The sequence below is a fragment of the Peromyscus californicus genome, unplaced genomic scaffold (genome assembly GCF_007827085.1).
Source record: "Peromyscus californicus insignis strain IS unplaced genomic scaffold, ASM782708v3 Scaffold_20__1_contigs__length_68692818, whole genome shotgun sequence".
Lineage (NCBI taxonomy): Eukaryota > Metazoa > Chordata > Mammalia > Rodentia > Cricetidae > Peromyscus > Peromyscus californicus.
The window spans coordinates 63,246,004-63,364,769 of NW_026294503.1; the positions used below are offsets into that span (position 1 = coordinate 63,246,004).

The 118,766-nt window shown below is 46.5% G+C and overlaps 4 protein-coding genes and 2 non-coding genes across 18 annotated transcripts; 1 reads left to right on the plus strand and 5 right to left on the minus strand.

Annotated features, from left to right (window-relative positions):
- Window positions 1–12,700: 12,700 nt before the first annotated feature.
- Window positions 12,701–33,497, minus strand: Kansl2 (KAT8 regulatory NSL complex subunit 2). Of its 5 annotated transcripts, none has more exons than XM_052748838.1 (10): window positions 33,386–33,497; window positions 32,588–32,846; window positions 30,064–30,242; window positions 29,639–29,753; window positions 27,107–27,274; window positions 26,746–26,908; window positions 25,005–25,101; window positions 22,758–22,909; window positions 15,925–16,032; window positions 12,701–14,862 (listed from the first exon to the last, which is right to left on the minus strand). In XM_052748838.1, exons 2-10 carry the CDS (start codon window positions 32,836–32,838, stop codon window positions 14,731–14,733), a joined length of 1,365 nt encoding a protein of 454 aa, XP_052604798.1. In that variant the 5' UTR covers window positions 32,839–32,846; window positions 33,386–33,497; the 3' UTR covers window positions 12,701–14,730. The 5 variants fall into 5 exon arrangements, with proteins under 5 accessions (XP_052604798.1, XP_052604794.1, XP_052604795.1 ...); XM_052748834.1 differs by having other exon boundaries at window positions 22,656–22,909; XM_052748835.1 differs by having other exon boundaries at window positions 22,656–22,909; window positions 26,746–26,912; window positions 27,111–27,274; window positions 33,386–33,496.
- On the minus strand, window positions 15,043–15,179 carry LOC128117246 (small nucleolar RNA SNORA2/SNORA34 family). The gene has a single exon (XR_008220737.1). It is a non-coding gene; the product is annotated as a small nucleolar RNA SNORA2/SNORA34 family (small nucleolar RNA).
- LOC128117245 (small nucleolar RNA SNORA2/SNORA34 family) lies at window positions 24,776–24,912 on the minus strand. The gene has a single exon (XR_008220736.1). It is a non-coding gene; the product is annotated as a small nucleolar RNA SNORA2/SNORA34 family (small nucleolar RNA).
- Window positions 33,498–35,158: 1,661 nt separating the features above from the next.
- Window positions 35,159–64,239, minus strand: Ccnt1 (cyclin T1). Its single transcript, XM_052748833.1, has 10 exons — window positions 63,981–64,239; window positions 61,859–61,940; window positions 55,944–56,072; window positions 49,641–49,701; window positions 47,723–47,785; window positions 45,074–45,119; window positions 43,151–43,314; window positions 42,922–42,992; window positions 39,229–41,086; window positions 35,159–38,739 (listed from the first exon to the last, which is right to left on the minus strand). The coding sequence occupies exons 1-9, from the start codon at window positions 64,139–64,141 to the stop codon at window positions 39,677–39,679; spliced, it is 2,187 nt and encodes a 728-aa protein (XP_052604793.1). The 5' UTR covers window positions 64,142–64,239; the 3' UTR covers window positions 35,159–38,739; window positions 39,229–39,676.
- Window positions 64,240–68,279: 4,040 nt separating this feature from the next.
- Window positions 68,280–89,001, plus strand: Tex49 (testis expressed 49). The gene is made up of 3 exons (XM_052748848.1): window positions 68,280–69,485; window positions 85,423–85,542; window positions 88,300–89,001. The coding sequence occupies exons 1-3, from the start codon at window positions 69,407–69,409 to the stop codon at window positions 88,452–88,454; spliced, it is 354 nt and encodes a 117-aa protein (XP_052604808.1). The 5' UTR covers window positions 68,280–69,406; the 3' UTR covers window positions 88,455–89,001.
- Adcy6 (adenylate cyclase 6) lies at window positions 75,282–110,155 on the minus strand. 9 transcript variants are annotated; one of them, XR_008220687.1, is made up of 23 exons: window positions 103,581–104,439; window positions 100,629–100,778; window positions 100,104–100,225; window positions 99,895–100,006; window positions 99,599–99,726; window positions 98,776–98,934; window positions 98,558–98,699; window positions 98,310–98,438; window positions 97,996–98,021; window positions 97,614–97,761; window positions 97,269–97,366; window positions 97,041–97,128; window positions 96,735–96,851; window positions 96,333–96,491; window positions 95,864–96,042; window positions 94,837–94,872; window positions 94,623–94,752; window positions 94,037–94,300; window positions 93,145–93,349; window positions 92,295–92,419; window positions 88,109–88,234; window positions 82,985–83,184; window positions 75,282–76,929 (listed from the first exon to the last, which is right to left on the minus strand). XR_008220687.1 is itself a non-coding variant. In XM_052748843.1 (23 exons), the coding sequence occupies exons 3-23, from the start codon at window positions 104,436–104,438 to the stop codon at window positions 91,960–91,962; spliced, it is 3,501 nt and encodes a 1,166-aa protein (XP_052604803.1). In that variant the 5' UTR covers window position 104,439; window positions 107,397–107,534; window positions 108,425–108,816; the 3' UTR covers window positions 89,680–91,959. The 9 variants fall into 9 exon arrangements, 8 of the variants coding, with proteins under 8 accessions (XP_052604799.1, XP_052604802.1, XP_052604803.1 ...); XM_052748843.1 differs by lacking the exons at window positions 75,282–76,929; window positions 82,985–83,184; window positions 88,109–88,234 and adding exons at window positions 89,680–92,085; window positions 107,397–107,534; window positions 108,425–108,816; XM_052748839.1 differs by lacking the exon at window positions 75,282–76,929 and having other exon boundaries at window positions 81,985–83,184.
- Between the last annotated feature and the right edge of the window lie 8,611 nt (window positions 110,156–118,766).

The following is a 118,766-nucleotide window of genomic DNA, read 5'->3' on the forward strand; positions in this document are numbered from 1 at the left end:
CTGGGCTACCAAGTGAGTTCCAGGAAAGGTGCAAAGCTACACAGAGAAACCCTGTCTTGAAAAACCAAAAAACAAACAAACAAACAAACAAAAACTATTCTATACACAATTAATACTTCGATGTTTTAGTGTCTAGTGTAGAATATTATTTTAAGATGTGTTATATTTGTTTATGCTGTGGCATATTTGTTTACTGTTTAGTGATGTAAAGATGTGTTGCATTCTTTTTTTTCTTTTCTTTTTCTTTTTTTTCTTTTTTTTGGGGGGGGGGGTTTGAGACAGGGTTTCTCTGTGTAGCTCTGTGCCTTTCCTGGAACTCACTCTGTAGCCCAGGCTGGCCTTGAACTAACAAAGATCCGCCTGCCTCTGCCTCCCGAGTGCTGGGATTAAAGGCGTGTGCCACCACTGCCTGGCTAAATTTGCTTTTTTTTTTTTTTAATGTATGGATGTTTTGCTTGTATGTATGTGCACCATGTGTGTGCCTGGTGTCCATAGAGGCTAGAGGACAGTCAGAAAAGCAGTTATAGACTTTGTGAATTGCGATGTAGGTGCTGGAATTGAACCCAAGTCCTCTAGAAGAGCAACTAGTGCTTTTAACCACTGAGCCATCTCTCCAGCCCCATGTGTTGCATTCTTTTATGTTGCATTTGTTGAACTCTGTGAAGCTGTGTTACTGTGCCTGTCTAAAACACCTGATGGGCTAATAAAGAGCTGAATGGTCAATAGCAAAGCAGGAGAAAGGATGGGCGGGGCTGGCAGGCAGAGAGGATAAATAGAAGAAAAAGGGAGAAAGAAGAAGGAATGAGAGAGAAAGGAGGAGGACTTCAGGGGCCAGCCACACAGCCACACAGCCACACAGCCGCACAGCCGCACAGCCGCACAGCTGCACAGCCAGACACGGAGTAAGAAGGAAAGAAAAGGTCTACAGGAATAGAGAAAGATAAAAGCCCCGAGGACAAAGATAGACGGGATAATTTAAGAAAAGCTGGCAAGAAATAAGCCAAGCTAAGGCCAGGCATTCATAAATAATAATAAGCCTCTGTGTGTGATTATTTGGGAGCTGGGTGGCAGGCCCCCCGTGGAACAAAGAGCAAAAACAATCAACAACAGTCTGGATTTGTTTCAAGCCAGCAAACTTCCTCTTTTCTGCAGGAGACAATTGAGTTTGTAGTTTCTATTCTTAGAAATCCTTATTATTCGAGCAATATTGGGCTCTCCAGCTCATGGAGAGGAAAAAGAATGGACATCAGGGTTATAGATCCCATCCCCGACTGTGGCTGAGAGACTGTGGACAGAGCCATCACTAAAGAAGGAACATGATGAAGCACAGACACCTGACAAAAGATGCCCAACATCACTGACCGCCTGTCTGCCTCCTCCAGTCATTCTTCTCCTAAACATGTGCTCAAGGAGAAGGGGAATATATGTACACACAAGCTCACATACACTCATTTTTACAACAGCTTCACCTGTAATTACCAAAAACTAGATACAAGCTAGATGTCTACAGAATGAATGTGATTCATTCATTTGTAGGAGTCCCGTTTAACATGACCACAGCCATCTTGGTCATAGTTACCATTTTCCTTGCTGGTGACCCCTATATCCATCTCAAGGACAGCCAGCTAAATACGGTATGGTGGCCATTGGTGCCCAGACTGTTTCTCAACCAAGACAAACGTGCTAACAGGTTTGGTTTGTTTTCCTAAAAATCCAAGCATATTCTGGTTGAGAATGCCTATCTTTAGCGAGGTTGGGAGCTATCTTACAAGGTTGGGAGCTATCTTACGGTCATCTATGATCCACCCCTGTCCGTAAGCTCCCAGTAGACTGCATTTTGTGTAACTCTGAATCTGCCTGCCTCTTCTTTCAGTCTTGTGGCACGATGCTGTCAGTCTTCACACACGAGGATCTCACTTTCCTGGAGCAACACACAATAGCACAGTACCGAGCATCAAAAAGGAGCAAACCATTGTCACCCGATGTACCCAATCTCAAAATAGACGAGTGGCACATACAATGTATTTGAGTCAAAATATTTATACTAAGAAAAAGAGCACAATTACATAATTCCACTTACATAAAACTCCAGAAAGTGCAAAATAGTATCTAGTACCACAAACCGGATGGGTGATTGCTTTGGGAGGGGGAATAGGAGGTATGGGAGAGGAAGGTGGCATGGGGATTTAAGAAAAGGTTTCAGGTCGGGCGGTGGTGGTGCACACCTTTACTCCCAGCACTCGGGAGGCAGAGGCAGCAGATCTCTGAGTTCAAGGCCAACCTGGTCTACATAGCAAGCTCCAGGACAGCTAGGTCTACACAGAATGACTCTGTCTCAAGAAAAATGTTTTAGACGGTTTCTATTCAAGCATATTCCCAATATATCTGGACATAAAGAATTAAAGAGTTGGTCTAGCCTGGACTGGTTTTGGGTGCATGCACAGTAAAACAAAAGCTGTGTCCTCTTGCAACCTTTTAAGGAGATCCCCCTGTTCACCTTCATATACCCTCCACACACATGCACACAGACACAAACACTCACACACACACACACACACACACACACACACACACACACACACACAAGAATAATAAAAATTTCTACCCAGCAAACTATATGTTTTAAATATGTGCAGCTCACTGTGTGTTGAGTATGCTACAATAAAGCTGTTAGTAAAATAAAACGGAGAGGGTTAGAGAGGCAGCTCAGTCTATAAAGCGTTTTCCTTGCAAGCATGAGGTCTGAGTCCGGCCCCCAGAACCCACAGTAAAAACAAAAATCAAGCTGGGCGGTGGTAGCATATGCCTTTAATCCCAGCACTTGGGAGGCAGAGCCAGGCAGATCTCTGTGAGTTCAAGGCCAGCCTGGTCTATAGAGTGAGATTCAGGACAGGCACCAAAAAGTACACAGAGAAACCCTGTCTCAAAAAAACAAACAAACAAACAAAAACCCAGCATAGCAGCTTGCTTTTCTGATTCCAGCACTGGTGAGGTAAAGACAGGTGGGTCCCTGAGACTCACTGGCCAGCTCGTCTAGCCCATTTGACAAGTTCAAAGTCAGTAAAGACCCTGTCCTAAAATAAAGGTGGATGGTTCCTAAGGAATGACACTCCAGATTGTCCTCTGGCCTTTGCATACATGTGCGCACACATGTATGTACAGCTCCACACACAGATGCATGCACAGCTCCACACACAGATTCATGCACAGCTCCACACACAGACGCATGTACAGCTCCACACACAGATGCATGAACAGCTCCACACACAGACGCATGCACAGCTCCACACACAGATGCATGCTCAGCTCCACACACAGACGCATGCACAGCTCCACACACAGATGCATGCTCAGCTCCACACACAGATGCATGTACAGCTCCACACACAGATGCATGCACAGCTCCACACACAGACGCATGTACAGCTCCACACACAGATGCATGCACAGCTCCACACACAGACGCATGTACAGCTCCACACACAGATGCATGCACAGCTCCACACACAGACACATGTACAGCTCCACACACAGATGCATGCTCAGCTCCACACACAGACGCATGCACAGCTCCACACACAGATGCATGCTCAGCTCCACACACAGACGCATGTACAGCTCCACACACAGATGCATGCACAGCTCCACACACAGACGCATGTACAGCTCCACACACAGATGCATGCACAGCTCCACACACAGACGCATGTACAGCTCCACACACAGATGCATGCACAGCTCCACACACAGACGCATGCACAGCTCCACACACAGACACATGCACAGCTCCACACACAGACACATGTACAGCTCCACACACAGATGCATGCACAGCTCCACACACAGACACATGTACAGCTCCACACACAGATGCATGCTCAGCTCCACACACAGACGCATGCACAGCTCCACACACAGACGCATGCACAGCTCCACACACAGACACACGCACAAATAAAGAAAACTGTTCTCTCAGCACTTGGCAGGCAGATCTCTGTGAATTCAAGGTCAGCTGGTCTTTATAGCTAGTTCCAGGGCAGCCAGGGCTACACAGTGAGACTTCATCAAAACAAAAAGACACACACACACACACACACACACACTCTGCCTACAGGAACTCAGCTAGAATTCAGAGTCATGATCATGTATGTAACCCAAATGTATTACAGAAACAGGAATTCATATAAGAGCACCATGAAAAAAGACTATACGTGAGTCTACTTGGGTCCTGAGGCCAGCTTTACCACTAACAACCTAGAATAGGAGTTGCAATGTGGTTCCCAAAGTAGAAAACGCTGATGTCCTGGCCCCAGGACTGTAGACTGTGTCTTTGTCTGGGACAAAGGTAACTACAGATACAATTAGTCAACACGAGGTTATAATGCAGTGTGGCAGTTCCCCGTATGTCTAATATTCTTATGTCCTAGTTAAATTTCAATCGCTATGATAAAGACCATGACTGAAGCAGGTTAGGAGGAAAGTGTTTGTTTGTCTTACAGTTTACAGTTTCATCATCCGGGGAAGCCAGGGCAGGGACTCAAGGCAGGAATCTAGAGGCAGGAATGAAGCAGAGGCCATGGAAGAGTGCTGCTTACTGGCTTGCTCTTGTGATTTGTTCAGTTTGTTCTTTTATACATCCCTGGACCACCTTCCCAGGGGTGATACAACCCACCGTGGGCTGGGCCTTCCCACATCAATCATTAATCATGAAAATGTCCCCACGGACTTGCCGACAGGCAAACCTGATGGAGGCATTTTCTCAGCTGAAGTTCCCCCTTCCCAGATGACTCTGGCTTATGCCAAGTTGTCAAAAACCTAAGCAGGACACCTTATAAGACAATGCCCTGCCAGGCGGCGGTGGCACATACCTTTAATCCCAGCACTCGGGAGGCAGAGGCAGGTGGATCTCTGTGAGTTCAAGGCCAGCCTGGTCTACAGAGAGAGTTCCAGGAGAGCCAAGGCTACACAGAGAAACCCTGTCTTGAAAAACAACAACAACAAAAAGTCATCCTCTGGCCTCCACATGTGTGCCATGACATATGCATACACAATAATAATAAAATAATATTACATTTTAAATCATCATCATTCAATGTGAATATACAGTAGGCACTACCTTGGTGCAGGGATGGAACAGTGGGCAGATCAGAGAGTCCTCTTATTTGGAGGGACAAACACTAAATATAAATTTGCTCAGCACTCTACATTATGATGATGCTTTTAAGTCACAGCACACACACCTGGAGTCAGGAAAGCCTCCCTGAGGAAATGAATTTTTAAGATGAGACCTGCTGAATATTTATTTAATTTTTTTTGAAGATTTGTTTATTATGTATACAGTGTATACAGTATTCTGCCTGCATGTATGCCTGCAGGCCAGAAGAGGGCACTAGATCTCATTACAGGTGGTTGTGAGCCACCATGTGGGCGCTGGGAATTGAACTCAGGTCCTCTGGAAGAGCAGCCAGTGCTCTTAACTGCTGAGCCATCTCTCCAGCCCCGAGACCTGCTGAATATTAATCAGGAGAAAGGTATTGAAGAGAGAGATGTTTGTTGGAGGCAGCACTCCAGGGAGAGGGGAGGCGTGTGCAAAACTCATGAAGCACAAGGGACTTTGTGCTACATTTGCAAAATGCGAACAGGCCAGGAGAGATGAGGCTGGAGACAGATGGCGTGGCCACCGCCATCCGTAACAAAAAGTCACCCTCCACGCTGTTTCCAGACTTGGCAGGAGGCGCAGGGTCTGGTGCCAGGGGCTCTGTTCTGCTTCTTGGAATTTCTAAGTATATAAAGCTATAGATGGAACATTGGAAGGCATGGCCAAGAAGGAAAGGCCCATTATGAAAGAGGAATGAAAACCTAGATTCCTCCTCAAGAGGAAACAGAAATGAAGTTCATGCCAGAACTCAGGAGGCCAAGGCAAGAGTTCAACGACCACCCAGGCCGTGTGCGGTCTGACAAGCCCCAGCAGGCTTACATAGCAAGTTCTCCTCAGCGGCGGTTCTCAGCCTTCCTGACGCTGCCGACCCCTTTATACAGTCCCTCATGTGCGGTGACCCCAACCATAAAATTATTCCCGTGGCTACTTCATAACTATAATTTCGATACTGTTATAAATTGTAGTGCAGATGCCTGATGTGCAGATGGTCTTAGGGGACCCCTGTGAAAGGGTCATTCAACCTCCAAAGGGGTTGTGACCCCCAAGTTGAGAACCACTGAGTTACAGGCTCCCCACCACACGCAAAGGAGCTTATAATGGTTAATTTTGTTGTTTTAATTACTTTTTAAATTTTTTTTAATTTATTTTAATTTATTTTGCAATACAATTCAGTTCTACATATCAGCCACGGATTCCCTTGTTCTCCCCACTCCCGTCCCCCTCACCTTCCCCCCAACCCCCCCCCCCACTTTTTAAATTTTACGAGTATGGGTGTTTCACCTGTACACATGTCTATGCACCATGTGCATGCCTGGTGCTCTCGGAGATCCAAAGAGGGCACTGAACCCCCAAGAACTGAAGTTACAGACAGCTGTGAGTTGACATGAGGGTGCTGGGAACTGAACCTGGGTCCTCTGGAAAGGCAGCTAAGTGTTCTTAACCACTAAGCCATCTCTCCAGTTCTGTGATGGTCAACCTTAATTGTCAACTTGATTGGCTTGAGAAAAAGCTAAGAGATCAGTAGAGTGTACCTATGGGGGTGTCACTTGAGGACATTTTCAGAGATGATTAGGTCAGGAAGGTTCTGACCAGATGAGCCAAATGAATGGATCATGTGACCAAATGATGGAGTCTTGGTGTTACGACGTAACTGGAAGATGTTCAAAGGAGATGGAACCCAGAAGCTAGGTCCCTGGCTTGCCCTGGGTCCTTCTTATATGCCCTTTCTTCTGGTTCCTGGCCACCATGATGTGAGCTGTTCTGACTCTCCACACCTCTGCTGCGATGAGTCTGTGTCTCCAAGGCTGTGAGCCAACATAAATCCTCCCTGCCTTAGTGGCTTTGGTCAGCTGTTTCGCCACAGTAATTCCAAGTAACTAATAGAGGCTCCTTCGGCCCTTCCTTTGCCTTGTTTTGACTATGGTCCCAGAATCAAGGGAGATCATCCCAACCTTCCCATCAGCTGTATTCCCAAGAAACTGGGGAGATGTGGGAGAACACTGCTGTGGATCTGTGGGATGACAAAGAACTCCAGGAAAACAAAGAAAATACACTGTATGCGAAGAGCCAAAGGAAGGGCCAAGGCAGCTTTAAAAGGGCACCATCAAGGCTGGAAAAGGAAAAAAAGACTCGGAGGAAAATGAGGATGAGAGCGCCAAGAAGAATGAAAAGGAAGAAGAAGATGATGATGATGATGATGATGACTACAAATGATTCTGATGTAGTTTTTCTTTGTCTATAAAACACTTAACCCTTGGATTGGAGAGATGGCTCAGCAGTAAAGAGCACTGGCTGCTCTTCTAGAGGTCCTGAGTTCAATTCCCAGCAACCACATGGTGGCTGCTCACAACCATCTACAATGGGACCTAATGCCCTCTTCTCTCATGCAGACATACAGGAAGACATACATAATAAATAAATCTTAAAAAAAAATCCACTTATGCAAACTTTTGGTGGTTTGAAGACAGGGTCTCTCTATGTGTAGCCCAGGCTGTCCTGGAACTCACTATGTAGTCTACGCTGACCTTGAACTCCCAGAGATCCACCTGCCCCTGCATCCCGAGTGCTGGAATTAAAGGTGTGTGCACCACACCCAGCTTGCAAACTAACTTTGTTTTGTTTTTTCAAGACCAGGATTCTCTATGTAGCCTCGACTGTTCGGGAACTCAACCTGTAGACCAGGCTAGACCAGGCTAGACCAGGCTGGACCAGGCTGGTCTCAAACCTAGAGACCCACCTGCCCATGTGCTGGGATTAAAGGCTGCAGCTAACTTTTTGTTAAGTTTTTTTTATTTTACGTGTTATAAGTATTTTGCCTGTATACACATTTGTGCACTCTATACATGCCTAGTGCCTTCAGAGACTAGAAGACGGTGTTGGATGCCCAGAAACCAGAATTACAGGGCAAGCTGCCATGTGGGTGCTGGGACTCAAACCTGGGTCCTCTGGAAATACTAAAGAGGCGGAGACAGGAGATCTCTGACTTTGAAGCCAGCCTGGTCTACATAGGGAGTTCCAGGCCAAACAGGGTTACAAGGTGAGACCCTGTTGAAAAAAGAAAGGGGGGTGGGGAATAAAAAAAAAAGAATCCCTAAGACTGTAGGATTTATTTGTATATTTTGTGTGTGGATCTTTTCTTGTAATGGCAAGAATCAAATGATGCTTAGAGCTATTAGCCTTGCTAATACAGGTTATAAATCACATGGAGCATTAAAGCATTTCTTGTCTGTGCACAGTAGGTAGATCAACATATGGGGACAGCACCTTTCTTACCTTCAGTTGTCTCTGAGGTAGCTCACTGAAGTAACTGTTCAATAATCCAGTGGCACTCTGCAATGGAAAGCCTTGAGCTACTCTGTAGACATTCTGAGTGCTTCTAACAGGATCTGTATTACAGTGACACCGGCTTTCTTTTCTTTTCTTTGTTTTACGAGACAGAGTTTCTCTGTGTAGCTTTGGAGCCTGTCCTGGAACTCGCTCTGTAGACCAGGCTGGCCTCGAACTCACAGAGATTCACCTGCCTCTGCCTCCTGAGTGGGATGAAAGGCGTGCGCCACCACCGACCAGTGAAACAGGACTTTGAAATGAAGGTATGTGCCAGGCAGTGGTGGCGACAGCACTTGGGAGGCAGAGGCCAGCCTGGTCTACCGAGTGAGTTCCAGGACAGCCAGGGCTGCACGGAGAGACCCTGTCAGGAAGATATGTGATCAAAGTGCTTTCCTGCCGTGTTTTTCACTTACTTTCCTTCCCTGAGTAGGTTTTCGGGTCCCTGCTGGGCTATTGGAGTGATGCCCACTCCTCTGCAGCGCATTGTTCACCTCAGCTTCTGCTCCTTTAACCTCCCACTCTGCTTTCTTCCCATCTCCCCGTACTGTAGATGAACTGTCTTGTTAAATAAGAAACACAGAGCCAATACAAAGTTAAAATGCCCAAGAAGTCAGAGCAAAAGCTAAGAGCTAAAAACCTTACCCTTCACTGACGCTGCTGTCCTCCTCCACAAGAGACCTACTTCCTGTATGTTTGTCCTTTTTATTGACTTTCTATTCTGCCTTCTCATTGGTTGTAAACCCAACCACACGACCTCCTCGTCACTGCCCATCTATACAGACCTCCAGGTCTTCTATGGTTGGTATTGAGATCAAAGGCGTGTGTCTCCATGCTGGCTGTATCCTTGAACACACAGAGATCTGCTAGCTCTGCCTCCCAAGTGCTGTCCACCGCCCAGCTTCTGCTATGGCTTGCTATTAGCTCTGACTCCCAGGCAACTTTATGTATTAACATACAAATAAAATCACATTTCAGTACAAATAAAATATCACCATATTTCCCCTTTTCTATTTTAATAAAAAGAAAAAAGGAAAAAAGTTATAACTAATATAAGAAAAACTATATACAAAAATACAATAACTATATACCATATATACAAGCAATAAATACCTAAACAATGTCTAGTCCATTTGTATTTGACAAATTCAGAGAAAATAACTCCATTATCTATCCTATTTTGGTAAGTCCAAAATGTACCTAATTCACTTTCTATCCTAACTAATTTTCAACTATAACTAACTAATCTTCAACTCCCTCAGAGACCCAAGAAGGAAATAATATTACCTAACAAAAATAAAACAGGAAGTGCATGCAAGCAACTTCCAAAAAAAAAATGTGAGTTGACAGAAATAGCCAGCTACCTGGACAGTGACCCAAGGTTTCTCCACAGCGTTGGGGCATCATCTTCAGCCTATAGGAAGCTGAAGCTTATCTGACAGACTCATTTGTGAAGTAGGATGTACACAAGGTCAACAGTTCACCTCACATTTGGTGAGAGCAGTCCGTGTACCAGAAACACCTGAATTCTACTAGTGTCATGTCATGATTCGGGATTTTAAATTCTGTTCAAGGATACAGCCAGCATGGAGACACACGCCTTTAATCTCAATACCAACCATAGAAGACCTGGAGGTCTGTATAGATGGGCAGTGACGAGGAGGTCGTGTGGTTGGGTTTACAACCAATGAGAAGGCAGAATAGAAAGTCAATAAAAAGGACAAACACACAGGAAGTAGGTCTCTTATGGAGGAGGACAGCAGTGTCAGTGAAGGGTAAGGTTTTTAGTTACACCTACATCTGGCGCCCAATGTTCGTGGTATGAATTCATGAAAAAGCTGCTTGTCTGTGGCCTTGTGGGTCCCAGCTCTGGCCCGAGCTACACTTGGCCGGTTGTGGTGGCACACGCCGGTTGGATTTACTGAAGAAGGCAGAGGCAGGGGGAACCCGAGTTGGAGGCCGGCCAAGGAGAAGCTTCAGCTGGGGCCGAGCCACAAACAGTGGTGGGACCATGGAGGCAGCGGCTGCTGCTCCACATTGCTGGCTTCTTCTCGTGTTGGCGACTGTGGTGATGCTGCTACCTGGGACAAAAGGTTTACTGCTGCTGCTTCAGAGAAGAATTGCCAGGACCATCACGTTACAAGAAAGCATCGACTAAGGTCAGTTTTGACAAGTTTGGCGAGACAAATGGTGGGGAGAAATTGCTGTGAAGATATTCTCTTCTAGGGAAGAACATTCATGGTTCCGAGAGACAGACATTTATCAGACTGTGATTACCCCAAACCACAGAGGAGGCACAAAAAAAAAAAAAAAAAAAAAAAAAAAAAAGTCTTCAGGGAACCATGCCACACCTAGCAGCAACTTTGAAATCTTCAAAAAGATGACAGGATCCCACAACAATGATTCCACATGGACTATGATAAAGCCATTAAGCTGATTAACACCACGGAAAGATCGATTTTGGACTACAAACTACTCAGGACAATTTTGAGATGGCTAGCTGAGATGATCCAGCCTGGCAGACTACTTGAACAAGGACTTGAGACAAGCCCTGCACTTTCTCATTATGCAGAGACTGGACAAATGATACAGGACTTGACAACCCCAAAATTTTCTTTTCAGAATCCCCTGAAGATGCCTTCACCCTAGAAAGAGGAAGTACTTTTAAGAAAACAACACCCCGGCCGGGCGGTGGTGGCGCACGCCTTTAATCCCAGCACTCGGGAGGCAGAGCCAGGCGGATCTCTGTGAGTTCGAGGCCAGCCTGGGCTACCAAGTGAGTTCCAGGAAAGGCGCAAAGCTACACAGAGAAACCCTGTCTGGAAAAACCTAAAAAAAAAAAAAAAAGAAAAAAAAAGAAAACAACACCCACATTCCCAAGAGGTGGGATGGGAGGTTTTTAGTCATTTAATGAGTTATGGATATTATTGTTTACAATGGTTGGTTGGTTACAAGTTGTTGATTGTTAATGGTCAGGAAAAAAGCTGAACAAGATTAGATTCAGAGGTTTTGTTTAAAAAAAAAAGGAAAAGAAAAAAGAATATAGATATGAAGTAGATCATCAAATCTACTCTGAGAAAAAAGATAAAGAAATAATAGGATAAATGGGTAGATCACTGAATCTACACTAAAGCAAAAAAGGGGAAGATATAAAAATGACAAAAGGTAGACTACTCAATCTATTATGAAAAGAAGAGAGAGAGAATATGGATATGATAAGATAAAAAGGGAGATTATGGAATCTACTTTTAAAAAGGCACTACTTATTTTAAATAGGATAAGTAATGAAATTTTTTTGAGTTTATCAAATGTTACTGGACTGGACATTGTTATATATTAATGGAGTTTTTTTGTCTGAATCTGTCAAATGTTAATGGACTAGACATCGTTAATGTAATCTTGACTGTGTATATTGTACATACTTATTGGATATAATTTTTCTTGTATTAGTTATAAACTGTTTTTAATTTTAGACAAAAAAGGGGAAATATGGTGGTATTGTGTTCCCCAAAATACTGTGCACCCTAAGAAACTTATCTGGGGTCAGAGACAGAACAGCCACAATATTAAACATAGAAGTTAGGCAGTGGTAGCACACGCCTTTAATCCTAGCATTCCAGAGGCAGAAATCCATGTGTTCAAGGATACAGCCAAGCATGGTGACTCACGCCTTTAATCCCAGAAGTGAGCCTTTAATCCCAGGGAGTGATGGTAGAAGGCAGAAAGATATATAAGGCGTGAAGACCAGAAACTAGCAGCATTTGGCTGGTTAAGCTTTCAGGCTGTGAGTAGCAGTTCAGCTGAGATTCATTCTGGATGAGGACTCAGAGGCATCCAGTCTGAGGAAACAGGATCAGCTGAGGAACTGGCGAGGTGAGGTGGCTGTGGCCTGTTCTGTCTCTCTGATCTTCCAGCATTCACCCCAATACCTGGCTCAGGTTTGGTTTTATTAATAAGAACTTTTTAAGATTCCTGTTACACCGTACTTTCCACCTCTGCCTCCTCTCTCTCCCACTTTTCCTGGACTAGCCGATTTCCCGACCTTAGAGGTTGGCTGGGACTCAGCACCATCTCCCTAGCTCCCTCTTGTGGTCAGTACTAGCCACTGCAGTCATGCTGTGTTGGGGGTAGTGACGGAAATGGAACAGGATACCCGAACACCTACCACCTCAGATAGCACACCAACAACACACCCAAGAAATTATTCCACCCAAGCAGTTCAGTGGACTGTTGAGTTTATTGTTTACTGACAGCAGCATGGATGACTCAAAGGTACATCACTGAAAGTTTCCCCAACACTGTGACAACCCACGAAAGTCGCATCCCTGGAGCTCCCTTCACAGCTTGCTGAGAGCTGGTTTACAGCGTTTGCTTATTAGAGTCTCCTCTCCCCAGAAATTAACTACTGCTTGTATAGCTTTGGGAAGGTGGGACTTAAGAACCTTGTAGGCTTCAGGAACTTACTGAGATCTAAGTTTCATTTACTTCCTGATTCCTTGGGCGGCTAAGAGATGAAGGAATGTTAGCAAAGTCCAATACGGCACAAAAGGACCTCAGTACTTGTATCCATCTCTCAGTCGAAAAAAGCAATGTTGGGTACGGCAGCGTGAACAGGAGCCACTATCCACCTAGCCATAAACTACATTTCCCATGAGCCATCCAACCTTCTCATCCAGTAGCACTGTGAGGCTTCTGTCTCCCTACCTCTGATGGGCCTGATGGGGTGGACTGCACTGTTTGGCCTGGCTCAGATCCAACAGATGCACTCTAGCCTTTCATGACGGCTGTTTGGACCAACCCTCTTCTAACAATCTCTGTTCTCGTACTGTGGTTCTGGACTTTCCATTGGCCAAACCTGGTGTGGTTATATGAATGGAAAATGTCCACCAGTCTCTGGCATTTGGACACTTGACGTCCAGCTGGTGGCAGTTTCAGGTGATGCAGACTTGCTGCAGGAAGTTGGGCTTTGAGATGAAAAGCCTTGTACCACTTCCAGTTTGCTGTTTCATGCTTGTAGTTAAGGACATGAGCTCTCAGCTTGCTGATCTTGCCACACCTCCCCTGGCTGCCACGCCTCAAGGCCATGGCCTCCTATTCCTTCTGGAACCATAAGCCTTAGTCAGAAGCAACAGGAGAGTAATGGAAACATCCTGGGCTGAGTGCATGCTCTTCACCTCAGTACATTTTCTCGCAGGGAGAAATGTACAGCTCATACAGTAGGGGATAACTGAAGGACAAGCTCAATCTTCTTCGTCACGGCTTTATTCCTTGTTTTCTGTGAACTGTTATTCAGACTTTAGAAGCATCTGTCAAATGTTTCTCTAGAACCAGCGTGACACAAACCTCACCATGCCCTTTGTCTGCTCTGCCATTTTCTTCCCCCTCTATGGGGCTCCACCAAGGCCCTGCCGCACGGCACAGTCTTAAGCCCACTACTGAACTAACTCTTAACTCTCCAGGGAACACAGTTCTATCTGGCCTGTGAGCTAAGTAACAAGTATCACTTCTCTCATGCCGCTTCTCAAGTAATGCCTGTCCAAGGACAGAAATACCATGTACTTTTCCCATTTCCTTCTTCCCACCAGATGGCATTGGAAGTCCCAGAAAATAATAGACACTCTCAAATACAAAAACAAAAAACCCAAATTCAATTCACACTACTTTACATTTCCATAACATTTTAACATTTAATAGAAACTATATACAATAACTTTACTATATTTTACATGGGGGGATCCACCAGACATTTACATAAATAAAAGCAAGGATAATTAAGGAAAGCCCAGCCCTGCCAGCTGCTTTTCAGTCAGTCACTGGGAAAAGGGGTTTATATTGCCCAGTTATGTGGAGCTGAGGAAAGGCTTAAACACAGGCCTTTAGATACAGATAGCCAGACACTGAACAGCCAGCACCTGAGGAGCGCCATTCCTGACCACAGCCCCTGCCTAGCAGCAGGAAATCACATCACAAAAACCGTCTCTTTCTCAGGCACAGTCTCCAATATTCATTCCATCCCAAAGGCAGGGACTACAGCATTCTCTTCCTTGCAAAGAATTCCGTAACTTTTAAATACTAAAGATCCATTCCTCACAAATTTGGTTTATGATTGCTTACAGCACTCTACAGCCCCAAAGAAAAACAATGTAGTCTGGGTTGTCCCTGTTTAGTGAGAGATGAGTAGAGATATACTTGTTTGAAGAATGGAAAGTTCAGGTCCACCAAAGTCAAACAATCTCCAGAAGGAACTGTCAACTGATGGAAGTAGGTTCTGGGTTTCCATTTGCAGCAGCCAATCCACGCTGAGGAAATGATGCACAGGCTTTCTCTAAATTCCGAGGTCCCTGGGGTCTGCACCCATCCCCAGCCACTTGCATCTGGCCCTATTGAAATAAAGGCAGCATGGTTAGAGACCCGGTCAATGGTTCTGAAGCACAACTCTGATTTATCAATGCCCATTTTATAGCAGCTACAAGATCCCGAGAAATAGTCACTTTCCCCAATATTCTGATGTCCCCAAGACATCACCAGTCATGACTGAAGCTGTCAAAGGAGAGAACAGGGGCTGTTTCTTCCAAATGGAATCGTCATTCTCTACTGAGGTTCCAGACTAGCCGATAAACCACGGGAAGACAGTTCTTTAGGCCTCTGCTTGAAACCAACAGCTACAGTCGAACTGCTAGTCTTCAGTAAGAGCCATGAATCAGCCAAGTCAGTCTTTATGACAACCACCACCGGAATGATGCACTCTGCCTTCAAAGGGACAATTTACCTCCCCCTCACTCAGGTAAAGGTACGCCCTACTCTTGAGGATTAGAAACCATGAGGAGTTCTGCAGCTCATCTGTAAACTCGCACAGACAAGCACTCAAAAGAAGGTCGTTTGTGTTTGGCAGTGCTTTGCATGGAACCAGGACTTCGCCCTTGACTGTAAGCCTAAGGTCTGCGCTAGCTGGTTTATGTCCATTTCACACAGGCTAGATTCACTCTGGACGGGAACCTCAACTGAGACAACGGCCCACCACGCTGGTCTGTGGACAAGCCCGTAGTGCATTTTCTTGACTGAGGTGAGGGCTGAACTCATTGTGAGCAGTGCCACTCCTGGGCAGTCCTGGATGGTGCAAGAAAACTGGCTGAGCAAGCCAGCAACCAGTGTTCCTCCACAGCCTCTGCATCAGTTCCTGCCTCCGGGTTCCTGCTTTGACTTCCCTCAGTAACAGACCTGAAGCCTCAGGTGAAATAAACCCTTTTCTGCCCAAGTTGCTTTTGGTCATGTTGTTTTATCACGATGGAAATCCAACAGCAAGATCTGCCAGTGAATTCTCACACGGTCTTTGGGAACACACCCTACTCCCTGGAACTCACGTCAACCAACAGGGAAACCTCCGCCTAGCCTGGTCACTGTATGAGGGAACCTAGCTGAGATTCAACTGTCAAGATACCCACTGGGCCTCCAGCAATGTCTCTGACGGAATGATCTTCAAGTGTCAGCGAAGGATCAAAAAGCAAGGGGGATGGAGGGCACGGCATGCCATCACCTACAACGTCCAAGTCCTAGGAAAGAAAGAGAAGAGACAGACCATCATCAATATTCAGGAAATCATGAGCTAAAATTGACACAACTTTCAGCAAAGTTCAAAGTAACTCTCAGGTCCCACCTTTCCCCTTGCTTAGAATGCTAAACCAATTCAACAGGAGCCGACAAGTTTGAAAACTTTCTCTCCACTGATAACAAAACATAAATCAACAAGCAAATTCCTAGGAGAAATCACAGAAAGTAGAACAGTGACTACCATGAGTGGAGGGAGAGAGGAGGGCTCAATAGGTATAGAATCTGTGTCAAACAATGGAAAAATTCGAGAAAAAGATACTAGTACTGATTGCACAACACACTGAATGTCAACACCAAACTGTAAACTTTGAAGTGGTTACAGTGATAAATTCTATCACACATGTTCTATTATAGTGAACACCAGGAAAACCCTCCAGGGCCAGCAGGATGGCTCAATGAGCAGAGACACTCGCTACGTGTGATGAACTGAGTTTGAACCGCAGAATCCACATGGAAAAGACTCCCACAACTGTTCCAATGTACATATACACATGCATGTGCACAAACACATACAAAACCAATAACTGTTAAAGTATATATGTATTTTTTTTTTGGTAAAGTATATTTTTAAGAAAAAAAAATACAGGGCTAATAAGACGGCTCAGTGAGTAAAGTCACTTGCCACCAACCTGATGACTTTATACACTCCCCAACCCCACACAGTGGAAGGAAAGAACTGACTCAACACGCACGCTACAGCACGCATGCATGCGCACGCGCACACACACACACACACTTACAAAAATAAATGTAATTAAAAAAAAAACATATTCCCTGAGGCTAATTACAGTTAATCAGCATTGAGATAAAATAACATGGAATCATGTGGAAAACACAGCAATATAAGACTAACCAACGTTCACAAAGCAAGCAACTAAAAGAGGAAAGGAAGGCAAGAGAGAAAGACAAACCACAGAAACCAAACTTCTCTGGACGGCCAAGACATAGTATTTGGTTCATTCATCTCCCTAGCATAAGCTTCTGGTAGAACTGAAGTCAGGGCCTCTCGCACAGCAGACAAGTGATCTATCCTGAGCTACATTCCCAGTCATCTTCCTCATTTCTACTTGGAGATGGGTCTTACTAAGTTGACCACACTAGCCTGGAACTCACCCTGCAGCCCAGGCAAGACTTGAACTTATGACGTTCCTGCTTCACCTCCCAGTAGCTGGGATTACAGGCCTGTGCCACCTGGCCCAGCTAAGCCTCTGAGTCTTAAACTTAACATAGTTCAAGTATTCTGTTTAAAAAACAAACAAAAAAAGACATTATATTCTAGACTATACTTTTCCCATATGAATCAGTCATTCCCAGAAATAATGAAGAGTCGGCAGATCAAAGACACCATTCTTGGTCCTGTCTGAAACCAACATTGATTTAGGGCCCACGTCACCCAGTGGTTCAAGTACCATCACAACCTAAGTTCCACGACACTTGGCACAAGCTCAGTCCATGCTTAAGAAGTTACATCTAAGAACTTACAGGTCCCATGTTAAAGAGCAAGCAGGGGAGGGAAAAGGAGAAAGGACAGGAAAAGGTGACAGGGAAAAGTGAATATGATCAGAGTATGTTATAAGCATGTAAAATGACATCACAAGGGTCGGGCGGTGGTAACACACGCCTTTAATCCCAGCACTCGGGAGGCAGAGCCAGATGGATCTCTGTGAGTTCGAGGCCAGCCTGGGTTACAGAGCGAGTTCCAGGGCAGGCACCAAAACTACACAGAGAAACCCTGTCTCAAAAAACCAAACCCCCCCCCCAAAAAAAAACAAAAACAAAAACAAAACAAAACAAAACAAAAAAAAAAAAAAAAAAAAAAACCAAACCAAACCAAAAAACAAAGACATCACAAGGAAATCCATCATTTTGCACAACTGTTATGTACTAATAAAAAAAAATCAGTTTTCTTTTTAGTGTGCTAACTAACAACCAGGAATAAAAATCATAACCTTTTCATAACTAAGGGGGAGAAAAGTCAAATTATCTACTTCCCTTAAAACTTCAGTCTAGGGGCTGGAGAGAGAGATGGCTCAGAGGTCCTGAGTTCAATTCCCAGCAACCACATGGTGGCTCACAACCATCTCTAGTGGGATCTGATGCCCTCTTCTAGCATAAAGTTGTACATGCAGATAAAGCACTCATACATAAATAAATAATAAAATCTTAAAAAAAAAAAGGAATTAAAAAAAAAAAACCTTAAGTCTAAAAGCTAATGCTAGACATGGTGGCTCACAACTTTAAAACCAGCAATCAGGAAGCAAAGGCAAGGGGATCTCTGTGAATCAAGCCAGCTTGGTCTACAAAGCAAGACCTTTATCTAAAACAAATAAATAAAAAGTCAAACATAATTCAACTGGGGGCTGGAGAAATAACTCAGCAGTTAAGAGCACATGCTGTTCTTCCAGAAAACCTAGGTTCACTACCTAGCACACACATGGAACTCCACACAGAACTCTAACTCCAGACCCAGATCTGACACCTCTTTTGATCTCTTAGGGCAACAAGGCATGGATATGGTGCACATACATGCAGGCAAAACACCCATACAAATAAAATAAAAATTAAAAAATCTTAAAAAGCCAAGCATGGATGCACATACCTTTAATCCCTGCACTCTGGAGGTAGGTAGAGGCAGGCAGATCTCTATAAGAGTTCAAGACCAGCCTGGGATACATTCTTTTAAAACGTCTTTAAAAAAACAGCAGTAATTTAAACAAACTGCCCAGTGTAAGCAGAAACACAGAGAAACAGTTACTTGTACTAATATCCACCACAGATACACTGGAAATATCTATGCTATCCACAGAAAGCAATGTTCTCACACCACTGAGACTAGACACTTTGTTTCCTGAAATCTTTTTTAAAAGTTTGGGATTGTTCACAGCTCTTTCCACCCACAGGTACACAACACACACAAAGTGTATTTGTGAGAGCAATTCCCTCTGAGAACGCAGAGACTGTCAAGAGACTCTTGTGCACTGGGTAACTAGAAAACATCTACAGGAGTGGGCAGGAAAAGCAGACACACCCAAGCAGGAAGTCCGCTCTGGGCACTACTCCACACACTGTTTCCTGAGTCCCCCATCCCCAGGTCTTCCCTCTGGAAAGGAGGGTCTCTATTTTAAAAGCTTCCTCATCACTGAGCATTTTAACTCACTAGAAAGAGAAGATTAGACATATTTTGAGTCTCTAGTTCACAGTAGAAAAAGAAAAAAAGCCTAAGATTTATTTATAACATGGACAAGCACTCCAAAAGGCTTCATTTCCTAAGGGTTGTGTAAGGAGGTGTTTAAAATGTAATTCCATTTCCCCCTTAAAATTAGCAGTCCAAATTTACAGCTAAAGTTTATAGACTGCATCCCAACTAAACTACCAAACTGAGGGCAAAAGGGACTGGTATCATCTCTCTCGAAGCCATAGTTCAACAGAACACAAGCTTTCCCAGGAACTCCATCCCCAGAAGCAGAGAAGACACAGGCTTTAAAAACACAAGGCCAATTTCTCTTGGGAAGAGTTTTATACCACACATCAATTGCCCCATCAGGTCTCTCCCAAGAGATTTCATTCTAAATCCCTTAGCTCTGTGAATACAGAAAATCATGCAGGCTCAGTGTTGAGGAACACTCATTACCATTGCAGAGGACCCAGGTGTGATTACCAGCATCCACATGATGGCTCACAACCCTATTGAACGTCGATCCTAAGGGAATGTAAGCTCGTCAGGCCTCTGATGCCAGGCATGTACAGGGTGCACATACATACATGCAGGAAACACACACACACATACATGTAATATAAATATTTTTTAAAAGAAAAAAATTAAAAGCCAGTCTTCTTAGGTCACGGCACAAAGCTGGGCTTAGAGCAGTAGACAAACCCGAAGTGTTCAGATTCTATTCAGAACAGCATGAAAGATTAACTCAGAAGTGAACCAAGCGAGTCTGCACACCGAGTACATTTTGTAATCAAATCTGTCAATGAGAAATAAAACTTCTTTTTGAAAAGGGGCAGCAAAACTGCCTAGCTACCAGAACAGCAATGTTTAAATAAAAACTACCACAACAAACACAGAATCATGTTTTATATTCATCGCAAAAACTAGAGAGAAAACAAAAACCAAAACAACAACAAAACACCACACAGAGGCCAGGCATGGTGGCACACATTTTTAACCCGAGCACTCGGAGGCAGAGGCAGGCAGATCTCTTGATGAGGCCAGAGAGGACTAGAGAGAGACCCTGCCTCATACTTTCCATTGACCATTCTGGTTTACCAAAAAGCACATAAAGGCTTGAGATGGAGTTTAGTGTTCAAACACTGACCTACCTAAAATGCTTGAGGCCTTAAAAACAACAACAACAACAACAACAACAAAAAACCACAGAGGGGAGGAGGTACGCAATAATATGAGTAGAGGATCACCTAAAAAGAGTCGTCCGTCCCCGTCCCCCGTCCCCCCCCCGGGGGGCGCACGCCTTTAATCCCAGCACTCGGGAGGCAGAGCCAGGCAGATCTCTGTGAGTTCGAGGCCAGCCTGGTCTACAAAGCAAGTTCCAGGAAAGGAGCAAAGCTACACAGAGAAACCCTGTCTCGAAAAAACCAAAAACATACATACATACATACATACATAAATAAATAATAAGTAAAGAGTTTTTTAAAGACCTACTTTACTGCTGGGTATGGTGGCCCATGTCTTTAATCTGAGCACTCAGAGGTGTAAGGATCCGAGCATGAAGCTAAAGCGTGGTCTATACAGCAAATTCCAGGACAGTCATAGCTACATAAAACACCCTGCAACCCTCCCTGCCTTTAAAAAGAAAAAAAAAAAAACATGCTTTATTTTAATGTATGTGTGTTGTGCACCTCCATATGGATGCTGGGAATGCCTGGAACCAAAAACCTAAGTCCTCTCCAAGTGCAGCAAGTACCTTTTGTTTGTTCCACCTGTCTGCTTTCCGAGTGCTGGGATTAAAGGCGTGCCCACCACTGCCTAGAGCAAGTGCTCGTAACCACTGAGCACCTCTCTAGCTGCTTGTTTTGTTTTTTGAGAGGTCTCACTACACGACCCAGGCTAGCCTCAATCTCAGAAATCTGCATGCCTCTGCCTCCAGAGCTACAAGGTGAGACCCTATCTCAAAAATAAATAAAAAGTCTTAAATATTAATACAAGCTACAACATGAATTCTAAAATCACTATATTTGGCAGAGTATTGTGACACATGTTTTAATCTGGGCACTCTGGGAGGCAGAAGCAGGCAGACCTCTCTAAGTTTCAGGCCAGTCAAGGGATACATAGTTAGACTCTGCTCCCTGGCATACCTACCCACCCACCAAAAAAAAAAAAAAAGAAAAAGAAGCTAAGCACAAAAAAACTATAGACATGCAGGTCAGTGGTGCCACACATTTTTAATTCCAGCACTTGGAAGAGGCAGGAGGATCTAGGATCTGAGTTCAAGGGTAGCCTGAAGTAAGTTCCAGGACAGCCAGGGAGAGCGACACAGAGAAATCCTATCTTGAAAACCTAAGAGGGATTAAAAAAAAAACCTTGACACAAAATTCACTAATTTATATGAAATGCCCAGAATTGGCAAATCCATCAACAAAAAGAACACTTAGGTGGCCCACACCTATAATTCTTGCACTTGAGAAGCTGAGACAGGGTAGTTTAAGGTCAGGGTGAAATAACGCCTCAAGAAAAAGGAGGAAGAAAAGAGAAGAGAAAATGAAGAGAAAAGTTCTCTTGTAACTGGCAGGCAATTCCAGGAGTGAGGGCTCAGGAAGGAAATTTCAAAAAGTGAGTATTAAACCAAGCAGTATCCCACCACTCGGGAGGGAGGCAGAGGCAGGAGGCTCTCTGTGAGTTCCAGGACAGACTGCTCTAGGCTACACAGGGAAACCCTGTCTTGAAAAACAAAAGCAAAACAAAAAAACAAAACAAAACAAAACCCAAAAAAAGTACTGATAGGTACTGTTTCCTTTGGAGGTAGTAAACACATCCTTAGATAGTAATGACAGCTGCCTGCAAATAAATAACACCTTAAAAAAAAAAAAAAATCGCCGGGGGGGGGGGGGGGGGGGGGGGTGGTGGCGCACGCCTTTAATCCCAGCACTCGGGAGGCAGAGCCAGGCGGATCTCTGTGAGTTCGAGGCCAGCCTGGTCTCCAAAGCGGCGCAAAGCTACACAGAGAAACCCTGTCTCGAAAAACCAAAAAAAAAAAAAAAAAAAAAAAAAATCACTGAACCATACACTTCCAATCACATCCCAAAGTAACAAAGGAGGCCAGGCCTGGGTGGTACCAACACTTAGCAGACAGACATAAAGGATCATGAGTTCGGGTTCAACTCGGGCTACACAGTGAGGTCCTGCCTCAAAACAAGGAAGTCTGGGGAAAAGGAAAGGTAGGACACAGTGTCTAATAAATACAGTAACAGACACACTCAACTACATCTGTATCAGGTCACAAGCTTTACCCATTCTCTTAGCTGAACACCACTAACTGTTCTCACCACTACTAAACAGGGCCTTCTTTCAAGGGCCAATCAGAGCAGAGCTTCTCTAACTTACATCACTGAACTCCAGTGGTAAACTCTCAGTGGGCTGAAGCGCGGCAGCACTCAAGTACAGATCCATGGGGCCGGCTTCCAGATCGTCTGGCACAGACAGTACCTGCTCGGGCTTATACATCTGAGGAGGCAACTGGAAATGCAGTGGACAGCAGGGATCCTCAGAAAGGCTTACAGGAACTGGTTTGTTGCAGGGTACTTCTTCAGATCCCTGGCAGCATTTGAAGAGAACCTGATTTGTATCCTGGCAAATATCTGCAGAAAGAGTTAAGGAAATAGACCCAATCCACTGGAGGTGCACAGCAGAGGAGAGTCTGCCACACTAAACACATACACACTCACTCACTCACACACTCAGAACTACATAATCTTTAGTTCTCTAAGTACGTGTCATTTTGTAACCCATGATAATTTATAGCTGTCCTCCATCTCTTTTCCAGGGTCTGGTCAGTTAAACCAGACACTAAGCCCCTACTGCGTGCTAAGTGGCAACAACACCCCAAGGAGAAAACACACTGACAGAGAACCCACATGGTAACAAATAAAAACAGCTCGCTACAGAAGCACCTACCAACCTCTTCCAAGAGATAACGTTGTTTCTGCTTTTAGACTAAGTCTGCAGAAACATTGATCCTAATAAACAATCGCTTCAAACCTAAGAACTCACTATGTAGCCAAGCATAACCTTTACCTCCTGATTTTCCCACCGTTGCCTCTCAAGTGCTGAGGTTACAGGCATGAGCAGGCATGCCTACTTCATTAAAAAAAAAACTTTTAAGGTAAATTTTTAAAAGGTTGTTTGTTGACATAGGCTTTCTTTACATAGCCTGGCACTCACTAGACTGGTCTGGCCTCAAACTCTGCCAGCCTTCTGCTTCCTGAGCACTCGGATTAAAGGTGTGCACCACCATGCCCAGCTAAGAGGTACTGATCTGTTGGTTGTTTTCAATTAGCTCACAAAGCCCCAGGTTTCCTTAAGTATTTTCATAGTTTGTCTTAGTTGATTCCCGTCCCTCCCCCTCCCCCACTCCATTAAACCTTCTCACTCCAGCATTCTCTGCATTCAAAGCCTCATGTGCTCTACAGGCTCCAATCCCCCACTTACAGCCCCTTCAACCTCCACCCCACATCACAGGCCTCTGCAGCTTCCTGCCCTTTACCTAGCCCGATTATGTTTGAAGCATTCCTCTTCAGAGCTCATTACTTTGCATAAGCATTTATACACTAAAAGCAGTAACTCTAAACAAGGGGTGGTAGTGTACGCCTGTAACCATTCAGACATTCGTGTAAAATTCCACTTCAAATATTCCAATAATGGAACAGGGGAAGGAAAAAAACAAAAATAAAAAAAATCTTTTCCTTTCCTATCAAAGACCAGACAAAGAGCAGGTTCTCTCCTCCTCTTCCCATCTCTCCCCCACAGTCATCACAACTTTTGTAGCCCATCAATCAGCAACGTAGTTCTACACCAGAAAGTGTATCATGTAACAGTTTAAATTTACAAATTACAAAGAATGGGGGAATAGTCCATTATTTGAAAGTTTCTAATTTGAGTTAATTAAAAACATACAAGTTAGAGCACTAACCACACAGAAGGACACTACAGCACAGAATTTCACAATATAGAATAATGTTCTGGGCAGAAAACCCATGGTAATCTTTCTTTCTTGGTAACAGATTCAACATATAACTTTTTTTTTTGGGGGGGGGGGGGGGGGGAGTTCCAAGACAGGGTTTCTCTATGTAGTTTTGGTGTCTGTCCTGGATCTTGCTCTGTAGACCAGGCTGGCCTCGAACTCAGAGATGCACCTGGCTCTGCCTCCTGGGTCCTGGGACTAAAGACGTGCCCCACCACCACCTAGCTTAACATAACTTAATGAGCAAAAGCTAAATCAATAATGTAGAAGTATCATACAGAAATCTTGGAATGTCATTAAGACTAGCAGCCACCCACATCTGTCACCAATGACTCATTGTTTCTTCAGCTCCCCCTCCCCTTCACACACTCCAGACAGGATTTTGCTGTGGCCCAGGGTGGCCGCAAACTCCCAATCCTCTGGCCTAGCTGCCCTCTCAAGCTAGCTAATGCTACAATTATAGAGCTGGATATCACATCCAGTCAGATGTTTCTTTCTAATGAATTGACCATACCATTTTTACATCTCTGAAATGGCCAACAGACCATAGAAAGACATTTATTTAGGCACCTGCTTGAAACCAACAGCTTCAGCAAACTGCTGGTCTTGATTCAGGGCCAAAGTAAACCAAATCTTCAGTTCAACTGACCGACATCATCCCCAACCTGTCTTAACTGGAAATCAGAACCCTAACAAGCAATCTGAAAAGATACGGGTAAGGCAGTGTCTGGTCATTGGAAGAGACTGATTTGAGCAACGGACGTCATCCACAAAGGCCAAGCACCTCTGACTGGAGCGAGTGGTGTGAGCCTAAAAGTGAGAGAACACACACAACTATATCATTCAGTCATAAAGCAAAGTCAGTTCATACAAGGTAGAAAACGCAACATCTAAGAAACCCTTTCACCGGCGGTGGCGGCGCACGCCTTTATTCCCAGCACTTGAACTCACAGAGGCAGGTGGAGTTTGACTCTGTGAGTTCAAGGCCAGCCTGGTCTACAGAGTGAGTTCCAGGACAGCCAGGGCTGCACAGAGAAACCCTGTCTCAGAAACACCCCACCCCCGAAAACCCACCAATATTGTAACAATGAAACCTCATGTATAAATACACCTCTCCAATTGTAAAAGTATGACAAAGTAGTCTGTCCCTTAACCTATAGTCAACCTAGGTCTGAAAATATTAAATACAAAATTACAGAAATAATTTCTAAGTTGTAAGTAGCTTATACTATCTTTATATTGTCATAATTGCCCTATTTTGTTGTTATGAATTAATTAGAAGTTTCACAGGTACACAGAGGAAGTAATATGGCACACCTGCATTGGTACCTATAGTTTCAGGCTCTGCAGGGACCCCACAAACTATCCCTCACAGACAAGGAGGAGTGAGTCTGCATCCTAAATAAACAGTGGTGTTTTTAGCCAGGCATGGTGGTCTATGTCTCAATCTCAGCAGGGGCAGCAGCATATCTCGAGCCAGTCTGGTCTACACGGCATGTTCCAGGCCAACCAGGGACTACATGATAGGACCGTGACTCAATTCCTGGCGATGCTAGGGAGTAAACCCAGAACCACAAGCATACGCTCTAACACCAAGCTAAATCCCCAGCGAAACGAATTTATCTTTTAAGAACAAAACTTTTTTTGGTGGTGGTACTGAGCTGGGCAAATGAAGTAAAAAGGCCCCGGCTTATGACCTACCTACCTCAGCTGCCACAGCTGCATCCAGCCCAGCCAACAAAATCAGTTTTGTGTTTTAAAACTTGGCTTCTCAATGGTTCATCCTAACTGTCAATCTGATGGGACTGAGAACCACGGAGACTAGCGAGTGTTAGAGGACTGAGGAGGAAGGGCCCTGATTGTGGTCTGCACTACTGCACAGACTGAAAGAAAGCTAGCCAGCCAAAATCAAACTCTCTGTTCTTAGCCACCCAAAGGCCAACTACTCTGCTCTGCCATGCTCTCAGCCATGACAGACAGACGGAAACCTCAAAAACTGAGCCACAATCAGCCCTTCTTCCCTTAGGTTGTTGACTTCAGCCACTTTTTCAGCCACACAAACGAACATAAACTTATGTGAGGCTTCAACAAATACAACAAGAAGAACCATCATGTATTACTCTGTCAACCTTACTTTCTTGATATTTAACTGCTACTATTCTATCAATGTTTTTTAACCTTTATTTTTATTTATTTTAGGGGAGGGGAAGGGGTTGGTTTTGGATTTCAAGACAGGAATTCTCTGTGTAACAGCACTGGTCATCCTGGTACTAGCTCCGTAGACCAGGCTGGCTTTGAACTCAGATCCATCTGCCTCTGCCTCCAGGGTGCTGGGATTAAAGGCGTGCGCCACCACTGCCCGGCTACCTTTATTTAATTTTAGGTGTATGAGTGTTTTCATGATGATCCCATCAATGAAGAGAATGTGTGCACCTGAGTTATATAGCAAATTACCTGCTGAGCAGCCCCTTCTGTGGCCAGCATTCTGCGTTCCTTCAGCTGCCTGTGGAGTAAGGCTTCGACGCCATAGCGCTGACGGTATCGCCTGAGACATTTTAGTCGCTTTAAGTTTTCTCTTTCTTTGGCTAAAAGTCCCTCTGGGCCAGTCAGGAGACTACTACCTACGAAGCACAAATATCAAAATTCTTCAAACAGGACGTCAGTCTAGCTTGTCTAGAACTCACAGCAAACTCCCTACCCTCAGCTTTTCAAGTACTAGAATACTTACTACAGTCACCACTAAACAAAGTCAGAGTGCGACTTGTAAGGAAAAGGGACTCACTGTCTATATGAGGCAGACTCAACCACATCACACTTGCCTAGAGCTTCATGTTCCACTTTCCGACTGTGTAAGTAACGGCGCTTCTTCTCTTTGAGTAAGTGTTGGAGCCGTTTAAACTGATCAATGTACAGAGACTGCAAACGAATTAGCTTTTCTCTCATAATAAGAGCCACTTCTTCGGCTGTGTAGACACCAGCATGTCTGGAATAAAACAATAAATTCAGCAAAGCATTAAAGCAGCAGCAATGACCAGCTTGGGGATGCATGCCTATAATCTCAGCACTCAGGAGGTGCAGACAGAGACCAGTTCAAAGCCTGCCTGACTAAGTAGCAAATTCAAGGTTAACCTAGATAAGAAACCCTATCTCAAAAAAAACCCAAAACAACCAAACAGTAGAAGTCTGAAAATAGACTCAATTTGTATTTAACAAAGCCAGTGATGACACATCTTATTAAACAGCAATATTTTCACACAGTGTTTTACTAAGACATTAAAAAATAAAAAGAGCTTGTAGGTACAGTGTAGCTCAGTAGTAGAGTACTTAGCATGTGAAAGGTCCTTAGTTCCATCTTCAGCACTAAAAACAAATAAACCAACAAAACCCACCACAATCCAGTCTTTTCCCCATGTGTGTTTGGGACCTCCATGTGTGCAGATGAAGCTGTCAGGTACCCTGGAGCTGGAGTCAGAAGTGACTGTGAACGTCCCACATGGGTTACTGGGACCAGACCACAGATTTTTTGTAATAGGAAACACGAGGGTAGTCTCTCCACAAAAGGAACCCAATGTATTGTCTCACAGAATGGGATAGGAGGGGAGATGTCTCATTATTTACATATTTAAAATAAATAAAGATGTGCAGCATGAAAGTTATGCTAACTAATCTAGATTCTACTTTACACAGTGATTTAACAGAGAACCCCTGGTCGGAACAACTTAGTATTTTAATTACAAAATATGTCAGGGGCTGAAGATGGTTCATAGTCAAGAGCAGAGGACCTCGGGTTGATTCCCAGCAATCACAACTTACAACCCTTACTCCAGTTCAGGGGCTCCAACACCCTCTTTGGGCCTCCACGTGCACAGACACACATTCAGACAAATACTCACAAAAATATCAAATGACTAATTTTCCTTTAAATACAATCCTATACTGAGACTTTTTGGCCTTCAAAGACTAACTATGGTTCAAGGGATACAGCTCCTACCCTAATAACAAGTTTATTAAAATGAAATTAAACCAGGTATGGGAATGCATGTCTGTCATCTCAGAACTCAGGAGGCTCAGGCAGAAGGAATGCCTAAGCCTGAGGTCAATCAGCACTGATTAGGAAGACTCTGCCTCAAAAACCCAAAACTAAAAACAAATAATCTGAAATTATTTTCCCTCTACCAGCAGAAAATATAAACAACAGTATGGAAGTCAGAATTTATAAAGGAAGCAAGACTTAACCATTATGCTTTGGCTAAAATGTTATAAATGTTATAAACAAGCTTTAAAAATGAAATCGTTAAGATTATGTTTCACAAAGCAATTTAATGGTTACATTGAAGAAAATCCCATCTCTATAAGCACAGTGAGAAAAAACTACAGTCACTGCAGTGTATTCAGTATAATCAACACTATAAATACCGCCCAGCAGCTGTGGCCCACAGCCTTAATCCCAGGACTGGGGAGGCAGAGGCAGGGGATCTGAGTTCCAGAGCAGCTAGGGTTACACAGAGAAACTGTCCCAGAAAGCCAACATATATAATATATATGCACTCTTCTGTAATATCTAAGTGAAGACAAATGTCGTCTAACAGCTAAGATGATCCAAAAACTAGAGGAAACAAAGACTGAGCCAGTCAGAAATACATGAGAACCTGCCTCAAAAAATTAAGAGGGGCAATTCTACAACTCTTTCTTTCTTTCTTTCTTTTTTTTTTTTTTAAGGTTTTTCCAGACAGGGTTTCTCCATGTAATTTTGGTGTCTGTCCTGGATCTGACTCTGTAGACCAGGCTGGCCTTGAACTCAGAGATCCGCCTGGCTCTGCCTCCCAAGTGCTGGGACTAAAGGCGTGCGCCATCGCCGCCCAATTAGTAAGATGACCAGGGGTTACAGAAGACCTTAACATATAATTAAATTTTGGGTTTCTAAATCAGTTTTCCTTTCATTAGACATAAAACCAAAACAAACTACTGAACACTTTTATTTCCCATTTAAAAAGTCAGAACCATAGAATTTTGCAGCAACTGTCCAAGTATAATTAGCTCATTATTTCTGAGATTTAGGACAAGTATCTATTTAAATCCATTCTCTCTTCTCTAGCCAGCCTGCATTTTCTGTCTCCTTTCCACTCCTACGTCAAGAAATCTGCTTTCTTCCCTACAGCATCTCCTGGGCATAACTCAGTTCAAGTCACAAGACTTCCACAGAAGAATCAAGAAATCTTGCCTTGGAGCAAGATGGTGTTGAACCGTGACACTTAACCCACCTCTGTGTATCAACCCCACACCACACTACATTTTGCACACTAACTACACAGAACATGTAAGAGCCTTATGTGGAGTTACAACTTACTTTAGGGGATCTTCTTGATCACTGTCTATGCTATCAGCTTCACTGTCAGGGTCACCTCTCCATGTCTGATCCACAGTAATGGGTTCCTGGTCCCCATCACTCCAGCTGTCTTCATCTGAGGCAAGGAAGGGAGAGCAGCCATTAAGACTTCCCACCTCTGTAACTCCACACATGAAGCTACATTACTTAAGAGATCAACCCGAAACTTTACAATTCAAAATTTTTAACTTTTTAAAGAAGGAAAGGTCACCAGTTTGGGAGAATACATCTAAACAAACTCCAAAGCAAAGCAGCTAACAACTAGCAATAGCAACCCTGGTTTCTGACCAGATCCCCAATAACAACCACAAATGCACAAAGCGTTGCACTATGCCCTTTTGACTCTGGCAGAGAAGGCCCTGACGTCCTTACCCAAGAGTCCTTACCCAGGATCCGGCTAGCTTCACTGCGACTGCTCTCTGGGGTCTGCGAGCCTAGCTCTGGTTTAGCATATGAGCTCAGCTGACACAAGAGGGTTTCACCCACAGGGCCTGGGTTGTTCCTCTTCATTTGAGCATGAAGTGCTAGGGCATTCCTTCGCGCATGCTCAGCACAGAAAGACACCCTAAGGAGACAAACAGGAATATTTAATAGGTTCTCTCTTGAAAGGAGTCAGCAATGTTCAGTCACCAATTAATTTTTTTGTCTTTAGGAAATTTCAAATGATTATGTTCACACCTTGAAGACCAGTGTGAAGGCCAGGTGTGGTGGTGCATGCATTTAATCCCAGCACTCAGGAGGCAGAGGCAGGTGAATTCTCAAGTTCGAGGTCAGCCTGGTCTACAGAGTGAGTTACAGGACAGCCTGGGCTACATAATGAGATACTGTCACAAAAATAAAAAAGAAAAAGGAATTCAAATCAGAAACTTAACTGCCCCCAAGTCAACCCACTTGGGCTTTTTTCTTTTGTGTGGTGTGTGTGCTGCTCAAAGTCAAACCCAGAGCCCCATGCATGGAAGGGCTCTAACACCACTCTACTTCCCCAGCCCACTAGCTGTTACTAAAGGGAAATGCAAGTAGCTTAACCAGTGTTCTAGTCATCGGACAGAACATTCTAACCGTAAAAATGTTAACAGCAGCTCACAGAAAATCAAAGAGATGCTTTTATTTTTCAAAACTAATTCTGGAAACACATTTTACTACCACCACAGATAGGTATGGTTCAATTTTAAAATTGAAAGATGTATACAAATTATCTAGTAAAATCACATTCCTGCACAGGTAAGTACACACATGATAAAAGCTATGAAGACCCTTCCAAAACACACACGTATACATAGTGTGCCTGTTATTTAGCAAGGAACGAGGCTGGGCAAGTGAGTCAGCACTCCAGCATTAAGAATTAACTTAGAAGGCCAGTTCGATGACTCAGCAAACAAATGCACCTCCTGCTAAGCCAGACCACCTGAGTTCCATCCCCACATGGCGAAGGAGAACGAACTCCAGGAGCTGTCCTCTGACCACCTGTGTGTGGTAGCCCCCCGTGTATCCACATAATAAACATTAAAAAAATAAAAAAAATTTAAAGCTGAGTATGGTTGTGCAGACAGTAACCCCTGAGGCAGGAGAATTAGGAGTTCCAAATTAGTCTGGACCACAATCAGAACCTGTCTCCAAAAAAAAGCCACTTAATTTTACAAGTAAGCAATTACCTAAATGACCCTGCCTCAGGTGTCCTTCCAGTTCTCATCACTGGGGAAGGTGTTTCCAGACAGGTTTCTCTGTGTAGCCCTGGCTGTCCTGGAACTCAGATCCACCGACCTCGGCCTCCCAGTGCTGAGATTAAAGGTGTGGGCCACCACCTCCCAGCTTCAGTTCTAATCTTTTAATGTCTGGATCCCCCTCCCAAAGAATATATCCTTAATCCTTCACAGATATGACCAAGCCTACATATTAAGGTCCTCTTTCATTTTAAAACTGAAGGCAGGGGACAGGCGTGCTGGTGCACCCCAACACTCAGGAGATAGATCCCGATATGTTCGAGGACATCCTGGTCTACATAATGAACTCCAGGGCAGCCAGGGCTATGTACACTGACCATGTCTTTAAAGAAAAAAAAAAAAAAACCAAGGCAGGAGAGCAGGACGTGGTCCACATCTATAATCCCAGCACTCTCAAGGCCAAAGGCTGCCAAAATGGAGCTGGAGAGAAGGCTCAGCGTTAAGAGCAAATGGCTGCTCTTCCTAGAGGATCCGGGTTTGATTCCTAACAACCATCTGTAATTCCAGTTCCGGGGGATCCAATGCCTTCGTCGGACCTCTGCTGGCGTCAAGCACGAACGTGGCACACAAACATACATGCAGGCAAAACACCCATGTATATGTTTTTAAAAAAAAAAAAAAACTGTCAGCCGGGCGGTGGTGTCGCACGCCTTTAATCCCAGCACTCGGGAGGCAGAGCCAGGTGGATCTCTGTGAGTTCGAGGCCAGCCTGGGCTACCAAGTGAGTCCCAGCAAAGGCGCAAAGCTACACAGAGAAACCCTGTCTCAAAAAAACAAAAAAAAAAAAAAAAAAAAAAAAAAAAAAACAAAAAACTGTCAAAGATTGCCCTAAGTGTTCCAAGCCAGCCCGGTCCACACTGGGAGTTCCGGGCACAGAGAGATACTGTCTCAAAAAAACAAAACAAAACAAAACGACAGAGGAGCCGGCCCCATGGCTCTGCGAGCCAAGCCTAACGACCTTCTATCTTGGTACCCACGAGGTAGAACCGACTCCAGCCAATTACCCTCTGATCCCCACACATGTGCCGTGACCAGTGCACGACCCCACACACAACACACTACGAACTGGAAATAAATGCTTCAACATGTAATAAAAAAAAACAAAACCCTAAAGGCAGGAGGGTTCGGGCGTTTGGGGGTTTTGCGCGCACGAGCCTTGGGTTCAAGTCTCACACGCATCCGCACATACCCATCTTTCTTCTCGGGCTTGGGGGCAGCGCTGGGACACCGTTTGCCATTCTTCGTCGAGATGTAGCTACATTGTTTGAAGGGTGCATTCTTGTCTTCAAGAATATGCTTAATGCAAAACTCCTGCCCCTCCAGGCGCGGCTGGGAGCATGGGCGGTGAGCGAAGGAACAAGAAAGGGGCTCCTGCGATCTGGGCACTGGGGTGATCCTCCCCCGATTCGTTGGCAAGACGTGAATCCGAATCCTGTTCATACCAAAACCTGCGGGGGTCGGGGGACGGAGGGGGTCACACGAAACATCAAAATGGCCTTAACCTTGCCCAGAGTCCTTGTCTGCGTTCCTCCTCCGCAGGTCGGCCCGCCGGCCGTCCAGGCGAGGGTGGCGCCGTGACTCCCGCCGCCCTCCGCGAGCTTCTGTCGCTAACCCAGCCACCCGCCCGCCGCTCCGGCCCCTACCACGTTGGCCGAATCTCCGCCGCCGCCGCCGCCGCAGACCGGAAGCGCCGCGCCAGCCCCACGCGGCACCACTGCAACGGCGCGCCCCGCCCCCACGCCCCGGCCCGCCGCCGCCTTTGTCCCCGGCCGCCTCAGGGCTCAGGGCCCCGGCTCGCGGCGCCGAGGCGCCCCGCGAGCGCCATCTTGTCCTGCGGCTCCCGGCACCCGAGAACCTGGTTCCCGGACGCCTAGCAATCAAGAGTGGCACCGGCGCGGCAGGAGACGGAGTGGCGCGCTGACCCGACAGAAAGGGCGAGCAGCCACCTAACCGCAAAGCGGAAGCGCCAGGCGCGGCGCCATCTTACCTCCCCGCCGCGCTGCGTCGCGCAGCTCGCCCTCTGGCCGCTCTGGCGGCTCGGAACGCGGCCCTGCGGCCCCTCAACGCTGATTGGCCGCTGCTCTGCCGGTGATGTGCTTCTATTGGCCAAGGCCAACACATCAGCTCGAGGAGGGCGGGACAGTGAGAAACTACGCAACGCGAGTGGCTGAGGTGAGCTGTCTGTCAGAAACTCGGCCCGTGAGTGGACCATCGGAAAGGCGGGCCACAGCCAGACGCCAGGTCCGGATATTTTTCCATCTCGGTGTGGTTCGTTTTCTGAGGGCCCTGGACTCCAGTCCTCCCGGGCAGCTACCTCCTTACGGTCCCTACACAGCAAGTAGAACATTGGACAGAGGCTGACCCTGTTTATACATGAAAAGGCTTTATTAGTTTTCTGTTGTGTACAGTTCAAATCATTTTCTGGTCATTTCATGTACAATACTCGAACATGTTTTTGGCTGTCTGGAGAATACTATGTATGCACTAATTCGTTTTTTTAGAGCAGCCCTAAGAGGTAGAAATTATTTTCTCCGTTTTATGGATAAGCTGACTGAAAACCAAAATGAGTTCTGGTGTAGACCATGCTTCTTATGAACTCTGTACCCTGCTTCTCTAAAATCCTCGATAGTGTGTTCTATCAATGGCAGGCTATTCCGCTTCCATGCTCCTTTAAAGATTCCAACCACACCTCCTACAGAAATCCAACTCTCCAGACATTCTGTTGTAGTTTATTCCGTTTGTACTATAGCCCTCTGTATCTGCTGTCAGATTCATTTAAATAAGGGCTAGCCATGAACCAAAGAGCAGATGTGATTGGAGTTGATCGTAAAGACAATCTTTTGAGAGAATCTGCAACCAAATAAATGTGAAAACCATCTGTAACTCCAGTTTCAGGAGATCTGACGCCCTCACGCACACATATATGCAGGTAAAACACCAATGTACACGAAATAAAAATAATAAATCATTTCTAAGTGTCCTTTTCCTTTTTAATCTTTATTATATTTATTTGGGTGTGGGGAAGTATATGTGTGGACATTAAAGGGTAACCAGTGGGAGTCAATTTTCTCCCACCATGTGGATCCCAGGGATTGTGAGGCTTGGCACTGAGTGCCTTTACCCACAAGGTCATCATCTCATCAGCCCCCTTGTAGAGATCTTCCACTACTGGTAATCCTAAAGTTGGACACACTTGTGCACATTTCTTTTCCTCTAAGTGTGTAACTTGTAAGAGCTACCTTATATAGTGTTCACTGTTTTTCCACATTATCAAGAAATTTAACTTGTCTTCTTCAGAATGTAATTCTACCAGGTGTGGTGGTACATGCCAGTAATCTAGCTCAGCACTCAAGATCTTGGGTGTAGCAAAAGGATGCCCTTTGAGGGCAGCTGGGCTGAACAAAACACACTGTCTATCAAAGACATCCCTGTGGCTATCTTAACTGTTCAGCCTTTCAAAGATGTGAGGTACAATTACGAACTGTATCTTGATGCTTGCTAGATGAGTGCTTTTAGGTGTTGCTATCATAGCAAAGCTGTAACTTTTTTACTCTTCCAGGTACTCATGCAACAGTATAAACCATTTTCCCCCTCTGACTACAACTACCAGGTTCACTGTTGTAGTTAAATCTTAGCTCTCCCAACGGACTCAATGTCCACAGGATACTGTGTGATAGGAACTTAATACCAAAGTGGTAATGATCCAACAAACTAAGTCAAAGACTAATTTAAGGACATGGAACATACGAACAACAATAAGGAGTTTCATCATTAACGTTTATTGATGGGATGGATAAATACAGATTGAGAAACATACTTGACAGCAAGATATCAAACTGAGAGCCAGACTATAAAATGTATACAATATCCTTCTTGAAAATTTTTTTGAGTTTTTAAAGTTTTTTACAAAGAGCCCTTATGATAATGGTCACTTACATCCTATCATCATTCACCTAACAGCAGTAGAGATCCCAGGAGTAGCACCCAAAACTGAGGTGCCCCACGGAGTACAGAGGCAACAGCAGAATAATATGCTGAGCAGTACAAAAATCAGACAAAAAACAAAACAACAAAAAACTCACCACAAAAATTGTACCTGAGTGACATAAACTGGTAAAGTGTGTTACTTTGTTTTTCATTTTATTTTTTCTTTTCGTTCTTTGGTCTGATAAGAAAATGGACAGTTTTATGTGTGGGAAGTAAGATAATACAGCTCAGTTTCAAGTTCAGAACCCCAAGTTACACCTACAGTGACTGTTTTCTTTGAGTTCTTAGGCCAGACAGCACTTCTATTTTGTATGTGACTTTACTGTGGTCATCAGCTCGTCACTCCTCTGCTTCCACGGACATTTCCAGATAACCTGATGGGCGACATACTTGCTCTGGCTTCAATTAACATGCTGTCAAGCATCCCTCTCCACAACTGGCATGGCAACACAAAACCCATGAGTTTCTCTTCATGTAACCAGGAGTACTCACTCATAAAGGGAAAGAGCAGACACTGATTTTTATTAAACATTCTTTTCCCTCTCCTTCCATTGCCAAGTTCATATTAAAAAACTTTAGCTATATTAAAACGGAGAGCTCGCCCACTTAGGAAACAATTCTGAATTTAGACTACTCCATCAAGTAAGATTACAGTACCATTCTTCTTTCAAACTTACATCCACTGAGGAATAAGAAATAAATGACAGCCTGGTGCAAAAAGAATGCTTCCTAAACCATCAAGATCCAAAACTCAATCAACACCAAGACATTTGGGGAGGTATGAGTCGTTGAAAGCTCAGTGGGGGATGGTGGAAAGCTATTTCTCACTAACTGATAGGTTGCATAGACTGCTTAAATTCTCCCAAACTAAGGAGAATAAAATAAAATAGGCATTCCAATCTCAAGATGTCTTAATTTCTCACTTTTCCTAGCATGAGTATCAAAATAACTCATCAACAAAAGAAAAAAATCTTTAAAAAATAATCAGTTCCCAAAATAATGGAAACGCACATATGTAGATTCCAACCATACTAGGGTAGACAGGACCCTCCAACTGCCTTTGTCTAGAAGCAAGGTGTGAGAGGTAATGAGGAATTAGGTTGCAAAGGCTTCAGGAAACCCAGCAGTGATGTTACCATGATTTTGTTTCAATACTCAAATCTACTGCTGTTTGCAATTGGAGATTTCGATTTTTCTATCATTGCCGGTGAACCTAACTATAGAAATATGTGGGATACACTAAACCAAAACACTAAAGTCATTTACGAGAAGGAAAGGTTGCTGAGAGTCTCAGATACAAAAACACAATGATTCATGAATGAGAAAAGTAGACTAGTATTTAGGTATTTTTCTAAACCCAAAGGCATAACTGGATACTTCAGAAGACCACACTGGTTTTAGGTTAATGATTCACCAGAGTTTAGCCAACAACACAGGTATGATTAAAAGCCCTAAAGACAATCCACAGGTATTTATTTCTGCGAACATAAGAGTCAAGCAAATTCTAGGCATGAGATTTACAGAAGTTGAGGCTCCAAGCCTGCTTACCACTGTCACTTCTTCTTGACAGTTTAGATCAAAAGAAAAAACAAAGAGCCAGTTTACAAGGCTGACTTTAGATATACAAATACTACTTCTCAACCTTTGAAGGTCTGAAGGTGGGAGAGACACACATGGCTTAGAAGCCTTATTTATACAGAAACTGCACAATATGCATGCTAGCTGGCAGGTATATCTGCTAACCCAAAAACAATGCAGCAGTTCATGCAGAGCCCATGAGGAGGTTCAGAAACTATACACAGACCTAAAAACAGATATTGTAGCTATCTGGAGACAAAACCAGAAGGAAGTAATACAGGAAAAGTCTATAAAGTAACCAAATTCAGTGTTGATCTACAGTAGAAAGACCAGACTACAGCATCAAGTAGCTCTTTAGACTCTAGTAAGCACTTTTTTTCTAGTTCACTACTGACAGAGTCCTAAGAAATTTAACTACAGTATTACCATGAAGAACTGCTACAACGGCAAATACGACAGTCTTTGTGGTAAGGGAGTGCATGTGATTAGAAAATATGTGACATTAATGAGAGTAATTAAAAGCCAGAACATTTCCCCAAATCACTTATTGTCAATCTCACAGATACAGATGCAAACTAAACGGCACATTCCCTTTTGGGAAGGACAGGATGGGAAACAAAGTCTAAACAAATACCAAGTCTACATTTAGTAATCATGATGACACATCTATCTTGCACAACACAGGAAATACCAAGAAGAAAGAAAATGTCACTTGAAAATTTGCATACCAAGAAATATCACTGGCTTATAGATGAGCAAGGAGCTCCTTGTTTTACACAGCAAAGGCAGGCACTCCGGACAATTCAAACATGCAGATTAATAACCACAAAGTCACCCTAAGATATATTCTTCCTATACATTCTCCTCTACTAGGCCATTACATCAAAAGTAACTGCCTCAGTGTTTTCCTAGTCTGTTCTTGGCAAGCAGCACCTGTACAACTTCTGTTTCCCTATGACTTTCAATGAAAAGAATCTGACCTCCCCCTAAAGACTACTTGGCATGACAAAAGCTTCACTAATTAAAACAAGAGACAAATTATTTTCATAGCACCATCTTTTCCATAGCAAAAAAATGTACACACACATATGCATGTGTGTGCATATATCTATATATCTATATATATATATATTTTTTTTTTTCAAGCAATGAACCAAAGAATAGCAATGATCTGTGGCTAGGTAGCATTTTCAGTTAGATAGCTTGGCTTTGAATTTTTTTTCTAGCCATTATCTCTTCAAAGATTTCCTTCATCAAAAATATTCCCTAACATCTGGAATAATCAAGCCCCATAACAGGATTCCTGATCCACTTTTTTTTAAAACAGGACTCTTAAGAATCTCTGTCTAGCATCAAAAGCCACCCAAAAGAAACAATCTAAACACAAGTGTCTGTTGGCTAGGCTTGCTCACTCATTACACCAGTGCTGTTAAATTCCCACTGTCTCTGAAGTCATACAGGCTGCGATCACAAGTATGCAGTTGTTTCCCATTAGATATACATATAAAAAGCAAGAATTACATTCATAATGTAACTTAAAATGCGAAGTCTTAGAATCCCAAATCACAATTTCATTGTCTTTAGTATCATAACTCAATGGCTTCTCCCAAACCTATCACCACACATGGTCTGGTCCCCGACAGACAGGACATGTGAAGCACACCTTTCTTTCCTTCAGAGACCTGAGCTTTCCCAAAGCCCAACCTGAAAAGGCCCAATTCTGTAGGGCAGAAGCCGGCCTTGCTCTCTAAGTTTCTTCCTCAGTCCCACCTCCATCTGCATTGAAAACACAAAAAGGGGTAAAAGGGAAGTTTTCATAATAGTGCTAGAGTCAGGTCATTGGCTACATCTGTCCAAACTACAAACTAGAGGGCCACTACTCCATTACAACATAAAACACGTGTTGCAGTATGGGGATGATCTACAATATCAATACATGCCTCTTCATGTTTTCAAGGCCAACTATGCTCTCTAGTAGAATGTTGGGATGTGAAAATGGTTAAGAATGGGAAGAAAAAGGTAACATGATTTTTACACACACACACACACACACACACACACACACACACACACACACACTTTAAAGGTCTCAATACTTCAAGTGGCCTGAGCCTATTTCACTCTTGGCCAAAGCCTACCCTCCCACCCACCCTGCACACACTCCCACCCTCCAACCCCACCCCCAGTCATTGCTATGTACCTCATACACACAGCAAAATCCCTTCCCCTTCCCGATTATATAAAAAAACTAAACAGATAACTTACTTTCTTTAAATTACTTTTTAAAAGTCTCTTAAAGATCTGACGTTTAAATACTTCCTCTCTTCTGATACGTTAAACACAATTGCTTGATTACCCCCCATGTTTCAGTTCCGGCAAGAAGAGGGAAGATAACTACTCCAATCAACCCCATCAGGATGAGGAGAGGCCAAGAACAGAGTGTTCTTAATCCTTCACAGCTTCAACATAATCCTACCTCTCTGATACCAGTACAAACTATAAGAAAATAGATGTATGAGGCAGCAGATATAATAACTGAGGCCCTCCACCACCCTCCCACCTGTCTCAATATCAATTTATTCCTTAGTCCAAGGGTGACATATTTCATAAGGGATGTAATTTTCGTAGTCCAGTATCAGTAGTCAAAACAAAAACAAAACAAAACCCCAAAACAAAAGGTGTTTGTTTTTTAAGTTTTCGCCTCATGTTGTTCTCACTTAGGAAGAGGGGGAAGTGGTGGAGGCGGTTCTGATGGTAGGGGTGGTGGTCGAGGTTTGTCTGTATTGCCAGATCTGGAGGAGATCCCACCAGCTCGTGGATTCATATATTCACCGTAAGAATGAACAAACTCAAATGCAGGGGGCTGAGTGGGCTGAACACCTTGGGCACTGAGCAGGGAGTGGAGCATATTCACAGTGTCTTGATAGTCTATTGACTGAGCTGTGTTGTGACCGTTAGCCCCAGGAGGGCCTTTGTCCAGTTTCATATGAGGAACTCGAGTTTTACAGCTAGGCTGTGAGAAGGGCAGGCCACTTGTGTCTGAGCTATGCCCAGGCAACTGGGTCATTGGAGGAAGAGGAGGGAAGGGGAAATTCAAGGAAGAGGATTTAGTACTCTTGGCAATCTTGGCTGAATGATCAAACACTGCTGCCCCCGTCTCTTCCGGGGCACCCCTTTTACGAGCAGAGCTCGAAGAAGACAAAGTACTAGACACGCTATAGGCTTTGTGTACTGAGGTGCTGGTCTGGCTGCTGTGTTTTGGGTCACCTGGACGTTTGCTCACAGTACCAACGGGCAGCTGTAAGTGAGCGTGCTTGTGTGAATGGTGATTGTGATGGTGGTGATGATTGGACAGGTGAGCCTTGTGCTTTTCTTTGTGTTCCCGGCTCTTGGTGATACTGTCTTCTGCGGAATTGTGCTTATCAGCTGCAGAGTGGACTTTAATGCGCATCTTTACCTCCTCTGGTTTGGAGGAGGCTGCTTTGTCTCCACTAGCCACCGGGAGTCTCATTTTCAGAGCTGATTTGTCAGCCTTTTCCAGAAAAGGACGTTCAGGGTTCTCTGAGCCCTCAATGGGCATCTTCAGGATGACCGAAGAATGGCTGTCATGGTGTGACAGGAGATTCTGGGCAGCATATGCATACTGTGACTTCACATTGGCCTCCATATTCTCCAGCTGCCTCTTCTGAGCAGCCAACTCCTCAGCGTGCTTTGCACGGTATTCTTTAAGTGAAACTTTAGCTGATGGCACGCTCTTACTAGTCTGCTTCTGGGAAACAAATGCATTCGAGCCATCATGTTGCAAGGAATGATCAACTCCAATAAGTGCTAAATTCTCACTAGTCCGATGACCCTGAGAAGATTCGAGTTTAAAAGGAGGTTGGGCAGACAGCCATCGCTCGCCCGGCAGCATATCCACGTTAGTTAGACTGCCTGATGATGACTCTTCAGAGACAGGAAGGGAAGGCACTGCACTTGTAGTAGAAGTAGTCGACATGCTCATTAAGCCTGCGATAGTTGTATCTGAGGAGGTCTGAGAAATCATATTGAGGATTGTCTGCTCCGATGTGTTTTCATCTGCTCCTCGGTCATCTGGTTTAGTTTTCATGGCAGCCTGGTATGCCTAAAATGAAACAAATAAAATTTATTCATTCCAGGCAATCCACTAAGTAGAAGTATACTGAAACATCAACTAAGAACCTTTTTTTTTTTTTTTTTTTTTGCTTTATATGTATTGGAGGTGGGGTTTCTTGTTTTTATTTAGAGACAGAATCTCTCTGTGTAGCCCTGGTTGAGCTGGAACTCCCTATAATAGATAGGCCAGGCAAGTCTCTAACTCAGAGATCCACCTGTCTGAACCTCCTAAGGACTTAAAGTCATGCACCATCATCACACCCAGAAAAAAGCCATTCTTAAGCATTCAGTGTAACTATGACTGTAGTTAGCCTTTAAATAAACTCTAGAAAATTTGTTGAGGTTTTATATGAAAATTAAAGATGAAGCACATGCTCTTAAGTCTACTTCTAACCCTAAACTTCTAGAGACAAACACTGATCTCTAATTCCCCAGACTTAGGGAATTTCCACGTATAGTGGCACATGTCTGCAATCCCAGCAGCTAGAAGGTAGAGGCAGGAGGATCAGCAGTTCAAGGCCAGTCTCTACTAACAGCAAGGCTCAGGGACAACTGCAGGGACATAAGACCTTGTCTCCAAAAGGGGTTGGGGAAGGCGTTATTCTTTTTTCTTTCTTTTTGGGTGCAGATGACTGAGTGCAGGGCCTTGTGCATGCTAAGTACTTGGATCCTACCACTGAGTTGTACCCCAAGTTCATCTATCTGATGCTATAGGGAAAAGGAATGACTATTATTCATAAGACTAAAAATATCTGCATTTAGAGAACTTTAGACTGCAACCCATATAGAAAGAAAATCCTAGGGCTGAAGAGATGGCTCAGCAGTTCTTCTGCTCTTTCAGAAGATCTAGATTCAGTTCTTAGCAGCTCACAACCACTTGTAACTCCAGTTCCAGGGGAATGTGACACCCTCTTCTGGCCTCCAAGGCACTGCATGCACATAAATGCAGGCAAGCACGCATACACAAAATACAGTAAATCCCCACCACCACCACAGTCTTACTATGTAACCCCGGCTGGTTTCAAGCTCACAGAGATCTGTCTCCTAAATGTTGGGATTAAAGGCATACACAACCATGCACAAATGTAATGATAAATCTTTTTAAAAGGAAGGAAGGGAGAGAGAATTAGAAGAAGGAGAATAATAAAACATTTTCAAAGTGGCTCATTTTAAGATAAAATTACAATCAACCCTTGTAATTACGAGCATACCACTCTCCTCTCCCAGAAGTCACCACTGTACAGAAAACACAACTGGAGGCGGCTCTGGGGTGAAGCACTTGCCTTACAAGCCTAAGGGTCTGAGCTTAGAGCCCTGGCATGGAAAAGCCCAGCGCAGTGGCATGTACCTGGGACTCCAGAGTGAGGTGGGCAGAGGGAGACAGGCAGGCAGACACAGGTTGATCCCTGGAGTTCAGGCCAGTCTAGCTCAAACAGTGAGCTCCAGGTTCAGTTAGACAGACCATGTCTCAAAAATAATGGAGAGCAATAGGGGAAAACACAGGGATGAACCTCCAGCTTCCATATGTATGCTCACAGGCATGTGCACCTACATGTGAATACATGTGTGCAAACAAACCAAATAAATAAAACTCAGCCAATGTCACTGACCAAGCAATTGTGCAAAAGGTAATCTGCACAATTTGTACAGGACCCAAAGCAAAGTCCCCTACAGACTGACATCTTAGCTAGTATCCATGTTACCGAGTCACAATTACTGTTAAGTAAGAAAAAGGAAATTCCAAACCTAGTGCACATATCCAATTATGGTATATTCACTGGCAAAGCTAAAGGAAAGAATGAGTTTGTCAGCAGTAATTCTTACCCTCCAGTTTCTAATGCGTTTCAGCCTGCTTGGAGTTTTCTCCAGAATCTGCAGAAATTCATGTGTCAATTCTACAAATGAAACATTCGAGAAATGTTCAGAGACAAGAAGGTAACGAAACAAGAACCACCTCAGCTAACTCACTGTTTTCATTGGAATCTAGTCACATTTGGCCAGACATGTGACAAGGCAAGCAGAGCAGTTCCAGGTCCCTTACACTAAAACTTACCATCTAAAAGTTCCAAGGTCACAGTGGCGTCAACATACTCCCACCAGTGCTTCCCGTCAGTTGAGACTGGGATCTCCCAGTTGGACCACTTGCAAGCCAGATGGATGCAGACACAGGCCACCACAGGAGGTGTGTACTGCAGGCTAAATGTGGTCAAATGCAGGCTGACATCAAAGGGAAGGAAACAGAGAGTGTCATGAGCCCTCAGTTCTCAACCCTAAACTAAAACTCTCCATTATTAAAAAACCAAAAACAAAAAAACCAAAAAACAAAAACCACAGGAGAGTGAGAAGGACAAGAAACATCCTGTGCTCTGATTCAGTACTCATCAATTTTCCTTTCCTTTCTTTAAAAGATTTCATTTCAATAATGTGTACGTGTCTGTGTGGGGGGACATGCACATGAGTGAAAGTATCTAGGGAGGCTGGAGGTGTCAAACCTCCTGGAACTAGAATTACGGGTCGTGGTGTACCTCCCCACAATGGATGCTGGGAGTGGCACTCAGGTCCTCTGGAAGAGCTGTATGTGCTGCTCTGACCCTCTGACTCATCTCTTCAGCCCCTCAGTGTGAGTTTCTATAAAAATACTGCTCAGGTTAACAACATTTCTAAATTTCCTATTACCACACAATCTATGCACTGATTAGTGAACAGAAAACAAAAACAAAAAAAGAAAAAACTAGATAGCCAACTATGGCAGCGCACGCCAGCAATTGGGAGGCAGAGGCTGGCAGATCTCTGTGAGTTTGAGGCCAGCCTTCAAGATTACTGTGACCCTGTCACAAACCAAAAAAAAAAAAAAAAAAAAAAGCCACACACACAATAAAAAAAAAAAAACAAAAAAACCCAAAAAACAAAGCCAACACAGGAGCAGATGCCTAAAATCCCAACACATGGGAGGTCACAGTTCAAGGCTAGCCTGGGCCATGAGAACCTGTCTCAAAAAAATCAAAAGAAAAAATACAATAAAAAACAATTGTTCAAGTATAAATAAAATACCTGATCATTTTTTCCCCAAAAGATGTCATTTGGTTTTTAGACAGGGGCTCATTCTTTGGCTGCCCTCAAACTCACGGCAATCCTATCTCCCAACTGCTGAGAAGTACAGACAGAACCACAATAATACCTGACTCTTATTTCAGAAATGTTTCTCCTCCCTCTCATTTGTGTGTGCCTGTCTGTCTGTGTTTATAAGAAGGGGTCTCACACAGCACAGAATGGCCTTGAACCTGCTATAGTCCAGAGGATGACCATGAACTACTGATTCTCCTGCCTCGGGGCCCTGAGTGCTGAGGCTCACAGACATGGGTCACCATACTCAATGTACGTAGTGCTGGAAATTTAATTCAGGAACTGGTGCACACTAGGCAAGCACTCTAGGAACTGAATTACATCCACAGTGCTCTTTATCCACTTACTAAAACTAAAACTCTTACACTGATGACTGAGGTCATTAGTTTCTCTGGACAAACAATATGGGAAATCAGACATGAGAACAAGCAAGTCACTTAGAACAAGTTATACACTAATAACTTTTTCTAAAAGAAAAACATATTGCAAATCCTTACATACTAAGTGCTCATTGCTTGGGCAGAGAAGAAAATCAACAACCCCTTAAATTACATGAATTTTCAGAATTATGCTCTTGAACATTTTATAGCAAAGTTAGTACACCGAATTGGATAGGCTAAATAATTATAAAACCCTAGGGAATTAAAAGGTTTAATGTAAATGCAAGGCACAAAGAGTCTGCAGAAAAATCCACATTCTCCAGAGCATTGTCTATAATCATTAGATCAAAGTTTACGTCCATGATCTTTGGCTCTAGTTTACTAACTGATCCTATATACCCATCAAAAGGTGACAAGTCCAGCCCGACCAAATTCCAAACCCCAAAACAGAAGATATAAATAAAAATATAAACCTGTTGGTTGCCATGAAGTAAGATGTCTGTGCTAAGTCCTTGCTTGCTAACAAAACAAAAGAAAAAGAAGTTATTAGTTCCATTCTTCTTGAAAGACACTTAGTAAAAAAACACATTATTATCTGTAAGGTACTACAAACAGTGATAAACTAGGCAAAGATAATGCCTGAGTACGTGGTGTGTAAATTCTACCCAAGGAAGCAAGCAGATGAAGGATTTTGAGAAGAGTGAAATGGGATGCTGCAATTGAACCAAGGGCCTTTTGCAGGCTGAGCACACGCTCTACTACTGATTTCCAATCCTTTTGGTTTTTTCAAGACAGGGTTTCTTTGTGTGCACCAGGCTGTCCTCTAAAGGCGTGGGCCATCACTCCCCATCTACTTCAATGCTTTTCAAATGTACAAAACGTACAAACTTGGGCAGGTGAAATGAGGTAAGGCACTTGCCATCAGCCTGGACAGCCTGAGTTCAACTCCCTAGAGCCACATGGTAGAAGAGAACCGACTCCCAAAAGGTCCCTTCTGGCCTCCTCCACACATGCCAATGGCACATAACCATCCCCACCTCCCACCCCAACACATAAAAACAAACTTAACTTCCAATGTACAGAACTTGGGGAAACTGGGAATTTTCTGGAAATTCAATTTTCATGAAATATTATTAATATGAAAACAAGGCTAATTATCAGCTTGATGTAAAAACTCTACAAAACATCTATATGCACAATGATATCCAGACCTTTGTGTCTCAGAATAAAACCCAGGGCTCCATGTATATCAGCAAATGCTCTACCACTGAGCTCTATGCCCAGCCCAACACGTTCCTTTTTGTCTGCTGTTTGTGTTGTTGAGGAGGTCTCATTATGCAGCCCAGGAGAGCTTAGAACTTGGAATAGCCTTCCTGACTCAGCCTCCCAAGTACTAGGAATGTGGGTGTGTGTCACCACAACTAGCACCCTAGATATTATTGATACTACTTAAGTAAAAGGAATCTTTAAGGATTAGGGATGTAACTGGATGGCAGAGCACTTGCCTAACATACACAAGACCCTAGATTCAAATTCTATAGCAAAAACAAACAAACAAACAAAAACCATAAACAGGGCTGGGTATGGTGGTGCACACCTTTAATTCTAGCACTTACGAGGCAGAACTCTTGAGTTCCAGGCAAGCCTGGTCTACTTAATAAGTTCTAGTCCAGCCAGGGCTACAAAGTGAGACTGTGTCTCAAAAATGAAAAAAATTTAAAAATTAATTAGTTAATCATTTAAGAACTAGTTTTTCAATCAGTTATTAAGAGCACTGGCCTTTCTTTCAGAGAACCAGGCCCTGATTCTCAGCACCTTCATGATGGCTCACAACCATCTACAAATCCAGTCGAAGGAGATCTGATGCCCGCTTCTGACCTCCAAGGGTACTAGTCACACATGTCCTGCACAGACACACTCAAGCAAAACACTTACACACATAAAAATAAGTTCAAATAAAGTTTGTATCATTGGGGTTTCCTTAACTAGACATGAACTGATGAGATCATCCACTCTAAAACATAAACTATACTTGGGTGTGTGTGTTGGGGTGGGTGTGGGGCGCTGGAATGCCACAGCATGTGTGGAAGTCAGAGGACAACTTCTTTTGGAAGTCGGCTCTTTCCTACTACTGTGGGATCCAGGGTTCAAACTCAGGTCATCAGGCTGGTGAGGCAAGTGATTTTACCTACTGAGTGAGCCATCTTGCTGGCCCAAGACCACCAACTTCTAAGAATTTCTGAAAAATGTTTTTTTTTTTTTTTTTTTGGTTTTTCGAGACAGGGTTTCTCTGTGTAGCTTTGCGCCTTTCCTGGATGTCGCTCTGTAGACCAGGCTGGCCTCGAACTCACAGAGATCCGCCTGGCTCTGCCTCCCGAGTGCTGGGATTAAAGGCGTGGGCCACCACCGCCCGGCGAAAAATGTTTTAGATACATGTGACTTGGTGTTTTTTCCAAATCTGCCCCTACACTGGCAAATATCCTCAACCAAACAGAAGTTAACTTTGTTTCTTTTCCTGTGGCTCTGATACAACACCCTAGCATTGTGTGGTTTCTTCTGCCCACAGTACAATGCATCACAGTGGGAAGTCAGGTCACAGAGCCCAAGCAGCTGCTCACAGGCCTCCAGTCGAAACAAGCCATGACTGCAGCTGCTGCTTACCCCCTTCTCCACTAGACAGGGAATGGGTCTGTCCACTATGGGTGGGCCTCCCATCTCAATTAACAAAAGAATACCCAGAGGCTTGTCTCCCAGGTGATCCCTGTCAAAATGACAAGTAATGCTAACCTCACATTCTCATTAAATTAAGAGCTTCTAAGGCGGGCAGTGGGGGCACACGTCTTTGATCCCAGCACCTGGGAGGCAGGGGGCAGGTGAATCTGTGAGTTCGAGGGTTGCCTGGTCTACAGTCTGAGTCTGAGGACAGCTAGGACTGTTATATAGAGAAACCTTGTGGGGGAGAGAGCATCTAAAAACACTTTTTTCCAATAGGTCATAACCAAGTGCCTGATTCTAGCCAAGCAGGCCTCTTAGTATGGACAAAGCAGCTGTGCCATGCCTTAGCCCAGAGCCAAGCACAGCCCCAAGTAACTCAACTATTCAAGACAGTTAGGGTTACTTACCTCGAACAAGCTGGGTGCACTTTACCACATGTGTATGTGGGTGATCAATTGTTAATTCAAACCCTTCAAAAAAAAAAAAACAACACATTTTACACTTCTTTTGTCTGAATCATTAATTGCCTGTTCATTTTTCTCTCTCAAAAGTACTGTGCAAGAACTAAAATTCACACACAGTATTCATTACATTTTTCTCTAAAATGAAGACCACTGAAGAAACAAAACCTCTAAACACAACACACACAACGATCTTTTTCAAGTGGCTGGAGAGACGCCTCAGTGGTTTAGACTGGTTCACCGCAACTCCAGTTCCAGAAGATCTGACTCTTTCTTCTGACCTCTGCGGGCCCCAGGCACACGTGTGTGGCACAGACATATGTGCAGGCAAAAGACTCAGACACATAAAATAAACCTAAAAACAGTTTTAATCCTTTTTAGGAAGGAAAGGATAGAGTACAAGGTTGAAGGAAGCAGTCATACAAATAAAGGTGCCTTCCAAAGTGTTCTTTCATTTGGGGAAGTACAGAGTGTGAAGAGACAGCACCATGTACCCAGGCTGGTCTCAAAGTCACCATGATGCTGAGAATTACTCTGAATTTCTGATCCTCCTGCCTCCAGCTCTCAAATGCTGGAAATACAAGCATGTGCTACCACACCCAGTTTGTGAGGTTCTGTGGACCTAGCTATCAAGCCCAGGGTTCATGAATGCTAAGCATTCTACCGACTGAGCTATACCCTCAGCCCCTTAAAGCTCAACAGTGAAAAGAAAACCAAAGTGTGACAGAACCCCATTCTGTGGCTGAGGCTAGCTGCAACTCTTGGCAATCCTGCCTCGGCCTCTGCCACCTGAGAGTTGGATTAGAAAACCTTCAAACTCTTTCCTCTCACCTCACTTTGTTCCTTTTCATCAGCTCCATTTTAATGTATACTGTTTGTATTATCCCATTTCAAAAGTTCATTACCAAAATTACAAAACAAGCTCAGTGCATTGAAAATAAAAATAACGTAAGTATATTTCTTTGAGCACATAAATAAAAATTTCAGCCATGCATAGTGGCACACTCAAGAGGCTGAGGGTATCTGCAAGTTTGAGGCCAACCTAATCTACATACATAGTGAGTTCAAGGGCCAGCCTGGTCTACACAGTAAAACATTGTCTCACAATAAATAAAGTTAAAATGAAAACATAATGTAGATATAATGAACAAGTCACATGATGAAATTATTCTAACAGGATAACTGGTAACTATGAATTAAGACTGGACTTGTTCCTATCTAATAAAGGTATTACTTCACTAGCCAGTTGTGCTTGCACACACTCTTAATCCCAGCACTCAGGAGGCAGAGGCAGGCAAAGTTCAAAGCCAGCCTGGTCTACAGAGGACCTGATGGCACACGCCTTTAATCCCAGCGTGCTCAGGAGTCAGAGGCAGGTGGATCTCTTGAGTCTTTATTTTCTGTCATTATTTATCAGGTTAAAAACTGCCAAAAAGATAAATCTTACAATGAGAAAAATTAAAAACAAAATCCTAGCTAATGGCTGTCTCAAGGGTTACCATACACCTACACTGTGGAAACAGACCAGGGCTAAACTATAAGCTGGACAGCCACTATTACCCAGTAACAGACACTTCCCAAAACCTTCAAAAGATTTCCTCCCAGGTTTACAAATTTTACATAAAATCATTATTTCGCCGGGCGGTGGTGGCGCACGCCTTTAATCCCAGCACTCGGGAGGCAGAGCCAGGCTGATCTCTGTGAGTTCGAGGCCAGCCTGGACTACCAAGTGAGTTCCAGGAAAGGCGCAAAGCTACACAGAGAGACCCTGTCTCGAAAAACCAAAAAAAAAAAAAAAAAAAAAAAAAAAAAAAATCATTATTTCACACCTAAGTTTTCATGCTTTTAAGGAAAATAAACTTACCTAGGGTCTGCAAAATGATACTCTCTAAAATCACCAGGTCTTGAACTTGTTGTAGGTAGGCCTAGGGGAGAGAAAACAGAAATTACATTCCACAAAAGGGGAAACAATTTAGAAAACAAAACAATAAAAGGTATGGATGGAGGAGGCCACTCAAAGATGGCTGAAAAGTTAAGAAGACCTAGGTTCGAGTCCCACCACCCACACGGCAGCTCACAACCATCTATAACTCTAGTTCCAGGGAATCCAATGCCCTCTTCTGGCCTTCACAGGCACTACATACATGTGATGCACTTAATATACATGTAGGCAACACACCACTTCCTGTTCCCTGTAAGCCAAGATGTAGGACACTAAGTTTTTTCTCCAGCACCATGTCTGCCTACATGCCACCATGTTGCACCATGATGTTAATGACTGGACCTCTGAAAATGTAAGCTACCCCAATTAAATGTTTTTCCTTTACAAGAGTTGCTGTGGTCATGGTGTCTCTTCACAGCAATAGAAACCCTAACTAAGATAGAAGTTAGTACCAGGGACTGGGGTATTGCTGTGATAGGCCTGACCATGTTTTTCTTTGGAGCAATTTAGACATTGTTACTTTGGGTTAGGAAAGCAGTGAAATACTTTAAGCATACTTAATGAGCCATACTAGTAGGAGCATGGAAGACAATGATGCTGATAATGATTTGAACTGTTGGCTCAAGAGGTTTCAGAGGAAAAGAATTTTAGTATGTGGCCTAGAGACTGGTCTTGTGATATTTTGGTGAATGTGGGTCCTTTTTGCCCTTGTCTGAAAAGTTTGCCTGAGGCTAAAGTGAAGAGTTTTGGATTAATTTCAATAGCAGGGGAAATCTTAAAACAGCCTAGTATAGACTTTGTTGTGTGGTTACTAGCATTAACTCTAATGAAGATTTATGATGAAAAGGAGCAAGCTGAGCAAGGAAAAATATTTGATGAGAAAAGAAGCACCAGGAAGTGGAATGGAGGTAAGTCGTGTTGTTCAAGGAGATAAACAGATTAAGAAATGGAATAAAGGAAGTGGTGACCTCAGGACAAGATCTCACCCAGCTATGTTTCCAACTTGTGAAAAGGAATTAAAGAAAAGCTTAGAGCTGGGTGTGGTGACACGCCTTTGATCCCAGCACTCCAGAGGCAGAGGCTGGCAGATCTCTGAGTTTGAGGCCAGCCTGGCCTACAGATCCAGTTTCAGGAGAGCCAAGATTAGACAGTGAAGGACAGAAAGCTGGTGAAAATGTAATTAAACAGGGGTCCATGTTCCAGCACCAGTAAGCAGAACAACTTGGCAGCTTTGGCCATGTGGTTCTGGCTTTAGAGTGAAGGATAGAAGAAAGGGGTTATGGAACCTTCTTCTGTGGTTAAGGGCAGCCGCTGAGGCCAAGACTGTGTCAGGGGTGCCCCTGAATGGAGACCCAGAGAGGCCACTGTTGTGAAGCTATGAAGTTGAAGCCAGAATTGCCTTGGAGAACCCAAGATGTTAGAGATGTCATGAGTACCTGCTGAGGAAAGCTACTAACAGGGAGTGGAACCAGCCCAAGAAAGAGAAGTGTGTTGCAGTAAACAAAGCTGAAAGGAGTTGGAGATCTGAAGAGTGTGTTAACATCAGACATGGAGATGCAGAGTTTGGAGTTTGCCCAGCTGGTTTTCAGTCTTGCTTTGATCAAGTATTTCCTCACTATGCTCCCTTCCCTTTGTTTTGGAATGGTAATGTATATCCTGTGCCATTATTTGTTGGAAGTATGTGATGTACTTTTTTTTTTTTTTTTAAAGATTTATTTATTAAGTATACAGCATGTATGACAGCAGTCCAGAAGAGGGCACCAGATCTCATTACAGATGGTTGTGAGCCACCATGTGGTTGCTGGGAATTGAACTCAGGACCTCTGGAAGAGCAGTCAGTGCCTCTAACCTCTGAGCCATCTCTCCAGCCCGTGATGTACTTTTTTAATTTTAATTTTACAGGGGATTACAGTTAAAAGATTCCATATGAATCTCAGAAGGGACTTTGAACTTTAGACTTAATTAAGTTTGAGACCATTACAGACTATGGGGACTTTTGAAGTTGGACTGAATGCATTTTTGCATTATGATATGGCTACAAGCCTTTGGGGGCCAGGGAGTGGAATGTGGTGGTTTGAAAAAATGGCCTCCAAAGGGAGTGGAGATATGATCTTGTTGGAGCAGGTGTGGTCTTATAAGAGGAAGTGTGTCACTGTGGATACGGGCTTTGAGGTCTCATATACTACTCTCAAGCCACGCCCAGTAAGACAGACCACTTCCTGTTGCCTGCTAGGTTCAAGATGTAGGACTCTCAGCTCCATCTACAATGCCATGTCTGCCTGCATGCTACCTTGCTTCCCACAATGATGATAATGAACTAAGCCTCTGAAACTGTAAGACAATCCCAATTAAATGTTTTTCCTTTAAAAAAAAATTATATACATATACATATATATATATATATGTATACACACACACACACACATATATATACATGTAGGCAAGCAGTCATACTCATAAAAATTTTCAATCTTAAGAGGGGTGGTATGAGAGAGAAGAGGTAGAGTTGGAACTGGAATACAATCTTTATCCCTATCTCATTTAGTACAAGAAGGAAGAGCTGGGAACATCAAAAGACAACACTTTACTAGTAGTACAGAGCTACCAAAAAGCACAATTTTATTTCTTTTCAGACTGCTATTTTAAATCTTAAAATCAAATGATTTAGAGATGAGAAATTAACACACCTTTTTAAAAATCATTACATTATTACTTGCAGATCCTTTAATAGCACTGTAAGAATCTAACTGATTGTACTTATTGTCATGGAGCTTTATACTTATGGTTTAACAAAAAGACCTATATTGTAGTTAACTTCACACTAAATTTTTTTGTTGTTGTTGTTTTTTGTTTTTCAAGACAAGGTTTCTCTGTGTAATTTTGGTGCCTGTCCTGGATCTCACTCTGTAGACCAGGCTGGCCTTGAACTCACAGAGATCCGACTGGCTCTGCCTCCCCAGTGCTGGGATTAAAGGCATGCGCCACCACAGCCTGGTCAACTTCACCCTAAACTTTATATTAGCAAAGCAAGTAAGGATATAAACTATGCTAGCTAGCCGTCTTTTCCGTATGCTGGAGAAAACATCTTCCTATTACCACCTCAGATGGGTTGAATACTCAGGCAAGGAATTATGTGAATATGCTTTGGAGAGGGAAAAAAAGTGTTACGGTGTGCATATGAAATGCCTCCCATAGTCTGATGTGTTAAAGGGTCTAGGTGCTAGGCTGGAGAAATGGTTCAGCAAAAGATGTTGTCAAGCAAGGCTGGCAACCCGAGTCCACTCTCAGGAATCCAAGTAAAGGTAGAAAGAGGAAACCTAGGCCACAGAGTTGTATTCTGGCCTCCAGTCTGTGGCCGGCTGGCACACATGCATACAGGCATACAGACACACCACACACTAATATAAATGAATTGTAAGGTCTGTCAGCTCTTAGGAAGTAATTGGATCCGAAGGCTCTGACCTCAACAGTGGACTAATCCGGTGATACAGTCCTAATCTGATAGCATTACGGGAGCTGGGAGACACAAGGTGGGCGCAGAAGCACAGCCCTGAAAGACAGCATCGTGTCTGTCTCTACTATTGCTCTGGCACTACCTGCCAGATGAGCTCTGTGCTCTGCCACTTGCTTCTTCCTGGCCAGGATGCTCTGCCTCAGAACCTGAGCCCAAAGTAATACAGCTAAGTAACCACAGGCTGAAACCTTTGAAAGGTGAACCAAAAGGAATCCCTCCTTCCCTTAGGTTGCTTTCTCAGAGGTTGCATCATAGTGGAAAAAAGTGGCTACCAAAGCTCACTTCAATACAACATATATTAAAATTGGAATGATACAGAAAATTTCAAAAACAGGAAAAATATATATATTAATTCCATAGATATTTTTCATAAAGCATAATTAATAAACCCATAAAAGACTTAAATGACCTAGTAACAGAAATCCCTAATTGTATCTCAATTATAAATGTTAGAATTCTGAACATCTCCAATCATTGACTTCTGAAAGCAGAAGAGCTGGAGAGATGGCTCAGTAGTTTAGAGCAAATAGTGCTCTTGCAGAGGTCAGGATTCAATTCCCAGAGCTCACATTGGTCAGCTTACTACCACCTATATATACCTCCAGCTTCAGGACGATCCAAGACCTCTGACCTCTATGGATACCCACACATGCACAGACACACACAGATGTATTTAATTAAATACAATAAATGGATAAAACCAGGAGAGTCACCCTTCTTTAAGAAAGCCAAGGACATCAGACAGTGGTGGTGCACACCTTATTCCCAGCACTCAGAACAGAGTGTGAGGCCAGCCTGGTCTACACAGTGAGTTCTAGGATAACCAGAGCCACGGAGAAACCATCTTGGGGGGTTGGGGGGAGCCTAGGAATAGGGAGTGTGGCTTTTTTTCTTTCTTTTTTAAGAGACAGGTTCTCACTATGTAGACCAGGTTGGTCTCACACATCTACCTGCCTCTGTCTTGCAAGTGATAGATTGAAGGCGTGTACAAGCACATCCAGCTTCGGGGTGTGGCTTTAAAATAGAATGTTTGCGCCTGGGCAGTGGTGGCGCACGCCTTTAATCCCAGCACTCAGAGGCAGAGGCAGGCAGATCTTTGTGAGTTCAAGGTCAGCCTGGTCTATAGAGCGAGATCCAGGAAAGGAGCAAAGCTATACAGAGAAACCCTGTCTCGAAAAACCAAAAAGAAACAGAATGTTTGCCTAGCATTTTCTGAGGTCCAGATTCAATGCCTAACATCACTAACATAAGCACACACATGAAAGTCAAGGAAGCATGGGGAAAAAAAAAACAAAAGAAATGTGCACGCGCACATATATGCATATGATAAAGATCCAACAGTGCATCTATGAAACATCTATGGCCTCAGAGTTGGAGGCCAGCCTGGGCTACACAGCAAGTCCCAGGCTGGCCAGGGCTACACAGAGAAAACCCTATCTTGAAAAAATAAACCAATGTTTGAACTCTTTAATGACTATAATGCTTCTCGGCCTTTTGCCTAAAATCAAATGTAATAATAAACAGGCATAAATTTTATCTCTAGGCATGTGGTTCATTTTGAGACTGATTTAAGTCAGGCAGTGAACCTTTCCATATACTTAAAAAAATTTCCACAACAAAACTTTACCTTTAAGAATGCTTATAACGGCCGGGCAGTGGTGGCGCACGCCTTTAATCCCAGCACTCGGGAGGCAGAGCCAGGCGGATCTCTGTGAGTTCGAGGCCAGCTTGGTCTCCAAAGCAAGTTCCAGGAAAGGCGCAAAGCTACACAGAGAAACCCTGTCTCGAAAAACCAAAAAAAAAAAAAAAAAGAATGCTTATAACATCAAGAAGCTAGTGTGTGTGTGTGTGTGTGTGTGTGTGTGTGTGTGTGTGTGTGTGTGTACACACACCTTTGATCCCAGAAGGCAGAGACAGGCAGATCTCTAACATTGAGGCCAGCCCGGGCTACAGAGCAAGTTCTAGGACAGCCAGAGTTAGAGAGAAACCCTGATCCCTATCTCAAAAAAACAAAACAAACAAACAAAAAAAAAAACAAAGAAACACAAAAAACAAAAACCCACCACCACAAAGAACACTTATAACATCAATAAAAGCTGTAATTAAGCCAGGCGGTGGTGGCATACGCATTTAATGCCAGCACTCAGGAGGCAGAGGCAGGTGGATATCTGTGAGTTTGAGGCCTGTCTGGTCTAGATATAAGTTTCAGTATATCCAGGGCTACTCAGAGAAACCCTGTCTTGAAAAACAAAAGCTGAAATTGTGTCATGCTTCTTGACAGAATAATTACAGATATAAATATATATAGGTATATGATGACCTACCACATGGACATTTTTTTTTTGTTTTTTTGTTTGTTTGTTTTTCAAGACAGGGTTTTTCTATGTAGTCCTGGCTGTCCTAGAACTAGCTTTGTAGACCAAGCTGGCCTTGAACTCAGATCCAGCCACCTCTGTTTTAGGAGTGCTGGCATTAAAGGCGTGTGCCACCACACCAAGCACTGAACATTCTTAAACAGAAAATAAGAAAAATATTTCAATCTGGAGGGTGGGATGAAAAGAAACCTATACAGATGACATGATTCTTCTTTGCTGTTACGAAGCTTTTAATTTTATGACAATCTTTATTTTAGAGATTAAACACTGAAAAGTTCCAGATTCAAAGCTACAAAATGAAGTTATAACTTTTTACAAGTGTAATTAAGGACCTACCTCACTCCTTGTGTCAGGAAGTGACTCCTGGGGATGGAGGCAAGTATGAGCTACCTTGATGACATGTTCCAGTTTTTTTGGCTGTTCTTCCACTTTCGCTGCTAGAAACAAGGCTGCTGGAGCCATAGACTTCATTCATAGAAGAAAAAAAAAGTCACACATGTTATTGATTTCGAAGTGATAATCCAAGAAGAGCTAAATCACAAACAATCAAGTCTCTTATCTACACTTGCCCTGGACTTTCAAATCACAGACAGCAGTCCCTCAGGAAACACTAAGGATCTGTGAGGAGACTGCAGACATAAGCTGTTTTCCACTGAAAAAAATCACATCATTTTAAGTTTGCTTGCCTTAATTTTTTGGGTTGTTTTTTTTTTTTTTTTTTTTTGGGGGGGGGTGTTTTTTCTGAGACAGGGTTTCTGTTTTGGTACCTGTCCTGGATCTCACTCTGTAGACCAGGCTGACTTCAAACTCACAGAGATCCACCTGGCTCTGCCTCTCAAGTGCTGGGATTAAAGGCGTGCGCCACCACCGCCCAGCTTTGCCTTAGTTTTTTTGGTAGGAATCTCACTATGTAGTCCAGGATGGTTTGGAACTATTTATATAGCCCAAGATAGCCTCTAACTGGTGAACCTTTTGCCTCATTCAGCCTCTTGGATGTTGGGATTATAGGTCTGAGCCACTATGCCAAGGTTCTTCTTCTTTTTTTTTTAATGGTAAATTAAAATCCTTAGAATAAGGAAATCCAGATAAAGTAGGTTAGTGCCAGAGGCTGAGAGGTAGATTGGGAGTGACTGCAGTGACAAAGCACTGATACAAGTGTTCTGAAATCAAACACTGGTAATGGTTGCCTCAGTTTGTGAGCACGGGAAGGGAACATACAGCACATCTACAATACCAGGGCTGAGGGGTACAGCTAGGTGGATCCTAGGGGCTCAGTGGCCACCCAGTTTAGCAGAAATGACATGCTCCAGGTTCAGTGAGAGACCTTATTTCAAAAAATAGAGAGCGATCAAAGACTTGATGTCAACTTTTAGTCTCTGCCCCCTACACACAGGCAAGCACACAAATATATTCAATCCACACACTAAATAAAAATGTTTTTGTTGAGTGTGGTAGCCCACTCCTGAAATCCCAGCACTCAGGAGGCAGAAGCAGGTATATCTGAGTTCAAAGTCAGCCTGGGCTACACAAGACTGTCTAAAAACAAACAAACAAACATACAAAAAAAAAAACCCAGGTGGTTGTGGCCCATGCTTTTTTTTTTTTTTTTTTTTTTTTTTTTTTGGTTTTTCGAGACAGGGTTTCTCTGTGTAGCTTTGCGCCTTTCCTGGAACTCACTTGGTAGTCCAGGCTGGCCTCGAACTCACAGAGATCCGCCTGGCTCTGCCTCCCGAGTGCTGGGATTAAAGGCGTGCGCCACCACCGCCCGGCCGTGGCCCATGCTTTTAATCCCAGCATTTGGGAGGAAGAGGCAGGCACATCTCTTAAGTTCAAGGCCAGTCTGGTCTGAGCAAATTGCAGAACAGCCAAGGCTATACAGAAAAACGCTGCCTTGAAAAGCAAAAAAAAAAAAAAAAAAAAAAAAAAAACTACAAAGTATTAAACTCACAAGATAGAAAATATGTAGGGGAGGAACAATTATACAAGCCAATACACTAGTAGCTAAAGATCTCAAGAGACTAACCATACAAGATCACACAGCAACTGAAACATTGTAATACTTACTTGGAACCCTACTGCCTCCTAAGTTACAATTTTCTACACTAAAGTCTGGCATGCCAAAAATACTTGCACAACCTTCCTTATCCTTCCACGCTTCTTAAAAAGCTAAAATGGAACTAGTCTAGATGTTCATCAAGAGATGAACGGATTAAAAAAAATAAAAGGGCACTAGGAGTATAGCCCAACTATCGGAGTGACGTCTGTTTGTGCAAAGCCCTAGGTTTGATCCCAACAGACTCTGTCCTCCCTTGTAAATTCCAGGAATTGAACTCAGGTTGCCAGGCTTGACAGCAAGCACCTTACCCTTATAAGCCACCTTATTAGGCCAGAATCTTTTTTTTTTTTAATTAAAGACAAGATCTAACTACATTGTCCAATGCTAACCTCAAATTGAGAACTGAGCCTCATACCTAGGCTTGCAGGCACATGTACCTAACTCTTAGGAGGCGTTTTTATACTAGTTTAGAATATAAATTGCACAAAGCCATACAGCTAGTAAGCAGATCATCAGGACTCCAAATCTAGACACGTCTGACCCCAGCAAACATACTTTCAATCACTAAACTTCATTTCTTACAAGTCAACAAATAAGCCGGGCAGTGGTGGCGCACGCCTTTAATCCCAGCACTCGGGAGGCAGAGGCAGGCGGATCTCTGTGAGTTCTAGGCCAGCCTGGTCTCCAAAGCGAGTTCCAGGAAAGGCGCAAAGCTACACAGAGAAACCCTGTTTCAAAAAAAAAAAAAAAAAGTCAACAAATAAGGGTAACTAACATATATCCAAATATGCTGCTATTAAAATATGGGCCTTTTTTTTCTTTTGGTGCTATGGACTCAACTCAAAACCTAACATGCTAAATACACACTGAACTGGGTCATATGCATAGCCCCAAGGATTTTTTGTTGCTGTTTTTTTTGGGGGGGGGTAGTTTTTTGAGACAAAGTTTCTCTGTGTAGTTTTGGTGCCTGTCCCGGATCTCGATCTGTAGACCAGGCTGGCCTCGAACTCGGAGGTCCACCTGGCTCTGCCTCCCTGAGTGCTAGGATTAAAGGCGTGGCCACCACCGCCCAGCTGAGGCATGATCTTTTTTTTTTTTTGTTTGTTTGTTTTGTTTTTTCGAGACAGGGTTTCTCTGTAGTTTTGCGCCTTTCCTGGAACTCACTTTGTAGACCAGGCTGGCCTCGAACTCACAGAGATCCTCCTGCCTCTGCCTCCCGAGTGCTGGGATTAAAGGCGTGCGCCACCATCGCCCGGCTGAGGCATGATCTTTTAACAGAAATCATAAATACTAGTTTAAATCCAGAAGAGGTATAGGATACTGTATATCAAATATTGATCAATGATTACCTCTTCAGGGCACAGAGTTTTCACTTTATATGTTTCGGTGGTATTGTTAGAATTTTTACCATGTGAATTTATTATATTTGTAATAAATAAATGGAAATTCACAAAGCAGCTAGCAAGATGGCTCAGCAGCCTAATGTGCAACTATCCACACTTGACAACCTTAATTTGATTCCCCAAACCCATGATGGAAAAAGAGAACCAAAACTTGTCTTCTGACCAATGTGAGCTACACTCATACACAATCACATCATGCACACACAATAAAATTGAAAAAAAAAATCCACAAGGGCTGGCTTGACAGGCTTAACATCAATGCCATAATGTTTTAAGCCCTCTCAAATCTAATTCTAATTGATCATAGTTAAATCCAACTTATAAAATTAATGTATTAAGAGGGTAATATTTGGGATATGCTAATTATAAAATATACCTAAAATCAATACTCTAAAGAAGATCAACTATAAAAGTCAGAACACCAGCTGTGGTCGTATTTGTCTTTAATCCCAGCACTCGGGAGACAAAGGCAGGTGAATCTCTGTTGAGTTCCAGGCCAGCCGGGGCTACATAGTGAAGCCCTGTCTCAAAACAAGAGACAAATAAAAACAAAGGATATGATATCCAAAAGAATGTCTCTGTAATTAAATAATTATCAGATAATCTGTTAATTCTACCAGCTTACTTCGGGTACGTTGGAAATAAACAGATAAATGTCTGTCTTAACCAAGGTTAACACACAGGCAATAAGAAAGCGTTGTCATTTAAATAAAAAGGACATACATGCTAACCCATAAATGCAGACTGAACAACCTGATTTAAGATTCCACCCTAAATTTCAAATTTTTATTGCAATAAACGAGAAGACTCGGCACCTGTTGCCCATGCCAGTGCTTGGAAATTCAAGGCGCCATGACTACACACTTAGTTACACCCTAATCTCAAAAAAAAAAAAAAAAAAAAAAAAGAATGAATGGAAGAAAAAAAAGGGAGGGAAAGCTGAAGGTAGGAAATCTTCAAAATAACCAAGACAGCTTTGCAATTTAAATTTCACTGATCCACTACTTCTGTTTCAGTGCTATCAAACAGCTTTATAAAGGCTGATTAGAAGTATGGGCGCAGCGGGGTGGTGGTGGGGCACCCCTTTAATCCAGCACTCGGGAGGCAGAGGCAGGCAGATCTCCGTGAGTTCGAGGCCAGCCTGGTCTATAGAGCGAGTTCCAGGAAAGGCTCCAAAACTACACAGAGAAACCCTGTCTCGGAAAAAACAACAACAGAAAAAAAGGTATGGGCACTAAGGGCAGGGACTGACTAATCACCCAAAATTATCAATCCTTAACTGACGATCCTAAGTCTGATTTTGCCAATTTCTTACATTACAGGAATTACATTTAGCTTCACAAAGTTTCTTCTTACAGGATCAAAACAAAACAACTCAAAATGTCTTATCTGGGCTTGAGACGGCTCAGTTAAGTACTCTGACTCCCAGCACCCATCTAGGGTTGCTCAGAGCAGCCTGTAACTCCAGCTCCAGGGAATTCAAGGCCTTCATCTAGCCTCTGTGGGTACTCACACAAACACTCAGAAATAAAACTATGTTTTTGGATTTTTGTTTGTTTGTTTGTTGTTTTTTTTGAGACAGGGTTTCTCTTTGTAGCTTTGCACCTTTCCTGGAACTCACTCTGTAGACCAGGCTGGCCTCGAACTCACAGAGATCTGTCTGCCTTTGCCTCCCAAGTGCTGGGATTAAAGGTGTGTGCCACCACCGCCCCCTTTTTTTTTTAATATTTATTTATTATGTATACAGTGAATTCTGTCTACATGAATGCTTACAGGCCAGAAGAAGGCACTGGATTGAATTATGGATGGTTGTGAGCCACCATGTGGGTGCTGGGAACTGAACTCAGAACCTCTGGAAGAGCAGACAGTGCTCTTAACCACTGAGCCATCTCTCCAGCCCTAAAACTATGTTTTTAGATGCATTATCCTAAAATAAATCCTCAAAGACTTTAAAAAATAACAGAATATTTGATCCACTAATCCACACAATCTGTTCAAGTTAACCTTTATTACCTTGGGTTTTTTGTTTGTTTGCTTGTTTGTTTTAGAAAGGGTTTCTCTGTGTAGCCCTGGCTGTCCTAGAACTCACTCTATAGACCAGGCTGGCCTTGGACTCAGAGATCCGCCTGCCTCTGCCTCCTGAGTGCTGGGATTAAAGGCATGCGCCACCACCGCCCCAGCTTTACCTTGGGATTTTAATTAAACAAAATGCTAAATAGACCATTTCAGTTAACAAAACTGAAAATAGCACTATATTTATAACTTTGTCCAAGAAAAAAATATCCTTTTATTCCTATTCTTCCCCATTCCTAAAAGTCATCGCCCCAGGCATTACCACATAATACATCTTTCCCTCCAGCTAACCACTGAATTTTATCAAAGATTTTGCAAAATCTAACTTACATTTGTCTTCTTATGGCCATAAATTTACCACTTGGAAAATTATACTTAAGTCATGATTTTTTTTTTTTTTTTTTTTTTTTTTTTTTTTTTTTTTTTTTTTTGGTTTTTCGGAGACAGGGTTTCTCTGTGTAGTTTTGTGCCTTTCCTGGAAATCGCTTTGTAGACCAGGCTGGACTTGAACTCACAAAGATCCACCTGCCTCTGCCTACCGAGTGCTGGGATTAAAGGCGTGTGCCACCATCACCCAGCTTAAATCATGATTTTTTTAATCTCAAAATGACCAGCCCTAAATTCTAAAATAAAACCCTAGTCCAATAACAACAACCAATCATAAAATAGGCAGCTAGAATCAAACCCCAAAGGATTACACCACACAAAATTCTACTTACATATCGATGGAACTGTGTAAAAGACTGGATCATGTAGAAGCGGTGCATGTACACTATAGCAGTGTTGATCGTCAGTTGTGAGCTGAGGTTCAAGTTAAGGTGCAATCATCCTTCCCAAGGGAATAAAGCACAGTGGACCATCCTACACAAGCTACCTCTTCAAATCAAAGAGCAGATGTGTTTTCCTTCACTAACTAAATTATTAACTGCCAATTGTCAGTATGTCTTCTACCTAGCCAAGTTCTTATAGGAACTTAATGACTGAATAAACAAAGCGAGCAGCACGGTGCAAATCAACAGACAACGTAAACAAAACCACACAGGGTCTCACACTTTCCCGTCATGCCACTGCCCTCTGCAAAGGTGACTCATTAGCCAAGGATAACTCTTTTCTAATTACGTTTACTTTTGAAGGGGTGATCAGCATGCCACAGCATGAGTGTGGGGGTCAGAGTGCAACCTGCAGGAGTCAGTTATCTGTCCACCCTATGGGTCATAGAGATAGAACGCAGGGCATCGGGTTTGGCAGCACGTGCCTTGACCTGCTGGGCCATCTTGCTTGCCCAAGGATAACTTAAACTCCAGAGATCAGTTTTTCTGTTCTACTTTTTTCTTTCTTCCTTTTCTTTGGGAGGCGGTGGATGGGTGGGTATGGGGGTGTTCTGAGACAGGGTTTCTCTGTGTAGCCTGTCTGTCCTAAAACTCACTCTGTAGACCAGGCTGGCATCGAACTCAGAAATCAGCCTTCGTCCACCTCCTGAGCTCTGGGATTAAAGGCGTGCACCACCATGCCCGGTTTAGTTCTACTTCTTTCTGGAAATATCACATGACTCCTGAACTACAAAACATTTGAAATGATTTGATGGTAATCCACTGAAAATAAACTCCTTCCTCCCTCCCTCTAATCCAGAGTCTTTCATTCGTATGGTTAAGAATACCTCATTCCTACAGACCTCAGCAACAGCCTGTATAGAGATAACAATATGCTGGCAACAAGCTTGAGCACACTTTAAAAAGGTGCCTTAAACATATATAGGAACGTTTAATTGTGCACTGCCTGAATGCTTGGGAAACAAACTGGATTTCAATAGCGAACTGGCCAATAAAGGGAACACCTATTTGGAAGGCCTTACATTATAGTCAGAACTTTTTTTTTTGGGAGACAGGATCTCACTTTGTAGCTTTGGCCTGCCTCTACCTCCCCAATGGTGGGATCAAAGGCATAAGACACCACACCCAGCCCTCAGCATCACTCTTAAGTAAATGCTACATAAGCTGAAGCTGCACCTAAAAGAAAGTTATATGGAAAATAGAGTTTTAAAACTATTAGTTTTGCCACAAATAACTTCATTTTCTGAAGGGAAAAAAAAGGGGGGGGGGGAATCACTAAATTATCTTACCTCTGTAATTTGAAAAGGAATAAATAACCTCTAGTGCCCTGAGAAACAAGGACTTAAAACTCTGCAAACTACTTAAAACATTATATCCATACTTACATCTCCCTACAAACCTAAGGTGACATCTTCCCTTCCTCTTAAATTCTACGAAACAGCTACTAGAACACATCTGAATCTCAAGCGTTGAGATGGACAACAGAAAAAAAAAACCAAGAATTTGACAGGTCATAAACAGCTAGTAAGTGGGAGAAATGGGTTTGGAAGCAAAGCTGGGGCGCCAATTCTAGCCCACCTCCGTAAGCCCGTCGGGGACAGAATTTCCCGAAACCCTTTTCACACACTGGCAGCGTCCTCAGCGAAACCTCTTTAAACGGAGCCTCTCAAATAAAAAAAAAAAAAAAAAAAAAAAAAAAAAAAAAACCACTAGAAAACAGGTCAGAATTCAGAGAAGAGGGGCCGGGAGAGGAGCGGCGACCACACAAAGACGGGAGAGGTCCGAATCCCCAGCCGGGCTGGTGGCACCGGTGAGCGAGCGGGAAATTGACTCCGCCTCACTTCCCTCGCGCGAACAGTGGCTCCGCCAGCGCCATTGTGGGCTCTCCCCCACCAGGCGTCCAGCTCCCGCCACCACCTTACCCACTCGTGTCCCCGCCGGCGTGCCCGGCCCGACGCCGAAGCGTGGCCGGACGGGCTCCAAGGCCGAGAGGCCTAGGCCGCAAGGATACACGTTAAGACGTTGTCCCATGTCCTGGAGGAGGTTGGCCGCCTGCTGGCGGTAAGAGAGTTCTTTATCGGAGTCCACGCCGAAGCGACGCGAGGGGCTGTTTTCCAGCTGCTCCCGAGTGAAATACCACCGTTTGTTGTTGTTCTTCCTCTCTCCCTCCATAGTGCTCCAACCAAGAGGCAGCGGCGGGGGCTGCAAGCACTTCCCAGCGTCACCTAAGCGGCGACACACATCCGCTGTGCCGAGACAACTGCGACGTGACGAACTTCCTCCCGGAGCCGCCGAATACCAGCTTGTGACACACTTCCGCCCCAGGAAGCAGGAGCGTCCCGCGACTACTTCCGGAATGGACCCTGCGACGCCCCGTAGGCGGAATCGACAGCCAGTCCGCCGACGAGGACCGCAGTCCCGGCCCAGGGCGCAGGCGCGAGTCGTGTGACCCGGCAGGGCGCAGGTGGAAGTGGTTCTTAAAGAGAAACGAAGTCTCGCCTTTCCCCGCGATAACTGGGCTGAGGTCGCCTTGCGGGCGGCCCCGGCTTCGCTGCCTGAGTCTTTTCCGAGAACGTTGTAGAACCGGGCGTGGTGGCGCACACCTTTAATCCCAGCACTCGGGAGGCAGAGGCAGGCGGATCTCTGTGAGTTCGAGGCCAGCCTGGGCTACAGAGCGAGATCCAGGACAGCCAGGGCTACACAGAGAAACCCTGTCTCGAAAACCCACCCGCCCAGACTGGGCTTTATGGCCCCCTGGCCGGGAAAACGTGAGCCGCTCAGGAAACCCAGAAAAGACAAGACAGCGAATGGCCCCGACGTATGCCGAGACGTTCAAGCCGCTAAAAGGCTCCCGAAGTGCCTGGCCGCAGTGCCAAGAACCGCAGCCCGCTGGAAAAGCAGCGCCGTGTGTGTGTGTGTGTGTGTGTGTGTGTGTGTGTGTGTGTGTGTGTGCGTGTGCGTGTGCGTGTGCGTGTGTGTGTAGCAGCCCTAACCAACCCGAAGGAATAGAATTCATGTTGCTAATTTCATGCTTCCGTTGTCCCAGGAACACGATGTGTTTGGGGTTTTATATTTGGGGATGGGGCGCTCGCTCTCTCTCTCTCTCTCTCTCTCTCTCTCTCTCTCTTTCTCTCTCTCCTTTTTTTTTTCCTTTTTTGTTTTTGCTTTTTTTTTTTTGTTGTTTTTTGTTTTTTGTTTTTCGAGACAGGGTTTCTCTGTGTAGCTTTGCGCCTCTCCTGGAAATCACTTGGTAGCCCAGGCTGGCCTCGAACTCACAGAGATCCGCCTGCCTCTGCCTCCCGAGTGCTGGGATTAAAGGCGTGCGCCACCACCGCCCGGCTGTTTTTGCTTTTTAAGCCGAGCCTATGTGTAGCCTTGGCAGGCCTGGAACTCACAAACCCAGCGGTGTTCGCCCGAGTGCCAGGATTAACGGTGTGCGACACCGCGTCAGGCTCTAGAACGCTGACTTTATAAATAGAGTTTCACTCCGGTGGGGAGGCCTTTTCTCTGGCTTTCCTTTGGTCACAGAAAGCGATATGCTTGCTGGTGCAGTTTCCAAACGTTCAGTTAGGTCCCAAGGGTGGGCCAGGCGCCAGTGGCGGCCAGATCAATAGTTCTAGGAAACCCAAACCTCAGGGAAAGATTATCAAGCAAAGGAGAACAAGAGATCATTTGTGCGCTGGACCCACTCCTAGGTCCACCGTGTGGGGCTGCTGTCTGCCTCACCCTCCTGTCCACTACTGGGTGTCCCTGTTCCCAGGCTTCTGCCGCTGTGTTCAACTCAGTTCTGATGTTCACACTACCTCAAATCACAGATCTATGACTGGCCCCCACTCTTTGTTTACCAAAGTCCACCGTACACCTCTGGCGCAGGCATTGGCAGCCTATCTCCAAGATTTGGGGCTCTGCTATTTGCCCGAGAAGTCCTCTGGGACTTGTGTGTATGTATGTATTTATGTGTATGTATGTGAATGAGCGGCCCCTGGCTCAGCAGGTAGAAGAGGCTGCTGACAACCTGAATTCCATCCCTGGCACCCCCATGGTAGATGAAAGGAGAGGACTGACTCTGATAAGTTGTCCTCTGACTGCCCCAAATGCTCTGAGGCACGTGCAGAAACAGTAAATAGTTTAGAAGTAACAAAGTATCCTAGGATATGCTAACCGATGAACTAAAACCGCCTCTACAGTGTGGAAAGTTCCACCACCACCATGTGGAAAATTTCTAAGGTCAGGCCTCTATTAAATTGGAGCCCAGCTCCAGCTCTCATAGCTTTTCAGCCTAAGCAAGATAATTAACCCCTCTCAGTCTGCGATCCCTGCGCTTCTCCCTCCAACTCCAATGGAGATTGAATTTAGATCCTTCTGCTTATGCTGGGCAAGTACACTACCACCTAGCTGTATCCAGCCCTGTTGTGACTTTTTTTTTTCCGAGACAGGGTTTCTCTGTGTAGCTTTGCACCTTTCCTGGATCTCGATCTGTAGACCAGGCTGGCCTAGAACTCACAGAGATCCGCCTGCCTCTGCCTCCCGAGTGATGGGATTAAAGGCATGCGCCACCGCCCGGTGACTTGTTATTTTAAATTGGCTAAATTGGTGTTGAACTTACTTTATAGCTCAGGCAGGCACTGAACTTATGAACTTCTGGGCTCAGCTTTGCACCTGTTCTTCCATGCCTGTGGTGATATTTTGTTTGCACTTTAACAAATAAGATTTGTCTAAAGATCAGAGGACAGAGCCAGCCACTACATTAAACATAGAGGCCAGGCAATGGTGGCACACACCTTTAATCCTAGCTAGCACTCGGGAGGCAGAGATCTGTCTGGATCTCTGTGAGTTCAAAGCCACCCTGGACTACACGAGATTAATCCAGTTTAAAAGAGAAACAAAATCAGGCAGTGGTGGCACACACCCTTAATCCCAGTACTTGTGATCTCATGCCTTTCCTCCCAGTATTTGGGAAGCACACACACCATTAATCCCAGCACTAGGAAGGTTGAGACAGGAAATGATATGGCTGGGCAGAGAAAGGCATGTAAGGCAGGAGGAGACAGAAACTCGGTCCTTTCAGCTGAGGACTCAGGGGCATTCAGTTTGAGGATTCATGGAGACAAGAACTTCCCTTTGGCTGAGGAATTGGTGAGGTGAGAAGTGGCTGTGGCTTGTTTCCTCTGATCTTTCAGCGTTTATCCCAATATCTGGCTCCCGGTTTCTATTATTAAGACCAATTAGGATTCGTGCAACACATACCTATCAAGCTCATTATGTCTATAAAATATTAGAGATGTAGGGCAGGGTGTAGTGGTGCACTCCTTTAATCCCAACACTCAGGAGGCAGAGGCAGGAAGATCTTTGAGTTCAAAGCCAGCCTGGTCTACATAGCAAATTCCGGGTGGTGGAGGTGCACACCTTTAATCCCAGCATTAGGAGGCAGAGGGAGGCTGATTTCTGAGTTAAAGGCTAGCCTGGTCTACAGAGTGAGTTCCAGGACAGCCAGGGCTGTTACACAGAGAAAACTTGTCTTGAAAAACACCCCCCCAAAAAAAAAAAATTTAGTGTGTGTACATGTGCTTGTATATGCAGACTTGCACATGTCACAGTGTAAGGCTAGAGGTTGGAGGGCAACTTCAAGGTGTTCTTTCTGCCATGGGATCCAAAGATTGAACACAAAGTTGTCAGGCTTAGTGGCGAGCACCTTTGCCCTCTGAGCCATCCCACTGACCCTCACATGAAACGTATTAAACAAAACTTGACTTTTACCAAAGCCTAACCATGAGAGAAAGGAACTGGCCAACTTCAGTCTTCTCTACCCTTGCTCTACTATGTAAAGTGGCAGAAATAGTAAACACTTCAGGTCACTGCCCAGTGAGGAACAAGCTCATTAGAAGACTGTGAAGTCCAGCTGGAGAGATGGCCAGTCGGTGTTGTCCTTGTGCATAAGGATGAGAACCCAGGTCAGAAAAACTTATTTTTTCAGGGGCATTCAGTCTGAGGATTCGTGGAGACAAGATCTTCCCCTTTTAGCTGAGGAGTTGACGAAAAACTGGGCACCACACCAGTAATTCCAGAACTGGGAAGAGAGAGAACTCAGGGGGTAAAGGCAGGTGGATCTCTGAGTTTGAGGCCAGACTGGTTTGCAGAATGAGTTCCAGGACAGTCAAGGATACACAGAGAAACCCTGTCTCAAAAAAAAAAAAAAAAAACCCACAAAAATAAATAGATGGATGGAGAGATAGATAGATAGATAGATAGATAGATAGATAGATAGATAGATATAGATAGGAGAACAATAGAGAAAGAGAGTAATGTCAACCTCTGGCCTTCACATGCAGGTGCACACACATACTACATACACAAGACTGGGCAGCAACCTAATAATAAAATTACACACTGCTTCTCCCATGCCCTCCAATCTTATGGACATATCATAAAATTCCAGTATATTAACAGGATTGCAACTGAAAGAATTGCAAGACTCAGACCCTGTGGAAGGAGGATCAAGACCGTCTTGTTGCTCGTACACACAGCTCTTTTTGCAGTACGATAAACCTGAAGAAAGTGAGGAAAACCGGAGACAGCAGGGGAGACCAAAGGCAAGGACCTCCGGAGAGGTGCTGGCCCCCAGCGCCCGAATCTGACAGCAAACCGTGAAATCTCTGAAGCCTAGCCCTCCAAAGGTAAAACCTGAGCCTCACATACTATGTTCTGTTCAAGCTTGAAAAACAACAAGAAAAGCAAAATCTGGAAGCATCTGAACCAGGTACTCATGGTGGAATTTTGGAATTTCAGATTAGGAATTTAAAGTAACTTGATAAGCAGGCAAGGCATCTTGGCACTCACCTTTAATCCTAGCACTCGGGAGGCCAAAACAGGCAGATCTCTGTGAGTTTGAGGCCAGCCTGGTCTACAGAGTGAGTCCCAGGACAGCCAGGGCTACATAGTGAAGTTAGATGTGAAGGAGACAAGATGGAGGCCGTTGGGGGCATTGAAGGGAAGCAGCAGAGGATGTTTATGATCAAAGTCCATTGTACAAATGTATGACATTTTCAAAGAATAAAAAAGTACTGTTTTGGTTGTCATTGTTGTTTTTCAGGACGAGGTTTCTCTGTGTAACAGTTCTGACTGTCCTGGAACTTGATCTGTACACCAGGTTGGCCTCGAACTCACAGAGATCCATCTGCTTCTGCCTACTGAGTGCTGGGATTAAAAGCATGAGCCACCACCACCACACAAATACCCTTTTGAAAAGGTAATGATACTTGATTTCTCAAGTTTCTTGAAATTATTTAGCCCACTCAATGCCAACTCCATGATGACCTATAAATCCTGTGCCTCACTGGACAAAGGAAGTGTCAGTCATGGTAATTCTTCAGGACATTACCATGGTTACTAGAACCCAGTGCTCCTGAGTAGACATTCTGAAGAGAAGGGGGCACTGAGATGGCTTTCTTCAACTTGTATCTATTAGGATACCAACAGTCTCTTCGGTCTAAAAAGAGAAACGCAACCAAAGAAACAAGTAAGGAGAATTTAATGCAGTGGGACCGAGGGCCCTGCCTTTCCTAGACACTTCCTAGTCATTCCCTTTCCTCGCAGGCTTAGAGATGTATCTTTCATTATCAACTATTGCCATAGTTAAATATACACAACACAGCGGGGACAGTAGCCATTCAGCTTCACTTTGTTATTTCATCTTCTTCTTAAGATACATAGTTTCAACCAAGCGGCAGTGGTGGCGCACACCTTTAATCCCAGCACTCGGGAGGCAGAGTCAGGCAGATCTCTGTGAGTTCGAGGCCAGTCTGGTCTACAGAGCGAGATCCAGGACAGGCACCAAAACTACACAGAGATACCCTGTCTTGAAAATAAACAAACAAACAAACAAAAAAGATAATAGTTTCTTCAACCAAATAACCTAATTCATTAGCCAGCATTAATTAAGCACCAACTAATCGTGTGTCTGTGCTTTATGTTGGTGACTAAGGGTACAAAGATGGACAGAAGACCTCTACTACTGTATTAGTCGGTGTTCTCTAGAGTCACAGAACTTACAGAATGAATCTCTCTGTGTATACATATATAAAGGGAATTTATTGGAATGACTAGCAGGCTGCAACAACCAATCCAACAATGACTAGCTGTGAATGGAAATCCAAGTAGCAGCTCAGTCCCAAGAGGCTGGGTGTCCCAGCTGCCCTTCTGTGTATGCTGGAATCCTGAAGTAGACTCCAATGCCAGTGAAGGAATGGATGTGCTTACACAGGCTTCCAGCAGAAGGTGTGGCCCAGATTAAAGGTATGTGTTCCCATCTCAAGATCTGGATTAAAGGTGTGTCTTCCCACCCCAAGACCTGGATTAAAGGTGTGTCTTCCCATCTCAAGATCTGGATTAAAGGTGTGTCCCCCAAGACCTGGATTAAAGGTGTGTCTTCCCATCTCAAGATCTGGATTAAAGACCTGAGTCTTCCCACCCCAAGATCTGGATTAAAGGCCTGTATCTTCCCACCTCAAGATCTGGGTTAAAGGCCTGTGTCTTCCAGCTTCAAGATCCAGATCACAAGTGTGCCCTCCATTTCTGGATTGGAGTTCATTCCAGATATAATCAAGTTGACAACCAAGAATAGCCATCACAACTATAGAGTAGGTGACTCTCTAATGAGGAAGATAAGTAGTCATACAAAATTTGTAATATAGTATATGATTAAATTAAATATGGGCTGTTAACCTCAAAGGAGTAAATACCTGATACTATAAGGTTTGGAAAACAAGAGGGAGACTTAAGATATTCCCACAGGAAATGTCTCCAGAACCAAGTGTGAAAGGCTGATTGAAGTAGATCAGGTAAACAAGAAGGGAATTAGCACTGAAAAAGGAATGGAGACTGAGATCCATATTAAGTAAATTCCAAGGACCTGGACACAATGAAGAGTAAAGTAGGCACTAGGAAGCAGACCTTGAAAACAAGGTCAAGGCCAGCTAATTGAGGATGCTACCAACATTGAGAACTATTTTATAGGGAACTGCTGGAGAATTTGAGTGTATATTTGATCTGCATTATATTTACAATGCCTGCCATGCCTCATAGAGATGCTGCAGGATCCTTGATCACACTGTGAACCCCAAGATTGTGTTATTTACTGGAAAAACCTGTTTCTAGTTGTGGTGTGGCTCAGCCCTAGCACACACCTTTAATCCAAGAGCTTTCTGCTTGTATATTGTAAACAGGATTAAATAAAATCAACCATAGGTCAAGAGGTGGAGCAAGCAACCCATTGGCAGGAAGTGAGCACAGGATTATGAAGAAAAAGCCATAGAGAGTGAGAGGGAGTCAGGAGGACGGACAGAGAGACGCACAGGAAGGAGAAGGGAGGGCCATTCAGTTTGAGGAGGGTGATTGAAGAGGTAGAAGGAGAAGGCTTCTGGGACATTAGAGGAGGAGGAAGGTCAGCTGAGTGCTTTCTCTGCCTCTGAACTAGCAGGCTTTCACCCCAGCATCTGGCTCCTGAGACTTTATTGGTAAAATCAAATGATTGAGATTTTGTTAAATACATTTGGCGCTCCATCTCGTGGCACAGACAGAGAAATCATGCCAGCTGTGGACAAACTGAGAAACCATCCGATTTGGTAAGACACCTGGGAAGTCCTCAAGGAGAGAGCCAAGTAATATTAAAAGGAAAAATCTTTCCCATGTTAAGGATGAGAAATATCATAATTAGGACCCTGTATAGTGCTACTTTTAAGATGGCTTAAAAATAGAAGCAGAAGCCGGGCGGTGGTGGCGCACGCCTTTAATCCCAGCACTCAGGGAGGCAGAGCCAGGCGGATCTCTGTGAGTTCAGGCCAGCCTGGTCTCCAAAGCAAGTTCCAGGAAAGGCGCAAAGCTACACAGAGAAACCCTGTCTCGAAAAGCCAAAAAAAAAAAAAAAATAGAAGCAGAAAATGAAAAGATAAACAACTTAGCTGAGATCGACAGAATACCAATTATAATTAATACTAGTCTGGTAATTCATATTTTATCTTTAATAGCCATAGTGGTTTTTTTGTGTCAAACATGAAAAGTGGATTAACAAGATACAAGCCTTAGAAAGACATATAAATGATAATAAGAAAAATACTCAGACACAGAGGAATTTAGACAAGAACCTACTGCGTCACTGCATGATAAAACTGAAGAGGGGTGGCCCAAAGTTGTTAGAAAAACCAACCTTAGTTTATCTAGTTACTAGATAAGAATGACCAGCAGACAATAGGCACCCCCAAGGTTATGAAGAAGTTAAATGGAATCCTATAGAAATATTAGCTTTGAGGAGATTTAAGGAAGCAGTCATTTTTTTATGGTATTCATTCACCCTATGTGGAGCAGATATTAAATTCATGGGCAACTCAGAACAGAATTACCCCACAAGACTGGAAAGATTTGGCAACAGCAATATTGGAAGCTGGTCCTCAGTTACAATGGCAAATATGATGAAAAGAGAAAGCTAGGGCCATAGAACAACAAAATATGTTAACTTGACACAGGCTAGAGTCATCTGGAAGGAGGGAACCTCAACTGAGAAAATGCCTCCATAAGATCTGGCTGTGGGACATTTTCTTAATTAATAATTGATGGGGGAGGGCCCAGCCCACTGTCAGTGGTGCCATCCCTGGGCAGGTGGTCCTGGGTTCTATAAGAGAGCAGGCTGAGCAAGTCATGGGGAGCAAGCCAGTAAGCAGCACCCTTCATGGCCTCTGCATCAGCTCCTGCCCCCAGGTCCCTGCCCTTGTTTGAGTTCCCGTCCTGACTTCCTTCAATGATGGACTATGATATTAAAGTGTAAGCCAAATAAGCCCTTTACTCCCCAACTTGCTTTGGTCATGGTGTTTCATCAGCAATAGTGACCCTGATGAGGACAGTCCTCTATGAGATGCTCCTATTTACCCATTCTGGTGTTGTAGTATCAGAAGCCAGAGCTTTGGCCAAATTGGTGACCTAAATAGAATTTAAGGCTAAAGACTGGACTTCAAATATATTACTCCTGCCCACTACTTACTTCCATGAGCTCCAATTTTATACATTCCAGGTACCCCCTTAAGATACAGACTAGGCTGAGGAGATAGCTGACCATGATAAAGTGTTTGCTGTGAAAACATAAGGACCTGAATTTGAATCCTCAGCATCCACATAACACACTGAGGCAAAACACAGCTGTAAACCCAGCACTGGGGGATATGGAGACAAGCAGATCTGCAGGGCTCACTAGCCAGCCCAAACTGGAATGGTGAGGTACAAGTTCATTGAGAGACTATGTCTCAAAAAAACTGAGGGGGGGGGGAGGATATGGAGAGATGGCTCAGAGATGCTCTGCAGAGGACCTGGTTCAATTCCCAGCACCCACATGGCAGCTCACAACCATCTGTAACTCCAGTCCAGCAGATCCAACACTCTTTCCTGGTCTCTGCAGGTGCCAGACACACAAAAGGTGCACAGACATACATGCAGGTACAACATGCATACACATAAAAATTAAATTATAAAAATTAAGACAGAGAGCAATAGAAGAAGATACCTGAAGTTGACCTCTGGCCTTCACACACACACACACACACACACACACACACACACACACACACACACACACACACACACGTATACATATTCATATACCACATACACACAGATGCATGGACATATGAAACCAGGTGTGGCTCATACCTGTAATCCCAGAATTTAGGAGACTTGGCTGGATGCCACAAATTCAAGTCCAGCCTGGGCTACAAAGTGAAGCTTGGCCAACAGACTGACCCTGTCTCAAACAAACAAACAAAAATACAGACAGATGATTTCTACTTAGTAATTGTTTTTAGTTTTTATTTTATGGGTATGAGCATTTTGCCTATTTATAGATTTGTGTGCCAGAAGCCAGAAGAAGGCTTTGGATCCTCTAGAACTGGAATTAGAGACAGTTGTTAGGTACCATGAAGATGCTAGGAACTGAACCCAGGTCCTCCGCAAGAGTAACTAACTAGTGTTTAATAAGTAACCATTTGCTTTATGCGTAAGAGTTATATTTGTGAACATAGAATGACTTTCTTCAAGCCTCATACAGTTTCTCCAGATGTAGAATTCTAGGTGGGAAATTTTGAAGGGGTAGCTTTACTCCTCTAGCTAGATGCCTTTCTTTCTGAAACGTCTTGATGTCTATTCCCTGGTGTTCTGAAATACTGTAATGGAATGTAGTGCAGCCCTTTTGCATGCATTGTGACAGACAGTCATGGCTCTTCCATCCTAAAAATCCATGCCATTCTTTCCTGAGGAACTGTGTTTCCTTTTTATTGTTCCCTCACTCCTTCCTTTTTCAAGTTCTCATTCGTAAGCTATGGAACCTCCCGAGTTGATCATCTAACTTATTAAATCTTCCTACATATTTTTATTATTACTTACTCATTGTCTGGCTTCTTCAATATCATCTCCCAACTGCCACTGTTTACTATCTATTACTGTGTAGCAACTTACCTAAAACATACAGACTTAAACCTATAAACACAATTTCCCCAGTTTCAGAGGCAGCTTAGCTGAAAGGCTCTGCAACAGGGTCTTTCTTAATGGCTGCAGGCAGGATATTAGGAACAGCAATCTTATGTGGCCAGAGTTGGGGCTGGACAGAAGGAGCTATTGCTAAGATGTCTGGAGGCCAAAGCCTCTCTAGCAATTAACAAGACAATTCAGTTTCTCTCCATATGGGCCACACCATAGGCTGCCTGAGTGTTTCTTTTTCTTTTCTTTCTTTCTTTCTTTTTTTTTTTTTTTTTTTTTTGGTTTTTCGAGACAGGGTTTCTCTGTGTAGCTTTGCGCCTTTCCTGGAACTCACTTGGTAGCCCAGGCTGGCCTCGAACTCACAGAGATCCGCCTGGCTCTGCCTCCCGAGTGCTGGGATTAAAGGCGTGCGCCACCACCGCCCGGCTTTTTTGTTGTTGTTTGTTTTTTGTTTTTTCGAGACAGAGTTTCTCTGTGTAGCTTTGGAGCCTGTCCTGGAACTCACTCTGTAGACCAGGCTGGCCTCAAACTCATAGAGATCCACCTGCCTCTGCCTCCGCCTCCCTAGTGCTGGGATTAAAGGCGTGCACCACCACCAGCCAGCTTGCCTGAGTGTTTCTATGGCAGCCAACTTTCCCTTGATATGAGAGAGAGAGAGAGAGAAAGAGAGAGAGAGAGAGAGAGAGAGAGAGAGAGAGAGAGAATTGGATGGATGGATGGATGGATGGATGGATGGACAGATAGATGGATGATAGACAGATGATTAGTAGATAGAAAGAAAGAAAGAAAGAAAGAAAGAAAGAAAGAAAGAAAGAAAGAAAGAAAGGAAGAAAGAAAGGAAGAAAGAAAGAAAAGAAAGATAGATGATGGATGATGGATAGATGGATGGATGGATGGACAGACAGATGGATGATAGACTTACAGTCGAGAGAACACAAATGAGTTTTTATGATCTCAGAAATAATGGTCACATTTATCTTTTCTATCACACTGCTGCTTGGGTCTTAAATGTCCCTCTGAGCTCCATGTGCTTAAAGGCTTAGTTTTCTGGGTGGTACTATGGAGAGATGACTGAACCTTTGGGGTGACTAATAGAAGTCTTTAGGTCATTGGGAGTGCTCAAAGGGATTATGGGATCCCTGTCTCTTCCTCTTTTGCTCCTTAGCAATGAGGTAAGTGGTTTTGCTCCACTCTGTACCCCTGCCATAATGTATTACCTCACCAAGGGGATCCACAGTCAAGTAATCATGGACCAGTACATCCAAACCCAAGAGCCAAAATAAAATCTTTTCTCTTTATAAGTTGATTATCTCGAGCATTTGATGGCAGTGGTAGAAAGTTAATTATCACAACTTAGAAGAGAGTCACCACACCAAGAGGGAGCATGTAGCATGAATCTTAAAGAGTCTTATTAATAAAAACAAACCTGGGGCTGGGTATTGGGGTGAATGCTGGAAGATCAGAGAAGCAGAACAAGCCACAGCTACCTCACCTCGCCAATTCCTCAGCTGATCCTGTTTCCTCAGACTAGAAGCCTCTCAGTCCTTATCTAGAATGAATCTCAGCTGAACTGTTGCTCAGAAGCCTAAAAGCTTAACCAGCTCTAGTTCCTGGTCCTCACGCCTTATATACCTTTCTGCTTCCTGCCATCACTTCCTGGGATTAAAGGCATGAATCACCATGCCTGGCTACTTCCAGTGTGGCTTTAAACTCACAGAGATCCAGATGGATCTCTGCCTCCCAAGTGATAGGATTAAAGGTGTGTGTGCCAACATTTTCTGGCCTCTATATCTAGTGGCTGTTCTGTTCTCTGACCCCAGATAAGTTTATTAGGGTGCACAATATTTTGGGGAACACAATATCACCACAGGAGTAAGTACACCTTTGGGATGGAAGGCAATCAGAAGGCAGCAGAGAACCTTGACTTGGTTATTGCTGTAGTTTCTACTCATCTAGGAGATGGAGTCAAGATCTCCAGGGCAAACCCTACATATGATGCTTTTTCCATGCATACATAAGCTTCACCTGTTATAAATACTTTATAAGTTCGCACAGCACGAGATTAATAATAGCTAACAGGAATCAACATTTATAGCAATATGCTATAATGGTTATTTAAAACTTTTTCTGGGGGCCATGAAATAGCTCAGGCAACAAAAAAAGAAATATAACAATAATAAATATAAACATAATCAAAAAAGCTCACTCAAATGCTCCAGGAGAAGCTGTCAGTCAAGGAGAGAAGGTGTGGAGGTCAGAGGACAGTTTGTGTGGGAGTCCATTCTCCTCCTCCACCATGTGGGTCCCCAGGATTGAATTTAGACCGTTGGTAAGTGCTGGCTGGAAGACGACGCTTCACTGGAAGCACCATCCCATCCCTGAGGTCTCATGGGAGAATGATGTGGTGGTTTTCCTGGCACCTGGTTATCTGCTGAACTATTAGCACACTGGGATGAAGCAGGAGAAGGAAAATTAAGAATCCCACATTGATCCTCTTGCCTCTTATTCAACCATCATCTTTTCAGCCCTGTACCGTGCGCCGGTCCTCAGTGATTACGATCCAAGATCCATGCCCCCACACTCAGCTCCCCAGGAGGAACCTCCTACCCCTCTACAGTTTGAGGGCATCAAAGTGTTCACAGAGTTCCCATTCCTGTCCGTTGGCCTCTTTCACACTCTGCCTTCCTCGGCGGCCATTACAGTCTGAGTGAGTTGGAGTGTTCACATAGCTCAGATCTAGATGAATCCTCCCCTACAGAATCTGAGGTCAAAAACACCTCCCTGCTGGGTGGTGGTGCATGCTTTTAATCCCAGCACTCGGGAGGCAGAGGGCAGGCAGGTCTCTGTGAGTTGAGGCCAGCCTGGTCTACAGAGCGAGTTCCAGGACAGCCAGAGATAACACAGAGAAACCCTGTCTTAGAAAAACAAAAGCAACAAAAAAGTTTCTCATACTCTTTACCCTAGACATTTCTGTTTGTTGTCTTTCTTTGTTTCTCTCTCTCTCTCTCTCTCTCTCTCTCTCTCTCTCTCTCTCTCTCTCTCTCTTCCTTTTTGAGGCAAGGTCTTAATATGTATTCCCAGCTGTTTTAGAACTGGCTATATAAACCAGGCTGGCCTCAAACTCCCAGAGATCCTCCTGCCTTTCCCCCAGAAGCCCTAGGATTAAAGGTGTGGACCACGACACCCTGCCTATTTGCATTTCTTTTTTTTTTTTTTAAGATTTATTTATTATGTATACAGTATTCTGTCTGAATATATGCCTCCAGGCCAGAAGAGGGCACCAGATCTCATTACAGATGGTTGTGAGCCACCCTGTGGTTGCTGGGAATTGAACTCAAGACCTCTGGAAGAGCAGCAGGTGCTCTTAACCGCTGAGCCATCCCTCCAGCCCTTGCATTTCTTAAGAACAGCTATGCACAGCAGAGATATTTAGCAAATTGTAGCATTCCCTATCGTCTATTTATAGTCCAATATTCCTGTTTTCCAGTTGTCACATTATGTCCTTTACAGCAAAAAGTTTCCTCCAGGAGTCTAATCAAGGCTTGAGTTCTGCATCTAGCGAGCACGTCTCTTTGGTCTCCTTCTACGTGAAATGGTTCCACTGCCTTTGTTTTGCGGCACTGATGTTTCTGTAGAGTACAGGCAGGACATTTTGTAGAATGTTCCTACACCTGGGTTTGTCTGATGTTTTTCATCATTAGATCTGGTCTAAGCATTAGGGTGAAGGCTGAGAAGTGACATCAGAACATCCAATCAGGGGCTCGTGATGTTACTTTATCACATTACTAGTGGTGTTAGCTTTGGCCACTAAAGGTGTGCGGTGGTTTTGTCCTGTGTCAAGTCACTGCTGTCCTTTTATGAGTGATAGTACTTTCTAGAATGATACTTAACAATGGGTTGTTTAGGGGATACCCCTGGGGACTTCTCACATGCACTCTAGAGCAGCATCTCTAGCCCTGGGGTGATACCTGGAGGTAAGAAGAAAAATGTCATTTTTTAAAAATTCCCTCAGATGAAAGGGTGAATAGACAGACAGATCGATCTATAAATTAAGAATAAACAAACAGGAGCCAGAAGGATGGTAAAGGTGCTTGCCTCCAGGCCTCACAATATGAGTTTGATGGCTAGGACCCACACAGTGGAAGGAGAGAACAGACTCACCCCATTACTTTTGACTTTTTGCAGTATGTGTGTGTGCGTGTGTGTGTGTGTGTGTGTGTGTGTGTGTGTGTGTGTGTGTGTGTGTATGTGTGCGCACACGTGTGCAAATGAATATTGTTACTGTTTTATTGTCAGTTATGAAGCTCTTCCTGCGCATACTCTGTAAGTTAAGCTTTATTCCAGGGGTGTACCTCCAGGAAAAGCATGGCGGGCACATACAGTGCTGCCACAGCTCCAGGCATTTACTGAGGGACCTAGCGCATACTTCCTGCACATAGAGAGGGACACATGTACTGCCACCCAAGCAGCCTGACTGTTGTCCTGACCTCCTGTACTAGCTCTTCAGTCTGTTCTACAAACTCAGATCAGTCACATTCTGCCTTGGCCCCTCAGCCAGCCCTTCACCAGCAGCGATGTAAGCGAACCTATAAATAGTCACTCCGCTTCCCTAACACTCTTACTACTGTGGTACATTTTTATCACAATTTTTTCTTTGAAGGTTGGATTTTTTTTCCTTTCCTAGTGGGTGTCAGTGTATTAAACATTCAACTCAGAAGAGGTTCCTCAATGTTCCCTTGTTACAGTCACAATGAAAACTCACAGAGATGAGTCAACGCATGCCGTCAGATATTCCCCCAGTCCCTGAATCCTTCCTTTCTTTTCCTCCTGATTTAAAAAAAAAAAAAAAATACAGCGCTTGGAGAGGTGGCTCAGTGGTTAAGAGAACTGACTGCCTGGGTTCAGTTCCCAGCGCCCACATGGCAGCTCACAATGTCTATAACTCCAGTTCCAGGAGATCCAGATGTCCCCCTCTGGTGTCCAGGGGCACCGCACAGTGTCCATACCCTCAGGCACACACATACATCTAAAACAAAAATAAATCTTTTTTTTTTTTTTAAGATATTCAAACCAAAGAGGAAAGGTGATAGGGCGCCTTCTTCCATCTATCTTTAGTGGCAGAGCCCGGGTTCCATCAGGTACCCAGAGTGGTGTGGTGTGAAAGGGCTAACGCTATACAAATTTGCCACGCTTCCGTTCCCTCACCTGTAAATGGAGATAACGTCTGCCTCTTTGTTCTAGAGATTAAACAGTGTGAGCCATGTGTGATGATAACTCATGCCTGTAATCCCAGCGCTTGGGAGGCTGAGACAGGAAAGACTGTAAGGGCAATCCGGCTATGCAGTGAGTTCTAGGACACGTGTAACTTAATTGTTTGCATGTAGAATATAAACGGACTGGGCAAATGGCTCGGTGGGTAAAGCGCTGTGAGGAAAACCTAATGACCTGAGTTTCAATTCCCATAAAAGTCTGCTGCGGCCGGGCACACTCCGATCACCCCGACGGCAGAGACAGGAGAATCTGCGATAGCGTGTGGTTCAGTCAGCCGGGCATATGCAGAGATGTACAAGAGAGACCTCATCTCTAACGAGGTGTAAAGCAAGAACTGACACCCAAGGTGGTCCCTTGAGCCCACACACGCACGCACATGCACACACACACACACACACACACACACACACACACACACACACACACACACAGAGGGGCAGAGGGAAGGAAGGAGACACTTTTCGAATCCTGCCTGCAATGTCCTCTGCTTAATCTTCCAAGCTTCTTGGTCTTTCTCCTATCTTGGTGACGAGATAAACTGGGAGACAAGCTGTGCCAACTGTACTCTCCAGCAGAGGGCACTGTAGCTCTGGCTTGTCAAACATGTATGGCGCAGCTCAGCCAACAATGCACTTGGCCGGAGACCCTCTGCTTTTGTAATGTATAGAACGACTGTATGGAACTGTGTCTTGCAAACCTAGATATACTTGCAACTACTATGGGCCCCACTAAATTTCATCCCCAGGAAACCAGATGGGGAGATGCTCCTGTATTTCCCAACCAGTGTTAAAGCCTCTAGAATGGGCCCACTTCCACGCTGGTGACTTTGTTCTAGGCCACTTTCCCTACAGAGGTTCAACCTTTTCTCACTGCTCTTCCCCGGTGGGGCTGACCCAACTCACTAGGAGAGTGACCAACTCAGTCCCAGTCCTCTCGGCTTCCAATGCTGACTTTAGGAAATTACATCCTACATTCAGAAAGGCTCTCCCTCTGGATCAAGGCCATGATGTCATATCCCCTATCCAACTCAAGTCAGTTCCAGGTGAGTGGACACACTTGCTGAAACTCCCACCCCCAATCAGCTGTGCACATCTGGAAGGGGACCGATAGCTTCCGTCCAAGTTCTCCATCTCTCCTGGAAGCCTCGAGGAAGCTAGTTCAAGGAGCGGTTGTGTATGGTCAGGAAGAGTCAGGTCCCCGGAGCTACTCAAGTTAAACTCATGTTTCTGCCACATGTGAGTTTGTGACCTCAGGCAAATGACTAAACTTCTCCGTGCCTCTGTCTCCTTTTGTAAAATAACGGCTTCTACTTTGCAGAGCTGTGCAGGGTGTATTCGTATTAGCCCTCCTGATCTCTAGAAAATCCACTTTACCTAAGTCGTCTGAAGCACTAAGTCCGTGTACTGCTCATGTCCCATCTGCCTTCCTACACTCAGAATCAGCAGGCATGCCACTAAAGATACAAAGGAACTGGTCCCATATGGCAAACATACCCTGAGGATCTGGTTCCCTGGGCTCATGTCTGCTTCCTCCCAAAGCGCAGACAATTACCTCACATCAGGGAGACAGTAAGTACAAAACAGCCCTCTGAACATACTTCAGCAAACCATCTTAATATGCCCAGGTCAATTCAAGGATTTAATACTTCCATTTGATATGACCTTGTAGATGGGGGTCATTTTTTTCTTTTTTAAAAGTTATATTTTTATTTTATGTGCATTGGTGTATTGCCTGTACATATGTCTGTGTGAGGGAGTCAGATTCCCTGGAACTGGAGTTACAGACAGTTGTGAGCTGCCCTGAGGGTGCTGGGAATTGAACCCAGGTCCTCTGGAAGAGCAGCCAGTGACTCTTAACCGCTAAGCCATCTCTCCAGCCCCCTCGTTTCTCAAATTAAAAAAAAAAAATTTGTGTACCATATGTGTGGTCTAGATGTATATGGTATGCATACATGTATGTATGAATGAGTATGCCTGTGTTCACATGGAAGCCAGAGGAGGGCACTGGATGTTCTATCTCTACCCTGTTCCTTTGAGGCAGGGTCTCTTGTTGAATTTGGAGCTCCCAGTTTTTGATGAGGATTGCAGCCAGCAAGTATGAGTGACCCCATTTTTATCCCCTCAGGGCTGGAGTTACAGGCATGCATGGGGCTATACCCAGCCTTTTGTGAGTGTAAGGATATGAACTCTGGTTCTCATGTGTTCAGCACAGCAAGGGTTAGTACAGCAAGCTAACGCACATAACTGCTGGGCCAGCCAGGCAGCTCAGGAGTCATTGTATTTTATTTATTTGTTTGTTTGTTTTATGTGCACTGGTATTTTGCCTTCATGTATGTCTGTGTGAGGGTGCTGCATCCCTAGAACTGGAGTTAGACAGTCGTGAGCCACCATATAGGTGCTGGGAATTGAACCCGGGTCCTCGGGAAGAACAGTCTGTGCTCTTAACCACTGAACCATCTCTCCAGCCCCTAAGTCATTGGGTTTTTACGTACAATCCCATAGCATTTTCTCTCATTCTGATCTTGTATGAATTTCTAGTCAAGAGGTATTACTGTTTGTAAACCAGCATGCCAAGACTATTGCAAATAATGTGCTGGATACTGTCATCATTATGACCCAAACATCTGGAACCCACCCTTCGTCTATACGTCAGACTTCAAGGAGTCACTGAGTCTGTATTCTTCAACTGAAAACATTGGAGCCAACCAGCCTTGGTTCCAGCAGAGGCATGGAGCCAAGGTATGGATAACTAGATTCTAGGACCATCCCTGGCTCACAGGACGCCCTATAGTACCAAAAACTCTGCAACATTAATTAGGATGAGTACAAGGCCCACCCACATACTCTCATATTACCAAGGATGTCTCCAAAGTGCAGTCAAAGCATTAAATGTGGTTTTTATGGTGACTCCCAACTTATGGCCCAGTTCTAAAAGAAGCTATTTACAGTCATTACTATTTCCCAAGCACCATTCAGGACAGCATCAATTAGCTGTGTGAAGAACTGTTATACCACCTGCCAAGGAGATGTTGATTCAGCTCCCCCATCACAGTGGAGTTTATGCATCATGTCCTTTACAGAGAACATTGCTCAGTAACCATGACATGGTTCTTACCCACCCTTCATCACAGGCGCCTTTTCAAACCTGGGCATTTATGGTGGGAAGCTATAAGTTACCAAGCATATCTCCCAGTTTGACAAAAAGAAAAATGGAAGACAAAATCAAACCAACCCGAGGAGCAAGGTATACTTGACTCAAGTGGCAGGCATCCAAGTGGGTGAGACGGTGGAGCAGACTCCAGACGTAGCTGCCGTCCATATGGGAAGTCGAGAGCCTGCTGCCTGAACTCTTCGAAATCACGGAGAACGTCATCTGGTTGTATCTCAAGAACAGTCTGACGCCTAAGGACCAGACGGCGCTCTTGCTGTCACCTGCATTTAGAACCATAATTTACTCTCAACCCAGATCCCGACACCCACTAGAAATACGCCTGCTATTACTCCTCAAGCCACTGCTATTTGTCCACGGACATATTGCTACTTTTACCTTGCCTACAGCTGAACAACCAGGCTCAAATGATACCATTTCCAGGAAATGACCCCTCATTGCTGGAACCTACGATTAAGTACAGATCAGTGCCTGCTTCAGGCCAGGATCCCCAGAACAACACTCTTTTTTTTTTTTTTTTTTTTTTTTTTTTTTGAGACAAGGTTTCTCTATATAGTTGTTTTGGTGCCTGTCCTGGATCTCACTCTGTGGACCAGGCTGGCCTTGAACTCACAGAGATACACCTGGCTCTGCCTCCCCCCCCCCCCCCCAGTGCTGGGATTAAGGGCGTGCACCACCACCACCACCACCACCACCACCACCACTACCACCACCACCACCACCACAGCCGGCCCGACCCAGAACGGCACTCTTACAAAGCTTTCAGGACTGCCAACCCCTCTTACATCTTCAGCTTTACAGAGGGGACATTTAAATTGGGCCTCCCTCTGGTGGTATCGTCAGTTCTAGAACGTTCAAGATCAACTTTGGAGGACAGAAAGGAGAAGGGAGGAGAGAGAGACGATGAATGAGTGAGGTCAAGGAAGGAAAGAGGGAAACCATCAGGAGCTGGGAAAGAACTCCACAGCAGAAGTAGCACCCTCCCCCTTGAGATGAGTCAGCGATCCTCAACAGTTTCCAGAGAGAATGGTAAATACCGATCTAGTCCCTGACAAACACTAATAAGAAAGAAAAGTAAAAATCCGATGGAGTGGGTCAGAGTCACGGCTCTGTGAAACAGAACAGAGACGCTTAGCACAGAAGATGAAGAGCTGGGTCTTGGGAGCCTGGCTAGGGGAGAAGGGGCCAGGGGCCTAGCCCCTCTTTACGGCTTGGGTGACAACACGGGTGGACATCTTGGAGCAACCTTAGACAGGACCCTTCTTGTTACCCCTTGACCAAGCCGTGCTGTTCCCCATCTTCAAGTTGTCACAACCCGCGCTCCTCTTCAGGGTTCTGAGGTGCAGACACTACCACCCTGGGCATCACGGTGGGCACTGCTGGCTCCGAGGACACAGTTCTGTGTGCCGCTGGGAGAAGAGATGCCATACCACTGCCCCCGGTGGGTGACCATCTTTAGCAAAAGCTCCTTGCAACCTCATCTTTACCTCAAAATAGAGACCGTGCCTTAAATCCCAGCACTTAAGAGGCAGATACAGGCAGATCTGTGTGAGTTCAAGGCCAGCCTGGTCTACAGAGCAAGTTCCAGCCCAGCCAGGGCTACACAGTGAGATGCTGTCTCAGAAGAAAAGTAAAATCCAGATGTGGTTAAGCCTAGCCTGTCTCACCTTGCCTTGAGAGGCCAGGGGAGGTAGAGCTGGTCTTCTGTGAGATGTCTGCTTTATAAGAGCTAATCCCCGAACATGATGAACACCGTCTCCCACTACACAACCTTCCCAGGTCCCCTGAACCCCCGTCCTCCTCCATATCACCTAGCACTCCAGGTTCCAATCAACAGAAAGCTTCCTCACTCTCCTACACTTCTGAAACACTTGCCATCCTGCAGCCTGAAGTACCTTCCTAATTCTGCTCGGGCCAAGGAACTGCTTATCCTCCAGGACTTAACAATAACTTCCCCTTTCAAACCATTTGAAGTTCTATAAACATGTCAGTCTCGGGAGAGTCTGCACCCAGATAAGAAGCCATTTTTTTTCACCTACACTAGTCCTAAATACCAGGCCAGAATCCCAAATCCTGTAGGAAGCCACTTAAAATCTGGGAATCAAGCCGGGCAGTGGTGGCGCACGCCTTTAATCCCAGCACTCGGGAGGCAGAGCCAGGCAGATCTCTGTGAGTTCGAGGCCAGCCTGGGCTACCAAGTGAGTTCCAGGACAGGCGCAAAGCTACACAGAGAAACCCTGTCTCGAAAAAACAAAAAAAAACAAACAAACAAAAAAAATCTGAGAATCAGAGAGAAATGAGGAAGGATTCTTGTAAACACAGAGTTCTTCCCCCCTCCCCCTTATCTCAGGCTTGATAACTTGACTCCTGGGATGCTGAGAATTGAATGTCAGGAGCTAGGAAAGATCCCTGCTCTGCACCTAGTTGGCATGGAGACCAGGAAATCAAAGAATAAAGTAGCCCCATTTGCCAAGTACTCAAGATGAGCCCTCTCATTTCAGACCAGAAGGATGGAGTGTCTAGGTTTCCCCCGATTATCTCAACAGACGGTAATTATTCCATACACCAGAATAGCCACGAGAGGTACCAGGAAGCTGTACGGAAGACGCTGTTAAAAACATGTAAGTACCTTGGCGCGGAAAACACGAAATGAGCCTGAGTCCCTAAAGAGTGACTAGGGTGTCATATGGTTATAGAAGAGGGGATGCTGTCCTATTTTACGTCTTCCCAGAATTGTGAGGACGATGACACAAAGCTGAGACAATGAAAGTACTTAGTTATTGTCACACTGCACCGGCTGAGGAGTAGAGCCAGCACCAGTAATTTGAACTGAGCTGAAACACCAAACAAGTTGGGTGACCTTGGGGACGTTCCTTTGGCCGGTTAACCTCTCCCAAGCACTAGAAAATGGTAGCCCTTTAACTCTGGAAAAGCAAGTAGGGCAGGCTCTCAGTGCACGAAGTCTGATGTAGGAACCTTTCAGGAACTGTGTTCTCTGAAGAAAGCCATTCCTGGGGCTGAAGAGATGGCTCAGTGGTTAAGAGTACTTGCTGCTCTTCCACAGGAGCAGAGTTCAGTTCCTAGCACCCACATGACAGTTCACAACTGCCTGTAATGCCAGCCCCAGGAGATCTGACACTCTCTTCCGGCCTCCAAGGCTCCCTCATGTGGTAAACATTCAACAGACACACATGCATACACAAAGTAAAAAAGACAGACAGAGAAAGCCATTCCCAGGACTCTACCCTCCTTCCCTTACATGCGTCCCTCCCTCTTCTAGTAAATTCCGATTTTGCTTCATTAGAAAAGGACAACCCCTAAAAGGTCACAATCCGCATTCCATTTATGTAATTAATAGTCTTACAGTGACAAGGGTCCAGAAATGAACAGGTCACTGTACCAGAGGCCACAGAACGGCAGCTCTGCATGTTTGGGATCTCTTACAATCCAAGACAGCTTGGAATCCTCTTGTATTGTCTTTGTGTATTAATGTCCCAGTTGTGGCAGGGTACTATGGTCCTGTAAATGTCACCACTAAGGGTCAGGGAATCTCCCAGTAGTATTTCTCATATCTCTGTGACTCTGTAACTATTTCAAATTAGGTCCCCGCAACCCTGTTCTGGGCACGGTCTTTCAATGCATTTCACTCTACCACTAGGCTATATCATCAGCCCTTCTTTATATTTTTACTTTGAGATGGGCTTTCACTAAATTGCTCAGGCTTGAACTTGTGGTCCCCCGGCCTCAGCCTTCCAGGTAGCTGAGATTAGAGGCCTGCACCACAGGTTAGGCCGAAATTAAACTAAAAAACTTTAGAGATCAAAACAGGCAAAGGTAAAAAAAAAGGGGGGGGGCACTTAAGTTGTTTCTAATAGCAAAAAAATCATCTCAAATGTATTATTAACTAATAGGAAAAGAACGAAGTAAAAATGGTACATTTCATCAATGAATTAAGGACTTAAAAAACTCCCAAGACTACAGAGCAAACCAGAAAATATTAGGCCATAATTCAACCTTAAAAATATGAAAATTGGTGGGCATGGCAGTGCATGTCTCTAATCCCAGCACTCGGGAGGCAGAGGCAGGAGGATCTCTGTGAGTTAGAGGTCAGCCTGGTCTACAGAGTGAGTTCCAGAACATCCAGGGTCATGTAGGGATCCTGTTTCAAAAACCAAGATAAGTAAGTAAATAAAATGTAAAAACATTAGGTGGAGAGCAACAGAGGAAGACATCCAACATCAGCCTCTGGTCTCCACACACACAGGAAGGAGTGGGCACACCTGCACACTCGTGCACACACACACAGAGGAAGGAGTGGACACACCTGCACACTCATGCACGCACACACACAGGAAGGAGTGGGCACACTCGTGCACATACACAGGAAGGAGTGGGCACACCTGCACACTCGTGCACACACACACACACACACACACACACACACACACACACACACACACACCCTAAGGAGATTGCTCAGTTAGTAAGGGGTTTATATAGCAAGCATAAGGGCTTGCATTTGATCCCTAACGCCTATGTAAAAAGCCAGGCATGGAAATGCACACTCACGACTCCAGAGCTGTGGAGGGGACAGGGGTATCTCTAGGGCCTGTTGGCTGCCCTGCCAACTTGGCCTAATCACTGAGCCCTGAGTCCTAGTGACGGACTTTTCTGGATGGCTCCTTAGGAACCTCTGGCCTCCATGTATATACCTGAACACACATGTACCTGTATAGGTGCACCTTCACACACACACACACACACACACACACACCTTATAAAGTGTCTTGAGCAGCAGGAACTTGTAACAGCTGTGTGTGGTATCTCAAAGTGGGGTGGTATCATCGGTTAGTTTCAGGGAATGAGCAAAGGAAAGCATTATTTCAGACAAGGGAAATGAAATGGGAGAGAATGATTCAGAAAAGACACTTTGGGCGGTGGTGGCGCACACCTTTAATCCCAGCACTCGGGAGGCAGAGGCAGGTGGATCTCTGTGAGTTCGAGGCCAGCCTGGTCTACAGAGAGAGTTCCAGGACATCCAGGGCTGTTACACAGAGAAATCCCTTTTTGAAAAATAAAAACAAACTAACGAACACCACTTGAATCAGTAGTTCCATCTTGTACACATCCCAGTGTGTTGACTACTTATTTTCCCACCATCTTGGCACATCTTAGAGATGGGCTTACCTAGCAACAGGAAGAACCAAGACTAAACCACCTGACCATGAAGTGTATGAGATGCTGGAATCCGGAAGTGAGGTAGGGTCTGGTGAACACATTCCCAGGACCTCTTCCACCGGTCACAGCAATGTCCTGAGACAGAAGAACAAGTGAATCTGGAGAAATTCAATAACCTGCCTTTCTTTCCACCCAATCAGTCCCCAATCAGGTCTTCAGAGTCCCAGTGACTGATGCTCAGAACTTCAGCTTCTGGCGGCCCCAAAATCCAGGCGTGCGTCCAGAGGAAACCATCCCATGGATGCAGGGTCCACGCCATTGTCTCATTAAGAGCCCAATGACCAGGTTAGGCTGAGAAGGGTCAGGGTGGGAGACTGGGGAAAGTTCTCTCCCCCTGCCCTCACTGAAACCCATAGTATGTTTCAACTCCACTTAAAGAGCTGATAGTAAGCTGGGTGTGGTGATGCACAACTTTAATCCCAGCACTCAGGAGGCAAAGGCAGGTGGATCTCTGTGATCTGTGAGTTCAAGCCCAGCCTGATCTACAGAGAATTCCAAGACAGCCAGAGCTGCATAGAGAGACCCTGTCTCAGAAACAGGGGGGTAGGTATCAGAGAATAGAAGAGATCTGAGGTTTATCAGGGAGCGTGGGCCTCAGACCCTGGGCAGTGTGGTCTCCACGCAGTATAGTTTGAGATCTGTCTGCTTTGCTTGATGGGTGAGAGACTTCTGAACAGGCACAGAATCAACGTCTCCAGCATTCCTGTGGGCTCCTGAGGATGTTTCTACGCCCACCAGCATCCACTAGACTCAGTCCTCCTCGGTAGCCCTACTTCATCCCCCACCCCCCACCCCCGCCCATTCTGCACAGAGGCAGCAATGAGGACCATTTTTAAGGATGCTCCCTTCCCTTTAGCCTGGCCTGGCTGAATCTGAGACACTCTCTCTCTCTTCCAGATATATGGATCATTCTATTCTCAACGATAAGACCTTCACTCTATACTGAGGAGGGCGCACGTTCTGGACGGAGAGCAAGGAGGGGTGATGATGGCCCAGTCCTCAGGCTGATGAGAAGCGGGAACGTCAGCGGGAACGGAGGGGGAGGAAGCACAATAAACAAACAGAACTAAAAGGCACCGCCTCACACTGGGTGTGGGAGGCCGGGGAGTTACCCCAGGGCCCCCCGACTCCTGCAAGAGCAGGTGTGTGAGGTTCCCGATGAGGCCAGATCTTGGTCGGAGAGGTGTGAAGGGGCCGGAACCCTGGAAGGACAGCCACACAGGTCTTGACCTAATGCCTGACAGGGGTCAGAGTAAACATCTGGGAAGACACATTTGTCCTCGTGGTGCTGAAAGACCCAGGGTGGTCACGCCCTCTGAAGACACTGCCGCTTTATCCCGACAGGCAGAAAAACCACAGGAAGCCATTAGGTTGCAGATGAGAGCAGCCCAGATAGATATCCCAGGGACGGACAAGAGCTGGCCAGCTGCGCCAGGCTTTGTCGATTCTGACCCCAACCCAGGGCCCAGAGAGTTGCAAACAACAGGACAGTTTCTTTCTTTTTTTTTTTTTTTTTTACAAAGAGTTTGATTTTATTGATATTTAAATATATTAAATATTTCACTGAAATACATGGTACACCACCCTCCCCCACTTCCACAGTGGTTGCATTTATAAAACCAAAGCCCATGGCCTCCCGTTACCCCAACACCTCCACCAACTGGTGAGGAAAGGGGCAACGGTGACTCGGGAAGGCCACGGCTGGCACTGTGGTACAGGGAGCCAGGGTGTGAACAGGCCCCTCCCCCTGGCAAGAAGCAAACAGATCACCCAAAGCTGAGCTCTTCCCATTCTGGCTTACTCACTCCCACCCCGATGGCATCAAGTAGTCCCTTCCTATCCGGGGATACAGCTTGGGGAGACGGAGGAATATTCTGTCTGGACCAGCTAATCCCTCTTCTCTGCCTCAGCTAATCAAGTGCCCAGTGGTCCATCAACTGGAACATGGAGGTTCCCAGGGAGGCAGTACCAAGCCAGAAACCAGGCCTCTGCAGAGAGCTAGTGCCAGAAGCATGAGCAAGGCAAAGCCTGCCCCTTCCATACCCCCACGAAACTCTTTCTGCTCTGCCTTCTCGTCGGCGTCTAAGACAAAGTGATCTTCAATCAGGACTGAGGCGTACGCCTCTGGCTTAAATAGGTACAGACAGACAACCAAGGCACCAACTAATTCAGCCCAGAGTCAAGGAGGCTGCAGGGGTCAAAGGCAGGCAGGACAGAAAGAGAACAGAGTCCAACCCTTGCAGGCTTCATGAGGATGGGAAGCCAGGACTGGAGTCTAGCCATGCTAGATTCAGGCTGAAGGCTTGGGAAAGCCGAGTTTAAATTTCCCAGCTCCATCCCCTAGTACCAAAATCTGGGTCCTCAGAGGGATCCCACACTACCCCAGTCAGAAAGTATACCACACCCCAAGACACAAGCTGAGGAACCCAGGGAGCGCCTGAGCCTCTACCTCAAACTTTCAAGAGTTCAAGTGCAAGACATTAAGAGGTGCTTGGGCCCCTGCCCTAGGCAGGGGGACAGTCATGCTGCACATGTGGCCCCCAAATGGCACTTAGGGATTTGGCACAAAAAGGACTCCTCTCCCCAGACCACTCTTCATTTTGCTACCAAACCCCGTCCCACTCCTGTGCAACCCGGGCATTTCTCTCCATCCCTTGAAACAGGAAACCCCGCCTTAACACAGAAGGCAGAGGTCCCCAGGAGGGAGGCAGCCCCAAGCGGGGAGCTGAGGAGCTGGAGCACACGGACACACAGAGACCTAGAAAACATACACACAAAAAAGCAACATGCACACACACAGCTACACAAATGCACAGGCCCTCCCTGGTGCCAGACTCAGGAGGCCAGGTTTGAGGTCAGGGTCATCTTCCTTGGAACCCTGACCCTTTTCTATTTGGCAATATAAGGGGTAGAGACGCTCCATGCCCCCTTGCCAGCAGACAGCAAGTGAGCATTCGGGCCGAGGGAGCTGACCCTGGCCACACTGGGGCCTCAGGTCAGTGTGGCGTTATCCTTCTTCCCTGGCCACCTGTACTCGGGCACCTGCAGGTGAACGTCCAGTTCCTGATCTTCCGATGTCCTCACACACAGGTTTGCTCTCTGGCTGGTTATTTTCACAGTACCAACGGGGCCAGATACCCCTTTCCCTGGAGCGTGCAGGAACTGAGGCTAAATCTGCGCTATCAGAGGTCCCTTTGTTCCCCTTTGGGGACAGATCACGGGACTAGGATTTGGCAAATGGAAACATTCCCCTGAAATGTGGTCAGAGCTAGGTCCCCACAGTACCTCCTTCCTCTGCCTTGTGCCTAGGAAGGAGACTTGGCTGGGGCTGGGAGTGCCCAGGACCAGTGCTGAGGGCACAGTCGAGCAAAGGCAAGCATGGAACAGGCATTCCTCATGCCCGCCCTAGTCTTCGTACAAAATAGTCCCAGGAAAAACAGGGGAAGGAATGACCCAGTCCTGAGCCTGTCGCCCAGACAGGGAAGCATAGTGAGTTGCCATTGGACCCTCTCATGCAGGAGGGCTTCCTGGCCTCTGCCGCCGCCCTCTCAGCTGTTTCTGCAAGCGAGGACAGCGAACAGCCCCTACTCCAGTTCAGAAAGTCACTTGGATAATCCTCTTGGTGTCCCCTCCTTCGCCATTTTGAAGGCAGACGAACACGGCCCAAGCACCCGCTGGGGTGGTCCCTTTTGCTGTCAGATCTGGAGGCCCAGTGGCCCCTGCGGCAGCTCCACCCAGCGAGCAGGAAGTCCACTCAATACCCACCTTGGTCCCTTCAGCTGAATCTCAGCTGCACTCTGCTAACTGCTGGGACCTCCATTGAGGAAGTAGGTGGTCATCTCCCCCTTACCCTTCACCTTGACCACCCCTCGACACTCCAGTTGGTAGCCCTTGGCAGCTAGAACCTGGTATAGGTCCGTGGTCACCTGGGGAAGTGGGAAGGGAGCCTGCTTAGCCTGGAATCCTCGATGCATTGGCAAGAAGCCCAGTAGGAATTCTCCATCAGGCCAGCTCCCCTCCCGCAGCCCCTACCCCAACAGCCACAGAAGAAAGTCACCCTGCCCCTATCCTGCAGAGAGACTTGTGAAAGCCCTCTAGACCCACACCCCTCCCAACCTGCATCACATCCCCTCACCTGTATTCGGTCAGGAACCCCTGTGCTGTCCATACGACTGGAGACATTCACTGTATTTCCCCAGATGTCATACTGTGGCTTCCGGGCCCCAATGACACCTGCCACAACTGGACCCATGTTCAACCCTGAAGTAGAGATAATAGCAAAAGTCGAGAGCAAGAGATTGAGGCTCTTGCTCAGGATCACTCCGAAATTCATCTTCCCCTGCATCTTGAGAAGGACCCAAAGGGGGAGGAAAAAAACGTGGAAAGGGGACGATTCTTCTGGTGGTTTAAAACAACAAAAGTCTGGGTGTGGCAGCTGAGGTAGCTCCCGAGTCCAGACAACTATTGCTGTACATGCTGGATGCATCTCTGTGTTCACTGCTCATACTGCTGCTACCCTCTTACAGACAAGATGTTGGGGTAACTAACTTCCCGAGCCTGTAAATAGAGCTGTGGGAAGTCAAGCCAGACTCCAGACCTATGCTATTAATCACTGCCTTCCACCAGTGCGTTCGAGAAGTGTCTCTATCAGACTGAGCACACACACAGATACCAGACAGCGGCCTTTAGACAAAGCTGCCTGCTAGTCCTCCAGCCTTCACCAAGTTCATCTCTGAGTGTTATTCTCATCTTAAAGCAGGGAGGAGGGTGCTTAATGTGAGAATTAAAACGCACTCAAAATATCTAGGACAAAACCCCAGCCCATGGAAGACTCAAAATAAATGGTCTTTGTCCTTAGTACCAGTCTTGACATGAGGGTGGGAGGCAAGATCTCTAAGGAATCCTGATGGAGAACCGGGGACCGTACCCAACCCATACCTTCAGCTTTACCCACAAATGTCCCAGAAAAACAGACAGGCCCTCACCGATCTTCATCTGGAAATTGTTGAAGGAGTGTTCGTTGATATGTTTCATCTGCTCCATAAGCCGCATGGCATAGTCTGCCAGGGCGGTGATGTGGGAGCGGCCCACCTGATCGTAGGTGCTGGCATTTAGCCCAGAGGCGGCCATGTAGGTGCTGCCGATCGTCTTGATCTTCTCCAGCTGCCGGAACCTCTCCTCACTGATGATCTGGACAATGGCGGGGGTGGGGTGGGGTGAGGGGGGGAGTGTCTGTCAAGCCAGACCCAGGTCTCTTCCAAGCTCACTCCTTGTCATGCCTCAGCTCTCTTCTCCTCCTCCCTCAATAGCCCCCACTGTCTGGGTGAGCCCCCCTTCCAACTGCTGTTCTCAGTGTAGGTCTGAGAAGCCAAGAAAACAGGGCACTTCAGGACCCTGGGCAAGGAACTGGGTGTACAGCTTCAGAAGGTTAACTGATGGTCCCCTGCAGCAGAAACACTCTGACGTGTTTTGGGGAACTGTGTCCCAGAGGGAGGGAGGGACTTTCCTCATAATAACAGACCATCCATCCCTGACCTGGGTGTTCAGGACAGTTCCTCACATTTTGCTCCCATTCTCACTGTTCAAGAGGTCATCTCGCTTGCTTGGTCTCATATGGACTTTCCCACAGCCTACCGTCTCCCTCTTCCATCACATCACCCGACACCTATCCTGCCATCCTCCTCCTAGACCCTCAAGTCCTCTTCTGATTCTCAACAAGGATGACCCCGCCCCACTGAGGCTGACCACCTTGCTGCCTCTGACAGGGCCAGGGACACTCACCCCATCTAATTCATGGCTTTTTCACCCCAAGTCTGCCCCATTTCCCTGGTCCCCGAATTGTCCCAACTCTGCCAGCACTAGCCAAGGAGCAAGCACCTCATCAAAGTCGGCGATGATCTCATTGAGCAGCCGCAGGCACTCGACGCCCTCGTTGTTGGCCTCCAGCTCCACGTAGAATTCAGAGAAGTTGGCAATGGAGGCGAACATGACGGCCACACATTCGCAGGACTGGTAGTAGAGCTCATCATTGCGGCGCTCTCGGGCCAGGAAGTGGGCAGCCACGTCCTTGGGCAGAATGTTATGCAGCAAGCGTCGGTTGTAGGCCTGCAGCTCCTCCATCTCCTCCTTCTCCCCTGTTGCCTGTGGGCACCACATCCGTCACCCACTGCCCAACATCCACAAGGGGCGGGCGCAGTGGCCAAGGTCTGAAGATGGGCATCAGAGGGAGCCACGTGGAGGAAGAAAGACCCGGGCACAGAAGGCCTACATGACAGGCAAAGGGGTGAAGGGGGCAGGGACAAGATGGGAGAGGGGACAGGAGATGTGGACACAGAGAAGGCATGGAACCAGGGTGGGCTTGGGCAGCCTCAGCCCTAGCCAGTTAGCAAGAGGCGCGTTTCTGGCTTGGCCTAGGCTCTGCCCCCAGGAGCCTCTCCCTCCCGCAGAGGTCCATCCGAATCACCTGGAGTTTCCAGAGGAAGTCCAGGCGTGCGGTTGACTCCACCTGCTGTGCATGCAGATACAGTGCCAGCGCAAAAACCAGCAGAATCACAGGGGTCATAAATTTGAGTGCCACCCTCCCTACAGCTGGGCTGAAAATAACCAAGAGGCCTGCTTGGTGTTTGTAGGAGACACCGACCAGCCCCCTCCATGGCTGTCTCAGAGCCCCCACTTACCAGTCCAGCCCATCAAAGGTCTCATTGGAGGAAGCCCTGGCAGGAAGATACAAAAGTCATTGGCTACTGGCTGCCAAAGGGACACTGGAGGGCCACAGAGACTCCCTCGATGAGCCCAGTCACTAATCCAGCCTGTGGGCAGAGCCTCTGCTCACATAAATTAGCCCAACGAGGGCAAAGGTTAAGCCTTTCCCGAGTAGGTGCTCCTCACCTAGCAGTTAAACAGGCCAGGACAAGTTGCTTCAAACCCTCGTCAGTGAAACAGGGGTCAGACCTAAGTACCACATCTGAAAGGTTCAGCACGTGCCAAGGATGTCATGAGGCTCCAGGAGCATTCGTTACTGTAATAGTCCCCACCGGCCTGAGATACAGGCCGTACTAACATTCACCGAGGAGAAAACTCAGGCTTAGAGAAGTTAACTCACTAAGGTTACAAAGCTAATGAGAAGCAGGCTGAGGACTTAAGCCCAGCAGGCCCCTACCATCCTTACCACAAACTACGGCCACCTATCACAAGGGGCCAGAAGGGTTGGCTTTTAGTCAGAGCTCTGCCCCCATGCAACACTATGAACTACACACGGTAAGACAGTGGGCAGAGCCGGGTGGTCATTGGGGGCACACCTTGAATCCCAGCACTCGGGAGGCAGAGTCAGGTGAATCTCTGTTGAGTTCAAGGCCAACCTGGCCTACAGAGTGAGATCCAGGAAAGGCGCCAAAACTACACAGAGAAACCCTGTCTCGAAAAACCAAAACCAAAACCCAGTGGGTAGGAAAGCACCAGGCAAATATGGGGATTTTTTTTTTTTTTTTTTTTTGGTCTAGCCTAAAGACCCAGGAATTTGTCACAACTGGAATTTTGGGGGGTAAATACCTAAGGTCACGTGCCAGGGGGAACTCTTCCCCCTCCCTTCCCTTTCTCCCACAAGTGAGTTGTACATCCCAAGGGCCTCCGTTCTGGAGACTCTCAGCCCAGAAGGGTCAGGAAGACAGACCTCTGAGGCACAGAAGGGGCTGAGAGTGAACTTACAAGCCATGGACACCAAGCAGCAGGTCATAGTTATCAAATATGGTGGCCGGGGGTCCCAGCAAGAGCAGCACCAAATAGACGAACCCCAAGACAAAGGTCATAGCCAGCTTGCCGATGCTGCTGATGTGCAGGAAGACCGAGCTGGCCAAGAGACTCAGCAGCATGTTTCCGACGAAGTACTGGGGGAGGGGATGACAGTAGAGGCTGTGTTGGGTGACGTCGGAGCGTTGGGCGCCCGGAGCAGGAAGAACCCTGCATCCCCCTGCCTCACTGACCTCCCCCACCACCTTCCAGCCCCAACTCTTTTTACAGCTCATGCCCAGCTACACAGAGGGGGGGCCCTGGTTACTCCTAGAGTTGGGGGAACGCTTTGAGTTCCTGGCTCTGGGGTGCCCATCACCAAGCCTGGCACAGAGGGGCTGGAAACTGTGTCAAAGCAACCCCCTCTGCCTGAACACTGCTCGGACACCTCAGGGAAGCTGCAGGTGGGTGCGGTGCCCTCACACAGGGGAGCATCCAGTCCTAGAGAGTAATTGAGCTGTTGTAGATGGCAGGCGGTGACATCCGCTGGGGTTAAATTCAGCATCCGGGCCGCGCAGGTCCTTATCGGGGTGTGATTGCAGGTGAACTGAAAAAGTTGGGTGTGCGTCAGGATAGCCAACGAGAGAAAGGGTTACAAGGGCTACACCTTATACCTTACGCCTTACACTTCACGGACTAGAATTCTCAGGGGTGACGAAAGAAAGGAGTAACGAAGAGTGAGAACAAGAATTGCCCCCGCCCCTGCCCCGGGACAGCAGGCTCCCCAAAGGCTGGAAACACTCTCAGTTCTCACAAAGTGCCTGGCATAGGGTGGAGATGGGAGAATTACCATGCTGGCGATGGCAGAGATGAACACGAGCAGAACTGAAAAGATGCCAACTGCCGTGCTGTGCGCCCGTGAGCGGACGATACTGCGGGACAGGCGCTGCAGGGCCTTGGGGAAGAACTTCGATAGCAAGAGACCAAGAGTTAGAAGCAGCCTTTGCTAAGAGGGAAGACCAGCCAAGAAGCGGGTCTAACAAGAGACATGCCCTCCTCCTCCTCTTCCTCCTCCTCCTCCTCCTCCTCCTCCTCCTCCCTCTTCCATGGGAACCCCCTCTTCACCCAACGGTCTCGGGGAAGTCCCCCTACTTACAGAGGCACAGGAGCACACGGCACAGATCAGCACAGTGACCAGCAACAGCAGGAAGATGCTGGCGTAGATCCCAAGCATTAGGGTGGAGCTGGAGCAGGACAAGGACCAGGGGAAATCAGCAAAGTCTGGGCATCCTTGTTCCCTCCCCCAGAACAGGTCTCAGAGACCAGTGGCTTGCACAGGGGGTTAGGAAAGTTGGGGATGTAGTGAAAGGGATAGGGGACTCACTGTGGGAATATGAGGAGCTGGATGAAACAGATAAAACAAAACACCAGAAGGGCGCAGGCGACGTAGGCTCCGAAGCGAGGGTCTACCTTCCGTGAATACTGAGGGAAGAGAGGAGAGGGAGCTGGGTGCTGGGTCCTGCCTTGGCAGCGATGGCATGGACAGCAAGAGCAGGGTACTCCCAGGGCCTTGTGGGGAACAGCTGGCCCGAGGTATATGAGCTGCCACCCGTGCGGTGGTCTCTTCCCACCCCCAACACGTCCTCCTGCTCCTTCAACTTGTGTTTAGCCTCCCAGCAAGGCCCTCCCTCCCTCCAGCCCTGTCCTTCGGCCCCTGTTTCCCCCAAACCTTCTTTTCAAGATCCTGTCTCTGGAAGGTGAGCAGGAACCGGCGCACGTGGTCCTTACGCAGTTGGTCGATGCTCCGGGCATCAATGGCACGGCCCAGGAACTCATCCACCTCATCTTCAGGGTTCAGAGCATCTTGGGCACCACGGCTGATAACAGGACACAGGTTTCACCGGGTGCATGAATAATGCCACGTGATAAGCAATGAGAAGGGCAAGGCTCCGGCAGCAGCCGGAGAAGGCGGCTATGTGAGCTATGTGTGTGGCACCTGCTCCTCCTACACACCATAAGAAATGGGAGGTCTCAGCTCCCCCAGCCCATCCCAGGCCACATACGCCTTCTCCCTCCCTCCCTGACCCGCCCCATCCCATAGACTAACTTACTTGTCTTTACTAGAATCATCAATGCCCTGGAAAAAGAAACAGAATGTGTGAGGGAGGAGAGACGCGAACCACGATCACCCCCAGTACCTTTCCTATTCTAATACTAGGTCGGGAGTATCTCCACGCACACTTCGGGAGACTTGTGGCCCTTTGGGTGAAACTATTCCCCCGCTTCCAATTTTAGAACACACACGTGGAGATGACAGCTATAGGAAGAAGGGGAACAGAACCTTCCCTCACTTTGAGGGAAACCACAAAATGAGACACACCCCCCCCCCCCCCCCCAGTCACAGTGCAGAGAGCGAGCCCCTCACCATCTGGCGGAACGCCTTGGAGTCCTTGGTCCGGGAGAAGGCACGGTCAGGCGCCCAGCGTGGCATCAGCCCTTCCATGGAGTTGGCACGTGTCCGCTGCAGCTTGGCCAGCATGGCCTTCTCCTCTTTCTGTGTGACCAGCATGAACGCAGGCTCAGAAGTGGAACCCCAAGAAGGCCTTTGCCAGCACCTCCCTGTTTAATTCTCTCCCTCCAGCCCCTCCCAGCATTCCTGCCCTGGCCCCTGACCCGTTTCTGGCTGGCGCCCAGGATGAGGAAGGTCTCGATGCACTGTTCCTTGAGGTACGCGTTGCGTTCACCACCGCGGCCTGGCTCCACCTCATAGTCCCCATTCAGGTACTGCAGCGTGGCCCGAGTGATGTGGATGCGACTGTATGGGGCCAGGAGGTGAGACCCTGGCTCTCCCACCCACCCACCCCTGCCACCAACTGGACCCTTCCACTTACCCGGCCCGGCCTCCAGCCTCCATGTGGTTGGCCAGGGTCACGTCATTGGACCACACATCAAACTGCCATTTCCTCAGGCCAAGGACGCCACAGTGCACACGTCCACTGTGGATGCCCACACGCATGTTCACGTTTACACCAGTCACTTCACGTACCAGCCTGGGGAGAGGCAACTCCAGATCAGTTCCAAGCTGTCTTCTCGTCCTCTAGTCAAGAACCCACGCTGAGGCCAGCAAGATGGCTCAGTGGTAAAGGCACCTTCTACCAAGCCTGACTACCTGAGTTTGGTCCCTGGGACCCACACAGTTGGAGAAAATTAACTCCAAGTTATCCTCTGACCAACATACATGCACCATGGCAGGTGCATCCACACCTACATACATACACAGAGTAAATAAATAAATGTGATTTTAAAAATTAAAAAAAAAAAATCCAAGCATCCCAGGCAAAGACAGAAGCAGAAGCAGGGGACAGGAGCACAGCTCTGACTAGACATGGGCAGGAGGATACCTGGGACTCAAGGACAAAGGCTTAAGAACTATGTACAACAGGGGCCACCGCTACCCTGTAGGACTGAGCTCTTGCCAGCCCCAGCCTGCTTGGCAGCTCCCTGAACCCTCCAGCAAGCAGGCTGGGGTCAGAAGGAGCACAGGGGTCTTCACACAGACCGGAGGAAGATCCACTCTCGCCCCAGTGCCCAGTGATAAATCCATCTCAAAGATAAAGAGCTACAAAGACAAGGGAAAATTCCTAAAGACACATCAGAGTAGGAGCAGCCTGGGAAGCCACAGATGCAGAAGGCCTGGGAAGGGGCATTACTTACGAAATGGCCTCGATCATGTCCACTCCCATCTCCACACAGCAGTGGGCATGGTCTGCCCGGGCTTCAGGCAGCCCTGACACACAGTAGTAACAGTCTCCTAAGATCTTGATCCTGAGACAGTGATTCTCCTAAAGAGGAAGAGGTGGAGGATCACCTTCACTCTCCTGATCACCCAGCACACCTGGCCCACCACCTTCAACGCAACCTCTGCCCCCCACATACACTCCCCCAACTGCCTCCAGCGATGCTGTGAGGTCATCACGGTTGGCACTGTCCCCAGTCCCCAGCACCCTCACCGCAGCCAGCTTGTCAAACCGGGCAAAGAGCTCGTTCAAGGTCATGACCAGTTCCTGCGCAGTGCACTGGGAGGCCAGGCTGGTGAAGCCCTCAATGTCCGCAAATAGGATGCTGTGGACAACAGCAGAAGAGAGATGGGCCTCGTAGCCCTCGAGGACTCTTTGACACCCGGCAACCCTGTTGGCACTGTCCCCTCTCCCCATTCTACCTGACATTATCGTGCTTCTGGATGTAGATCTTATGGAACATCATGTCTTCTTTTTTTGTGTTGATGTCTTCTTTCATCTCCATGGCAACATGCTGGGGCAACACCGATAGCAGCAGCCGTTCCTAGACCAGTGGTTTCAACCACTACTACCTCTTTGCTTTCCATTTTGATCCTTCTTGTTCCTTCCACATTCTCAGAGCCCTACCATATCTCTGTGACCTAAGCATCCCTTCTGGACCTTGGCCTGACGCTGCCTAACACTGCCCTCAGAAGTCATCCGTCCCTAGCTCTCCAATCTCCACTCAATGCAGTCTCCCTCCCCGCCACCCCGCCCCACCTCATGCGCTCCTGAATACTCCCTCCCACCCTTGAACAGGACAGGACTCCCAGGGGCCTGTGTGATGCACAGTCCTTGGGGACCATTCACACTGCGTTCCATAGCCACAGACAAGGCGCGGGTCTGACCTACAAGGTACTGGGGGGGGAAGAGAAAGGAATGCCCCAGCTGAGGGAAGTGGCCCCCACCTGCTGGCGATTCTCATGTTGCAGGTGCAGCCGAGCCTGGATGTAACCTCGGGTCTCCTGAAAGGCTTGGCGCTGAGACACTTCAGCAGGGTAGTGTGTGCAGATGCCGATGACGTTGGTGCAGAGAAAGAGCACCACGTTAGCACCGAGCTGTAGGAGGGTGGCACAGGTAGATGAATGACCATCTCCCCAGCACCCATGCATCCACACACCCACGCACACTAGCTCCTGGGCTCTCTCAGGACATACGACATACGGTGAGCAGGAAACAAAGCCCTGCACTCTGTTTGTCCCCAAGCTGTGCCATCCCTGTGACACACTGTTCCTCCCTAGAGATCTCCAGATCCCAGCCTGCCTAGATCACTCTTTGACCAGAAAGATGAGCTGTTCACAGCTTCAGAAGCAGGAACACTAACCACAGCCACATAGGTTACGGTCCTAGCCTCAGTACCCTGTAATCTCCTGCCCCACAAACAATGCTGACAAAAGACAAGTGTTCCTTCTGCATGCGGCTCTCCTCATAGCGAAGCACCAAGGAGGTCCGAGCTTCCCATCCACTTCTGGGTAAACCAGGTGAACCAGGACAAGTCACTTCCTCTATCTGGGCCTCCATTTACTCAACTATAGCCCAAACAAGAGGGATAATACCTCTAAAGCCTCCCCTACACCAGATTGAATAATAAGAATGACCACTATTGAGTTTTGTTGTTACTGTTGTTGAATTTTTGAGATAGGGTCTCACTATGTGACATTACAGGCTGGCCTCAAACTCACGGCAATCCTCCTGCCTCAGATTCCCAAGCGATAGGGTCGCAGGTGTAAGCCGCTATTACTGTTGTTATTATAGTTGCCAGTTTGCTGGCCACCTGCAATGTCTAGGATCCTAAGGATGCGTTCCATATATTAACTGATGGATTTCTCACAAGTCTATGAATAAGGTAACAGTATCCTACTTCACAGTTGTGCGAGTCAAACACGAAGGAGCCCAGTTACTTGCCCAAGAGCCCGCAGTTGGTTATAGCTGGCATGAGACTGGAATCCTGGACAATCAGACTCCAGAGCCTTTGTCCCACCCCCACTGTCTGATATAATCCACTCCTGAAGGCCAGTCTCAGAGCACAGGCTTGGCAGCCATCAATTTGACTAGTAGGAAGAACGCATGGCCACCCCTACCACCAAGTATGATTCTCCTCCTCCTCCCTCTCCCCTCTTCCTCCTCCTCCCTCTCCCCGCCTCCAACTCTTACACACATACTCCATCAAGGCCTCATGCCTAAGCCCCCACCCTCAGCACAGCCAGTCCTAAATCAGTCAGCAGAACTGACTGGAGAGCAAGTCCAAGGGAAGCCCGTCTCAGTGTTGCTGGAGACTCAGGGGTTAACGTGGCACTGGGACTCCACCCAAGCTCCACGGGGCAGGGCTATGGTTAGGGAGAGGAGAGGGAATGCACACCAACTGCCCTGAACCAGAACGAGCCCTGCAGACTTGGACAGGACTTCGATTCCTCCGTGTAAAACTGAGGCCTGGCTAACTCCGAGCTCTTAGCCCCAGCACTGACCCCGCTAGCACTGGCCTTCGGCTGCCCTCCCTGTCCACGCAGCTCCCAGAGCGCCTATGCAGAACTTCCCCTCTCGGTAGCAGGGGTGAAGAGGGGGCAGTCTATCTCCCTTGGGGGCTTCTAAGAATAGCCCCCAGTGGGGGAGTAGGAGGGGGCAATCCAGGCAACTTCCCTTCCTGGTCCCAGGAGCCCAAGAGGAAAATGTGAGTCACAGTGGAGGGAAGGGGAAGAGGGGTGAGGGACTGAAATAACTCTCTACACACATATCCCTATCTACCGTGAGAAAAAATGGATGCCAAGGCTCTGGAGGTGACCCTAGCCTAACCAATGTCACTGCTCAGCATGTCTCAACGAGTGGGTCAGGAAGACGAGTTCTCCCTATGAACACGAGTCGGGCTGGATCTGGGAAGGGACTGACCAAGGAGGCTACAGGTCCCTGCTCCATGCAGAAACACAGGCCCCGGTGGGCACATGAGACCCAGAAGCTCTCCGTTCCCAGAAGCTGAATGGGCAGCCACAGCCCCACAGATGGGTGCAAGCAGCACAATTGTCTCTACCATCCCCGGAATGCATCTGCAGAGACCCCACGGGGTGAAACTGAAGCCAAGCACCCTGGGGAGGTAGGAGGCTGGCAGTTCCGGGGCCTCCCAGGCTCAGCCTCCCCCATCAGGCACTGGGCTGGGCCCTGGGCACCAGGCCAGCTGAGAGCAGAGAAGAGCCACACACCCACCTTCTGGCAAGTCCGGCACAAGTGGGGGAAGGGAGGCCCTACTCCTAAGCTTCTCCCCTAGAACAGCAGTTCTCCCCAAATCCTCACTTCACAGGCAGCCTAGAAGAGAATACCTAGGACCTAGCACAGGTAGATAGGTCTGGCCCTTTAAGAGGTCTGACACTGCCCGGTGGGCTCTTGCTGCACCACAAACTAGCTATAAAGGTACTTTTAAAAGGTATGTTCTGTTCTAGGCCAAGAAAGGCATCATGCCAGAGCACCCCAGCTTCTCACCCCAGGAGCCCAAGAAGAACTTGCTCTCTGTTTGTGAGGCCATGGTGGGCTACGGGCTGCAGCCTTTGGCAAGGAGAAGGGGCCTTTGCCTGTGGAAGTGTCATTAACCACCTACAGCTGCTTCCCTTGGGGGGGCTGACACCAACCAGAGCTTGAGTCTCGGGGGTCAACAAGAGGTCAGAGATGCAAGGTCTGCACATAGCCTATCTGCAGACTACACTAATTTTACTGACCTAGGCCAAAGAGGTAAAGACTGGCCTATTGGTGACACACTACGGACCTGTCCAAGCAGAGGCCAACCCCTGAAACCCCAGCCTGATAGATCCAGACATCTCCCAACTCAGCAAGTCCCCCTCCCGCTCCTCCCCAGTGCACCCTACGTCGGCACCTACCTGCTTCCAGAGGAAGGGATCACCACGGTTGAGCTGCCAGGCCAAAATCAAATGCAAGGTGGAAAGGCCCAGGCCACTGAGCACTGCGGCGCGCATGCGGATGGGAAGGAGCGTGTAGGTGATGTAGACGAAGAACACGGGGCACCAGAGGCCTGCTGAGGGGCTGTGTGGGCTGGCCGCGAGGGTACCCCCGACTTGCACAGCTGCTAGGATGCCCAGAACCACGTAGCTCACCACCCACATGGAGTCCTGGCGGAAGCTATGCCGGTTACACACTACCATGAGCGCCACGAAAAGGGTGGCGGCACAGGTCAGCAGGGCCACGTAAGCAGGCTGAGGCTGGGCGGGTGCAGCGTGGAAGGCCAAGAGTACGGCTGTGAGGAGGACGAGCACTGCCATGAGGAGTGTGAGGCTGCTCTGGTTCATCTGGAAGAAGTACCGCTGGTACAGGCGCTCCAGCTTGGCCGAGCGGAACTGCTTAGACTGGAAAACCTGCACCACACGGTGCCAGCAGGACCGACTGCTCCTAGGCGATGTATCTGGTGCCACTTCAGCCATCCCCAGCGGCGGTGACACCTCAGTGTCATCAAAACCCAAGGCCACGGACCGCAGCCCCAGCTCCATCCCCCTGCCTGGGCCAGCCCTCCTGATGAAGGCCTCATCCTGCCAGGGGCACCGAGCGTGAGCCGCAGGAGTGGGGCTGGGTGGCTCTGCATCCTTAAGGCAGCTCATGTAGCGGGGTGCGCAGAAGCCACTGGCCCGAGTCCCATGGCGTGGGCGCTTCTGCCCGTTGCGTTCGCCCCAAGCTGTCTTCCGTTCATCCACTTTGGGAACCAGGAGGCCACTAAACCATGACATGCTGCCGGGAGGAAGGACATGGGTATTAATACCACCGTTGTGGCCACAGCCACCATAGTAGCTTATTCCCTGAGCATTTCCTACAGCTCTGTTCTCTATGCCCCACATCCTGATAAAACTATCCTGAGGTGGCAGCAGCCTTCCCGCTCAACAGGTAAGGAACTGGGACATAGAGAGGTGGAAAAGACACAGCCACCATACAAGTAAAAGAACCAAGATCCTGAGGGTTGGAGAGACGGCTCAGAGGTTAAGAGTACTGTCTGCTCTCCCGAAGGACCCAGGGTTCAATTCCCAGCTCATAGCTGTCCATGGCTCAGTTCCAGGAGATCCAACACCCTCACCCAGACATACATACAGGCAAAATACCAATGCACATAAAAGTAAATTTTAAAAATTAAAAAAAAAAAGAAAAGAAAAAGCAAGATTCTAAGCTTGACTAGCCTGCAAAGCCAGTACACCTAATTTACCCTAATGTTAATACTGTTGTTGTTTTTTTGTTTGTTTGTTTGTTTTTGGTTTTTCGAGACAGGGTTTCTTTGTGCAGCCTTAGCTGTCCTGGAACTCACTCTGTAGACCAGGCTGGCCTCAAACTCACAGAGATCCACCTGCCCCAGCCTCTGTCTCCTGAGAACCGGGGTTAAAGGCGTGCACCACCACCCAACAGTACTGACTTCATCACCACAAACCAGGGTACCCATGTCAAGGACAAAGAGAAAAACACATTTGACAGACAGACATGAGGACAAGAACCATGTAGTACCAGTTGGGCCACTGGTGCCCCAATGGGGCCTGAACTTCTAATTTTTTCTGCAGAAGCCAAAGAAAGCCTTGGATTTCAGTATGACATCTCCCAGTTTTTAAATGTTATTAATTGATGTATGTTTTACAACGTTACATACAAGCCAAATAAATCCTGTCAATGGAATGAGTTCTACTTTGAACTGCCAATTGATGACCTCTATACAAAAAGCACTCTCTTTCCACATCCTTCCTTATCACACACACACACGTGTACATACACAAGCACACACATACACTTCAGCAAGCTAAATTCAATTTCTCCCACAGGTCACAGCTCAAGTGTTATTTCCTCAGGGAAGACCTCCCAGCCCCACCCACCCCTAGACCAAGTTTGGTCTAGTTTCACTTCTGTTCATTTCCTCCACAGTACTTATTGTCATTTATAATTAAATCATTCCTTGTTTAATAGATGCCTCTGTCCCTAGGACTCTAAGCTCTATGAGAGTAGGAACTACACATATTTTGATCAGCACTTTATCTCCAAAGCCAGGTATTAGGTCTGGCTAACAGTAGGTACTCAATAAATATATGACCAAAAAAAAAAAGACAAGAAGAAAGGTGGGCTGGGCATGGAGTGGAGTTTGGTATCAGATGCTTGTCTAGACCGCACAAGGCCTCGGCTCCCATGCTTAGTATGACAGGTAAAGAGATGGGGAGACAATAGGGAAGCTTGAGGGCATGGGCGCTATGGGGTGGCCAACATCCAGTAACCGCTAATAATGACAATCCTCATCTTCCTCACGGCACCTGCTTGTCCGTTGTTCCCACGTACCCGAGCTCAGCCCAGACCAGCATGCTGGTACTCACTGTTCCCATCCCGAACAAGAGCTCCTTCAGGTCACAGCCCAAGTCCCTTATCAGCACGCCTCTTACCACCCTTTGAAAATAGCAACTCCCTTTCCTGGGGCTCCCTATCTCTCTTCCCAGCTTTATAATTTTTCTCCCTCCATGGCTCTTATCAGCAACGGCCATTCTATAATTTTTCTTATTTGTTCAATTGTCTGTCACTCCTAACTGGAATGCCAACTCGGTGAAGGCAAGGATTTGGGCATGGTTTTGTCTTGTGTGTGTGTGTGTGTGTGTGTGTGTGTGTACGCATACTGTGGTGTCTGCCACTCCTACATGTTTGCTGAGTGGATGGACGGCCGTTAGCTAGATTATATTTTCTCTCTGTCACAAACTTTCAAGAGCTTTTCACATGCTTGATTTCATCTGAATTTCCATCTTCACCAAAAGCCTGTGAAGCTGGTCCTAAGACCATGGGCAGAGGGCGAGGGTGGCGGGGTGGGGTGGGGGGGGTGGGGTGGAGAGACCAGGACAGATTTGAGAAAAACGAAAGGTGATGAACAAGACAATTTTCTATGGCCTACCCACGTAGAGACCCTGGACAACCGAATCAGTCTTGGATCCTAAATTCCCGGGAAGGACAAGACAAGCCTTGGACCGGCATGGATGACTCCATAACAACCACCTTACCATGTGTCCTGGCTGAGCATGAACGCAGTGTCATCCATGGATGACACCACCACCCAGGTCATACTCCTCCATACCCGCAGGGCACCCCGAGGGGCCCCTTGTACTTACACCCACTGAGCTGACAGCACTGACATTTGTACTCACTAGGGAACTAGAGAGCTGGCTCACACAGCACCTGCCCCAGGTGGCCACAGAACCAGACACTGGGAGAGAAGAACAACACTCCGAGCAGCTGCTGGGGGGCGGGAGGGGGGGCCGAAAGCAGAACCTGAGCTGGGGACTTCTCTGCACTCCATCTCTGGGTCTCCCTCGGCCAAGTTCTGCCAGGGTCCTTTCTACAGCCACAGGGTAGCATGCCCTTCAACTTCTTAATGCCAACAGCACCATCTTGAAGGACAAATAAATCAGAAGTACAAGACTTCTGGTCAGGCTGGCATTTGGAAAAGGTCACCAAAGAAACCCTATTCAAAACACTTCACTGGAAGCATGATCTTTGGCACAAGACCAGGTTTCACACCGTAAAGGGATTTGCCATCGGGCTGGGACAAGCTAGCCACCTGCCCGCCCCCTGCTCTCAGTCTCTTCCCCTGAAAGGTGGGAGTGGAATGGTCCTGATGAGAGAATCAAACACTCCCTGCCATGTCGTACACTATAAATATTAGTTCTCCCCACCTTACAAACCTTTGAGTGCAAAGCTCCGCCAGTGTCCAAGAGATGGAAAGACAATAGTCATGAGCAAGGAGAACATGTACCCCTGCGGCCAATCAGATGCCTGGTTCTATTAGACCCTATGTCCCCTGCTGTCAGTCTCCAGGGCTGCTGGAGACAGAACACAGAGTGCAGTTTACCACTGTGCACCGCCCCACTCCACACACCATGACATTTTGCTTCCGCCTCCTCCCATTCTCCAGTCCCCTTCCCCGCTCTTATCTACCACCCGCCCAGGTCTCTGTTCCCAAAGGACCTGTTTCTGGCCATGTTCCCAGCCCCTGGAAGCACATCCTAGCATCTGGCTCATACCCCCAGAGGAAGGGGCAGACACTATCAGAGATATGGATGACCCTTGGAGAACATGCTGACTCCCCACGGGGATAGCTTCAGAGCTCTGCAACTGTGCAACTATCCCATCCTGGGCCCTCCTCAGGCACTGCCCACCCTGGAGAACTTGCGGGCTAGTCTAGCAGGAAACCAGAAGGCATTGTTCCAAGCCACAAAATGTCTCTATATGTTTCCCCCCCCAACCCTCCCTGTTCCGGGACCCCTCCCCATGAATTCCAAAAGCGCAGACCATGTCCCTCTTCTGCCCTCGGGCTCTTGAGCCTTATGCCTGGTCCTCTGACCTCCCCGTCCCCTGAGGCCTGGTCCCTCTGCTCTCTCTCACAGATCTGCTGTTCCATACACAATCAGCTCCCACAGCCAAAGTCATGTCCATTTAGCGCCAAGTCCCGTAGTCCCAGGCCCAGCAGCGTCTCCCAGACCTCAAGTCCCTCCCAAATCCTGATCCTTCAGCCTGCGACCAGGGTCTGGAAGCCAAGGCTTCGCCTCAAGAATGGCTCTGCCCACTCTTTCGCCCAACCCTCCTCCTGGCCACCTCTCAGCCACCTCATCCCCAGGGTCTATCTGCCTCTGCCCTGGTTGGCAAAATGGTTTAAAAGACTTCAGAAAGTTCACATAGAAGGATTGTGCCCAGGGGAAGGCCCGACACTCACCATGCTGGAACCCAGCCCTCTCAATATCCAGGCCTTTCCAGATGCAGAGGAACCTCCCCAGGGCCTGTAGGTTCAGCACAGCCTACCCCAGCCCTGGTTCTCCCTAAGGACCAAAGAAGGCTCCCATAGCCAGTTCCAACCATACAATTCCCCCTCAGGCCCTCTGGCTACAGAGACACTCTGGGGACACAGGTACACGGAAAGACTCTGCCACCACCTAGTCCCACCTCTGGCTTTTCAGTCAGGCCGCTGGGCCTACTCTGAATAAAGTCTGCCCACACCACACCACACCCCTGCCCACCCCGCAACAGGCCTTGGGGAAGTAGGCACTGATCCTACCCTCTCATTCCAAAGGTTCAGGGTGAGGGCAGGGAAGGGGCCTCCCTCTCCTCTCAGCGCTGTCTCAAACACTCCAAACTCACCCCCTCCCATCCCCATGCCAACCTCAGGGGGCATCTCCTCCCCTCGTGCATGCCTTCTTCTCCGCTTCTCTGGGCAAGCCTGAAAACTCTGGCGAGGGCAGGAAGGAAAGCTCAGTGGCGTGGGGCGAGGGTGGGAGCCTCCAGCCCGGCCCGAGGAGCCCCAGGTTCCCACCTCCTCCAGCACTTCTCAGGCACCCCGCAAACTGCCCAGACTCCCCTGCGATCGCTTCGAGAGCCTCGCCGGAGCCCGCTCCCCCGCGCTCACCTGCCGGGGGTCGGCGCCTGCCCCGGCTCGCCGCCCCGCCGCGCCCGCGGGCTCCGGCCGGCCGGCCGGCCGTCCCGCCGTGCTGCTCCGTGCCCGCGCGTCCCTGCTGTCCCGCCCGCCGCGCGGCAGAGCCTCCGGCCCTCGCCCCCTCCCTTGTTGTCCAGCGCAGCCGCCCTCTACCCCGGATCCAGAAGTCCCCTCCCCGCCGGCTCCCGGACTCCCCGCCTTAAAGGCACAAGCTCCTTTTGTCTGGGCACCCCCTCCCCCTCCCAGAGGCGGGGGCACAGCTGCCCACTCCCCTCGCCCGGACCCGAGTCGGGTGAGCGAGGCCAGAGCCCCGCGCGCCCCCTCCCCTGTCCGCCGCGTCCTCCCCGGGTCTCCGCCGAACAAGCGGCCACTGTTCTGGGCTCCAGACCCCGCGGGAGGGTCGGTGCGCCCGCCCCGCGCTCCCGCCTCCACCCAGGGCGGCATCCTGCAGGGTGCCCTCCGCCCTCACCCGGGGGTCCGCGGAGGCCGGCGAAGCCACCCACTGGCTGTGAAGGTGCCCGCCCCGCCCAGAAGGGTCGGCTTCTTTCCTGTCGGGGTGCCCTGCGCCCCCTCCTCACCCCACCTTCCTCCCATCCCCAGCCCCCACCGCGCCCGCTCGCCCTCCCTTTCCACCGCGGCCCCGCTCCCTCCGGCGGGAGCTGAGTTTAATAATTAATTAAGATTTCATTCCACAAGGCGCCAGGTGTGTGCGCCTGGCACCCGCTCGCCCGCACCCCACTTCTTTCCGCTTCCCCAACCCTCTGGGGCGCCGGGCCCGCCGCAAACCTGCTGCACCCAGAACCGGATCGGGCCGCGGGCAGGGGCATTCTCGGTGCCGCCCTCTGGCCCCACGCTCTCTAGGGCAGCCCTTCCCCCCCACCCCACCCCCCGCACCTGCCAACTGGCAGAGTCCCTCCCCCGGCACCTTTTACCCAAAGGGTTGTGCTTCTTTGATGTGGGGGGCTGGGGTGCATTGCCAGGTTCATGAACTGAAAAATTGTTCCGGGATGTTTATTTATTTCCCTTGCAAGCAGCTGCCCAAGTTACCTGGGAGATGGGAAAATCATGTGAAAGCTACTTTAACCCTTTGAGGGGTAGAGTGGTGGAACCAGGAAGGAGAGATTCCCGGGATGTAGGTGAATTGGCTTAAGCTTGCCTTTGAGTCCCTCTCCAATCTCTCAGCCAGACCTGTAGCTGCCCCGAAACTCAGGCGAGCTCTCCCTACATTCTTGGTCCTTCAAGGCCTAACTGTCGACCATTCCAGGGAACCATCTGGGGTTCCTAAGCCCAAAATGTTTGCGGTAAGGAAGAGGTCCTTGCACTGATCCTGGTTTAGTGGCACACACACACACACACACACACACACACACACACACACACACACACACACACACATACACACATACACACGCCTTTAATCCCAGCTCTAGGGAGGCGGAGTCAGACTATCACTGTGAGTTCAAGGCTAGCCTGTTCTTACATAGAGAGTTCCAGGACAGCCAGAGCTGCATAAAGAAACTCTGTCTCAAAAACAAACAAACAAAAAACTACCGTGGAAAGAACATCCCTTACTCTCTTGGAGCCTCACCCTCCTGCTCTTTTTCGATCTTTCTCACAGGAGTCTCGGGTTTAGATAGGAAAGTACTGGTTGTAATGTTTGAAAAAGAAGATGAGAGCCGGGCGGTGGTGGCGCACGCCTTTAATCCCAGCACTCGGGAGGCAGAGCCAGGTGGATCTCTGTGAGTTCGAGGCCAGCCTGGGCTACCAAGTGAGTTCCAGGAAAGGCGCAAAGCTACACAGAGAAACCCTGTCTCGAAAAGCCAAAAAAAAAAAAAAAAAAAAAAAAAAAAGAAAAAGAAGATGAGAAGTTGAGGGGCTGGAGATGGGTCAGTTAACAAGCCCTTGCTCCTCTTCCAGAGCATCTGAGTTTGGTTCCTAGCATTTATTCCAGATCCAAGGGACCCAGCACCCTCTTCTGGCCTCACAGGCACTGGAACACTCATACACACAAATTAAAATAGATATTTCTTTTTAATGAGAAAGTGGTTGCCTATTCTGCCATATGTGTTCTCAATTGGAAGGACTGGCCAGTGACTTAACTTTTGAGGTCTCTGACTGACATCAGGCAGCTAGGGGTTCCACCACTGTCAAGATTCACTTCCCATCCGAATCAGGAGGAACCTACTACTCACCTTTTTAAAATAATGTAGCTTGGGAAGTGCAATAGGCATTTGAGATAGAGAAACGTGGTCTAGAGGCTGGAGAGCTGGCTCGGCAATTAGGAGCACTGGCTGCTCTTCCAAAGGCTCCAGGCTCAGTTCCTAACACCTACATGGAAGCTCATAACCAATCATAACTCCTCTCCCAGGGGATTGGAGGGCCATGTGGGCACCAGGCACACATGTTCTATACAGACGTACGTGCAAGCAAAACACTCCTACACACAAAGTAATGTTTTAGGTTTTTTTGTTTTGTTTTGTTTTGAGATAGGGTCTCTCTATACAGCTCAGGCTGCCCTGGAACTTGCTGTATAGACCAGGCTAACCTTGAACTCACCGAAAACCTCTTGCCTCTGCTTCTCAAGTACTGGAATTAAAGGTATGTGTCACCCCACCTGGCCAAAAAATAATTTTTAATTAAAAAAAAAATAGCAGGGTGGTGGTGGCACACGCCTTTAATCCCCGCACTCTGGAGGCAGAGCCAGGCGGATCTCTGTGAGTTCGAGACCAGCCTGGTCTACAGAGCAAGATCCAGGATAGGCACCAAAACTACACGGAGAAACCCTGTCTTGAAAAAAACCTAAACAAACAAACAAACAAATAAATAAATAAATAAATAAAATGTCAGGGGCTAAAGAGATGGCTCAGTGGCTAAGAGCACTTGTTGCTCTTGCAGAGGACCCAAGTTTGATTCCCAGCATCCATGTGACAGCTCACAACCATCTGTAACTCCAGTCCCAGGAAATCCAACACCCTCTTCTGACTTCGGCAGGCACCAGGCACACGTGATATATGAACATACATGCAGGCAAAACACTCATACACATAATAAAAAAATAAATATATTTTTTCAACAGAAAGAAAGGTAGGTGATCTAGAATGGTGGTCGTGCATTCCTGTAACCTGAGCTCTCTAGAGCAGAGGCAGGAGGATCACAGCAAATTCAGAGTTTACCTTGTCTACAGAGTGAGTTCTAAGCCAGCCAGGTCTGTATATTGGAACCCTGACTCAAAAAAAGCAGCAGGGAGCTGAGATGGGCAAAGGCTAAAGGTTCTACCAACAGGCCTGAGGACCTGAGTTCAATCCCCAGAGCCTGCCTAGTGGAGAGAGAGAGCCAACCCCTACAGATTGTCCCCTGACTTACACACCATGTACTGTGGTATACTTGTACCCATACACACACACATTCACACTTAGACATACACACACACACACTCACACACATACATACACAGACAGACACTCACATATACAGACACACACACACACACACACACACACACACACATACACTATAAGACCAAGTGTGTGAGCTGGGACTGGTGAATCCCAGATACTCAGGAGGCTGGGGAGGAAACATTGCATGTTCAAGCCTTGGAGACAACTTAGTGGGACCCAATCTCAAAAAAAAAAAAAAAGAGGGAGAAGAGGAAGAGAAGAAAGGAAGGCAGACAGACAAGATTGGCTCACCAGGTAAAAGTACCTGCTGCCGAGCCTGAGGACCTGAGTTCCACTCCCAGACCCTCCTGGTGGAAGAAAAGAACCAGCTCCTTCAAGTTGTCCCTTGGTCTCCACAGGATGTCTGTCTGTCTGTCTGTCTGTCTGTCTCTCTCTCTCTCTCTCTCTCTCTCTCTCTCTCTCTCTCTCTCACACACACACACACACACACACACACACACACACACACACACAATGAATAAAATGTAATGGATTTGTTTTGTTTTGTTTTGTTTTTCAAGACAGGGTTTCTCTATGTAGCCCTGGCTGTCCTGGAACTCACTCTGTAGACCAGGCTGGCCTCGAACTCACAGAGATCCACCTGCTTTTGCCTCCCAAGTGCTGAGATTGAAAGTGTGCACCACCACTGCTGGGCATATTTTTTTAAGAGAGAAAGAAAAACTGTGTGTTACTTATGCCAAGGGCATCACACCCTCATAATAGCTCAGAGGTGGGACAGACAAGGAACAGAGATTCAATCATTTCTCCAAGTCAGCCAGTCAGTGGTGGACTCAGATTTTGGCCCCTGCATTCCACCTTCAGAGTTTGTGTTTGTCACTGTCCTATACTAATTAGAGAAAGCCAAGCACCTGGGCTGTAAGGTGGCTTGCCCAAGCACATGACTGGTTGTTGCCGGAAGGAGGATTAGAACTCATAGCTACCAGCCCCAATTCACTGCTATTTTTAATGGCTCTTAATTTTTTATATTAGTTTGTGTATCTGGATAGGGGGCGCACACATGCCGTGGCACCTGTGTGGAAGTCAGAGGCCAACTCTTAGGGGTCAGTTCTCATGTCTCATCTCGTGGGTCTCAGGGATCGGGCTCAGTTCCTTGCACTTGGCACCAAGTGCCTTTGCCACTGAGCCTTGTCACCAGGGCTTCCTGCTTCTTTCTTTTTTATTCTTCCCTACTGTGATTACACACAACAGTCATGGAGTATTCTAATCCTTTCATGAGTTTTTCTCAGAAAGGCGGGTGGGCGTTGGCTCCACTTGGTTGTGGGGAATACATTGAGCTGTGCCGCAGAAGGCCCTTGCTGACGGCCAGCCTCCCTGACCAGAGCAGTGTGGGAACTGCTGTTGTTAACCAGTATCAGAGGCAGGGAATCCTCAGACCAGCAGGGTAGAGTCTGAGCCTTCTGCCAAGCCTTTTCACGACAGAGGACTGCCTGCTCCAGACATGCTTCGCTCAAATTATCTGTCTCTAGAACACACCAAGTCTGCAGCAGGATGCTGCTGCATATAAAAGGTCTCTAAGCCTGGCTCCCAGGCTTACCTTGAGCCCTTCTGAGAAGCAGGACCCCTGGGTAGACTAGGACAGAATGTTAACATATGAAATAACCCAGTACAGATGTGTGCTGCAGCAGGTAATAGTCTACAACAGCAGTGTTAGAAAATGGTGGGGAAAACTTAAAATGGAGAACACTCTCCTCCTTTTCCTCTGAGCTGGAACCCATCAGTTATTATTCCACATTCACAGCAGAACCCCGTGACCCAGCTTGTGGACCACAGATCTTGTTGAGCCTTGTAAGAAAAACCTGGGCAGTAACTAAGACATCGGGGAAGGGTTAACCCTGACAACGAGAAGGGAGAGGAGAGAATCGGTCGGGGTGAACTGTATCTAATGCACCAGATCCAGCTGAGTCTCGGTGATCTTCTTGAGTATTATGAGAGGGAGTGACTCTCTACCTCTAATGTTCTGAAAGAGGAAACTCCTGCTTGGAGAGTATATTGTATGGAAATACAAGCTCCATACGGCTGTCAGCGTGAGCACACCTGGGTAACCCTAAATACACAGTGCTGAAAACACCGTAGTACGTATGACACAGATAAACTTTATTTTCTGCACCTTCCCGGTCAACTCAGGTACCAGCCAAGCTCTGGCACCGTAAACACCCATTCTCTATCGCTTCCGGCTTGAAGCTAAGGTTTCTGCACGCTTTATTTTTTGAAAGCCACAGGGGCCAGGGCTATATAGCTCCATGGTAGAGCGCTGCCCAGCATGCACTGGACCTTGACTTCCAATCCAGCGCTGCAAGAAGAGGAAGAGGAAGGGGAGGGGAGGAAAAATACAAAATTCACCCACATTCATTCAGCCCAGCAGACACTCTGGGTTCATTTCACCCACGATCATGACCGACCGGTCAAAGGCTCAGTGCTTCCTATAGTGGCCAGAACTGGGGCAGGTCTTGACTACAGTCAGTCCACAGCCAATATCCATGGGAACAGAATGATTGGCTGTCAGCTTTAAATGAATGTGAATATCTTCCCCTTACCCACCTAGACCCCCACACTCATGCACCTGAAAAATACTTGTTTGCCTCTGTGTGCTTGGCACTGGTTTTTGTTTGTTTGTTTGTTTGTTTTTGTTTTTTTTTCAAGACAGGGTTTCCCTGTATAGCTCTGGCCGTCCTGGAACTCAATCCGTAGACCATTCTGGCCTCGAACTCATGGAGATCTACCTATCTCTGCAGCCAAAGTGCTGGGATTAAAGGCGTGCACCACCACTACCTGACTGTTGTTAGCACTGTGCTATTAATAGGTGCTAGGATACAGTAATTAAACTGGGCAGACAAGGTCAGATTGTTGTGGAGTTTCTTTTCTGGAAGCAAATGAGAAGCAGTCATACTGACAAACTCCTGTAATCCCAGGACACAGGGGGCTGAGGCAAACGGATGGGAAGTCGCAGATCAGCAAGACTGTCAAAAACCAACAAAGAGGTCTGAAGAGATGGCTCAGCGGTTATGAGTGTGGACTGTGTGGACTAATCTTGCAGAGGACTGGAGTTCAGATCTCAGCACTCATGTTGGGAGGCACAACCGCCTGTAACTCCAGCTCCAGGGGGATCTGAAGCCTTTGACCTCCACCTGCATTTACATGCACACACACACACACACAGACACACAGAAATAAAGTCTTAAACGTAAACAAAAATAGACAAGAAGTTATGATAAGTGCTACGATCACCATCAAATGAGGAATGGATTTGATGACGAGTCTAGGGGAAGAAACCTATGCTGTCTTGTCAAGAGCTGTCTCTTGGAGGAAGTGACAATTCCTTTACATGGTGACCCAAATGAGAGGAGGGCCTTCATGCAGGGCATCTGGGTAAAGAGCATTCCAGGCAGGAGGAACAGTTCATGCAAAAGCCCTCTGGCAAGAGCCAGCTCATTGGGCTCTAGGAAGACTAAGAAAGCCAGTGAGGCTGAAGAAGTAGGAGATGAGGTCAGAGAGGCAGGCATGCCCTGGCTGGTGCAGGAGCACACAGGCCAGGGAGAGGAGTTTGGATTTCATTCAGGGGGTAATGAGAAGCCTTTGGGAGGTGTTAAGCTTGGAAGTGGCACACTCTGATTTATGGTTTTAAAAGATCATGCTGGCTGCTGGGCAAAGAATGGGCTGTGGGATGAAGGGATTGGAGGAGAGCCACGTAGGAGGCTGTTACAGTGGTCCAGCAGGAAGAACCGCGGCTTAGGCAAGGACAGCAAGAGGGGCTGTAAGAAAGTACAAAGACGGACGGGGGCTGGAGAGACCGCTCAGCGGTTAAGAGCACTGGCTGCTCTTCCAGAGGACCCAGGTTCAATGCCCAGCACCCTCATGGCAGCTCACAACTGTCTGTAACTCCAGTTCCAGGGATTCGACACCTTTATACAGGCATGCATTCAGACAAAACACTGATGCACATAAAATAAAATAAATTTAAAAAGAAAGAAAGAAAGTACAAAGACTGAAGCAATGTGGAATCGGAGTACCCTATACCTGCTGTGGTTCCTTTGGTAACATTTATTTGTGTCAAATAATTATCAACAAGCAAATACTTGTCGGGCCCCTGCTCTGTGCCAAGCACGGTTCTGAGAACTGAAATACCAGTCCCAAAGGAGAAGCTGCGCTCCATTTCCTTCTGCCCAAGGGCTGGAAGAGCGTGCCTCACCCTGCTGTCCTTGCCCTGCACTCCAGTACTAAACTGGGCTGGATGGGCAGAGGTGGGGAGTGGGGTGTTTACAGTTGGAAAATTGATGCCATAAAAAGAAGAGTTCAAAGTCCTCTCCAGATCTCAGAGCAAAGACCAGGAGAAGCCAAGCTCCAGTCAGGAGAGCCCCCAAGCTCCCACAGCTAGGAGAGTGTGTAACCAGTGCCAAGAAAACAGAGAAGCCTCTTGCTGCTCACACTGCTGTTTATCTCTGAGTTCCCACAGTCTGACAGAGCCCCCACTCAATCCAGATTTTCTCTACCTTCATCACTGCGTTTTGCTGCCTCCCCGCCCTCCCTCCGCCCCATCCCTTTGGTAAATTTGTTAGTCTTTTGTGCCCTCTGGTGGCGTATTGTGGGCACTGCTGCCCACAGCTGTCTCGGTTTCACTATTCAAGTTAATTTGAAGGCCAGTAAGGGAAATTCTGAAAGAGCTGGAATGTCGTTGTACTGGGGTCTACAGGACTACATCAGTTTCCTAGAACTGGAGGCAGGATCTAGCCCCCTGTCTACTCGGGACACGATGTCAGAATCGCCTTTTGCCTATGAGTTGAATAAATCATTTTGAGCACTTGCCAGCTAGTCTCAGTCACCAATGTGTTCAGAGCCAAGCTCTGATATTTGGATGTTCCCACCCAGAGCTTTGAGTGTGGAGCTGATGACATCAAGTAGGTCAGTTGGAACCCATGTGCCGTTGGTCACAGGAGCAGAGGCCCCTGAACCACTCTTCCATCATTCTGTTCCTGCTTGGTTTTCAAACCTGACACTCGGGCTTTTCCAAGCACTGAGTGAGTATCTCACTAGCATCCTGACACTAGCACCCCATCTCCCATACACCCATTAGTTGGAGTCTGCATCTAATTTTCAGCTAAGAAGATGCCTGGGATGTTGGACAATCAGGCAAGTTTCTTTGAGCCTTCAGAGAGGGAGCTATAACCTCCATGTGCAAGGCCATTAAATGAGTGTGTGTTATGTATTGCTGTGCACAAAATCATCACAAATTTAGTATATTAAAACCCATATTTATAGTTAAATGGTCCTGCCTGTCAGGAGATGGAATACGACTTACCAGGATGCTCTGTCTTAGGGCAACAAAGTGACAAGTAAAGGATCAGCTGGGGACTCAGGTTCATTGGTGGCTACAAGGATCCAATTCCATGCTGGTGTGGTGGCTGATAGGATTTAGTGTTGTGGAATATTATCTTAACTGGGCAAAGATGTGCTACATTTGTTTCTGCTGTGGAATATTACTTTAACTGTGTAAAGGTGTGTTACATTTGTTTCTGCTGCGGAATATTACTTTAACTGTGTAAAGGTGTGTTACATTTGTTTCTGTTGCATTTGTTTAATTGTGAAAAGATGTGTTGCTGTTTCACCTTGCCTGCCTAAGGCACCTGATTGGTCTAATAAAGAGCTGAACAGCCAATTGCTAGTCAGGAGAGGGCTAGGCAAGGCTGGCAGGCAGAGAGAATAAATAGGAGGAGAAATCTAGGCTAGAGAAGAATGAGAGACGAGAAAAAACGAGGAGGAGGAGAAGGTGGAGGAGGAATGAGGGAGAAAAGGAGAGACATGCCAGGGGCAAGAAGCCAGGCTGCCACCAACCAGCAGACAGAGAAGCAGTGAAAGTAAGATAGACAGAAGGAAAGAAAAATAAAAAGCCCCGAGGCAAAAGGTAGATAAAGAGAAACAGGTTAAGTTAAAAGAGCTAGCCAGAAACAAGCCTAAGCTAGGCCGAGCATGTAGCAAGCATTTTCTTTTGGTCCACCAACCAGCTCCTAAATCATGACACAGAAACTTCGTTATTAGTTATAAATGTTGGGAGGAGCAGGAAAGAAAGAATACCTCACTTCCTCCTTGAAATTCTTTAAGTTTTTTAAGTCCTTCCCAAATCTAAATCTGTTGTAGTAAGCGTTCTATTGCTGTGAAAAGACACCATGATCAAGGCA

Excerpts from the sequence above, each read along its gene's own strand:
- Kansl2 (XM_052748834.1), bottom strand. The coding sequence starts at position 32,838 with ATGAACAGGATTCGGATTCACGTCTTGCCAACGAATCGGGGGAGGATC. Across the intron at positions 29,754-30,063 it reads TGAAGCTAGCCGGATCCTGG|ATGAAGACAGCTGGAGTGAT; the intron begins GTAAGGACTCTT and ends TCCTTGCCTCAG. Across the intron at positions 16,033-22,655 it reads TACCACTGGAGTTCAGTGAT|GACTTGGACGTTGTAGGTGA; the intron begins GTAAGTTAGAGA and ends TTTCTTTCCTAG.
- Ccnt1 (XM_052748833.1), bottom strand. The coding sequence starts at position 64,141 with ATGGAGGGAGAGAGGAAGAACAACAACAAACGGTGGTATTTCACTCGG. Across the intron at positions 49,702-55,943 it reads TTCCTGACACAAGGAGTGAG|GCCTACCTACAACAAGTTCA; the intron begins GTAGGTCCTTAA and ends TCTCTCCCCTAG. Across the intron at positions 42,993-43,150 it reads GACCTTGGAACTTTTAGATG|AATTGACACATGAATTTCTG; the intron begins GTAAGTTTTAGT and ends TTTCATTTGTAG.
- Tex49 (XM_052748848.1), top strand. The coding sequence starts at position 69,407 with ATGGCTTTCTTCAACTTGTATCTATTAGGATACCAACAGTCTCTTCGG. Across the intron at positions 69,486-85,422 it reads AAACGCAACCAAAGAAACAA|ACCAGAAGGATGGAGTGTCT; the intron begins GTAAGGAGAATT and ends CTCTCATTTCAG. Across the intron at positions 85,543-88,299 it reads GAAGACGCTGTTAAAAACAT|TCCCCAATCAGGTCTTCAGA; the intron begins GTAAGTACCTTG and ends CCACCCAATCAG.
- Adcy6 (XM_052748840.1), bottom strand. The coding sequence starts at position 109,965 with ATGCCCCTGCCCGCGGCCCGATCCGGTTCTGGGTGCAGCAG. Across the intron at positions 98,700-98,775 it reads GAGGCTGGAGGCCGGGCCGG|TCGCATCCACATCACTCGGG; the intron begins GTAAGTGGAAGG and ends GGCCCCATACAG. Across the intron at positions 97,367-97,613 it reads GACAGGATCTTGAAAAGAAG|TATTCACGGAAGGTAGACCC; the intron begins GTTTGGGGGAAA and ends CTCTTCCCTCAG.